Below are 121,896 nucleotides of genomic sequence, written 5' to 3'. Positions count from 1 at the left end.
AGATGCCGCAAGTTTATGGTGATATGTCTATCTTATATTAACTTATTAGTGATTCATTTGAGAGAGAGAGTCAGAGCAGCAAATGCTTCACAATCCTGAATGGATAATTTGTTTGTATGTGTGTAGCTATACTAATTAGACCCTTTGAGAGAGTTATATAACTACGCTGCATAATTCCTTGAGAGAGTATTTTTCGATTTTTTTTGTCTCATACTTTTTAGCTGGATTATAGCGATGGGGCTTCTTGTCAACTGACGGAATACCTTGTACCAAGAGAATAGATTGACCAAATTGTAAGCGAAGTTAGCGTAGCTCAACTGTTTAAGTTTCTTATGGTGGAGGCAGCCCACCTAATTTTATATTTGACACGGGTGCTTATTTATGACTAATAATTCTTTCAGTGCTAGGTAACGTACCATTGACAACAAGACACTCGTGGTGACTTGTTTGTATGTGTATTTGTATTTTTATAGAGGTGAGTACCGCATAGGATAGAAAACAACCGTTTAGGTTGTTCCACGGAAGGTGATAAAATAATCTGTGAATTTCCGGGGGGGGGGGGGGGGGGTGTCCGGCTCCCTCGCTGTATTTTTCCTCCTCCCTTCATCGGTCTTCATATTACTGAGTGTAGTGTAACACAGAAAGAGAAAGTGGTGAAAAACACACAAGAGAGAAAAGAGGAAAATAAGCAGAAAGAGATGCCCCGGCGGAGGGCCCTGCCTCCTCACCGTCGCGCCACCGCCACCGCCACCGCCATGCCTCCCGCCAACCTCTCCATCTCCGCCCCCTCCGCCGCCGCCGCACCACCGCCCCCGCTTTACCTCCGCCGCCTCCCGCTCATCGCCGCTGCCGCGCTCCTCTTCCTCCTTGTCATCGTCGTCCTCGCTGCTGCCCATCCCTACGGCTACGCTCCATGGCTAGCCAACGCCGCACCAGCAGCCCTCCTCCGCCGCCCGGTATCCACAACCTTCTACTCTTTTGACCTGCTCCGAGAATATCCCCACGATCCATACGCCTTTACCCAGGTCTTGCTCTTCTTCTTCTTCTTCTTCTTCTTCTTGATCTGATTCAACGACCCACCCCCTAATAGCTCTTCATTCCTGATGAATCTCTATTGTATTTCCTATTTATGCAGGGTCTCTTGTATGGAGGAAATGACACTTTTTTCGAGTCAACTGGCCTTTATCACAGGGTATTCCAATGGACTCCTCTGCCTTCCCTTTTGTTTACTCCAATGCAATGCAATGCTGCCTCTTTAATATTCAGCCTATATCCTCTAACAAAACCACCTGTCCGACTTTATGATTATTCCCCCAATTACACAAGACTGACCGCCACTAATTCGGATTGCTCAAGTCTACCGTATTGAGTCTACTATGTCCCTGACTCGCTTACCCCATATCTATTTGCCACCACCCGTATTTGTTTCATTATGTCACTCTTAGTTTGATTTGCTTGCTTGATTCCTTTAATTACTTCTCCAAACCACTAAATGCCTCTAATTTTGCTTCTCAACAGTCATCGGTCCGGAGGGTTGATCTTAAAACTGGAAAAGTATGTCCCTTGTCTTGCTTTTCTTACTTAACTACCATTGCACTTAATCAGATGAATTCTCGCTTATCACTTACGATTTCTCAGGTTTTAGTTCAGCATGAAATGGATGGACGATTGTTTGGAGAAGGTCTCACGCTTCTCAATGACAAGTAGATATACCTCAGTTACAGTTGTTTTCTTCAAAATAGTGTTCTTTGTTGCTTCTATTATGTCCTGCTAACCTTCACTTCGTTTTGTGGAAACTTTTCCTTTGCAGATTGTTTCAAGTTGTTTGGATGAAGAATCAGGGGTTTATCTATGATCGACATAACTTTAGCAAAGTATGTTGCTGCTCTTGTTTCCTTGCTTATTGCAGCTATGCATGATTTAGATTTGTTTTAATTCCTGGATAATGATCCTAAACTCCCACTTATTTTGGATATCACTTTTCTACTCTACTTTCCTGGTGAATTGTGGATTTGCAATTATTGTCACCTTGTGTTTCCTATCAGTCATTTTAGTTTCCATTAAGATACTCAATGCATTTGTCTTTGCCACATACTCCAAACTCGATTATCTTGTCATGATTTAGCTGTCTTATACGACTCTAGGCTCTCTGTTATGCACATGGTAATTGAATACAGACCACCAAATTGTTGCCATGCTTTCTAGTTATACGCATGATGTATTTGGTGGCATGTTAATGTACTTCATGCTTCGTTTGCAGCGTGAGAGTTTTACCCATAAAATGAGTGATGGGTGGGGGTTGGCTACTGATGGAAAAGTTCTTTTTGGCAGTGATGGTACTTCAAGGTTATACCAGCTTGATCCAAAGTCAATTCAAGGTAATTATTCCAGTGATTTTGTGATTCCCATTGGCTCATGTTGTTCGACTTGATTTCACTTCTAGACTCAGGCAACTTGCCTGGGACTAAAAACTGTTGTTTGAAACTTCCATTTTGATTATTTGACATTCTTTTGGTGCAGTCATGAAGACAGTGACTGTGAAATATCAAGATAATGAAGTCCCCTATCTTAATGAACTGGAATATATAAACGGTGAAGTATGGGCAAATGTCTGGCAGGTTAGACAGCTGTGCCCCCTTTGCTGACAATTGCTTGTTAGTTGTTATAGCTTACACGTAAAATTTGTTTGTAGTAATACATGATCAACCAATACAATGTGAATTCTCAGTATTCATTTCAAATCCATGGTATATAGACAGATTGCATAGCTAGAGTCTCCCATGAAGATGGCCTAGTGGTGGGCTGGATCTTTCTTCATGAGCTGAGGTAAGTCGTCAGCTGAAATAGTGATCACTCTGTATGGATAGTTGCCTGCATTTGACAATAACAAATAATTCTTATGTTCTTGCAATTTTGAAGGCAACACTTGTGGAATTCTGGCAATACGGTGAGCAATCTATGCCTTTCTCTTACCTTTTTTTTTATCCCTTCACTTTTTTATACTCTTCTTGATCATTGTTTGGTCCAGTGAGCTTCATGATGTTCAAAATCATATTGTAGCTTAGCAGGAAGACATAGCATTATGACATTAATGAATCTATTCCATGTTCCAGGAAATCGATGTTCTAAATGGTATAGCTTGGGATGAAGAAAATCAAAGATTATTTGGTGAGCTTTTAGCATTCTAATGCGCTGGTTTCATCCTAGTGAAGCCATCTAAGGTTCTTCTGATCATGGGGCAGTGGCTAATCCTATTCAATGGCTTGCAGTGACCGGAAAATTGTGGCCAAAGATCTATGAAATTAAGCTACGGCCTGTAGATGGGCCACAAGATGGATCTGTAGAGAAGCTATGCCCCAAGGCAAGCTTTTATCGTTGAGGTGTAGTGGATCTCTCTAGGGTGAGAAGAGAAGAGAAGAGAAGAGAAGATATAGGATATCTTGTTTTTATATCAGTATGTTACAATGCACAGATGTATTGCATACACCTCTTAAGTGGAGGTAATTGATTGGCAGTTTTCGGAGACTTGTGTTGTATCTCGACAAAATTGAGTGTATTTACTGATCTGATGGTAGCTACTTGCTTCGTCTTCTTTTCTTTTCTTTTTTTTCTAGAGCGGCATATAGCTGTTAATCAATTCTTCTCCTGATGTACATTGTAGTAGAAGTAATTTATAAGGATGATTGTGCTTCGAACAACTCTAATCGCCAGTTCATCAGAACCAAATTATCTCATTGTTTAATTCTCTTTGGTCGTGGGTACTTCAGAAATTGGAAGAACTGAAAAGCCTGGAAACGATCTGGATGAAACAACAAAGGGAAAGGGAATAGAATGGAATTTATGCAAGATACCGCTTGAGTTGGTATATAGTCTGATACAAGTTATGGCATTTGATTTCCAAAATGGTTTGAAAACAAAAACATATGTTTAACATAGCAATGGACAACAAAGTTGAGGACAATTTATGCTAGCTACCTATACATTATATATATAGGGATCACGCTCTTTTCTTGGCTGCAAAACTGTAGTCGGTATGAATGTACAAGCATGGTACAGATAAAACTAGAAGAGCAACAAAAAATGGCTAAAACCCTGGTAAAACTGACAGGTCGGCAATTCCCTTTGGCAGACTCGCAACCTTCGTTAGCAGTGCAAGCCGATTGTTACGAACTCTCTCGTCTTCCTGTATCACCAACCACATAGCAAAGCATACACCATTACCAAAGTCTAAATCATTTAGTAATAAATGGCTAAGTAGATGCTTAGTACTCGAAAATTAAGCTCACCGCCATGACAAAAACATTTGTAAAGAAATCTTCTAGGGGTTGCAGCAGTTCCAGAGAAGCGTCCGCAAAGGCTTTTATGTCAACACCTACAGGGTGGAATGTGGATACAAGTAAACAGAATATACAGCACGCCCGAAAGAATAGACGATGCAAAGCACATATATTTCACACGAGAGAAAAAAGGATCAACAGAAGAAACAGTGGATCTCGGATTATTTTTCACTTTGGATAAGATTGTGTACCAGGATGAATCTTATCCGCAACCTCCAAGTAGGCACTCCACAAAGCTCTTTCTTCGTCTTTCTCAAATACACTTGCATCAACCTGCATATAAATTCACAGCGAGGAAAGATTAACATTGCGGCAAGGAACAATCAAACTCTGCTTGCAATAGGCTTGGTTACTGGTTAGCGGTACATACTACTGTCCAAAAGCTTAGTTCATAATTCAAAGCTGTAATCAGAATCTGAAAGATATATCATCATGGTACTTGTTTATTCTTTGTACAAAGCAGCCGTTACCTCTAAAGCAGACCCAATTTCTTTTCCACGTATTATTCTCGCGGGCCTTGAGTACGCTTCGACAATTTTTGGGAAATCTTCAGTTCTTGAAAATGCTTCCATCTGCAAGGTCCACACATCAAGACCATTAAAAAAAAACAAATCATACTTCCATTCATTCAGCAAAGTACCAAGCAGATATAATTTAACACTGTACAACCATAGTATATCGTTCCTGATTATAAATACGTAATATTTGAAAACCATATCCAACATACAGAGGATTCAGAAGAATTGAAGAATCTTACTTCAATTGCTGTTTGTGATGCTAGATAAGGGCAGTTTGCACGCTCTATAAGCACTGAACGGACTATCTCGCAATTAATTCCTTCATCCACCTGATAAATTGACGAAAAACCATCAGTTACAGGAAATGGATTTCACTGACAATTGTTGACTTGTATTTGATAAAAAAAAAGGATCAGAAGTGAAAACAGAAGCAGAGATGGCAACAAAATCCATGCTCGGTACTATGCTGAATAAGCTACATGGATAAACATGAAGCAATGATAGTATGCATATTTATCTTCGGAATTTCTTGTGTACGAGGGAGAAAACGTCACTAAAACCAGTCTGTACGGGAAAAGATACTTGCTCTTCCAGTGTAGGTAAGCTTCTACTCTAATCCTTGGTAGATTCCAAAAGGATGGAGTCTTGGGGAATAAAAGCATTATATGTAACTCAGACTATTATTACTGTTCAAGGAAATACGTACCAAAAGTTGCTCCAATCTCCGCGTGACAAATTGTACTACCTGAGAAATTAATTAGAGTTGACACAAACCATATAATCAACAAAGATTAACATCAGGATTATTTGATATTTGTGCTCACCTCATCTATAACACCACTATCTATTGTTATTGGCTGCTCCTCTGCCACTAAGGTCAAGGCCTTCGTGAGGTCAAAGTTCTTCTTGTTCTCAACCAATATTTGAACCTAGATGAAAAATATTATAAGAATATTTCATAATATGATGGTGTTTGTAGATTCTCAACTTCACTTACCAATCCATAGGAAATTCTCCTTAGCCCAAATGGATCATTTGTAGAACTTGGTTGGCATCCAGCTCCAAACAGACCCACTAGACTATCCAATCTGAATTACAAATAAGAAAAATATTAAAGCATCTACAATTTGTGTGGTTCACATGGAAAAAACAAAAGCAATCATAAATCTGGGAAGCTCTCAGTTTCCACAATGTGTTTGCATTGCAATACCATTTTGTTTGTTTTATCCTGGCATTGCTGGTAAATAAAGCTGGTAAGAAGTTGTACTTTCAACTATGTGAACTAACTAAATAGCTGCATAGTCCCTACTGTTCTGCCCACCCACTGTAATCCCCAGTCCAAGAGAACAGAAATCGGAGCAGCTCTCCTCTATACCAACTGTACAGAAATAATACAGTGGCACAGAATCCTAAAAATATGGCTCTTTGAATTCCCAGCCTGTATTTTAAGGTGCAGACTATTATAAATTGAACATGAAAGCTACGTATGCAAGAAATACCTGTCAGTGACTGCAAGGACTATGCCAGGATCTGTTTTTGGGAACACATCACCAGAGAACCTTGGAAGTGTTATCTCAAATAGGGCTTCTGCAATCTGACATGAAAACTACTCAACCAAATGTGCACAAATGGCCACAACTTTCACACTGAAGTTTAACAACAAAATTTTCACCACAAAACAAAGTCAGAAACCTGTTCTGAAAGGCCATCTCTCAAAGCATAATGCCGTGCCATAATTCCAGCAAGTGAAGTAAATTCAGTAACAATATTAGTGGCAAGATCTGACATAGCCAATGCAGCTGCATCTTTGATTGCTGGGATCATTTTCTCATTAATTCCGAGAAGGAGGGCCACTTCTGCAACAGTGTTCTCAACACGTTTCATTTTGTCAAGCATGGTACCAAGTCTTTCCTGTTCAACATGATGCAGATGTTATGTACGTAAACATATACAAGAAACTAAGAGAATTTTGGTACACCGTACTTACATGAAAGAGAATGCTGCTGAGCTGATCTCGGAATTCAGAAAGTTTCTTCTGCGTATCCATCTTATAAAAGAATTTAGCATCCTCATACCGTGCCCTGTATTTATATACCAATTCAGAATCTACGGTTCCTCGCAAAAAAAAAATCTACAGTTGACTACAGCTCTCTTGCGGAATAAAAAAAAAGGCAGAGGGAAGAAAAGACGATGCAAACATAATGCTGGTAATCAAACTATGGCTACTTCTATCCATTATCTAGAATTATGTCTTCCAGTCAAAGCTCCAGCTATAAATTTTACACAGTAGCATTGCTAAAACATTCATAACCTGAGTACAGCTTCATTCCCTTTGCGGACTACTTCTTCCTTAATGGCACCATTGGCAACCTAACAGCAAACACTAAATTAAAAAGGAACAAGAAGACGAAGAAGACAAATACACAACGGGAAAAATCATCTCACAGTTATGAAACATGGTAGCAGATTGCCCATGGTCTTGGAGGTTACAGGGAAATATTTCTGGTGTTTCTGCATAACCTGCATAAACATACATAATATGAGATGTTCTCTCAGTTAATAAATTTAACTTCCAACAAATGAACTATGTTAATGGACTTGTCATTTTGGTGTCTGAATCAAAAAAATTAACAGAATTTAGTATGGCTTCTACACATCACCAATCAAAAGCTGTGCATATACCGTTATTAATACATCCTTTGGAAGTGCTAAGAAGGAAACATCGTATCGACCAATAATGGGCATCGGCGCCTCCACAAGATTGATAACCTGCATCGTATGGTTTAAAATATATCTTGAAATAAGTTGAATTTCATCAAGAAAAACGTATGTACAAGAAAAGTTAACTGAGGAGCAGAAGAGCATCAACCTCCTGCACCAAGCTATCAGGTGCAATGATATCACCGCCAACACCCTCAGCCAATATACTAGAGTCATGCAAGATTCGTTGTTTGCGCTCCTGCAGTGGGGTATCATATACATCATAAGGTACAGTAGGACCTGGAATACTGAGCAACTAAAAACCATTAATGGACTCATGCAGCATTTTCCCTGTTTCATGCAGGCTATAAGAGTTGGCACCAATATTCTTGTGTGGAATAAATAGTACATGAAATTGGAGCTTACAGCTACGAAGCCTATGAAAAGTCAAAACATGACATAGCACATGAAAAGATTATGTGTGCCCATCTCACCTGCATATCAATCAGGATCCCAGCTTTCTCCAGGGTGTGTAAATATAATTCTGCAGCTTCCACCTGAATTTGGAGAATGTTCAGACTATTCCCTAGATAGACAAGGATATAAGAATAGATAGAAACAAATATGTCCTAGCATCTTCCTACTGGATGTTTGAGTTAATCTGGATCAAAGGCCTTTCCGAACTGCTTGATGCAAAATACTTTCAATTTTTCAATTTATGCAGCAATACTCTTAGATAAGAAAATCAGAATGAAGAAATTGAAGATTTTTTTATATAGTGGATATCAATCTGGCCCGAAGAACATGAAGATAATGAAAACAATAATGCAAGAAAGTCCATTTTGTTGTGGTTGCGCAGAACCAGCTAGCTACCACAACACATTTGGTACCTTAAAGTTAGCCAAGGAGGAGTTACGAAGGCCACACGACTGATTCCCACTGTGCCATTGCAACTCATGTTAATAATTATAACTGTGAGAAACAATATTTCTCAAGGAAATGACTATAAATAAGTGGACATGTTAAGCTAAAAAAAATTGTTATAGCAAGTAATGTTTTCATTTCTACAGAATATTGTACACATTATGGCAATGGATAGTATCACTGTAGTTGTGATAAGTCAATTATTCTAGTTTCCCAAGATCTTAAAAGAGAAGCCCAGAAATTGGCTCGAGTGCAATCTAGAATTTTTCTTCCTCCGGGAAGTTTTGCGTATCATTATGTAAACAGAAACTGAAGTGCATTACCTATTATGTAGTAAAATATTACCTTGATATGCCAGCAAAGCAAAATGGCACAATGAGATCCCCATGAAGGGCAAAGATCCAGCGTATTGGCCTGCTAAACACAATCTGCAAGTGATTCACCCTCAGTTGGAATAAAACAGACATCTCCAGTGATAAAATGATGCTAAAAACAGCAAACAGATGATCGGATTTTGCTTCTATTTGCAGAAATAGAGACACTAACACATAATCAAGTAATCAACCGGTTTAACTGTCTGCTATGGCATTAGAGCATTTATAGATGGCTATGATCCCTCAAAGCACAATAATGATAACATGGAGTTCAAGCAGCTGCAAAGTAAACATTTGAATTACCATCTGTAAAGAAGATGAGTTAAATAACACTTACATTGGAGTTCCAGCGCATAGACTTGGGAAATGAAATACCAGATATAATAGTCGGTAGATCTTCAGTTAGTACCTGCAATTCACATGCTACAACTATTGAACAAGTCTAGAAAAAATGAAAGTGAGGCCTAAATAACATAAGAAACTTGCACAATTTTAGCAGTAAAGAAACTACGAATATATAACTATGCAGTTATGCAGAATGCATTTAGTTGATACTTGCTAGGTACTGGATGTCTTGGGGTGTTGAGTGCAAGATCTATCTAAATGGTGCCTAATCATCACCTATCAGTATCCAATTAGAAGATATCGTCCTTTCAAGCATTAGAAGCATGCCTATTATGAGTTGTGGAGCTTGAATTGAATAGTATGTTATGGAGTAAGTATGCTTAATCTTGATGACTGTCCATCTGGCTCAAAGAGCTAGTACTAAACATAATGCGACTGGGTTGATTTGTCGAGCAAAAAGTCTATTCCCTGAACCCCAGTAACTTAAAAGGGACACCTTTTGTATTTTGAAAATGCAGTTCATGAAGTCATCAAGCAATAGCAAAGGTCCTGCTTCCAGCAATTGTCTGATGCAATGGCTTTCAAGAGTACATAAAGGAAAGGAAAAAAAACCTCATCAGCAAAACGTGCAGACTCTTTGACCCGAGCGTAGATATATTCTGTTTTACCTGAAAATGTGTATTCACAATTTAGACCTCTTTATGAAACAATAAGAACATATGTTAGACATCTAGTAAATGATAAATTGGCTGTAACAGGCTAACAACTAACATGATTTCATTTGGCCTATGTTCTGTAGCGGTGGTTCGGATTAATATAACCAAAATAAAACCCAGTATTTAGCTGTCAGTTGGTTTATGCAGCATAAGCAATTGAGAATTGAATCTTATTGACAGCATAAATAATTAAAAAAAAGAAAGAACTCGACTGACGGGGGAAAGACCACCCCCACGGCATTGCGCTAAGAAGAAACCTCAGCAAAAGCCGGTCAAGAAATGCCACAAACCCTGGCCCCTTGACACGCAGACCTGCCCCCCATCGTTCGGGCCTTAACCCGTGCTTTGAGGCCCCTAACCCGTACACGAGGGCCCGCCCACCATAGGTCGTTTCTTAACACATGTTTTTAATCATGCCAGTATCGATTGAACATACCGCCTACATATATAGGCCATCACCCATGCATATGAGTATATCTTCCATATCTAGCTAATTAAATCAAATACCAGAATAAGATATGCAAGAGAGGCCAGTGCAGCATATGCACATGTGACAGGAACAAGCTGCACACGACTGGTGCAGCAAGCAAAGGAGATTGACCCAAGGAAGGCCAATCTACATGGGACTGTAGAACAATGGGAGACCTTCATATCATTAATTATAAGGGTGGATTCGTTTCTACATGGGACTCCACATAATGATTCGAACAACAAATTGTAACAAGAAATGGAGATGGTATCAGATCACCATTGAGTAACCAACACGCACTGTAGCAGTGATGACAAAACACATTGAGATGGAAGTGGGCAATACAAATTCTAGGGAACCATGTCGCGTACCATCAGTTCTTCTATATAGACTATCTATCAGGACATTATTCTTTCGACAAAATCCTTCAGCAGCCTGAATAAGAGTAGAAAATTATTCCACAAAAAAATATCAAGAGCCTGTCATGAGAATAGAAGGAAGAAAATCAAAGAAACAAAAGCCCTTCAACAGCATTAATAAGAACGGAGAAAAATAATAAACAGTGTGCAGTTTTTGTAATTTAATGGAATAGATGTTACTTTCAGCATGACTTTCTGCATACTTGAAGTACCTTACCATTTTCTTCATAAGTGATATGGAAAGCCCTAAAAATAAGCAATAGCAGAAGAGCAGAGGAAAGTCCAGCTCCTTTTTGGATAGCTAACCTTAGTGGGTCTTCCTTCTTGGTCAAATGCCTTTGCAACAGGTGGACCACGTAGTTCAATCTCTTCCTCCATTTGCTTCATATTAAGATTTTCAACAACAACCTACAAATCAAAGAAGGTCTTCTTATAGATTCAGACCAGAGTAAAGCATGTTAAAAGAATTGTCAGTTACCAAGCATAAAAGACGCATTACCAAGATATATCTTCAATTAAATATGGTGCATCATTATGTGATTTCTTTTTTGTATTTTCAGACAGTTTTATCTACCATTCCTACTAACAAACCTATAGGGAACCTACTGATTAATATTAGATATCTCTCCATCATGTGTTTTGCACTTGGTAGACTATTATTACAGTTTGTTGTTCTGCACCAGGCCTCCGGAATGTTAGGACTGGCCAGCTTTTCCAAACACACACCTAGACACAAGAGATGCATAACTGGCAAGAATATATGAGGAAGCTTGCGATAGTATAGAAACAAATGTGAGACTTCGCTAGGAAAAAAAAAACTCATGTGAGACAACAAAGGTTAAACTGATACCGCTAATCTCCTTGGTGTCCCATAAGAGCGTACTTTCCCATGGCTCAGTCTTCGTTTCTCCAATATTTGAATTAAAGATTTCTCCAGCTGGAGGATGTCAAAGATTCAAAGGTGAAAAAAGCAAAAGTCATTCCACCTAGAATTGAAGTATAAATTCCATAAAAAAACAAATATGACCAAAAGGTGACATCATTTTGCCAATGTTAGGTTCAAAATTCTTCTCATCTTATAAGGGTGAAGGAGGAAGTTTGGTTTACCTGTTTGGTTGCTTCTATCACATCATGAGGTGGCAACTCTTCTGTTCCTATTTCAAGAACAAATGCTCGTGGCTGTCCGACAACTCCCTAAACAAAAAGCACCAAAGATAAGTAAAAATGGGTGTGCTTTTGCAGAAGTTATGACATAAGCCATCCACACCCATTGGGTTCAAATATTAAAATAACACAAGTAATAGTACATGGTCATGTAAATGAAATACCTTTCTACTAGGCTTTTCAGAGACATGAGGATAGATAAGATTAGACTCTTGATAAGTGCCCAAAGGATAACCGAGGTTCTCTCTTGTTTTCACCCAAAGCTGAGCACACTGGCGAGCAAGACTGCTCAAGAGCATCGACAGTATGAGAATTACATCTTAACTTTACGTAGAAGCTAGAAACAAGAACAACTGAAAAAAGTAAAGCTAATAACTGGTAAATAAATAAATCAAGTCAACAAAACCAGGATTCCATGATGAGAAAAGGCATAGGGAAAAAAATCAAGGTATGTAGGTCCACACCTCCGCATGCGACCAAAATATCTTGCACGCTCGGTTACACCAACAAAGCCTCTAGAATCTAAAATATTAAAAGCATGAGAGGCCTTCAGAACATGATCGTACCTAATCCATTGCCAATCGAAGGTCAGCTTGTCAATTCTTAACAAATAAAACATGAAAGCCAAGAAATGAGTGCATCAATCAAACATACGCAGGAATAGGAAGCCAAAGTGATAATAAAGAGCGAGCCTCTTCTTCAAAATCATCAAAATGCTTTTGAATGTTATCAACATTTGCATGCTCCAAATAATATGCACTCATCTCTTTCCTGAATCAACAAACCAGATATATAGTATTGAGCCTAAGCATATAATTATTTATAATCAATAAAAGACAACAGAAATATATCACGAAATTGTTCTACTTAATGTAGTAAAAAGAGGATGGGAAAGAAATGGCACATTGCAGGCAAGATGCTAAAGAAGAAGAAAAGGTACACAAAGCTCCTAGAACTTTCAAGAAGATACATACTCATTCTCAAGGAATAGTTCTCCATATGTAATTCCTTTAGTGTATTGTATATTCTTGAAATGATCTACACCCTGTCAAAACATCTAAATCAAAGTAAGGTCAGCTCTTTCAAAGGGTATATGATCCAGTAGGGTAGAAAATATTCGCAAAAGAAAGTCCACTAAGATTTATACGAGACTCTGAACATAAAGGGTGCAATATACACAATCAACAAAATCAATAGGTAGTTTGTTAATCGTTTGCTCATCTTCTAACTCATAAAAAACTACTAAGGTAGATAACAACACTACTAGGCTCACCTGAAGAGACATGAGGATGCGTTCAAGTCCATATGTTATCTCAACAGAAACAGGCAGCAATGGAAGGCTTCCTGACTACAGTAATTAGCATTAAGAAAAACTGTCTTAAAATTTTCCAAGGATTAGAAGGGGATAATACACACATCAAGTGTCAAAAAAATACTGTGATGCCAAAGCAGTCAACATAATGCACTAAAAATATGTGAATTGTTTTAGCTAACGCCTGTACCTGCTGAAAATATGTGAACTGTGTTATTTCCATGCCATCCATCCAAACCTCCCAGCCTAATCCCCACGCACCAAGAACCTGTCCATCAATGGGAAGAAACATGAACAAGGTAATGAATTAGAGATATTCAGTTGCAATTATGATGACTTAACCAGATAGACTTTTTTAAAGGAAAGATCATTATATTGAAATAACGATCCGGCTTTTTGTAACCAGATACACTTTGGTTCAATGATTGCATTGGTTGATATTTTAAGAAGGAAAGAGTAAAAGAGGAGGAACTTCACTGGACTCTCCCAGTTGTCTTCAACAAAACGGATGTCATGTTCACGGACATTGATACCTGTGATGCAAACATTTATATACAACATTTTGTATTCACAACAATGTATTAGGAAAGGAAATAAATAAATGAGAAGGTAGAAACAGAAGAATATCGGCGTGCATTTTATGATGAAAAAAAAGAGAAAGCAGTAGTGAAATACCTAGTGCTGAAAGGCTGTGCAGAAAGAGGTCTTGTGAATTTCCAGGGTCAGGCTTCAAAATTACCTATCGGAAAAGAAAGATTAAATAACGGAGGAAGGCAGCAGCAATGAGCTAAATATATAGGATGGATATGGTATGGTAGAAACATTTACCTGAAATTGAGTATGACGCTGAAGCCTATTAGGATTGTCCCCATAGCGGCTGTCGTCGGGTCTTATACTTGGCTCCACATAACTAGAAGAATAATACAGTGAGAAATGGAGGAGTAGTCCAGAATACAAGGAAGGGAAGTCTTCTACTTACGCAACGTTCCATGGCTCGGGGCCTAAAACCCTGAGGAATGTCAAGGGATTCATGGTCCCTGCTCCAACCTCTGTATTGCTGCACTGCATGACGGCACACCCCACTGAGGCCCAGTAGTCCTGGAGGCGCTGGATGGCCTGCTGGAAGGTGAGCACGGAGGAGGAGGAAGGCCCCTTGGTGGCGGCGGAGGCGGAGACAGAGACTGGGGAGGGAGCATCACCGTCGGCAGACGCCACGGCGGATAGCAGGCGGCGTCGTCGGCGTGTGCGAGAAGGGGGGGAGGTTGGGTGGTGGGAGGCGGCGGCAGGAGAGAGTGAGGAGGAGAGGGGGAGGAGGAGGAGGGGAGGGGGAGCCAAACCCGCCATGGCTACGACTACACTGGACCTGGACCTGGACGGACTCCAATCCACGACAGGATAAGCGGGAAGATGATGATGATGATTATATTCATTCATTTATTTATTTTAAAGCTTTTCTTATTGGACTATCTTAGTATTTTGCTCCAAGGTTTTAATAACAAAATTCTATTTTGCCCCAAGGTTTCAATAGAGAATGAAAAACGCTAGTATCTTTTATGTATTTTAAGTTTTTATATTGCCCTAATAATTTGAGTTTTCCCCTTTCTAAAAAAACATGGAATACATGCCTTGAAAATGGTGCCGAAAACATTTTTTTTGTCTTCCCATTTGAAAACACGGATTTATCTACTCGATTGTATAGGGATAAATTAAGTACTACTACTTTAAAAAATAAACTTAACAAAATACTCTATCCGTTTCACGTTGCTAGACATCTCCATTGTTCATTTAGATTCACTAACATCCATATGAATTTATAGGCACATAGTCCACGAAACATATATATGTAGATCAATGTGAAATGGGTTAGTCTAAACATCGTGGTAGAAAAAAAAAGGTGTTTTGAGAGAACGAACGTATTTTCAAAGGCGTAGAGCAAGTGGAAAGTATTCCACGTAATAATCTGACCAAGTCGCCGAAAAGAACAGTTGCCCTACAGTCTAATTCACCGCGTTGCAGTGATTAAAATTTCAGAACAATCATAAGTGTATTAATTGTGTGAATTTGCACAAACATATACAGAAGTTGAAATACCAAAATAATCAAAGACGTCAATAAACAAATAATCGGTTGGAATTGTTCATCATGTACTAGTAATATTTTTTTGACTGAATGTACTAGTAATATAACTTGCCTATATGAATGTAGGATGAACCTGACATTGGATTCTATATAAGTTCTGTACAACCTTAGGAGTATGTGCTTTTGTGTTTTTTTCTGAATCATCGCAGCACGAACGTTGGGTTCAAGTTGTGTCAGCATTCAGGGACACTGAGGTATCTCAGTACATGCAATGTTAATATGCTCGACAAGGGAGGATATTTCACACTAGAAGCGCCGCACGGACAATCTCACAATATACATATAAGCTGTGTTTAGATCCAAACTTCCAACTTTTTCCATCGCATCAACCTATCATACACACATAACTTTTCAGTCACATCGTACCAATTTCAACCCAAATTTTCAACTTTGGAAGGAACTAAACACAGCCATAGGAGTAGAATGCATATGCCCTTGAGAAGGGGGAGATGTGGTGAAGTTCACAGTTACAGCTATACCAAATCACCAGACATACAATACCAGCTCTTCCCAAATAAATAAGACAATACCAGCTCTCCCCAAATAAATAAATTATAAAGAAAAAGAAAATACTAGCAGCCAGCCAGCACCTTGCATATGCTGGTGTTATTTTACTACTACTCAAATCGTATGCAGTATGATATGATTGATAGAGCAAGAAAGGGAGGATGATGGATGGATGATCATAGCCTGGAGAGCTTGAGCTGCTGCTTGAGCAGAGGGCGGAGGTGCTCCTGGTAACCGTCCGGCACATCCGTGTCGTTGAGGGGGTCCTTCCACGCCTCCTCGTACAGCGCCGGGTAAACATTGCCGTCGTAGCGCCCCAGCACCGACCCCAGGTAGTGGTCGGTGTAGTTGAACGCGTCCACCAGCGCCACCGCGTTCGGCCGCACCTGCATTTGCATTTGTCTCATTTCTCAGTTTCTCATCCACTTTTGACATTGACATCGACGGAGGACACCATACCTGCGCATACAGCTTTCCCAGCTGCTCGTTTGCCAGCGCTCCCTGCCTTGCTGTGATGCTCCCCGTCGACAGGAAGTCACCCAGATGCTTGTGAACAAGATACAGCGCGTACACATTGCAAAGGATGCACAGTTGCTCCTTCACTCCCTCACCAGGGATGTCCTGCTCTAATTTCTCTATGAACCTAACCATTATACGTACCATAACACACCGAAATAAATAAATGCCAATAAAATATAAATGAAGCCATACTTCAGATTTCTTTCATCCTAGGCAATACTCACTTGGTTACAATTATCAACTGGATATGGGCCACCGCCACCTCAAGCAGATCAGGGGATAGCTCATAAAACCCTGCATATTCAGCAACGCACACCATCATCATCTATGCAATTTCTTATAATAGACCACGGAAATTAATACGAAACTACATGCAAATGCACTATGGTTTCTGTTCTATATTTTATTCTCGATTAATAATCATATGGCGCAATACCAACCTTCTTCTTGGCTTGGCGCCTTGTTTATGTTCTGGGCACAATTCACCGCCATCCTGAGAGCCCGAGCTTCAAATACCTCTCGTATGGCAGCAGGATTTAGCCAATCTTCAGCTGTCGATAATCATGGAAAAATGAATCACTATGGCATTCATCTCAACATCAATGGCTTCCCAGCAATGGGCATATATATACATAACGTACAGTGATGACTGGCATACAGCTGTCTAAAACAGGAGCCTGCCAGAAGATACAACTATATACCTGTATTTACACCACATTTGCATTGCATCAAGTACTGTATGTTGCCCATGTAAGCCGTTGTACCAACAGGCTGTTTTCCAGAAGCTAACTGGGATACAGTCTTCATTAGAAACCTTGCAACCTGCAGAGAGCACCAAAGGTTATGACTGTAAATTGACCAAAACTGAGGAAACTTGAAGGACTGGACCTATGATTCGGCCCAACAAGCTAGGCCATCCACACAACCACAAGCAGGTAGGAGAGTTATTAGTATCCACAGAACAAAACAACAATAGCATACTAACCTGCAATAGCAAAACAACATTGTCTCCTTCATAAGTGCAAGCAGGAACATAGATAGCAAACAATTCAGGAAGCCCGCTGCTGTTCAGGTAACCATGTCCACCACAGAGTTTTCGGCATTCTTCAATTCCATCCTGCATTAAAAAAAAACAGGTTTGAGAACAATGAAAATTGTGTAATTCACTCGTTATATAAACTGGCTAGACTGTTGGACCAGCTATGCGTGTAAACTCATTGATGCGATCTGACCATTATTCATTTTAAGGATGTGTACTGATAAAGCAAAAGTATGAATTTGCAGGCTTAGTATGACCAGTCAGCAAGTATAACCATTAAAAGTGGTACTGAATTAAATAATTGTACACACAGCTGTCGCAGATGTTGTCACAGCCTTCAACCCAGCAGTACAGGCATGGGCCTCTTGAAGTGTTGAGAAATCCTTGGCTTCCAGTTTATGTGTGACATCCGTGTACAGCCACTTCAGCCACTCACCCACAAACCTAAATGCATAAGCTGAAGCCAGCAAAGGAAAGAGTCTGCTTTGCTGAGTCTTGTAATTGAGGACCTGTAACCATTATAGACCATTAGCCACTTGTCATTGGTAGCAAAAAGTTAAACTCGTTTATCAATTTAATTCTTTTAGATGAACAAAGTACAAATATTAACTCAGACAATGGTTTTTCCAGTAAAAGCAAAAGGAATACATGTCACAGGAAATGTTTCAAGAGCATAAAAACAAATTAATAAGTGGTAATACAAAAAAAAATTCAAATCTGACATAGTACCTGAGTCTCAGGGCCACCAGTTTGAGGGCCAAACTGCTTTCGAATAGCGCTGTATCTTACAGCAATGCAAGTAGCACGTGATAAAGCCTTAGAAGCATCTGCAACAATTGTTTGACGAACAAAAACCATTGTCCCATAAAGCAGCTGTTTTGGGACATCTGAGTGCACATATTTTCCCTCTTTCGTAACTTGTGAAAGCCTACACGAGTAGCATGGGTGTGCTTGAGAATGGTTACATCAAGGTATCAGAATGTATTTGACAAGTGCCCGAACAAAACATGATAACCCAATGGACAAACCTCATCAACATTTGATCCCTTGGGATGCGCACATGGTCAAATCGCAGAACTCCATTATCCATACTGTTGTATGCACCACTACCAAATTTTCCGCCGATATCACCAAGAGTAACACCGGGAAGGGGAGAGTGGTCCTCTAGGCTTCGTAGTTGCACAATGAAACCTGATATATAGATAGTCATGAGTCGCAAAAAGAAAGATACTGCTTAAAAGTCACCTTCAAAATACAAGAGACTCTACCATGTATGCCGTAGTCCTTTCCTTCAGTTATCAGACGAGCATACACAACTGCATGAGTGGAAGCTTTTCCCAAGCCACCAGGCCACCACTGCACATGGGGATAAAATCATGAACCATGCAACAAGATATTGAAGAAATTCCAAATTAAAGAAGAAATGTAGCATCTTAATAGATAAGAGAGGAAGAGTAGATAGGAGTATTACCTTGCTAGAGGTCAGTGTCGGGCTGTGTATAACAAACTCATCAGTCTTTGGGTCAAATGTGGCGGTTGTTTCAAGGCCCTGAACATTGGAACCATGACCAAGTTCAGTCTGAGCATAGCATCCAATTATTTGGAACCTGTAGGCCAGAGGTAGCCACTTCTTCTGCTGCTCTTCAGTCCCTTGGCCTTTTATAGCAGGAACAAACATGCCCTGCAAAATAAAATTTTGCACAAAGTATTGTTCCCTATTAATTAATCGAGCTTGTGGATAAAATTGAGCAGCTTCAGTGCTGTATATTGGAGTAGATAGTGAAGATAATATGGTCGATATTAGTACCCAGTGCAGATCAACATAACCAGGCTGGTCCACGTATAGCCTTAGCAAATTTGCCTCCTCTTCTGTTAATGGACAACAACACCATTACATGAGTTAAGAGTAGGAAGATCAGTTGTTAATAAAAGAAGAAGAAGCATCACGGGATTGGGACCTGACCTGTAAGACGGAGCTCGACGATACGCTTCCACGCATGGGCTGCCTTTCTGAGTGTGTCCTTGAACAGCTCCTTCCTGGGGAGCATAGTCCTGTTATCCTTGCGGAACACCTAGATTGGAAAGGAGTCAAAAATGTAAGGAAACCATTGTGAGCGTAATGGATTGTTTTGTTTATAGCATTTTAGCATTTGTTAGCAAAGAGGAGGCTACAGAAAAACACGTAGCAATTGGTACATTGTTACTGTTATTACTGATACATCATATATGGAGATGATTCATAATGTATGGTGCTGAGAAATTTCTATCGATCTTGTAGCGCAGCTAGCTATATTATAATGTTTAGTATCAGAAAAAAAAGAGAGTAGAAGATATTTGTGTGGGTACAAGGTTTTGGTAGATCTGATCTGAGGAGAAAATCACTATAGCAGAATATAAATAATATTACTAGTGACAATACTAATAATAGTAAAAGAGGAGATATGTGTGGAAGAAAGAGCAGGAGCAGTGGAATAAGCATCGCATCGCATCGCATCTAGCTAAAAAAAATACTCCTTAATAATAATAATTAGGGTAGCAAACAAGTCAGCGAAACAGTATCAACTAAATACTCCTGCTGGCTGCTGCTAGTAAACTAAAAATAATATATGAAATTATTATCGTGGGGTAAAATCGGGCCGGCGTGGTGTGGTTGTTGAAGAACAAGGAAAGAAGGATTGGGGGAAGAGAAGAAGAGCATCATACAGGTAATTTAATCAGAGATCCGGGGAGCCGAAGTTGATAATCTATCTATCTATCTGTGCAAAGAAAGAAAGAAAGAGGGAGAAAGTTATTGTTACGGGGTCGGAAGCGACGAGGCGCGCCATGCGGTCGGCGACATCGACGGCGTGGCGGGAGCCAGCCCAGGCAACCTTCATGTGTTCAACGTCGAACTGCGCGGTGGCCCTCTCGCCGGCGAGGTGGTCCACCTCCCCCCCTACGCCGCCCTCCATCTTTCCTTCCTTTCTTGTCCACACCACACCACGAGAGAGAGAGAGAGAGCGAGCCAGCAAAACAATCCAATCCAATCGAATCGAAAAGGGAACAGGGAGGAAGAAGAAGAGAAGGAGGGGATTGGGATTTTTATTTATTCTCGATTGCAACTTGGGAGTTGGGAGTTTGGCCCGCACTCTCTCTCCCTCTATTTATTGGGTACTATATGCAAAGATCTAGTACTCCTATAGACTTACGTTTGTTGCTCTTCTTCTTAGAACAAAACTTAGGAATTGTTTTTGTCAACAATACTAGTAATAATAACTATAGTATACAGTCCCACCCTAATGAATACAGTACATACGTACGTACATACATGATACATACTAGTCGAGTTGAGATCGTATGCATCAAGTACTTTGCTTCCCTAGTCTCTTGCGTTGCGTTTGTGTAGACAAACGTGCTCAATTATTTCTAGGAGTATACGGTTCATCCACGCCACCTACCAACCTACTACCTGCATACTACTGCTCTACTCAATTATTTCTCTTCTTTTTATTACTGTACACAAAATAACTGCATGCTGTATTATTTTGCTCTTGCAAATACAGTACCTACCCAGCTAGCAGTAGTGATTAATTAGTCCAGTCCTATCTTATCTTAATTATCAGGGCTACTGATTATCAATACTGTTAGGGTTACGGATAAGGTATACCCTCTACCCTTGGATGTACGCTGTACGACATATGGTACATATGGTACATCTGCGCGTGTACGGACGTTCTCTGTATACGCTAAGGAAATTCATCACGAAGTTCACCAGTGGAAGAGTTCCTACCCGTATAGGACTAGGTTGTCATTGTATCGTGCAGGGTCCGATATCTCCGAGTCCTACTTGAAGACCACCTGACCTGTGATATAAAAGGGACCCCCGTGAGGACCTAAGGCATAGAATCTCATAGCCAAGACAATAACTACAGCCTACGAAGCCAGAGTCTACAAGAGCCAAGTCGCCGGGTGATCTAGTCGAACCAACTCGACTACGATCTCGTCGGTATCATCGAGTTCTATTATTTCCTTTGTAATTTGTGGTTCTCACCATATAATCCCATACCAACTGGATTAGAACTATTACCTATTAAGGGGCCTGAACCAGTATAATCTTTGTCTCATGTTTCCTTGAAGTCGTACTACGTAGATCCTCGTACCAACGTACCCCAATACCTTTATATCCGGTTTACGGCTGTCCACCGTCGACAAATACCATGATATATTACTACAGTATTCACAAGTGCGTACATACTGCGTGCGTATATAGTATGTTTAAAACTGATAAACTGTCCGTTTTCTTTTAAAAAAAATTATATACGAAAGTTGTTTAAAAAATCATAATGATCTTTTTAAAAAAATAATTAATAATTAATTAATTATGTACTACTAAACCGTTCCGTTTTTCGTGTATAAGAGATGGGTTTCCAACCCCACCATCAAACACACAGTCTTATAGAAGAATAAACCACCCGCACGGCGCAGATATATAATACTCTATTTAGTTCTACCTCCGTCTCATATTACTTGTTTTTTTGAGTTTTTGTTTGTCGATGTTTGATCATTCGTCTTATTCAAAAAAATTTGGAATTATTATTTATTTTATTTGTCATTTGCTTTATTATCAAAAGTACTTTACATATGACTTTTTTTTATATTTATATTAATTTTTCAAATAAAACGAATGGTCAAACGTTGTAAATAAAAAGTCAAAAACATCACCTATTATGGGACGCTATATCGTTAAAACCAAGGCAGGCAGGCAATTAACAATACACAGCTACCACTCGACTCCATTGACTGTATATATTGATTGATTACTTTCGATCTAGATATATCGGAGTATATTTTCTATCTTTTCCATCTTTGGCTCCATCGAGAATATCCTTAATTTATTCCTGCTGATTGCTTCATCACCTGGCTGCATATATTTAGATTATATACTTGAACACAAGGGCTTTATTCGTTATTATGATATATTCCCTTCGTTTCGAAATGTTTAACACCATTGACTTTTTAGCACATATTTGACCGTTCGTCTTATTAAAAACTTTTATGAAATATGTAAAATTATATGCCTACATAAAAATATATTTAACAATGAATCAAATGATAGAAAAAGAATTAATAATTACTTAAATTTTTTAAATAAGACAAACGGTTAAATATGTGCTAAAAAGTTAATAAAGTCAAACATTTCGAAACAAAGAAGAGAGAGTATGAGTAAACAGCGCGCCGATCGATCGAGCCGAACAAACAAACTACTCCTACATTACCAGCGACCAAACTCGTAGCTATCGATGGTTCGGCCTACCATCAAAGGCAACATTCACAATTAAGTCCAATGATTAAGGTATACATCCCTCCCAACCCCAGCTTAATTGACAATTAAGTGCAACTAACTGGACGGCGCCCGTATACATCATTCAACATACTACAAAATCTACTACTCGTTTTGTAAAATTTGAGATATGTCATCCTGACCTACATGCCATTGACTCATGTGGGCCATATATGTTATTGAGATATCGATGTCATATCTCAAACTTTGCAAAATTATAATGGCATGGTTCCAATTTACCCTTTGAATAATGGCATTGACTTCAAAATATATTTTTACTATATTTTTTAATTATAATATATCTAATAAATACATATATTTTTCCTTTTGTTATGATACTTTGTAAGACAAGTCTATATAAGTTGTTCTAGTGTCTTTAAATTAAATATTTTTTAAACTATTGATAGTTAAAATTATAAAAGTTTGATATCAATCTCATCTAAAACATCAAGAATTATGGAATTGGAGGGAGTAATACTTTTTTTTCCTTTTGTCTCCAATAGATCTACAATAGTTGTTGTTGATGGTCATTAAGTGCAAACTTTAACTATCAACTCCTGCAAAAAGAATATAAAAAGTTATATCAAAACTTAGTGATAGGGGCTAACAACTAACCATTTCCACTAAATTTGGTAAATATATGTATGCAGGTTATTTATGGATGAAAATACACCTGTCATGCGACAAAAGAAACCTCCGGCCAATCATACGCAAGTACACGGATTGGATGATGCACCTGACAGTCAAAAAGACCTAAAGTGGGACCAAACAATCCTCAACTGCCATAAGGGCCCACCTGTAAGCCGCTGAAGAAAGTTGGTGGAGAGGGGTGAGGCCCAGGGATCAACCGAACTCTTGGTTCGGGTGAACCGCCAACAACGAACATTCCAACCATCATACGGAAGCTATAAAATGATGAGCTCAACACACAAAGTAGAGTACAACTCACTTTTAGGTTTTGCTTAGTATGTTGGATTATTGAGTGAATGAGGGGAGTTCCAGAAGGAGTGCCCTAAAGTATGAGAGTTCTCTCCGAGAACTTCCGGAGGAGTGTCAGGTTTGTCAGCATTCTTCCATTGGAGTTCCGAAGAAGCGCCAGAGCTGTCAGCCTTCTTTTTGCTTGTACCTCAGCGGATGCTTGCTTTATAAATAAGTGTTCGAGATTTCTTATATTGTTTAATTAGTTTACTTGAGTGAGATATATTCTCATCGGTGCGGGTTTGTCGCTTAGCTTATAATAAAGTGATATAGTAGTGCTAAGACTCTCGATAAAAAAGGAAGTTCCTACGCGAGACTAGGGTAGTAGTCAATAAGTGGTGTGTAGGTTAGCAGTTACCTTATTTGTTGTGCGCTTAACTGAAAGTGAGATAGGCGGTAGGTGGTGACAACCTTGTTCATCCTTTGCATCCCTCCATGTTCAGGTGCATTATAGAGCTCAAGGCAAGATTCACCTTGACAAACTAAGAGAGGGCCAATGCTCGAAGCATTCGATAGAATTTTACCTTTAACTTAAGATAACTAGTTGAATCTATAGAAATTATCTCTAGCCAATCTTATCATCAAATTGTTGTAGTTTGTAGAATCCTGTTTGTAGATATACACACTCATTTCTTGCATTTAATACCCTTGGAATGCTCTAAGGGAAAGTGCTATACAACGGTATCCATGCGCTTACGGATTTATCTGTGCGTAGCAAATACGAGCAGTCGCTTTCTCCGTCATAAAATATACCTCTATTATCTATGTGATATCAAATCTTCATTTAGATTGGTTTTTTCTATGTAGTGTCAAATCTCAATCTATGGTTTTTTTCATCATAATTATGTCTCATTTAACTTCTCCCCTTAGCTTTTCATCTTAACAAATAATAATTATTTCTAACTTAACTCGCATCTCTCCTTAGGTTGCGCTCGTTTGTGCCAGTTGGGAGTCTATCCCATCGACATAGAAAACGGAACAGCTTATTATCGCATAATTAATTAAGTATTAGCTAAAATTAACTTGAAAAATGGATTAATACGATTTTTTATGTAACTTTCCTATATATATATATATATATATATATATATATATATATATATATATATATAGATATATATATATATATACCAAACCACACCGTTTAGTAGTTTAAAAAGCGTGCGTGTGGAAAACCAGGGAGAGAGGTTGGGAATAAGGGGTGCCGAACATAGCCTTAGTCTTCCTGGAGAACTCTAGAGACGAGGGAGTAGTACTTATATTACCCGTTCCCTTGTCGTATCAGTCATATTATTTCGTATACATATGATTGAAAGTTATAATGCTTATTAGTAACTAGAAGATAATTTATGGATAAAAATTTTATATAATTTTTTAGTGATTTAAATCCAATATTAAAAGATAAATTAGCATGAATAAAATATCAAAGCCAACTCTAAAACTACGAGGTGAGCATAGCTCAACTAGTTGGAATTCTTGTGGTGGAATCTAGCACGGTTGCTAGCATTTACGGCTAATATTATTTCAATGGTAGACGACATACCCATCGACCCATGGTAACTTCGTCAATTCTAAGATATGATGACCCAATCTTTCAAAGATGTTGATATAGGTAAAGTGTGCGTGTATATTTATAAGAGCGTATAAGTTTATACTATGTTTTTTTAAAAAAGATATAAAATTAAGTTTTGAAATTTAAATTTTAGCTTAAGCTGAAGAGAAAATGGTGGAGTCGATATGCTTAGGGGGCCGTTTGGCATAGTTTTAGCTGCAGCTTGACCTTTCTTGAAGTTGGAGTAAGTTTCAACTCTACATATGAACGGTATAAAATTGGTTAGAGTGTTATCACATAATGAATTAAAGGGTGGAGCCAACTCCACAACTCCACTTCATATCAACTTGTGAAGCACTCCCTCTGTCAAAAAAAAACCTGGATTTCCGTGTCTAACGTTTGACAGTTTGTCTTATTTGAAAAAATTATGAAAAAAGTTAAAAAGACAAGACACGCGTAAAATATTAATCATGTTTTATCATCTAACAATAATAAAAATACTAATTATAAGAAAATTTTATATAAGATGAGCAGTCAACCGTTAAACACGGAATCCCAGTTTTTTTTTTTATGGAGAGGAGTAGACTGCAGTCGGAAAGATCGTGGATTCGTGGGTGGGAACAGCTCCTAGCGCCGCTGGTTTTGATATTACAGGGCCTGATATGCTCCCTCCACTTGTCCAAACCAGTGACCTTTTTATATAAGAAAGGCATGCATCCATGACGATTGTTGAATGAATCCGAATATATGGAATCGAATCAAATAGTTGACCACTAACGAAGAAGGCACGTTTAGCTCGTTGCTCCGTCCAATCAATCTCAATGATTTGTGTGATTTGTGAACAACGCAACACGACCACATCAATCTCAATCAAATAGGTTGCACTGTCCATACCCCTGTCCAGTCCAGTGAAGTCGGATAAACTCAGGTACTACCTCCGTCCCAAAATATAACAGTACAATACCTTGTTTTAAAATGAGGTTATTTCTCTACCTACATCCTTCTCTTAACCAATCACAAGCATTCTCTTTCACCTAGTTTCTCTTCTCAACCAATTACACGCTTTATTTAATCATCCTCACATACTTTCTTAGTATACTCGTGTCAACCTTAGAAATGCTTTATATTTTAGGACGGAGAAAGGAGTAGTAGTAGTCCACTTTGAAAGAAGAGAAAGGATGTGGTCGGAGTACATATTTTCACCGATTTGTGATGGTTCTATATTAAAAATAGTAGAAATATAATATAATAATAAATAAATAAATAACCGATGGTTCGATCGGTGAACCGCAGCCAGAGCAGGTCAACCCCCGATCCGGTTTTTTTACTATGTTGTGGAGTAGTAGCTAGCGGATAACACTGACATGCACCCACCTACACGCCGCTCAGGTTCTGCATTATTGGCGCAGTACGTACGTGTTCATGGGGTACTTCATCCGTCCCAAAATATTATAATTTATAATAGGATTTGACTTATTCTAAGACAACGAATCTAGACTATCATTCGTTGTACTAGGATGGATGTTGTAATATTTTAGCACAAAGAAAGTAGAAAAGAGAAAGAGGCGCTAACATATGATCTTCAAATTGGACTAGATAAAGAGTAGAAGACACGTCAGCGAAAACCGTTCAGTGAGTCTTTTACATCGGTTTTAGGAGTTGGGGGTTAATATATCCCATGTTATGGTTGGAGGCTATGCCAGCCAATAGTTGAGGGAGTTAAATTGGAGTTTATTCCTTATCTTTTCTGTTTTCTTTTTAAATTTTTTAGACAAAGAAAGGCTCTCAAATTCGAACGGTCTCTCTAGTACCGTACATGTGGATTATATTTAGGCCCATCAAAACTCTGTCCGGTCCAGTAGTAGGAGTAAGGCCCATCCCATGCCATGAGGAACGAAAGGCCCAGGCCCACCATCGTAGGCCTCTTCGGTTGCGTTGCGTTGCGTCGCCGATCCGATCCGATCCTCTTCTTCATAAATCATACTCTGGGAATACTAGCTGCTCTGCTCTGCTGTGCTGTGCTGCTAGGGTTTAGGCGGCGGCGGCGGCGGCGGCGGCTGCGGCTTTCCGATTCCAATCCAACAAGAAGAAGATTCGGAGAGATTGCCGGCCATGTCTTCCACCGGTCGCCCCTACGGCCGTCGCGGCGGCGCCGCTCCCTCCTACGTGCCGCGCCCCCGCGCACCCAACCCCTCGCCATCCGCTCCCGCTCCCGCACGGCCGCCGCAGCAACTGCGTAAACCGGTGTTCACCACCGTGGAGCGGCTGCGGCCCCAGAGCCACGGCCACACCCTCACCGCCCGCGTCCTCTCCGCCCGCATCATCCTCGACAACCCTCCTCCCCGCGCTCGTCTCGCTGAGTGCCTCGTCGGCGACAACACCGGCACCGTCCTCTTCACCGCCCGCAACCAACAAGGTCCTCTCCTCTCCCCTCCTACTTCCTTATTCATTACAGTATTCAACTGCAACCTCTCATGTATCCTTTGCTCAAGCAAATTGGCGGCACAACACCCATTATATACCCTTATATACTGAAACAAGAAGCTTATGCCAGAAAAAAAAAACCATTTAACTTTTGTATGCCAATTGAATCATTCCATTCATTGACTTGTTTCAATGTGCCTTTGGCTTTATTGGTTTGCCATATACTAAGTCTGAACCACCATTGTGGAGACCCATGCTCCGCCACTGCTCAAGGATCACAGTTTTTTTCTAATGTAACTTAAATTGCGCTTGATGCAACACATATACCGCGTGTGTCCCTAGGCAATGAAGGAGACAAATATTTCTGGTGTCTCATCTTATTATTTCTATACCACATTGATGCAAAGTGATATGTGTTTCTTATTGCTTTCTGATCTGAAACACTGCCTCACGTTCCTATTCACTTCATTACATAATAATGGTGTATGTTTACTTTTCTATATTATGCCCGTTAATTGATCTTGGTCGATGATGGATATGTGCTAGTCACTTACTATCATTATAATCACTTCGCTTTTTTGTTCAAAAGCTGTGGTGTGTGTCTCATCCATCTAAGTAAGCCCTATCCTTTTTTCGTGTCAACAGTTGACTTGGTGAAGCCAGGCACCACGGTCATCTTCCGCAATGCCAAGATTGACATGTTCAAGGGGACCATGAGGCTGGCAGTTGACAAATGGGGCCGGATCGAGGTGACGGACCCTGCCAGCTTTCAAGTTAAGGAAGACAACAACGTGTCGCTGGTCGAGTATGAGCTGGTGGATGTCGTCGACGAGGATTGACTACTTAGACTTTGATTGGCTCTCGGGCTGTGGACATAGATTTTTGATGCAGCGGTAGCAGTAGGTTCATCTTATCCTGGAAAGCTATTGAAAAGATTTGGAGCTGGTTATTACTTATGTACAGGGGAAGGTTCAACTGATGCTTTTGTGCAAGACCTGTTCTATCATTAGGTTTGGTTTATGAAATGTGTTGATGTTGCCGGTGGTACCTAAATCTAAATGTTGGCAAGCCTAGTGGACTTGTTTCTGTCAATTTAATGGTATGGAGTTGGATCTTGTGTCGCTGATGGTTCTACATATACGATGAAGAATATTTCTGGGATGTCTTACTACACCTTGTTGTGAGCTGCAATGTTTGCGTGCATGTTTAACAAAGCTGTGTTATATGTGTTTGTTCACCAGGCATATGTTTGTTGTGTTGGTGAGATGCTGCTTGATTGATTGATCTCTTGATTTGTACAGAAGCTGTTGAGGAACATCAAATGGGTTGTTTTGTGTTGCCCAGGGGGATTGACCGGTATTTATCTATTCTGTTTGGATGGCTAGGAGGGGGGACCCTGAAGCAGACATTCATGATGTTGATGAGTTGTTGTTGCTCAGCTCAAGCCACCTTTACAAGAGGAGAAGGAGACCACTTAAGAGGCAATACTCAACTCACTAAAATACGCAAATTGCATAGATACTGCTGCAAACAAACAATCTGCTTGAGCAGCCTGACTGTAACATGCATGCATCAGGATTGAACATATATAATGGATCATCATTAATTGAACAAGCGATGATCCTGTTGAGCCATAGCTAGAATTGCGCAATCGAAGTGGTCATGGGCATCGGTGATACTAAAGTTGGATGGACAACGTCCCAGCAGAAGAGGTGGTCCGTCCTCTGCGTGTCTACCTGCCAACTTGTATCACTCCTTGCCCTGATCCGCAGCAGCCTCCGTGTCCGTGAGGCCTGCTTGCCTGCAGGCGATCGATAGTTGAAGAGCAAGTCGTTTGTTTGACTCTTACCAGTTACCACAAAGGTGGTACTCCCAAGTTTTATTTGCTGAACTGCATGTCTGTTTGAACCGCGAGATACTACAACTAAAGCTTCAGCAAATGCATCTCCTCCACCAAGAAACAAGATAGGGGTGCATCTGTGCATCATAGCTTGGGTTAAGTTGACTTGTTTTTTTTCCTTTTCTTTTAAGTAGGCAGAGGCAGCAAACTACTCCAGTTTCCTGAGAAGATTAGGATGACTGGTCAGTAGTAGTCCAAAATTATAGGGTATACTTTTTTAAAAAATTCAACTCGGTAATAATAATAATAATAATGATAACAATAGTAAATGCTAAGTATTATGCATTTATTAATAATATAAATATGAAATAAATTAATAATCAAAATATGTTATTATAAACAAAATATAGATCTTATAGTTTAGAACGGTCAGTGTTAGATGAAGAAGATAAGAGATACTTAGTACGTGGAGATGGCATCCAATCCATCGCTGTCTGAGTAAGTGAAGGCAAGACAAACTGCTCCTCCTCTTCTTCTTCTTCTTGTTGTACACTACGCACATTCGGAGTTGCGAAAATTGTTGTGTTGTAATAAGCAAACGTCTTGCAACAATACTCCTCCCCCTAATAGGAGAGGCTAATACAGAACAAATTTTCTTTAGAAGAGGGTAAAAGTATATTGATAAAGAAGAGATGCTAATACATAGAATATGTGTTAGTAATCAGTATTAGATTACTACTAGTATGTAGTAGTAATATGAGAGAGTAATTATTATTATTTTTATTTAGGAGGAGTAGTTGATTGGAGGATATATACAGACGGTGAGAAGAAGAGTGAGATACAGGAGAGGAGAAGCCTCCTGAAACTGAAAGGAGACAAGCAGTTGTGTTGTCCTTCTCCCTCTCCTCCGGCCAGCGGCCATGGCCATGGCAACGGCAACCCCCGCGGCGCAGAATGAGCAGCAGGAGAAGGGGGGGTTGGAGTACGTATATCTGTCGGGGCTGGGCAACAGCTTGTCGTCGGAGGCGGTGGCGGGGACGCTCCCGCGCGGGCAGAACAGCCCGCTGGTCTGCCCGCTGGGACTCTACGCCGAGCAGCTCTCCGGCACGCCCTTCACCGCCCCGCGCGCCCGCAACCTCCGAACGTAAGCAATTCTATCAGATTCTTCAATCTTTCCTCAATTCTATCAGATCAAATGAAAGAAAGATGCAGATGGCTGTACCGGATCAAGCCTTCGGTGACCCACGAGCCCTTCCACCCCCGTCGCCCCGCCCACCCCCGCCTCATTGGGGATTTCGACCGCACCACCACCGACACCGTCGCCACGCCCACCCAGCTGCGCTGGCGCCCCGCCGACGTGCCCCCCCACCATCCTCCCCTCGATTTCATCGATGGCCTCTACACCGTCTGCGGCGCTGGCAGCTCCTTCCTGCGCCACGGATACGCCATCCACATGTATGTATGTATGTATGTATGTATGTATGTATGTATGTATGTATGTATATCCATGCTGATTCTACTTTCTTTCAATCCATTATATCCTGCTTGCTCCAGGTACGCTGCTAACAAGTCCATGGACGGATGCGCCTTTTGCAACGCTGACGGCGATTTCCTCATTGTCCCCCAGCAAGGAAGTATGTTGTAGTATCTTCCATTCCCTTCTTCACTTCTATCCTGCCCTGCCCTTCCTTCTTCATCTCTGCAAATTAACCCACTACTGTACTATTAATTAACCTCATGACACTTTTCCCCTCCAGTTATCAATTGTTCCACACCACAACATGATTGCCACTTGCCTTGCTTACCACCATATGAACAATGACATTATTTCTCTTCTCCCCTGAATTATTCAATCTTCATCATTTCCAGTGCTCCACTTGTGCCACTCTGTGTCTGTGGTTGTTAACGTACCTTCTTCTTTTTTTTTAAAAAAAAAAAGGAAAACAAGCACCATGCTTCAAAAGTAGTATAATGCTTAATGCAATTTCCATTCAGTTATGCCTACCTTCTACAGGAATATGTATGCTAACCGTAGTTCCTCCTTTTTCTATCAAGCCCAGAGCTGTTGATCACAACTGAATGTGGGAAGCTGCTAGTCCCACCTGGTGAAATTGTTGTCATTCCCCAGGGTTTTCGCTTTGCTGTTGATTTGCCCGATGGTCCTTCACGTGGCTATGTTTCTGAGATTTTCGGTACCCACTTTCAGCTCCCTGATCTTGGCCCGATTGGTAATACCAGTGCCTTCAACCTTTCTGCATTTGTTTCTTTTTTTTTTAAAAAAAAAGAAAAATATTTACAGTGTAAGCATACAAGGTTTATGTTGCTAGAAGATGTCCGGTTGGTGTGCAGGTGCAAATGGCTTGGCTTCGGCAAGGGATTTCCTTTCCCCAACAGCATGGTTTGAGCAAGTCCACCGCCCAGGATACACAATTGTGCAGAAATATGGTGGTGAGCTATTCACTGCCACTCAGGACTTTTCTCCATTTAATGTGGTAGCGTGGCATGGAAATTATGTCCCTTACAAGGTAAACCTTTTTATCTAGCCATGTTAATTCCTTTCTTTCTATGCAGAAATTTGCAGGTAGAGGCATATGATCTGATTTTCTTTTCTTTCTTTCTTTCAGTACGACCTGAGTAAATTCTGTCCATTTAACACTGTTCTATTCGATCATGCTGATCCATCAGTAAATACAGGTGATTGCTTTTCACGACCAACACAATGATAATAGTTGTATTACATTATCTTAAAACACAATGTGTATAGTTCATTCAATTCAGTGAGGGGGATTTTACATGATATATTTCTTCAACTTTCAGTGCTGACTGCACCAACTGATAAGCCTGGTGTCGCATTGCTTGATTTTGTGATATTCCCGCCTAGATGGTTGGTCGCTGAGAACACATTTCGCCCTCCATACTATCATCGCAATTGCATGAGTGAATTTATGGGATTGATCTATGGAATATACGAGGTCAGACCTGATCATTCGCTAGCATCTGCTCTTTCTCTCTGGTGTGTATTGACTAAGCTAGTCATGATCAGAACTCATCTTTCTGAACTTATGCAGGCCAAAGCTGATGGTTTTCTTCCTGGAGGTGCTAGCCTTCACAGTTGCATGACACCTCATGGCCCAGACACCAAGACATACGAGGTTAGTCATGCCGATGGTAGGGAGGAATTCCTTCCTTGTAGGTGGTATGGCTGCTGATGTGTTTGTAACATGGTGTGTTGCATCAATTTGCAGGCAACAATCAGCCGTCCTGATGCCAATGAGCCATCAAGGCTAAGCGGCACGCTTGCATTCATGTTCGAGTCTGCACTCATCCCCAGGGTTTGCCAATGGGCCCTCGATTCCCCATCCCGGGATCTCGATTACTACCAGTGCTGGATTGGATTGAAATCCCACTTCTCACATGACAATGGAGGGGCAACCAGCGAAGAACCATGCAGAAAGTAGCTTTGATCAGTTTTAGTAGCTTATGATGCTGTGCTTGTGTATATTTTGTGAGGCTGTAACTGAACCATTCACCAGATCCGTGTAAGTAAAGACAATAATGCTCAGCAGCCTGTACTGTACAATCGTGGGTATAGCATTATCAGAAGCAAGAATGTCAATTTCAATAAGAGGTTGCCTACACTGTAGGCAGATTAGTACAGGCGTGTTTGTAACACCATGAATGAATGAATGGATGGATGGACACCGTGTGAGGTACCATTAACATGCCGCCGGAAAGAAGATGTTACATTCGCAACTTGGGACTGTTAACATGTTCCCCTCTGTTGAGATACAGATTGATGTGGGGAGTTGAGATAGATAAAATTGATCTATTTTGGTTTTGGTTTTGGACCTATGATATAATAATTGGTTTGGTGTTTAGAGCGGAACCTGTCAAATTCTTGGTCTCAAACTGAACGCATGGAGGGTTTCCTCCAGTCCAGAACATCAATTTTCTCATATGTGCATACTTGTGGTGTTGGTGTATAAGGAAACCAAACCAATCTTTCTTGTGTAGCAACTGAAGATAATGCTGGATGGCTCAAGTGATTTGGTACTTGTAAGATAATACAGTATCTATGTAGTTTGCTTGCAACCTCAGTTTTTGTAGATAATGAATTAGACACGAACCCATAAGTTTGCAACCTCTGTTACGTCAAAAGAAAAAAAGAAGAAGAAGGTGTTGTGCATTGCATCCTCACTGGAATGATGTCATGACATGAATAGATATATCTTTACTTTGTTTGTTGATGCTGGATTATCAATCAAGCAAGCAAACAAACACTAAGGAAACCAAAACCTGAGACAGAGACGGGAAACAATATCATCGGAAGGAAAAGCTTAAAGCTTCTTATTTTATTATTTAATTTTGGAAGAAAAGGCAGGCACTAATTAAGGCAGGAAGGAGGAGGAAGAAAAGCTTCAAGGTTTGTTGTTGTTGAGCAGTAGCGGCGTGACGGCGGCCCACAGCTCGTGGTCGTCGTCCAGCGCCGCCATGTGGTGTGGAGTGAGCACCACCTCCGCATCTATGCTTCCTCCGCCCTCCCGCCCCGGGTACAGCGACGCCTTGCCGTCCATCTTGTTGGCCTTGCCGCTCCGCGCCGCCAGCGCCTTCCCCCACCCAAAGTCGCAGCCGTACATGTCGAACCGCGGCGAGCTCCCCATCATCACCCCCGACGGGTCGAAGTACCTCGCCGTGTATATTATCGGCTTCACCTCCCACGCCGCCACCCGCGCCCTGATGTCCGCGTCCGTGTGCGCCGCCACCGCCCGCCCCACCGCCGCCGCCGCCCACCCGTGCCCGCGCTCCACCAGCTCCGACGCCTGCACCTTCTCCGTGCTGATGGCGTAGATGCTGTTGCCGAAGTACTCCCTGGGCAGCGCCGGCTGGAGGCGCCCGCGGTTGTTGATGGCCGCGCGGCACATGGTCTGTTGCTCCGCCGGCAGCCGCCTGGCGCGGGTGATGCACCTCCACAGCAGCGAGCTCAGCGCCTGGAACCTCGTCAGCGCGGCCGCGCCCGCCGTGTCCCCGGCCGCCAGGAGCTCTTGGCGAGCCCGCTCCTTGAGCGCCACCAGCGACTCCGATGAGAAGTGTAGCATCCGCTCGCACAGCAGCGGCGGCTGCAGCCTCTCGATCAGCTCCGACAGGTCGGCGTACGGCAGCACGACCGGGGCTCCGTCTCCGGGAGAGGGAGACCAACGGTTGAACAAGGGTGGGGGCGAGGTGGGCGCGGCGAGGCAGCTGGCGCGCGCAATCTCGACCCACGCATTGAGGAAGTCCCAGAATGCGGTTCCATCGGAGAGCGCGTGGTTGTAGACGAAGGAGAGGAAGACGCCGTCAACGAGGTGGGTGACCTGGACGACGAAGAGGGGGAGATGGTGGCCGTCGTAGTTGACGGCGTCCCCGAGCGGGAAGAAGGAGTGGAGGAGGGGCGGGACGTGGGCGTCGGGAGGGAGGAGGTCGGCGACAGTGACGGCATCGGCGACGGCGTGGACGATCTGGACGCCCTGGCCGTCGCAGTCGATGGAGACGGAGCAGCCGCCTTCAGGTTCCGGGTGGTTGTGGGTGACGAAGCGGCCGGCGACGGGGTAGTAGGTGTTGAGCGTGGTGGAGAGGGCGGCGGCGAGGTGGTCGACGACTAGGAGGCAAGGCGGCGGCGGGGGGAAGACGAGGCCTTTCTGGATGTAATCGGCGGAGAGCATGGAGAGGTCCCAGGAGGTGAGGGGGATGCTCTCCCGCGGCCGAGGCGCTGCCGGCTTCACGGTGCGCCTCGACACCACGCGCACCACCGCCGCCGCCGACGACATCCTCCTGCACCTGCTGCTTAATTTGCGATATTACTGGATTGGATTGGATTATTACTACGTGTATATCCCATTCATTTATACTAGTACTAGTCTACAAGGCAATGTAAGCTGTGGGTTGGTGGCCCAACAATATTTTACTCACAAACAAGAAAGAAAAAGGAATTAATGTCAAATACTGCAAGGATTTATTGTTACCAATTTTATAGTCGTTGAAGAAATGGTTTCCCAAGTCAATTTCAGTATTATAAAAGGGTGAATGGTCAAATTGGTCCTCCAAGTTTCATCTGAGACTCAGTTTAGTCCTTGATGTTTCAATCTATCCATATTAGTCCTTCGAGTTTTCTTTTTAGTTCAAACTTATCCTTAAACCAACAACTCTATTCATAAATGACACTTATACCCCTCATCATTCACATATATAAGAGAAAAATTGCATGCTTGAATTTTTTATAGATAATACATAGTATATGATGTAAAATGAAAATAAATTATGTACTAGCAAGTGTATACGATAGTAATTGCTTAAGTTTCATGTGCACATGTTGAAATAATGGGAAGTACATCTGTAATGTTGTTTATTCATGTTGACTTTCTTTTTTCTAGTATATAGTTCTATGCAAATTAAGGGCAAAAAAGACATTTTTTTAATAGAAATATTGACTAGAAATAGCCATATAACATATTAAGTGGGTCCAAGGATGATTTCAAGTCAAAACAAATATTTGGAGGAGCTATGTGGACAAAATAAAACATGAAGGACCAAATTAAGCCTTCGGTGAAACTTAAGGGACTAAATTAGCTATTCACCCATTATAAAACTGTAGAGCATATTACTACACTACACATATAAGTACATTTCCCTCTACTTACTACTGTTACTGCACGGTGCGTGCATATGCATTTTCCATGTTGATTCTTAACTTGTCTATTTTCTCCGTTTCAAAAAAAATTTAACCTCATACTAAATATTAATATATCTTAGTACTATAAATCTGTACAGCGGTTCAAATTCATAATATTAGTACGTAGGAGTAGTAACTACTAGGGGCAATTGTGTTCCTGCCCTTACTTTCTAGTTCAATTGTGATTTTACTCCTACTTCTTAGGGTTTGTGATTTGCCCCTAACTACTATGTATCAGCATCTAGGGTGTGTTTGAGGAGAAGGGGATTGAGGAGATTGGTAAGATACGCAAAACAAGTTGAGCTATTAGCTCATGATTAATTGAGTATTAACTATTTTAAATTTCAAAAATAGATTAATATGATTTTTTAAAACAACTTTTCTATATAATTTTTTTTTATAAAAAATACACCGTTTAGTAGTTTAAGAAACGTGCGCGTGAAAAACTAAACAAACAAACTCACTCTCTCCAACGCAGCCCTAGTACACAAGGTTAAGCTTTTTTTACATGGAGGGAATACTAGTGGACTTGAGGCTGAAGCTCAGGTTTTGACACGTTGATTGACTGAATTTTCAAATGGAAGCTCAGGTTCTACAGTTTACTAGTACAAGTCGTCAGTCGTCACGTCTGACATGAGCCTGCCTATGCCTCCGGCTGCTAAATAGTACTCCATGTGATCCAACTAATTCTAGAATAACCGTCGACTTAGTACCATTAGCATCAGCATCACTGGGTATTCTATTTTGAAAGCAAGAAGACCATTCATAATAATCGTGTTAGCACTTATATACTACCCCTGCGTTTCATAATATAAGTCATTTTAGCATTTTCTACATTTTTATTGATGTTAATGAATCTAGACATATATTAATGTTAATGAATTAAATATGTGAAATGCTAGAATGACTTACATTTTACATTGTAAAACAGAGAAAGTATATTTATTGATATACACGTACAAAAGCGGATGAGTCGAGGAAAGAGTATTTCTTCCATTCTCGAATAACCTGACTGTTAATTATTATCATCATCTACTCATCTTACTTCGATCACAAATTATTTCTGAATAATTATATTATAACGAATAAAAGTTATTTATGACATTACATACTTAAATAATATAATATCTTATGTTTTCAAGCTTCTTAAATATTCTAAAAAAGACAAACAGCCAAAGTTTGAATCTGATGAATGGTGCCAGTTTCACTGTTTAGGAACGAACTAGGGAATGTGCCTGGAGACTACCTGCATTCTGCAATAGCAGCACACCCCTTCTTTCTACTTGTTCCGGTCCGGCCTAAAAAAAAAGGCTACTAGTTGTTGCGTAGACGAATTCCTAATGTAAAAATGTACTAACAGAAAAGGAGGAAGAGGAAAATCAAAGGAAGCTGCATGTGCTCAACCCGATCAAGTAACTAATAGATTTCAGATACTAACTTTGACTTGACAGGATGGCATATATTTAACTCAAGTACGTCTGATGCACAAGATTAGAGACAAGATAGTCCGTTAACCAAAACTGCGCTGCTGCTTACAAAACAAGTTAACTGTCCAGAATCAAGTAGTAGTGATCAGCATCGTCAGGCTGCAGTTTCTTGATGATGCCGAAATGAGGAAGCTCATCACGTATCGATCTGAGGGCAGATGATTTTGCAGATTTTGAATTTCAGAACCTGCTGGGACTTAACATAGGATAGGAGTATCAATGAGCTAATTAAACTGAATACAAGGATTATTACATCATTTGAATGGAGCAAGAATATAATTGGTCCATTGTTTTTTTCTAAAGAAGAGAAAGAAAAAGGACAGGCAGAAGTATATAGGGGACATAAAACAATCAAGGAAATTCTCAAAAAAAAAAAAATCAGGGATGGGATGACTCAGGTGTGGGAAGATTTTATTTACAGTGTGCGCACTGAGAAGTTGCTAGGTCATTATTGCTGGTCATGACGGAACACAAGGTCCAGAAGATGAAAGAATGATCGCTAGATAGGGGATGTGGAATTGAATAGGAAATGTGGTTGAGAGTTGAGAGCGTGGGTTATCATAATCGATGATCGATGGAAGAAGAAGAGGAGGAGGAGGAGGAGGAGGAGGAAGAGGCCTTTGCGAATCGGCCTTTGACCCGCTTTCGTGCGTCGGCTCCGGCCTTGCGGCAGGCATACTTGATCTGCTTGCTGAACCTGCATCAATTTAATTTAATTAGCTTATGTTAAGATGAGATCATTTGGGGGTTGTTGCACTTGCAAGTAGTAATAAGTAGAGTATATATATACGTACTTCCTCGTCTTCTTCTTATCATTGTACCTGAGCTTGGCTCTGTTCCTCTCCTCCCGCTTGTGAATGTTCCTTATCATCATGATGAGGGAGGTGGTGGTGTGGTGTTGTAGTGGTGGGGGTGGCATTGCCATTGGCGCAGCAGTAGCAGTATTAGGAGTCGCAGTCGCAGATAAGAGAGTTGGAAGTAGCTCTTCTCCTTCTCCTCGTTGTTGTAAACTGCAGGTAGCTGGCTGCATATGATGCATTATTGTACCAGCATCGGGTTTCCTGGACCTGCCGACTGCAGGAAACTATAGAGCCAAATTCAGATGAGAGAAGAGATGAGGGTGACTGAATACCGGCGGCGGCGGGGCGGCATGGAGGAGGCGCATCATCTCCAGCGGGGTGGGGCAGCCGGTGTAGACGTAGGTGTATGTGTAGGGGTAGGCGTAGGCGTAGGGGTAGGCGCACGGCCCGCACAGCGTGGCCCCGTCGTTGAGGCGCAGCTCGGCGGCGGCGGCGTTGCACGAGTCGCAGAGCGGCGCGCGGGGGTGATCGCCGGCCCCGCCGTGGGCTTGGTGCAGGGCTCGGTCGCATTGGAGGCAGAGGCGCCCGCCGTGGGCGCCGCAGAACACCACGCCACGCCGCCCACCGCACAGCTGGCACTCGCAACCCACCTCATTTTCCATTTCCACCTTTTTTTTTTCACTCTCAACCCTTCTCGACTATTACCCTCTCCGTCTAAAAAAATATATATTAAATTGCGCAAAATCTATTTCGAGAGACATCTCCTGCTAGGCGACAGCGCAATACGTGCGAGAAGTACTATTGCACCTCACATATATGCAACTATTTTTTTGCTATTAGGTTATACATGTCTTTTTTATCTTCTTATGAAGTTTTCTCTCAAGTTACTTATCCGATCTATAATCCGATTATATCATTGTACTCGTTGCAATTAAATCTTCAGAACAAAATCTTACATGATTATATTACGATGAAAAAATATTTATATTTGTATATTACTTTTATTACATATGTAAGTTACTTTTATCATATACATAAAATATTTATCAAAGGCAGGACAAGCATGCTGGGTACTAGCTAGCTGTCAGGAACAAGACTATACACTGATACACACAGCAAACGTGCATGATGATAATCCTAGCAGCAGGCGACATACTCGGAAGAAGCCGGCACGCGGGGCCGTGGCATGGGGGATAAGCAGTATACCGTTCAACGGTATACCGTTGTGTAGTCTTTCTCTAAAGTACACCCTTTCAAAAATAAAACAAAAAAAAGATTCAAGGACACAAGTATATTAGTAAACCAAAAGGTCGTCGACTACAACCAATCAAGCAACCAAGGAGGCCATTACCACCATGCTTAATTCACTTCCTGGTTGGCTGGTTAGCAAGTTATTACTTGTACAGTACTAATTACTTAGTACTATTTACAACAACCTAAGTTACCCTAGCAGACCTTACTAGGCATGCTGCACAAGGCCTGGAGGGAAGGGAACCCCAACCCACCCAGCTTACAAGCTAAGCTAGAATGGAATGGTACTACTAATAACAAACTAGTAGTAACAACATATACATGCAAGCCACCAGTCCGGCCAAATTCAGCTCCTTGTGCCAGGCAGGCAAAAAATGGCATTCCAAGAAAATACTGCTGTACTACAAAAGTCAGGTCAGTCTAGCTCTAGCTCTAGTGCTCTTCTGGTTCGTCATCGGACAAGCACACCACATCTACTGTACGATGACTATCCATGCGAGTGCGAGGTGTGCTGGTTTCACCGTCCTTCAGACCAAGATTGGATGTAAGCCATGCATCCAGCGACACCGAATCTGACATGGACCTACTTGGCGGCAAACCCGAGCCTACAACAGGCACTGTATTCAAGCCTGACGGTGCCCCCTTTTGCTGTCCCCTTGGTGCTGCTATCGACTCGGGTGGGTGTGGACTTGGCGGCAATGCCACTGTGCCTGCACTCAAAACTGGATTTGAACTTGAATTTGCTGCCAAGGCTGGATTTGAGAGTGCTGGACCTGGATGTGAGCTTGACGATGATGATGAATTGCTCACCGGGGAAACTGATTGTGAACTCAACTGCCTTGCGTTTACTGGGGTGCTCACAGGAGTCAACTGTGTCCTTGAACATGTGCTCTCTAGCCTAACTGGGAGCTGCCGCTGCTGCTGATTTACAGGGGCCGTGGGATGTGCTCGTGGCAGCCTGAACTGGAGATGGGGAGCTGGTGCCCGTGCTACTTCACTCCCAACTCCATAGTTTCCACGGGCTGCAGGTGTGTGACTAAAAGGAGTTGATGTTGCCCTGACAACGCTGCCTAGTATTGCTGGGGGAGGTCGTACAACTTGTGAAGATGGCGATGATGAATGACTCCCCCCCGATGATGATGACCGATCCACATGCGATGGTTGAGCACAATGCCTCTGCAGCGATGGTCGACTAGCTGATGATGAACCGACTGGCAATGCAATCGATCCAGCCACCGAAGGCCTAGTTGGTACCTGCTGAGATACCCCAGCTGTCTGGCGAGTTGTCTGGCAAAGTGGAGGAGAAACGGCTCTGGCTGCAGTCCAAATAGAGTGAACATTAGTAACAAACAATACTTCTACAGAAAACAACTCGGTCCAGGACAATAATTTTCTTTACAAATCTTTTTTAAGCACAATCTTATTCATTGTGCAAAACACTAGGTCTGTCAAGCACTGCAAATGAACTTGGCATTTCCTGGCGCTCAATTCCTATGCGGCATTATCTCATTGTGAAAAATTATTCTTCCACTATAGGACCAGAAATCCAGAACAACCATGCCCCTTTCTCCCAGGGAAAGGCCTACATTAACAGGAGGGGTAGAACGGAATGCATTCGCTCAGTTTTAACGTAGTTTTGATGTTTCCTTCCAATCATAATAAGGAAGAGGTTATCTTTTAGCTCTTGGGTCCGACTTAACAAATAGGTTACTTACTACTACTTGACCTTAGGATCGAATTAGGCCCTCCTTTGGATAAGCAAGAGAATGGATCATCAAGGCACAGTAAGCGATATGATCTCCTAAATTCAAAAACAAACAATGGCTTGTAGGAGATCTATTTCGTTTTTTGTGAAAAATTCAAATTATCAAAATATAATGTTGTAGCAGAAATTTGGCCCAGATTGTTTCATATCCACACTAACAATATCAGAAAACATTTTTTTTGCAAGATATCAAGTATACCTTGAGCTGCAGATGTTGATACAAATTTGACCCGAAAATCATCAGCTAGTGATTGGTTTAGGAGAACTTTCCCATACAAGTCATCCAGTGTCTTCCTGTGCTGATGATGAGCGGAGTCTTGTTCTTTAATTAACAAATCATACTTCTGTTTTATCTTCTCGATTTCTTGGCTGCACTCCGTTTGAAGTTGTGATTTCTGTCCAGAGGTAAAAGCAGAATTGATGAAACTATGATGAATCTGGGAATAGTGTGAGCAGTTGGTATATTAGCAAGAGGGAGAAATATGCAAACCTTCAGTTCGTAGATTTTATTAAGAGAATCCATGTGTACTTGTAATCTGTGCAGCTCATTTTTCAATGGTTCATTGCCAAGTGGTGGGTGATTAAACATCAGTGATGCCACGGGAAAGAGTTGTGTTGGATCCACCGAACTAGGTGCAGCCTCTGGCTGACGACTTTCCCTCCTCTGATCAGGATTTGTTCTTTCACGCAAAATACCGGATACTGGACTTGATGGTCGCATTTCAGGTTGCAAAGGCTGAGCTGATGTTACAGTGGTCGAACCTTCTCGCTCTTCTTCTTGTGGAACTCGTCCTGTCACTATGTTCTGCTGGGCAGACTGAACTACATGATCTGTCTGAATGTCAACTTCCATAGCCATTGGCAAGGCACTCTGGCTGGGCAGGGCAGCCACAGTTGGTGCCTCTAAGTGAGGTGAATCTGCAAGAGTAGTGCCACAATTGTCGGCATTAACTTCCACTGCAATATCCCCAAGATGTTCGCTTCTATGGCTGGCAACTGAAGATTCCTGATATAATATGGACAACATTTTACAACGTGCTGTTTCTGGCATTATATATTTTATGAAATAAATAACAACAAACAAAATAAATATAGTGTACAATGATATTTACAGCACAAAATTTCACAAAAGTAGTGAGGTGCCATTAATTTTTTAAAAAAGAATGAAATATTCTAACCACTATTCCCATGCAAAGACAAAGTGTACCAGCTGCATCAACTGAAGATGTCCACAACTAAAGAATGCATTCAAGTAAAATGGATAGAGCAAATGAATAATGCCCAAGAGAATGCTATGCATCAAAGGCCACATACTATATACGGTTAGCATGATGTTCAATCCATGCTGGACAGATTAACAGAGCAACTAACTAGATCTTCCTACTAATATATAGTGTCCAGGCAATTTAATCTTTTTATATAAAATAGGGCAACTACTTAAATGAATAAATGTCGACTAGCTGTGCATGTAATAAGTTGTCAAGTCAGAATACGATACGTTATCACGCAGAAAAAGAAGGCATATGAACAAAATACAACATACCAAATTATTGGAATTGTCAATTGCAGGATTAGAACTTAATGAATGTTGAACAGCCAGAGGTGGCCCTCCTTGTGAGTCAATGCCATCAGAATCATTGTCCATCCTGTTCTGCGACAACCCAACTTCTGATGTTGGTCTTTTTTCGGTGTGGACAGGAACTTCAACAGCCCCATTTATCGCTGCTTCTGAATTCCCAACTTCAGATGGACTGACACTCCGGACCAATGCAATTTCCATGGTTGATGCCAAAGAATGCTGGCAATTTGCTGAAGTAGCTGCACCGACAGGGAAATTACCAACTATTTCCTTGAAGTGGCTGAATTCTTCCAAAGTAAAGCATGAATCTGGTAAAGGAATTTGTTGATCAAAGCTACGATCTAAGTGGCCAGATTTTGCTTGCTGAAGGAAAATTTCCTTCAATTGTAACTCCTTGTTCCATGAAGTTGATTGCTGCATCTTCAACTTGTTATGCTGGCATCTCATGTGATTCAAAAATGCATACAGAAGCAAAGTAAACCATTCAATTATTAGCTTCACCGTGGCATCCCTGTCCTCTGAATCAATGTGACCTTTACGAAGATGTTCCACGACCAAATTGCATGTTTCTTGCAGCTTTGCCACTTCCTTTTGCTTGTGCATGTCTAACAGTGTGGTCTCGTTTCCTTGTTTATCCTGAATATTCTTTTCTCTTAAGGAGAAAACCATGTTAATTAAATTAATTCTTTTCTCTGTGATTCTTTCAAGAAGTTCATCCCTTAAAACATGTTCTTCTCTATGAGTTTCTAGAACAGATATCAATTCCTTCTGTTCTAATATCATCTCCTCGGTCAAGATATCATGTGGAGCCTCTTCATGTGAAACATTTTCCAAATCACCATCAATTGTCGTTACCTGATGACAAATTGATCCGTCACTTCTCAATTTCGGTGAGGTCTGTTGTTTGTAAGATGATGTGTTATTTACTGGAGTAGATTGGCTCTGCTTGCTTGTTTCACTTGCTCTACGCGAAAACTTTTTCTTGAGGATCCTTAGCTTCTCATAAACATATTCAGCGAGCACTTCATCGCACTCATAGTTCAAGTTTCTCACAGAAAGGGCAAGTGACTCTCTTCGATTGATCTTATGCTTTAAGAGAGAAGCAGCACGCCAACACTGAAAAGCACATGGAAAAAATAATAGCATTTAGCCATGCAAATTTAGCTAAAAAACCTATAAAATATTTTTATAATCTAACCAGGGCAATGTTGAATGCATGCAATATGCCCTTTGGCTCCTGACTGACTTGATGATTCTTCAAAATGTAATCAAGTAATTCCTCACATAAACATTTGACAGTCTCCTGCAAAAGGTTTTATCAAGCATCCAAGCATCCAATCAGCTTATATTATTTAACTAGAGAATCAAGTGACTTCAGGAAAAGTTCGCTTAAACTGAAACTTAGGGTAACAGCATGCTGCATAAATTCTACAGAAGAGGAGGCAACTTTTTAACAGCAGGACTGCAGGACACAGCTGTCCTGCATAAATTCATATTGGAAGCATGTAGAAACATGCACTCCCTCCGTCCCATAGAAAACCAACCTAGTACCGGATGTGACACATCCTAGTACTACGAATCTAGACAGGCATCCAGTACTAGGTTGGTTTTCTATGGGGCGGAGGGAGTAGGTGATATCAAAGCTCATAACCTGAGCTAAAAGCAGGATATAGTAGCAACTAATACTCCCTCCATTTCACAATGTAAGACTTTCTAGTATTGCCCACATACATATATATGTTAATGAATCTAAACACATACATATGTCTGGATTCATTAACATCTAAATGAATGTGGGCAATGCTAGAAAGTCTTACATTGTGAAACGGAGGAAGTAACATATATGGATCAAAATGACACACTAAGAGTCAAAGAAAATGTTTCCGTTATGAAGAGCAAAAGTTATCAAGATCCAACTTGATAAATAACTCTTCACAAGGTGTGGAACTCTGCTGTTGAAAACTAAAAAATATTAGCTATTAAATTGAATGCTAAAAGAGCAGATTATGTCCTGTACTTGCAGTGAACTAAAATATTTTTCTCAAATTAATAACATAAAGCAAGCATTTATTTTAATATACTTGGCAGTACCGGCAATTCCAACAATTCATACAACTTTGACAGCTCTGGCTTGAGTTGGGTGTGAAGACCTTTCTGTGTGCCCTGAAGGCTTTCTGCCCCTACAAAATGGAGTGTATTATAAAAAAATGTAGCATATGCACATAAAGCATAAGAGCTGTTAATTACTGTTACAGTTGGAATACCTAGCTCTTGCCAAGTGTCATCAACTGATGTTTCATGAGAACTGGATGCTGTACTATTTTCAGGCAGCACAGCATCATTGTCTTTGACAGGTAGGATCTTCGGAGATGAATCCATGATTTCTCCGATTTTTCTACGTTTCATTATTGCTTCATCAGTTTCTTCTGCAGGTATTCTCATTTGGTCTTCCATATTTTGTATCTTCCTACGGTTCCTTTGCACTGGCTCAGATATATATTGCCAATGAGGAGACCTCCCACCTAGTAAATTTGACCAGAAGGTCCAGAACTTTGGCAAATCACCATCAACTGCAGATATTCCCTCCCTCTCGCTTATAACAGCAATATCTCTAGAATAAAACGATCCACTCTGCTGAGCTCGAGATATGACTGCATTTTCCATTTTAGTGCTGGCTTCAACGTTGGTGGATAGTTTCGCTGCAAACTCCAAAAATACATTATTCATGAAGAGACCATCATCCTCAGAATCTTTACTGGAGTAGTCATGCTTTTGGAACTCCTCAAGTCTATTGAAGAGAAACGATGCACCCCAACTAAGCAGGGAATGGCTCACGATAGGCATTACATTCTGGACGTTGCTGTCAAGAATATGATCATGCTTCGCTAGTATAAGAGTCTTTTCCTCCACCGTACAAGACGAATACAAGCGAAAAATAGGCACACATTCAGATTGAGACTCTATACTGATCCTCTGGAGAACTCTCAAGTCATTGGTTGGATTCCAATCACTACAATATATGATGATGGCATCGACAGATGATAATTTAATGCTTGGAACACAAGCACGACTATCAATCAAGAAAATAAAACGCCCCTTAGTTTTGTCATTGAACATATTCAGTGCTGTTTGTTTCTTCGGCACTAGCAATCCGCGTTCTACACGCTCATATGACTCAAAACCAAATCTCTGACGGACAAAATCATCCAAAATGTCACCCATAGGGTTGCCAGCCCCGCCACCAGACTGCCATATAAGAAAAAGGAGAACCAGATTGGACTGACATACTTTGGAAGAAAAATATAAGAATGCCAAACACTTAAGTTCTATAAGTGATGAACCAAAGCATATCGAAATAATGAGTTCAATTAGAAATAAAGAAGTATATACTCCTAAAAGAGTTTGTACTTTGTACATTTCAGTAACTTATTTAATTCTTTTTGGTAGGGTTCATATGGTGCAGCTCCAACACCTGGATTCCTGCAGAATATGGAGTGTGCAAGCTAGAATAACATGGTTTGAGCCTTTGTTTCTAGTATAAAATATGAACAGGAGGGCTCAAGCAAACAACTGCATTCTACCCCAGCTACAGCCCTAAGAATTTTTATAGAGAGAGACACCAGCCCTACATGTTCTGCATGACTGTATTAAATCGTGTAAGGTTTTTATGCAGCCCTTGATGTTGCATTTGAGGCAAGTCAGATACTGCCCTAATTTGAGTGGTTAAGCCCTGACACTAAAACGTGCATATTAAAGACAGCTCACAATATTTTTCTCAGATGATAATAATTGCGCATAGCAATGACTATCTTTGGAAATGATAAGAAAACACCCAAATATGTTTGAGGAAAGTAAACTTTGGACTTATGTACTAAGCAATCACTCTTCACAACTTTGGATTTAAGTATAGCATGTAAAAACATTATGGATGAATGTTATCTAGTATCTTGCCTGGGAAACAATGAGAACTCTCCGGCCTTGGTTTCTGATCTCTTGGAGCATTTTATCAAGCAGCAGTAGCTTGCCACTTGCACACACTCCAATATCTAGAATATCAGTCAGAGAATGGCCCTTAGTAAGTGAGCTTTGCAGTGATTGATCAACCAGGTAAGGGTGGTCACAGCACTGTGCCAGAAGAAACAAGGATATATTGTGTCAGCAGCTATGTCAGAAGAAACTGTTGCATACAGATTCCATCATCTAGACTATCTAATTCCCTGCCATGAATTAAAACAATATATTGTGCTCAGAAAATTGAAGAGCAAACCTTCCGGAGGGATACAAGAATGTCACGAAGAGCACCAACACTATCAGTTCTTGAGTGTGATCGGAGTGCTGGGGAGTTTGAAAGTAAGGTATAACAGTACATTTCTAGCTGCACTCGTGAAAGACGAGCAGGAACCCAGTACTCCAAAAATTTTGAAGAATCTGCTTTCCGCTCAAATGCAACATGACGAGCAAATTTTTCTTTCAGCGTTGCTAAGATATCACCTGTATCAGTAAAATCACCATTTGAACTACTCGAAATGACACTTCCTTCAGGGTTGAGGAAAGACAGCAGGTTGATGTACTCAGGAATACTCTCCTGCAAAACAAAAGGAATTAACATTGCCTGTTTGTGGAAAAAGAGTGAAAATAATTCTACAGGTTACGGTTGCTAACAGCACCTTGAGTGGGAAACTCAAAAGAACCATCCTAAAATTGGTAGAAAGATGCTTAAGTTGTTCAAGGCATTTTGAAACTCTCAAGCTTTGACAATCGTCAACCATAACTGCCTCCCAAACAATTGATTCCATGGTCTGAATGTCCTGTATTACAGTGGAAAAAAGGAAAGAAATAGGATGTGAGTAATCTTGATAGCTGACTTTCATGATTGGATAATGCTGATGGAAATGAGAACAAGAGTAGTCATTGATGTGTTTTGATGCTGATGGAAATGAGAAACAAGTACCTCTAGGATGGCATCAGGATGGGACAAGAGAACTTGAAACGTCACCAAACCGTTCTCATAAAACTCCAAATCTTGAATCTGTTTGCGTACGTCTTTCTCCCCATTATACACAACAACATTGATCGATGGTGCCAAGCGATTGAACTTAGCTTCCCACAATGAGAGAGAAGCAGAAGTAGAGACAATGAGAAGTGGTTGGCAGACATCAGGCAATATGGACATAGAAAAAAGAATGGTTTTGATTACTCTCTCCTGTATAAAGTCAATAGATAAGTTACATAGTTAAACCTTCAGATGTGGAACATAACTGGAAAGAATCCACAATAAAATGTCAAGGGCACTACAGCATTTAGCCATGCAGTCCACTATATACTTATAACTAAGAAGTAAGAACTGACAAAAGTGGGTGGGTGAAAAAAAAGGAAGCCAACCCAAGTTGGAGTAAACGCTATATCAGTTCTTGTGCATAGCAGCTAAAACATTCAGAGAGTACTACCTGATCATCGAGACAAATAGCACCATCAGAATTGTGCCAGAACTCGCGGAGCCGGTTAAGTGAACTCAAATGATCTTTGTCTAAACCAGGGGGGAACCCATCCGGTAGCTTCTGAAGTTTCTGAAACAGACATTGCTTACCCTGTAAACACCAAAGACACTATAAACTGTTAATATTTAAGAAAAAACACCCCCATTGAGTTATTTAAAGAGAAACCTGCATAATCATAGAAAGATATACCAGTCTAAGACATGTTTCAAATATAGTCATATAGGAAAGAGTGTATCTCCCTGCGGGTTCCCACATTTCAAACAGTCCTAATGAATATATGGATTTAAACATAGGGCCTGTTTGGTAGAGCTCCAATTCCTAAATTTAGCTCTAGGAGTTGGGTCTGGAGTGGAGTTGTGGAGCTGCCTAAACCCAGCTCCACCTCTCTAGTTCATTTTGTGAGAGACTCCACCCAGCTCTACTCCCATTTTAGGTGGAGCTGAAACTGTTTGGCTGAGCTCCAACTCCATGAGAGGTGGAGTTGGAGCTGGAGCTATGCCAAACAGGCCCATAATGAACTAACTTGGAAAGCATGAAACAAACTAAGAAAATGCCAGTAACCGAATGATACCAGTGAAGTTACATGAGCAAAATGTTATTCCCTCCATCCAAAAATATAGGGCATCCTTATTTTTAGGAAAATCAACATCTGAAAATTTTGACTAATAATTGAACTAACAAAACACATGTTTAATTTCATGCATATTGAATGTGATATCATTCGAATAGCATTTGAAATTGCTTTCACATAATGTTAATTTCATAGTTGTTGATATATTATAAAAGAAATTAATGGTCAAAGTATAATGTTGGAGACAATGTAAAAAGCTACTAGGCCTTATATTTTTGGTTGGAGGGAGTAAGTACAAAAAAGTTGTCCGACCAAATTTTAGCAATTCAAAATGATTCTAGGAGACTATGGGTTTATATAAGGTAAATGACACGAAGAATCTAACAAGAACTCAGTCAGAAATACACCTGCTGTTTCATGTAGAATAAGAATTAAATCACTGAAGAATTAGAAGTGCAAAATGTAGCATGAAAGGAGAAAGACAAGGTTAACAAACAGCACAGAAGATCATTGGTATAGATTCAAAGTTGATTGAGAACCAATTATAAAGCTTCAATTTCTGATAATCAACCGGCCATAACTGGTCGAATTTGTACAATAAAATGACATGAAGATAAGACATGACTATGAAAAGAAGTCAATAGTTTATTAAAAATTTACAAACATCATTATTTTTATGAGGTGGACAACCACAAAAATGCATGCATGCAGCAGATCAGCATGTACAGGTGATATGTGTGATCCTTATCCAATTAAGCAATGGTGAATCAGTTAATGTGGATAACTGTTCTCAGAGGTATACCTTATTTATTTTTGCAGGATCAAAACCTCTTCTTGCATCTTCATGGCGGCTCTCATAGTTCCTTTTCAGATCCTTAGCCTCAGGGGTACATAAAAATGATGAAGTCTCAAGCTCCCATGTTGCATACTCATAGCCCAGATCTTTCCATTTCACTAACCATTCGACATTACAGTAAGCAAATTTATCACCAAGTGAATTAAAAAATTCTTCAGCTTCCTTTTCAGACATAAGAGGTCTTTTCTTCAATAGCCGGTGTGGCTCAGCCCATTCCTGCTTCCACCTTATTGTCTAAGAAACCACATTTGAAAAGGACAAACATCAGTAGGCTTGCAGAACCTAATAGTCTCTTCTAATATGACAAAACAAAAAATTCACAGAGACCACCTTTTCTTTTTGAATCCTCTTACAAAATTTGTTGATTAGATCTTGACCTCCTGGGGTGCGAATTATATCGCTTTCTGGAAGCCATTGATTATGTACATGAGCTAAATTTTTGTACTTCACAAAATACTGCTTGTTGTTCTGCACTCCTAGGGTGACAAAGTAATAGAACTAATAAATGAATGGTTACACTTCAAGATATCTATCTATATGTTTTGTCGCTTTATTTAGTACTTACCTTCCTTAACATCCCACAAAGATTCAATGCCCTCACTGACTGCAAATAAACCAAACTGGAGCCTCTTTTTAGTACATAAGGTGCACAACCAGATACCTAGCGACACATATTGCAGGGGAGGATCCAGACAAGAATCATGGTACCGATTTTTGCAATCTTTTCCATCACAAGACCTGTTACCAGATTGAAAAAAGAAACGATGATTTAAAATTATTGAGATCCTTACAAATTAAGTATATGCCGAAAACACAATCTAACAAAGCCAACTATTATATCCACAGCATGAATGTGAAAAAAATAAAGAGAAGAAGATATGAAGGATAAAGGGCACACTATTCACTCAAGTCCAACGGACTATCTTCGTACCCTCTCTCCTCTCATGCTCCACTGCCACCTTCTCGTACCCTACCACCTACTACTCCCATGATCCCATCACACTGCCGGTGTGCCCCATTCTGTCATACAAATTCTTCTTGAATGACCTCTCCCACAGCCTTTCATGGTGGCATCTCCTGAGCTGCCTCATTTTAAACCTACAAAAGAGGCAGAAGTAGCCCCTACCAACCAACCAACGAGGGAGGCTACATGGCCTGGATCAACCTCCACAGTCGCAGATAGTCCCAAATCCCTCCATCCTCACGAAGGGCAGGTGGTCACAGTGCCCTCCATACATTTGGCAGTTTGAGAGTGTTTTGTCACTGGTATTAACTCACTGTACAGAATGCCAGCTGTCAATGGGAGTAACAATCACCACATATTTTCTACACTGGGGCATGAACAGTTTAACATGTGGAAAGCCAATACAGGATCCACAGCAAGAATGGACAGGATCTGCAGAAGTAACAGAAAGGAACAGCACCGCAAGGAGCAGCAAGAATGAAGTAAATTGACTTACTTGAGAATTCCTGGGGTTTCCCTACTTCTGCAAACAGCACACAGGTACTCGTTGTAATCTGTTCCATCAGAATGGGTTACTAAAGCCTGATTTGAAGTAGAAGCCCCTTTGATCTCTCTGGGATCACCTGCTTCAATTGTCTTCTTGGCCTAGAGAAGCATCAAAAGAACATTAACTAAAAATGTTGGTCCTGTTCCACCAAAACGAAGACAGAAGAAATACAATGCTAGTGACAGAAAAAGATGCTGAAAGACTTGTTTTAGTATCACCTCTTCATGATGAACAATGGAGCAAGGCCTATTTGGCAAATCTGTTACAAAACATGGGCTGCAAAATGAAAGGGTGATGCTCAGCGTCATCATGGTAAGTGGTAACAACTCTATAGGAAAATCAGCATTCACACAGTGATAAGTGGATTACTTTGAACATCCCACGGTTTGCTCTTTGACTTCCATCCCATGGCTGCTTTCAGAAGCATTATCGTTTGAACACAGATCAACAGGAATAAGTGGCTGTAGAAAAATACATGTTACGCTTTTAATTCCCTTGTACACATGGAACTTGAAAGATCATTAATGACTAGGATGGGGGCAATCAAGAATTTGTCACTCCAACAAAATGGCGGATAAGGCAAATCCTAGAGTGCACCACAATGGAGTTGCAAATCTTATATCTCTCAAAACAAACGGAACTAACATAACACAATATTCAAAGAACCAGGGTGCTGCTAAGAGCCATGAAACATAGTAATTAAAGGGACTGAGGTGGTAAACAGAAAAGAGCATGTGTAGTAAGTATCCTCATCTGGCAGATACTGTGTTTGGTCATATTATTATAAACCAAAGTAGCTCCCTCCAGAGGTCGTATAAGATTTTGCAGGTATAAACAAACAGAACACGTAATACTGAAATAAGCAGATATCTAGTTATGATGTTACTCAGGGGTTTAAGGCCTAGGAAGGATGAGACCTCAGAAGTGGAAGCATGTTCATCAGCTTTGTTCTTGGAGACATCAGTCTCCTCCAGTACCACCTCAGGAACTTTGTGCAAGCCAGACTGGTAACCTTGCTCTTGTGTGTCAGCTTCTTCATGCTCCAGAAGAGTGCCACTGTCTTGCATAGGCACCGTGGAAGCATTGTCGTCATCCACTTGGACTAGGAGAGGAGGGGCTACATTGCCAAAGTTAGAATACAGCCGGGAATTTCCTCCTCGATAAATAAAGAAGAGAAAGAGATGAAATACATACCAGGGGCAGGAGGGGATTTGGCGGTTTGTTGGGGTGTGGAGAAGAGTGCTAAATAGGACTTTGCGTTTAGCTTTTTGTTCTTCTTGATTGGCCTGGTGGAGGTATCTGCGGCAGCATTATTCATCTTCCGTTTTGCGGTGTTGTTGTTGGCACTTTGCTTGGCGGGGGAGCCTTCGTGCTTGTTTGCGGAAGACGAAGAAGAAGAAGAAAATCTGGATGTGGTTTCTCGGGTGGACCTCCTGAGGGTTGGGGTTGGGGTTGGTGATGCATGACCACGAGCGGAGGAGCTTCTAGTCTCCCTGGCGGTGGAGGTCGGCGAGGGCGAGCTGGCCTTCTTCCTTGGCATCGATCACCTAGCTGCCCTGCCCCTGCCGACGCCAATGTCAATTGAGGCCAGGGTTGAAAACACAAACAAACAAACAAACAAACTAGGGCTTACCAGGTAGAGGACGGACGGAGAGGAGATCGATCAGTGGCGGCGCCCAGATGTTCCCGCGAGTCCACTCCAGTGGCCAGTGGGCAGTGCTCTCTGGTCGGGCCGGCCGGAGCGGAGGGGATGCGGCGCCGGCAGTCGCGGGGGTTTATGCGGGGCGGATTGGTCGGACGGAGCCGGAGGGGGAGACGACGACGGGAGAGTTCCTCTCTAGTTTTGTTTCTTGTTCGGTTCGGTGGGTCGCCCTCTTTTTTTCTTTTTCTTTTTTTTCCCTCAACTCTATTTTCTTTACTTTTATTGAGATCCGTAAGGGAGATATTTAACTATTTCATACACTATTATAAGTGGCAATTATAAATTTATCGCTGGACCCACTTATCATAGATACATTACATCTTGTGTATTGGGGGTTGCTAGTGGACGCGTACGCGCTACCGGCACATATTTTTTTTGGACTATAGATAGTTAGATTAGAGATGCGCTTCTAGCGCAGTTGGTACAAGCGTTCAGTGTGAACGTTGCAGCCAAGGTTCAATTCCTGAACTACTCACCTTCCACCTGGATTAAATGACACCTGAATTAAATGAAGGGTTGGAAATATGTGGCTCCTCCTATCTTAATTCCATTGGATGGCTAGCTCCTTCTAGCCATCCCAACTTTTTTAGGTAGTTAGATTAGACTAATCTATTAGTCTTATCTTAGACATAATAACAGTAGTAGCTAAGATTTTTTTTTCCACTAGATTTTTTTAACTAAGAAATTGAAATATATATATATATATATATATATATATATATATATGAAGTCAAATTTTCAAAATTTAAATTCAAATTTGAAAACTTTCAACTTTTCATCTCAAATTTCAAAAACTTTCAACACATATTTGAAAACTTTCAACTCGAGACTTGAAAATATTCAAATCCAAATTAAAAAATTTTCAAGTCATGATTTAAAAACTTTTAACACAAAATATTTGAAAACACGTGTGCCGAAAATTAAAAAAATAATCAGAAAAAGAGCAAAAATAAAAGAAAAAAATCGTGAAAAAAAAGGAAAAACGCATGAAAAAAATCACTAAAAAAATAGACACGTGGCGGGTGGAGGGCATGCGCGCGCCAATTAGCAATCTCGTTATATATCATAGACACATGAGAAGCCACATGACATAACTGCGAGTGGCAAATAGTTAAATGCCTCCTAAAAAAGGTTCGGTGGCTAGTGTAGTACTCAGTAGTATAGTTGCAATTTGATTATCCGAATCCAATATATGTGGTTAAGTTGTAACCTGATTATTCGTTTTATATTATAACATGTTTTGATTTAATATAATTAATCTTTCAAACTTTAATTAAATTTATAAAATCTAACCATGAAACAAACAAAGTATAAAAACATATCCGATATTAGATTTAGTGAACTAATTTGATGTTTACGTATTGCTATGTCAATTTTTTATAAACATATTTAAATCTAAGGATGTTTGATTTTTGAAAAAAAAATGTCAAATGGAGGGAGATCCCAAAAGAAAAGCATTAAAATTCCTTGTACTACTATGGTTGCATTGATTAAAAGTAGCAAAGGAAAGACATCTCTAAAAAAATCTGGGAATGCGACAGGAGATCGACAATGCTAAAATGAAAAGTAAATAAAAATGGTTGGGGTGTGGTACAAGATATGTTTTTTCTAGCTTGGCTGGAATGTGGTTTGATTTTTTCTATCATACTATTTATATTAGTGGAGAGATGTGTCTACTAGTGTTGAAAAAAAAACTGACTCTTTATGAGCTACTCAACGGAGAGTAAATGATGAGGACATCCCTTTCAACGAAACAATCATGTCTACTGCACAGCAAGGACGAATGGCTAGAGCTCAATCTTAAGAAATTAACTATCAAGTAAAGTTGTTCCTAACTATTCATATAAGTTCTTTAAATTGGATGCTACTAACTAGTTGTTATGGTCTACTTGTTCTTACGAATATGGGAGAGCAACCAGATTCACGAACAAGACTAGGAGCATTAGGGGCATGGTTGTATGAAGTCAAGGAATATGAGGTCATGGCTCTTCACTCCAGAGGACAATGGGGGCAAATGAGTACTTGTTAAATGATCTTGTCGTATACTTTCATATATGTATTGTCTCACCATCATATTCACCCGAAGCTGCTCAGAATAACCAAAATAGTGTTCGCACCAGAAACTTGGGTTTCTGGCTTATATTCAATAGAGCCATTAGAGGTCCATAAAGACTAGGGTTTTCTCCCACCTTCTCTCCTTATCATTCCTCCACCTATATAAACCCTTTGCAGCCACCATTGCAACTTGGGTTTTGTTTAGATGCAAGTTTAGTTTCAACTATTTCATTGTACTCGCATATCAACTAGACCGCCCAGATACTTACCCTAGCTTTGTGTATCAGTTTCATTTGGCAAGTGTTGTGAACTGTTTACCTGCCAACATGTTCTTACTTGTTCTTCGATTGCTTCAGGTTCAAGGTTGTTCCTGGCACGGCATTAGTTGCTAAGTCGCAGCACCCCCATGGTATTTGTAGTCGAACCGTCAATGTCGACTTCTCACCCCAAATCGAAGTTATACTACTCTCATTGAAAGATCATGAAGTCCCATTGCTGCATCAATAGAATTCCCTCAAGTATTTGAACTCTGGGAAATACATCATCGCACAAATCTCGATGATTTATTTCCATCTTTACTTTCTTGACGCATTGCTAGTTGCAACGCTTATAGTTAGTTGATGTATATGCGTTGTTGTTTGAGTGGTCGATATAGCTATATTAGAGTGCGATTTAGTGTGTAAAAGTCAATAGCTATATCAGAGTGTTTGACCCAATATTGGAATGTCCGACAACTTATGCTTTACGTTTTTTTTTGCTTTTAGTTTGAAAAGGAGCCTATCCAACACGGCTCTAGCGGAAGGCAACTATGTTATGGTTAATCCGCTTGGGTGGGAGGAGGGGTATCTGAGCGACATTGGTGACAATGCGCATGTAGGCGCACACGATTTGTAGCGACAACATTGGAATTTTAGGGCTTCAGGGGACTCGCGATGGTACAAGTGGAATCTAGGGTAAAAACCGGTTTCTTTAAGAGCCTAATAGGTGCCAAATAACACATAGCTGATAGTGATGACAAAGAGCGGGACAAAAATATCTGTACGATGATATTTTCGACATCTTGACTTGAATTTATAGCATCGACACTCATAGATAAGAAAGTTAGAAATTTTTCTTATCATGTTTATCACAACTAGCTAGAGTAGATCACCACCTCCTATCATTCATTTTCATCGGCCATATACCCTTGGAGTATGGGTCTTGAAGATACATAGAATTGTGGGGTTGGGATTGCATAGTACTCCCTCTGTTTTAATAATATAATCATTTCTAAAGTTTTTCATGAGTTATCATTAATTAAAATGAGAAAGCATGTGAAGAGATTAGACAAGAGGTGATTTTTGATTGATAAGGTAAGGGAGTAAATGATAAAGTAGTTATATTTTAATATATAATTTAAACTTTGGAAATGTTTTTTTTATTTTGAAACGAGGGAGTAGTACTCAACTAAGTGCGGGTTTCTAAAGATGAAATATCTATTTTTTTCACTTGGGAAATAAATTGGACTATTTCGAGCGGAGATCAGAGAAGGGCGGGCTTAAAATGAATCGTGTAGTACCCTGCCCAAACCTCCATCCACGTGGAACATAAACAGAGAGGATCAAACGATTCATGGCATGGCATGTATGCTACTCTAAATTCACTCACTCCAATAGGACAACCAACACAAACACATCCTACGTGTCAAAGAAAAAAGAAACACAAACGTATACTATACATCGCACTAGTATTTCATCGATGACTCTCCTCTTGTGCTAGTAATAAACCGGTCTGTTATTATTACTTTTAATAATCCATTCAAGTTTCCTCATGATATGGATTGATCAGCAGCAACCTAGCTGCAGCCTCTGCTCTTGGCCGTTGAGATTCATAAATAATACTACTGTCTTCGCTGCTTCCGTCTTCCCCTCCTCCATCGGTCTAAACTTGTGAATGTAGTCAGTCAGTAAATTAGTGAGAGCCATCCATGAGTATCTGCAGCTTAATTGCTTGCCTGGCCTCCACTCCATCATCCCAAGGAACGGGATTAGTTGAGGTCACAGCTCCAGCACCACAACTGCAGATGAACCAAAATCATCGTTACTTTTGCTTCGATCCTTCTTCACATATGTATATTGTGTGTATATATGGTACACTAGTAGAAGAAAGATGCTATGATAGGAGTATATACATACAGTCTGAATCGGTGGTGATCCACTGCGCCATCCGCTGCTCGCCATCATCAGGGACAGTGGACCAAGGCCGCAGCTGCTGCTGGCTCGACGGCGCCTTCGCCGGCGCGGACACGGCTGACAGCGGGGAATACATAGCCGACGATGATGCAGACGAGCAGCTACCCGCGTCCCACTTGAAACTCAGCTTGCTCGTGCTGTCGTTGCCTGCTTTGCTGTTGCTGCTATCCCTCGCCTGGAAGCTCATAACCTTCTGCCATCCATGCAACACATACTTATCATCTTCCTTCTTCTTCTTTACAAGTAGGAAGATTTAAGAAGGAATTAAAAAAGGTGAATGAATTTACCTTCCACCTGCTGGCGCCAGTGGCCTGAGGGTGAGGGTGAGGGGACCTGGGCTGAGCAGCCCGCCTGAGGAGCTCCTTCACCCGAGCGACAGCTTTCTTGCCATGCACCATCGTCTTCCTCGCGCCATCCACCATGCCGCCGCTCTCCCTCCACATCGGCAGCACCTTGCAGCCCATGACAACAGCGCCGCCGCCAGCCTCGCCAATGTGACCCATGACCTCCCTTAGCTCCCCAAGATAGCTACTGATCGAGTAGCTTCTTTGGCTGCTGCTGACAAATACCTGATGGCTCTGGCTCGCGGCTCACCCCTGCAGCAGATCGATGCAAATTAATCACATCACCTTCCTTTATACTGGAGTACCTCCATGTATACTACTCCTGCTCCATAAGCAACAAGCTACAACTCAACTAATTAAGCGCCATGCACATGCATGCGTCTTGGCCACTGATTCTCCAACCGGGCTCCCACCTTAATCTGTATTTTGTTAACAAGTTAATGCAAGTTGACACCCCCCCTAGCAACAGATTGTGGATTATTGGAGTATCCATAGTCTATCATAATATAGAGTAGTTTTGTTTTACCAAATGCACCAAGCCAACAGGGGACATCACATGTGAACATATATAGAATAATATCACAATACATGTTTTGCTAGCTAGCTGCTTGTAACAAGAATCTTGATTAGGTACACGCACTAGCTAGTAGTTGTGGTCAAAGGACAAAGTTGAACACAACTGAATCTGCAGGCTGCCCGGTGTTTAGATCTTCCTCAACCCAACTTGCTTATATGTTTTAAGTACAAGGATTAGATCGTAGCTGTGTCATCACACCACAAGTAGTATTGATTATTACTCCAACAAGAGGGCTGTGACAATCTGACAGATGAGTTAAGAAAGATTAAGCAAGCAAATGATATGCGCATGCCCTCGTTGCTTAGGTTGGCCATGTGGTTGCGGCTGCATGTTTGTGCACTACTACTGACATGACATACCGTGGTGAGGAGAGAGCTGGAGCTATTTGTTAATAGGAGGCAATGGGACCTGATGAACTTTTTCTATGCATCACGATTCAAAAGTTGAGAGGACACAGGCAGTTCATTTTTACTAGTGCCATTAACCAGACGTCATGCCATAGCAAGCCCAGCTCATTATACTGTGTAGTGTGCTGTTACATTTATCTGCTACTACTATATTGTGCCCCCTTCCATTTTAGACTGTAAATGGGTTCGGCTAGAACTGACAGGAATTACAGAGCAACCAGCACGACAACAATTGTCCCCACATGGGTGGAATGCATGAAGCCCAACACTCTACTCTGTCCCAGCCACTCAGCTCTTTGTGCCACAAGATAAACGACCAGATCCTCTCATGTTCTCAAAAGAGATTAAATAAGAATAGTAAGACTGCATTGATAGAGTCCGAGAAAAGACCAGATCATGCGAATGAATAGCATTTCTCGACACCTAGTTATGGTCTCAACGTGCTGTGTATTCTCACATACCACAAGTGCAGTGATGATATATAATTATATGTCCTCCTCATGGAGGCATATGTATCTTTCCTTTTACTGTCTCTTTATTCCTATGACTTCTTTTCCCTGCATCCTAGTAAGAGTGTAAACGGTCATACTAACATACCAATAACGTGTTTTTTTGTAATTAATCCGCAAAGCACTATCTCTTGAAATTAGCTACAACTAAATTATGCACCATGCTGATCCACGTGCTGCACCCGGGCAACAATTTTCAGCAATTTCTTGTCTTCTTTGTTTCTTTGTCAGTATTTATTTTGCACCAAAAATTTATATTTTTTAGAAGTGGTTTGGAAATTGGAATCATAGACAACTGGGCCACTTCTTGTTGCCCCAACATAGCAGTTTTAGTATGTTACAACTTACATGTGCCCAAGCATGTTATGAATCTTTTGGTTGCAAAACAGATTTAGTTACATGGCAATGACACCATTCATTTTGTTTGATTTCATTAAATAATAATCACAAGTTAAGGATGTCATTAGCAAAAGGCTTAAGAAACACAAAGTGAAGTAGATGCAATGGTAATCTTCTATGTCTTAGGTTTTCATCAAGTGAAGAAATGTTGCTTTTGGTAAATAAAAAGGAAAAAGAAATGCTGCTCATTGCTTAAATCAGACAATTTGATAATAGACACATTTTGTGGGTTCAAGAAACCAATATACTAACATGCAGTACTAATCTGTGAAAAAAAACAACTAAATGTGGTAACAATTTTCTGAAATCGAACTTACTTCAGAATGAAGCCACCAAATGCATTGCCCAAAGCACAGAGCTTCCCCAGGAAGAAGCAACTTTCAGTGTCCATTTCCCTTCAAAGAATCCTGCTCAACAAGCAGTCAAATGCCAACAAATGAAAATGCATGTGAATGCGTCAGATCTGAAACAATAATAGCCAGCAAACTGAAACACATGGATTTTTTTACCAGTTTTATCAAGTACATGGTAGCAAGTTACAATATAAATTATACAACACTTTATACGTTTACGGCATATTCCCTTTTAAAAAATCTGCCTACATATATATATCAAACTTCAACATAATTGAGAAACAATTTAGTGTTTATATGTCTATGTGTACAATGGGCTACAGCTATAAGACGACCACAAATCAGATTTAAACAAATGAATGTTGTCTGCTTCATGCCTCATTTGCTTGGTGCATGAGTTCGAGGATGCTAGAAGCTTTCCTCTTTGCACGATCTGTTCCAGTTTCTGACAGCTCCTTGAGTGCATCCTCCACTCCAGCTGCCTTTGCAGCCAATGTCTGCTCAGTATCAGCAGAACAGAGCAACCATAGAATGGCTGCAGCGTTCTCCCTATTGCGAGGAGACCCTGTTTTGATAACCTCAACAAGTGGAGGAATTGGTTCTGACCGCGCAATTACAATCTTGCCTTCTGGGTTGCCTGCAAGAATTGACAGAAGACTAAGTGCCTCGTCAATCATTCCCCCTGTAGGATCCACCAAGAAGTTCATCAGATGGATGACGATTCCAGCTTTCACTGCCCGGACCTTGTTTCCCTGATATATGCACAGGTTAAAAATTGCCGTCGCAGCATCTTTCTTGCCTCTTGGGCTCCCATCGCACAGAAGGTTGATGAGTGGAGGGATTGCACCAGCGGCGCCAATAGTTACCTTGTTCTCATCAACAACTGATAAGCTGAATAGTGTGGCTGCTGCATTCTCTCTGGTTTCCATGCTCCCAGTTTTCAGCACTTCCACTATCTTAGGGATAGCATGAGAGTCCACGATGCTTGCCTTGTTGTTCTCATGAATGGAGAGGTTCAGGAGTGCTGTCACTGCATGTTCCTGTGTTCGTGGATCTGAAGAGGAGAGCAGATTGACCAGCAAGGGGATGGCTCCTGCCTCAGCGATGCATATCCGGTTGTTGACATTTCTCTTGGCAAGCAGTCGTATCTCACCTGCAGCTGCCCGCTGCTCATCTTGGTTCCCACTCCTGAGCCTGTTCATCAGCGAGACTAGACCAGCATGGTCATAGTCGGAACTTTTTGCCGCCTTCTTATCACGGGAATTCTGTTTGTTCTTGGGAAGCTCAATACCATTAGCTTCGCACCATTGTGAGATGAGGCTTTTGAGGACAAAGTTTGGGGTGAGAGAAGTATGCGAGAGTGGCTGCTGCGTCTTAGGGCAGGTCTTGTGGCCAGAATCAAGCCACTTTTGGATGCAGGATCGCTCATATGTCTGAAAAAAAGAAGACACAATTGCTTTTTAAATTTTTTGGACTGAAAAAATGTATGTGGTGGAAAGAATATACTACAAGAAACATGTACCTGGCCGCTGGACACAATGACAGGGTCCTGCATGAGCTCGAGGGATATGGGGCACCTAAACTCGTCTGGGATGATAGGAGACCTATGCTTAATGGAGGCAGACCTAGTGGTGAGGGCATCGTTGGCATGATCTTCAGTGACGACGCAGTCTTTGAGCTTCTTGAGCAGGGAAGACATTTGGTCGACACAGCCATCAGGTTCTCCGGCAGTGGAAATGACCATGTTATGAAGGGCGATGGACTCGTTCTTCATGTCAGCCATGGTGTGCAGCTGCAGCTTGTGAGAGATCCTGGTGAGAAGGGCGGGGTCGGAAGGGTTGTCGGTAAGAGCCCAAGCAAGATCCATGGAAAGCTGTGTATCCGGGGGATCCGTCCTTGTGGAGGCTCGTTGGAACTGGGAGTGGACGAGCGCGACCTGATGAGGAGAAAACATACATTCAAACATTCCATTCCAAGTCCAAGTCCAGGAAGGAGTTGGGGGCTGCATAATATAGTGAGTACCTGCTCTTGGACCTCTTGGGGCATGTGGAAGGTGTTGTAGGGCAAGGCATCCAAGGCGAGGTGAATCTGCCTGTTGACGCCTGCAAATTCGTCCAGGAACGCATCCCCTCGCATGGCCTGCATCCATCCATCATATAGTATATAGTATATAGATTGATGGTTGAGAATTGAAATCAGCAGCAGGAAGAGCAGGAGGAGAATTGACAAGAGACCTGGTCGATCTTACTGCCGTCGCGGGTCTTGCGGAGGAGGTCTCGCGCGGCCCCGAGGGCGTCGGCGAGGGGAGTACTCGAGGAGGAGGAGGAGGAGGCGGGGAGGTGGTCGAGCAGCGGGGCGAGGAGGCGGACGCGGCGGGAGAGGTCGGCGCAGGGGCGGCGCAGGGGCCCACGCGGCTCCGGGAGCGCCGCGATCTCGTCGGCCACCCGCTTCGGCATCGCAACGCCGATTTCCCCTTTTTCCGATCTCGCCTCTCCTCACACTCAAGATCAACCTCAACCTCCTCTCCTCTCCTTGTGAACGCGGGCGGACAGCAAGCCAAGCCAACCCAAGACGACGACCGGTGGTCAGGTCAACCAAACCGAGTCTCAGCTGCTCGGTGGCCCTCTCCCACTCCCATTTCATTTTGCATCCAAGGATGGGAGCGTACCTTTCTACCTTTTCAATTCATACGTCCAAATTTATAGCTACATTTCCAAACAAATACAGTAATAAAATCTACTATTATCTCTTTACCAGAATATAAAAAGTTTTATTATTATTATTATTATGAATGTCTACATACATACACCCTCTGTCCCAAAATATAAACATTTTTAGAATAGTCTAAGTCAAACATTTTTAATTTTAACTATTAATAAAAAATAAAAAAGATCAATAATGTAAAATTAATGTTACTAGATTAATCATTAAACAAACTATCGTAGTATGTAACTATTTATATTTAAAACATATTACTATCTATTACTTTCATAGATATTGTTGCTCAAAGTAGTATCTTCGAGGCTATGTTGAAGTCAAAAAATACTTATATTTTGAGACGATGATAGTTTAAGTTAAAAGTGATCATAGTGATAATAATAAAATATAATAACACCTATACTGGACATGCCTGCAGTGCCAATAATCAGACACATCATCCATCAATTCATTACTTGCATCGTCTCCTTTGGCATTAACTTATATCCTCTTCACCTTACAAATCAAGCTCATCAAGTGATTGCAGATGACAACTGATCAAACACATAGTAGTACTAGGGATAGTCAATGGGCATAGACAGACAGCTACTCCTACAAATTAAGGTGGTGTTTAGATCCAGTGACTAAACTTTAGCCTCTATCATATCGAATGAATTTGGAGTATTCTATCATATCGGATGAATTTGGAGTATTAAACATAGACTACTTATAAAACTAATTATATAAATGAGTGCTAATTCGTGTGACAAATTTTTAAAGCCTAGTTAATCTATAATTAACGCATGTTTACTGTAGCATCACATAGCCTAATCATGTATTAATTAGGCTCAATAAATTCGTCTCGCGAATTAATTCAAGATTATGGATGAATTTTATTAATAGTCTACGTTTAATATTTATAGTCCAAATATCCGATGTGACAGTAACTTAAAACTTTTACTCACATATAAACAGGGTCTAACATCATCCATAGCAAAACTAGAGGTCGGAGGAAGGGAGGGACGATCACCTGTCAGTCTGTCCGTCCATTCTACAATCGATCTAGTACTAGTACACAGCAAAGCAACACATATGCATCACACCTGATCAGACTTCTCAAATCACTCCCTACCCAAACCCAGGCATACCTAGCTCCCCAAATTAAAAATCATAATCCGCTCTTTCCAACCTCCACAGCGTGTTCTTGCGTCGGTCTTAATACAGTAGTACATCGTTATGCTTCATCTCTCGGTTTCCGTCTTCTCAGAAATGTTCCGATTGGGCTCACTCATTGCAGCACCAGCACCATCACTCCCTCTTGATATAGCACCGTCATTACTTTCAGAAGTAGCTGCTGCTTCTGAAATATGACACAGCAGAATCAAGTTAATTAGCTTGACCAGAAATTCGTAAGCGATTACTTTCAGATACAACGTAAGTAAAAACGATACTACAAGGGAGTGTCCCCTGAAACAGGCTTACGATTTACACAAATTCAGAGCAAAAACAAGTGCAGTCACTAGGACCTTTAACAACTACCCCAGCAATCAACACATGCTCACATAAGCCACTGGCAGTGTTGCTTCCATTTTGTTCTAGGACTACTATATGCTTACAGGAGCATAGAGTCCTGAGAACTTGGCAAAGACAAACCAGAATTTTACACAGTTGGAAAATGTCATACAACATAAGACAATCTGCACAATTTATCTTATGAATACTGAACATGTGTACCTAATTGAAGAACTGGCACAAAGAAAATGTCACAACCTTTTTGCTGTGATGGAGGAGGTTCTTGAGTATTCCAAGCAGCAGCTGCAGATGCAGCTAGTTGTTCTTCAATTACTTTCATGAGTTCTTCGCTGGTGTAAGGTGCAGCCTCAGGCTTATCATCCGAGCCTTTTGTGTTTCAAGGAACAAAAAAACAAGGGAAGACAACATTACATTCACGGGTCTTAAGCTCAAATCACGGGAAAAAAATGTGTGCTTGCTCAAGACTAGGAAAATGTCAAGACCCTTGTTTGAATGCCACCTTAGTTTTTAACAGCGTTGAATGAGAAGCAGGATATGAGTCTAGGACTGAAGGAAATGTAAATAGATAAGTGGAGCTAACCAGCAACAACCCAGGGGTCCAAACACTGCAAATGTATCAAGGTGCAATTGTGATTTTTTACTGACATACATGAATTTCTAATGTGGATTTCAAGACGAGTGCTTTAAATTAATTGGGTATGACTTCCCCCTGAATAACTTCAGGAGCAGTTTATTTGGAGTACTAATGCTGAGGGTTTAGTGAAGAATTAGCTAGAATAGGAAGCCGGACAACAGCAAAAATATGATGTCTAGGCTTGCTGGGAAAGAGTTTACCTCTGCTAGTCCTTTGAGACCAAAGACTAACAGAGCAACCACTCCAATAACCAGAGCTTCGGGAGCTCCAACTCCAAATAAAGAAGCGTAAACACCAGTTCCACGACTTGTTCTTTTGCTCTCTACATTGAAGAAGTCAAAGAAACACAAACGCAGTGAGATGCCTAATTTGGCAAAGAATTATGGAACAGCACGATATGAATACAGGCATAGTAAATATAGTAAAGGGAATATCCTTCATCCAGCTATGTAAAGCAGGAAGGTAGATGGGCAGTTATATCGGCGAAGACAAATTAGATGGGTAAGAAATCCTGATCTCTTCCTTTCCTAGTCTTTAGCTTTCCTGTTTTTCATACAAAGATGGTAGTGTGTTGACGTCTAATTCCAGTCCAAGAGAAAATTTGTAGATGAGGTTAGTGAAATCGAACTGCCGAGACACGTAGGAATGGTAGTTATGGAAACGAAAGAAGAAGTGGGTAGAGTTGAATTGAGATGAAACTAAACAGTGTAGAATGGCGAGCAGCCAGGTGATGCGAGGGACATGATCCCAGGCATTTTGCCGAGCATATGGTGGGCATTTTGCCGAACAATGACAAAATGTTGAATGCCGCCCAATTTGTGCACTGTATAGAGCTTGTGACAAGAGTTGCTATTACGGGTATTTTCATCTAAGATATGATGAATACTTTTGACGGATAATAACACAAAGAAGGAGTGCAATTAAAAGGCAACTAGATACTATGAGTCGCAATGAATGAAGGGAAGAAATGAATCCAAACAATAAACTCAGGAAGGCTCGCTTAGTATCATACAATCAATCAATCAATGAATCGTTTGTTGGTTGTGGTGTAGTAGTAGGAGAGTGCCCGTACGACGGCGGCGGCGGAGATGGCGGCCGGAGACGAAGGATAGACCGACCGCGCAGTAGGGCTGGGCGAGGGTGAGCCTCCGCCTCCTCCACTGTGAGGAAAGGGAAGGGGAAGGAGGAGTGCACGTGGCGACGCACGGAGGAGGTCGGAGTAGCAGGCCGGCGATGGCCATCGCCGGCGGTGGGCTTGGAATTCGATTCGATTCGTAGGGTATATGCCGCTCACTCGCAATCGCAAGTCGCACCGCACCTCAACAACACAAGAGGGAGGTGAACGAGAAGGAGATATTGCGGGACCCACCATATAAATCAATAAAAATAAATATCCTTATGGTACTAGTTTATTTTCTACTTGGAAAAAGTACATCAAAGGGCCCACAACTTGTCATCGAATTACAAAATCGTCCCTCATCCGCAAAACCAGATATATAACATCCCTTAACTTACAAAACCGTTCGCTTTACATCCTTCAGTGATTTTGATCCGATTTTGTTCTACGTGGCGGGTGAGTCAGCGTAGAACCCACGTGGCCCCACATGTCAAGGACGCGTGGACCAGCCATGAACGAGCAGAACCTTTCAACGCGGCTGGTAAGTAATTTGCCAGCACGTTGTCATCTGCGCCAGTAGCGTAGAGAATTGTGGAGTAGACTTGCAGGAATTCCTCTAGGTCTGTACTTCCGTCATATTTCTCGATCGCTCCTGGTCGAAACTTTTCGGGCCATCGTACATCTCATAATGTGGGCGTGAACGCTCTGCACCCACCTCCTGGAGCGAAAGGTGGCCTGCGGTTGTGATGTCGTCGAGGAGGTCTGTCCGATGAAGAAGACGACGAAGATGAGGACGAGGGATCGCTCGGGTCGGGAGCTCGGCTTCTCGAACAGTGGTCGCGTCTTCAATCTCGACTAGATGCGGGAGATCGGGAATTGCGTTCCCGTCCATCGTCGTCGCCTTGCCACTGATGCTGTCGCCCTGAACTTGACCATTGGCTCCCTGATCTCGCTGATTGTTGTCACCATCGTCACGATGGTTGTTATCGTTGTTGTCTCGGCGGTCGCTACGGGCCTGCCGATCTCGATCTTTGTTAGGGCGGCCTCCTCGATCATTGTTCCCTCCTTGGCGTGAGGGGAGACGGTGGCAGTGTCAACGGTGAGCGGTGTTCTCTTCTCGTCGAGAGGGAGAACGACGCCGATGACGATCAGTGTCGTTCCGATCTCGTCTTTCCCTCCGCCAGTCGTCCAGATGTTCGCGAAGGTCGCGATTCTCACGACGCGGTGGAGTTGGATCTCGGGCTGCCCGTGGCGATTGAGCACGGGGAGGACGTTCTCCAATAGGGTTTTCCGCTTCTGCGTTCCCGTTAGCTGGTTCACCGTTTCCTCGTGGTGGATCTTGCGGTGGAGGCTCAGTCGCTGTGTCCGCGAACACGCTATTGAGATTGGTCACAGTCTCTCGTAATCACGTTGCCCGCTGATCAACGTCAGGGTTTAGGGCAAGGTCAAAGGGGCTTTATCTCAATATCGCATCGAGGTTCCACAGTTGTTGGGCAGGCGTTCTGGCTGCTGCGGACGCACTTGTCTCAGCGACATTGATCACGTTTACATCTCGTAATCTTCCAAAAGGTGTAGCACGAATGGCTCGTTAGGGTTGACACCGACAAAACCCACGAACCGATCTAAAGTCATTGCTACGTCTCGTTCCTCGGCAACGCACTGAGATTGAATTCGTGGTTGTTTGATGTGAGGACGTGGCGGCTTGAATGTCCTAAGGAAGATCTTGCAACTTGTGAGATCGTGAGATCTTGATTTATGGACCGGGCAATAGGTGAAGCCCGTTGGTGAAGTGCGTTGAATCCCACGCTCCCAGCAGGCGTAGAGTTCGGCCTTCACATGGAGTATCACCAGGCAATCTTCCAGAGTATGCTTGGATGTCTTATGGACGAGACACCAAGATCTCAGATTCTGGATAGGCATCCTTGTCGGCTCTGGGTTTCTGCGCGAAGGACATAACTCAGCCGCTTGAGGATTCCTTCCAGGTGTTGGGGCCGTTGATGTTCCGTTCTCCACTTGTGTGGGAGGAACTGTTGGCGGGACGTCGTTTCTCGAAGTCGTAGCCATGTTGTTCTCATTCCCGATAGTAACTGGGTCAGTCGAGATTGGTGTAACGGTGTAGACTGGAAGATAATAGATCCGACTTGAGTCCACACCAGCGATGTCGAGGTAGAAGCTCCTTGATTGATGCCGGTGTTGGTACTGTTGTCGAGATGGCTTGAAGTCATATTAGCGGAACCTTGAGCACCAAGTCCCACTACCCGGCGCGCCATTGTCGACGAGTGATACTCGTAGACCGGATGATTAGGGTATTGGGGTACGTTGGAACGAGGATCGACGAGATCGTAGTCGATGTATTCGACGAGATCTCCCGGTGACTTAGCTCCGTGTACTCCGGCTTCGTAAGCTATGGCGAGTGTGTTGGCGATGATATTTGATGCCTTGCACCCCTCCCCGGGGGTCCCTTTTATATCGTGCATCATCTTGATCTCCAAGACTCGGAGACATCGGATCTTGTACGATATAACAGAAACTCTATCCCCTCCGAGCAGGACTTTGGAAATCGCTAGACTCGTAGAGATATTTTCCATAATTTGTAACAGATTCCTACGGCGTACACAGGAACAATCCGCGTATGTGAAGGTATGCCATATCCGCATATTTCATAAGTCGTAGGATAGGAGGTATACCTTATCCATAATCATGACAAAACCCTAAACCCTAAATCCTGAACCCTGAACCCTAAACCCTAAACCCTAAAACCCTGATACCCTACACCCTAAGGCAACAATTAGGGTTTAGGGTTTAGGTTTTTGAATGAAAACCGTCATAAAATACACACTTGGCACTAGGAGGATGAAGATGCTCATTGGATGCTTGGAAGAACTTCATAAAATGGACACTTGCACTAGGAGGATGAAGATGCTCATTGGATGCTTGGAAGAAACTCTATCCTCCAAGGCACCTCCACCTATAAATACCCCTCTCATCATTCATTCTCACACAAGATGTAGAGCTAAATTACAAGAGGCTCTAAGTATACTTTAGGTTCTTATTTGTTCTATAATATACTTAGAATTAGGGAGAGGGGCAACAAAATAGTCATCCTACTTTAAATTAACACCACCTAAAGCATGCAGGGAAATGCCCTAATTTCAAAACTAAAGCATTTTGTATGTCTGGTTCTGCTGGTATACAAAAACAGTGTAAAACCCTACTACCCACCACCTAATATAATCTCCACTCAAAACATGCTTCTAAATGGCGTCAAATGGCTAACTGAAATGAGAAAGAATAATTCATCATAATGTTAGCAAAAACAAATTGTGAATTTGGCAAAACTTTGTGAAAATTTGACTATTTGAGTCTTATTATTTCGTGGCGGAGATGGATCCCTTGGTATGTCTTCCTGAAGGAGTGTATGTAAGAAGCTGCAGTAGTGTACGCCCCGTCACTAGCGACTAACATGCCAATAACTCTTGTTGCCTTTGAGTACTAGTGAGCCTGACATGCCCTTCATTGAGACCATTTTTAGATTAAGATTGGTGATATTAACGTCCTTGTGTAAACCAACGTAGTCTGTCTCACTTCACACAAAACAAACATATACAGAACATAAAGCCCGATAATTCAATCGAACGAAGAAAGCATAAATATTCTGAATTAATGTACCCGACCCCGATTACACTGTCTCTATTGAAGAATGATGGCTCAAAGTTCCCGACCCCGATTACACCGTCTCTATTGAAGAATGATGGTTCAAAGTTCCCGGAGTCTAGGAATCCTAAGCAGTGCAACGTACAGTTTATCGCCGGGCTGTTAGTTGTTGGACACCGTTCAGAAGCATACTCCGCACGTACAGTTTATCGCTGGGCTCCATATCCTGAACCACGTGGTCGATCGGCTGTGAGGACGATCGAGGCCCGTCATCGCTTCTGATCACAAAAATTTTGTGAAATATAGAAAATTATATGTTATGCTCAAAGTATATTTAATAATGAATCAAATGCTAGCAAAATAATTCATAATTACATTTTTTTTGAATAAGACAAAGGGCATCATGCATTGGCAAAAACTAAATAAAAGCAAATACATATAGCATGCATTGGTTGGTTTGTATCAAGTAAATACACAATTAAATGCTTCTTGGTCTTTCCATAAAAGATGAATGTGCCTTATATTTTGGAACGGAGGGAGTAGCATATATGTCTAGTCTAACACTAGACACTTTTGTTCATTTGAAACTAGCAAGTGTGCAATGCCATCGACAGTGAGGCATTGACTTAGTTCTTTTAAGATGCCGTTGCACTTATCATACTCCTAGGAAAGGAGGGGTTATGTCAGGCTCAACGACCTGCTCAATTAAATGACACAATGAGTACTTTTTAAGTAGTGTGGTGGCAGATCATACAAGATAGAGCCGTGGCCGGCAGCGCGCCGGCCAGCGGGTGTGTAGAAATTGAGAGGAGGTTAGTAGGTAAGACTGTCAATTACATAAATTACAGATGGTGACACAAATGTCTCACCTTTAAATACTAAATTAATTGCGAACATATCGCATAATGTGTTTAAATAAAAGGTCAATATGAGGCTGCCATACTAAGCTGCAAAATCTAGTCAGGCATTGTTAGAATTAATACGTGGGCTAAGGTCTATATGAAGATTATTTCTAGAGAATCACAAAAGCTTACCTCATGAGAAGCACACATGTTAACCTTCATATTACTAGTTCTAGGAGAGTACTCCCTAGCCACTTGAGTAAGAAAGAAGTAGAGGAACACACGTGTGGGCTCGCTCGCCTCACCTCGCCTGGGCACGGGCCGGGGGACGCGCGCACAAGACATGCGCGTGAATGGTCCGTCAAAATTGGTTCTCGTGCCTGCGCAGATGCGGATTTCTTTTACAATTTAGTTTTGCTGCACCCAAAAATATTTCTAGAGTTTGTTTCGGAAACATATCGTGCGTGAGATGGTGCGTAACCTATCCCGCAGCATGACAGCGCCGGCTCGTCGCCGTCGTCGTCCAGGCACAGCACTCCACGGCATATGGTCGGCTTCCGGAACTCCCTCTTCGGCATCCTCTCATCGTCACAAGTGAACGGTCACGACGGAGGAGAAGGGCCAGATACGTCTTTTTGGTTGCCAAATACATGTATAGCGATTAGAAAAGAGAAGAAATACATAGAATAGTATGCAAATCAAGTGTCACATGTTTGGAGACCTATTTTTACAAGTCGATGTTAGGAATGGCAAATCTACAAAACACAACGTTTGGAGTCCCAAATATACAATTTTTCTCCTACAACTTCATCGGCCACGACGCGGTGCTGGTGTCGGCGTAGCCCTCGTGTTATTCGGATCTCAGCTTCTGCAAATAGGGCACACTGTGTAAAACGGTTTACCTAGATATTCTCTTTTGCAGCAATCACAATGCAGATAAGATTGGATGGACACACTTGTTGTGTGACAGGATGCCCAAGGCTAAAAACCCTATGTCTGCATTTGTGCGTAGAGAGCTAAAAAGAAGGACGTGCACATACGTACGGATTCTAATTTTGGGATTGACCACTACATAAGCAAATAATGGTTCAACACTTCCTAACGAAATCGTGACCAAATGATGACAGACCACACTAGTGCAGGAAGCGACCGCCAGCACATAGAAGACGAACTCTCTGCACGAACGATGGTTGCTAAAGACGTCGTGGTCAGTGATGATGTAGGGAATCAAGATAGTGCATCAATGACTTGCTCCATGGTCATTGGATTGACACAAGCATTCATCTCCACATCGGTGATGCTGGATATATCCTAAAGAAAATGAGAAAGAATGATTCATCATAATAAATTGTGAATTTGGCAAAACGTTGTGAAAATTTGACTATTTGAGTCTTATTATTTCGTGGCGGAGATGGATCCCGTGGTATGTCTTAAGCACTGTATCGTACAAAGCTGCAGTAGTGTACGCCCCGTCACCAGCGACTAACATGCCAATAACCACCAGCGACTAACATGCCAATAACTAGGGATGAAAATGGAGCGTATATGGATGGATAATGCTCATACCATATTCGTTTTCATATTTTTTTTACCGGATACGAAAACGAATACGGATAGCTCGAATACGGAAACAAATTCGGATTATCTCGAATACGAATAATAATCGAATATGATCGGACACGAATACGGAAACAATTTTTTCTCGGAACACGAAAACCAACTCAACTTCTAATAGAAACAAATATCAACATATATAATTAGCTCATTTTATATAAAATGAGGTATAATTTATAAATATTTTTTAAAATTTAAATAATATTAATAGTATGGACTAGTGTTAAGAGATTAAACTACTATTAAAATCTATAAAGGTATATTGAAGGTTATAGAGTTAGAAAGAAATGGGGTATGTCTCATGGGTCCTGCGGATATCCGAATAGCACTGTTCGCCAGATATCCGAATTATTATCCGTATCCAACGGAAACCCTGATACCATATTCGTATTCGTATCCGTATCCGAACTATCCAACAATTATCCGATCTGAAAGGTATCCTTATCCGTTTTTGTTCGGAGCGGACGGAAACTATCCGCTCCGTTTTCATCCCTACCAATAACTCAATAACTCATGTTGCCTTAAGCACTGGCGAGCCTGACATGTCATTCATTGAAACCATTTCCAGATTAAGATTGGTGATCCTCGTGTAAACCAACATAGTCTGTCTCACTTAACACAAAACAAACATATAAAGAGCCTAGTAATTCGATCAAACTCGCATAAGACCAGATTGAAACAATAGTCAATACTTACACGACATTGCCCGGTGACAAATCAGGAATGCGCTTGCATACCATTTTGACAAGCGCATTCCTGATTTGTCACCAGGGAACAGTTCCCGACCCCGATTACACCGTCACCATTAATGCACCAGGAAACAGTTCCCCACCATTAATGCACCAGGGAACAGTTCCCCGACCCCGATTACACCGTCACCATTAATGCTGGTTCAAAGGTCTCGGAGTCCAGAAACCAATGCAACATCCGACGTGCTGGTGGACAACATATGCAGTTAGCTGTCGGACGCCGTTCAGAAGCATGCTCTGCACATACAGTTTATCGAACCCTAAACCCTAAACCCTAATATTAGGGTTAGGACCCCCGCATTTAAATTATGCATCAAACAGAAAATCCATAATATAAACAACACAACAAGGATTGCTCACCGAGCGAGGGAAGTTGCCTGCGTTGCGTGGTGGATCGAGGGGTTAGGCCGTTGCTCACCGAGCGAGGGAAGTTGCCTGCGTTGCGTGGTGGATCGAGGGGTTAGGCCGTTAGGGTTTTGGAAGAGGGGTGGAGTGGATCATTGGAGTTGGAGGGGAAGAAGGAAGACAAAAGCATATGTGTGTCCTGTCGTGTCATACTGTCGACTGTGGTGTGAAGAAGAAAAAGTAAGAAAGATGAGTCATACAGATTGGTACTAGGTAGACTGGGCTGCATTTGATGGGTGCTGCTAGGTGACCGCTTTGACGAAAACTCAAAAAAATTAGTTGTATATGTGAACTTATGTTTCTTATCACTGATCCCAAGTTTAACACTAGTCAAAATGAGCAATACACGCATTGTCTCTATTTCCTCAAATTTGTTTGTGTACAGGATAACTTCTCTATTTTCTCCTCCACATCTTTATCTAATCTAAGCCTATCTTGGGACTAGCGCTTAGAGCCTTCCTCCTTTTTATTTGTCACCGTTGACTCATACTATTGCAACTTTAACCACTAATAATTTTGAGTTGATTAGATTATGATAAATGAAAGTTTAGTACTTAATATGTAATACATTTTGATAATCTGACATCTATTTGAGCATTTAGAAAACTTTTGAAGAGAAGATGAATGATCCAGGTCTAAATATAAACCATGCTTGGTGCCAAATATAAAGGAACGGAAGAAGTATCATACTTGCTCTTAGAGTTTATCCTACTCCTTAATTGCCCTTTTCAATATTTTTATTTAATAATAAAGTGTGAAAATATATCTGCCATTGCGTTATTATGAGAAACTTTTGCAAGGACACCAGCCGCACAATTAGCGTGTGCCTCCCCGCTAGTTGTCAGTTGTCACTAACAAGAGAAACGACCACAGGTGATGAACATGAACATGTCTACACGGATCCGTCTCAGGTCAGGTGTCTCAAAAATGAGAAGTCCTCACTCGAAACAAAGGTAATACGGAGTATGTAGTTCCTCCTCTAACCCCTTTTTTTTGCATCTCCAGGGTAACCAACTGCGCGATTTGCATCATTGTTAATGGGATTGTGGCACAGGATCTCCATATTCCTCCTCTTTACAGGACCTCACATAATGGAGTTGCCGTCTTAGATGCAATATCTGTGTCAACAGACAAAATGTTATTCTAAACTAGTGCAACAAATGTTTTTGACATCTATAATTTGATGAAAAGAGAAGTGGATGAACAATTTATCTTCCTTCATGGAAATATGAATTTAACTCCGGCATGGTATGAATGCTCATCCACAAGGGAGAAAAAAAGGGAAACATGGACAAATCTGATTGGAAACAGCATTCTATTCGATACTTCCTTAACTGAAGTAAAAGAAAAAGGTTTCAATATCATCTCCAGAAAAATGTTTGTTTCAGTTTTGCATGTGAAGGTACAATTCACACATGTGCAATAAAATGCGGCGCCCAGATCATTTTGCTAGATGTTGGATTTATATGTTAACGTTATTCTATTCAAAAAGGTACTCAGAAGTAAAAACTTTAGTATCGCAGAGCCCCATGACCTCTTCAAGGAATACTCATAAACTTAACTTCATTAATGTATGTAAAGCATATGCTTCCTTTTCCTCCTTTTCTCTTTTATTATGCTCATCAGTGACTACTACTCTCGTCTCCCCTAAACATTGGGTTAACTATTCTGTCTTGTGGTGGAAGGTGGAAACGATAATTTCGTCTAGTCAAGTTCCTTTAAAGTAGGCCCTATACAACTGATCTTTTGGCACAAAACTAGACGTGATTTACATCTTATTTTATCTTGTGGTGGAAGGTGGAAACGATAATTTCGTCTGACAAGGTTCCTTTAAAGTAGATCTGTTTGGCACAAAACTAGGCATGATTTACATCCTATTTTATCTAGAAAACAAATCTTGCTAGGGAGTAGGGAGCAAGGGATGTTTGGATTAATACAACAAACCTCTCGTTTAAGATCATCATGAAGAATGTCTGTTGAAATAAGACTCTGGAATTCAGCTTTCAGCCTCTCGTCTTTAATGCCCACCCATGTGCTAGGATGTAAAGCCAGCAATAGAACAGTTAAAATATCTGTTCTAGATGGATATTTGACAACCTCGTTGCTTGAATTTGAATTGCACACGCTTGTTTCCAATGTGGATATCGGTAGAAGCATATCAACACTTTGTTCATTGACTCCTGAAACCGCTGTGCCTGTAACGACAGTCTTAGGCCCATCACCATCCACTTGTACACATTTGAAGCAAGTTTCTCTGCAGCAGAACCCATCTTTTGATGAAAGATTCCCTGTTAGCAATGCGGCCCCTTGACAGCACACAGAGGCTGCAATCCGGGTAAAGGAATCATCATCACTTGAATATGAGCAACTACAACATGGCTGCTTAGTGAATTGCAGTTCACGGACTAATCTAAAAAGCTCAGTATCACGGACTTGCTGTAGTATCATTTCCTGCAAGTGCACACAGTGTAAGGTGTGTTAAAAGAGACAAAAAGAAAATTCTGATCCAGAATCCCAGATTGAAAAGAAAAGGTTGAAGATGACCTTCAAAATAAGCCTTTCTTCCTCCTCTTTGCTTAATCCTGATCCTCCTTCCTCTTGTCTCCTAACTTCAATAACCCATTTGATCAAATTTCCAGCATTGGCAGGAAGGGATTTCACTAAGCGGGACAGAAGTGCTGGAACATTGTCTACACTCTCATCCTTAAGAAGATCGGGTACATCTTCCATGCAATACTTCGCCATGCTTTTCCAGCTTTCATCTCTGCAACTCTGCACAAAAGCTAAAGGAATGATATAAAGGAAATTATATCAATGTACCCACTTGAATTCGATATACCAAGCATTGGCATGTTTACCACTGTGTAGAGCAATGAAGGAGCTGCAGTGTGCCTTGAGATAAGCATGAACCTTCAAATATCAAGATGGCAGTATCTTAAACTGGCATGAATAAAAAGGCAAAGACAAGTACAGATAGTTTGGCAATTGAGTGTAAAACTGAAATGATACTCAATTTTGTATCTATAGGAAATAACGCAAATGTAATTTCTCCCCTATAATGTTTTGCAGCAAAGGTAAATATCATGGTATCCACATCTCTACTATTATAAAAATTGAAGATGTTTTTGCCGGTATTTTGGTACGCCATCCGTGTTTGAGTCGGTTTTAAGTTCGTTTGCTTTTGGAATACATATCCGTGTTTGAGTCGGATTTTAAGTTCGTTTGCTTTCGAAAATACGAAAAGAGTCGTATAAGAAATTTTGTAAAAAAAAACTTGCATACTAACTTGAGATAAATATCGGACTCCCACAGTGAATTTCACCCTAGCTAAACCGTATAATAATAATAAGATTGAAATAGCATCCACCCGTTGCAACGCACGGGCATCTTTTCTAGTAATCATAATTTACCAACCATTGGATCACTGTGATGTAAACAACCATTTGATGTATGGGGATGAAACAAATGAACAAAAAAATATGCTGCACAAAGGAAGAACCGCGGAGACAGTTCACAGTTGTTGTCTCCTCATAAACAGGTATGGAGTTGACAGTATGGAGGTTGGATGCGGAAGAAATGGTGTTAGATGTGAGTCATGTGACCAAGCTAAATTGCCAAGTTCGGAAGTTCCTGATCCCAATAACAATAAAGCCATAAAGTCAAGTTTTTATTGCTGTCTGGATCTCCCAAAATGCCAACATGCACTTGAGTCTGAATAACTGGATAGATACGGAGGAGGAAACTGGAGCAAGCAAAACTTCCTAACATTGTTTCTCCAACCCTCTAACTCTGTCTACCAATGAATGGCATATGCTCTTTCATCTGGTGAGTCCAGTGAATCACAACAATCCTGTTTTTCCTTGCATATTGCTTTTCTTCGCACTTTTCAATTCTCATTTTCCTATTATTTCCTTCAATTCTGTACTGTTTTTTTACAGATATGTTGTTTTAGTTGTGTTCATGAAATGTATTTGGTCAGGACATTCTGAAAGTAATAGCAAAACAAAGGAGAGATGAGCTACTGAAGTGGAAATGCAATAGATCAGGTATAAAATATTTGCTGATGAAATGAGTCAATGCTTGCTGCCCACGAGATGTTAAAGGTATTATGTTGTTTTTCTTTTAGATGGGTTTTAATATGTAGTTTGTAGTTTACTTTATTTCACAGCATATAAATCCTTTAGTTTGGCAAGAAAAACTAACTTAAAGTCCTTATATTATTACTGTGATGGATCTAAATGATATCTACAGCTATAAATAATATAAATATCTTAATCAGAATACACTTATGCTATCAGCAATAAATAAACAATATCAGATATCAATGTGATTGTCGATGTTTTTTTACACAGTATGAGTTCAGCAAAGAAACATGTATCTGCCCTTTTGATTTTCTTAGGAACATTTCACAGGAACTAAAAGTTGCTCTTTTAAGTAAACTTATAAGATAAGATCAAATAACAGCATTTGCATATTTTTGTACCATGCTTACTTTTATATGCTGACTATTTTAAAATTGTATATTATTCTTTTGACTAGCTTAATACCTGTGTGTTGCAACTTGCAACGGTTTCAAATAATTACATCATACGTTCTAAACTTATAATTTCAAATAATTACAGTGAAAATTAATTTGTGTTTACAAGGCAACTTTGCCAAGCCTACCTCTCCACATCATCATTCAAGCAGCAAGTGGGCTAGCTGTATCATTTAGCTGCTTATAGTTTTTTTTTTTAAGGGAAAACACTGTACAAAGTTTTAAACACAATATACAGTAACTGCAGAGCACCCGAAAAAAAGGGATTTCCAGGTGGCGGCAATAGGAAGGTTGATCTGTCTAAGCCGCTGAGTCCAGAGCCCTGCATCCTCTATGCAGGCACGAAGTAGACGATGAACTGAGGGAGGCAGGTAGTTGAAGATGATTTCATTCCTGTGAAGCCAAAATCTCCAGAAGCAGAGTAACAGGAAGGTGCCTTGGAGACGGTTTGGGAGTTATCCGGAGGGGGTGACCTGATGTATACGGATGCAATTGATGTGCGGTTTGGAGAGACTTGTATCAGATTCCAGAAGGCCGAAGCAAAGGGGCAGTGGATGAAAATATGGTCTGCGTCTTCGAGTGGATGGGTGCAGATTGAAGTGAGTACTTTAGTGTGCATGTCTATATCAGTGCAGTCACTGTGCAGTACAAGAATTCCATGTATCCCAATAAATAAGGAAAAGGTACATATTTGGACCCTCAATTCTTAATGTGGTTTAATTTCCACTCCTCAAATCCAGCACCAGATAAAACTCATCCCTCAACTATCAAAACCATGCAAATGATGTCCCTGGTAGGTATATTGGTGGTTTTGTCATATGTGGCATCCTACTGGACTGCGTACATGGAAAATAAGTCAGCAAAAAATAAGGAACATGATGGGGCCATTCGGATTATCCATGTATGCATATGATTTTCATCTCTTTTCTTAATATTTGTTTTTCTATTATAACGGAAGAGGCATGACTAACATGAGTGTCTAATTGATAGGCAGATATCATGGCAAAAAAAGTGATGATGTGGGAAGCCACCTCACTAAAAAAACACTTGCAAAACAAGCATAGGGACAGTATTTGCATCGTTTTGATATGATGGACAAGTAATATCAGGTATTAGAGTCGAGACGCAAAGGCAAATCACACGACAAGTTGAGAAACCAAATAGACTTTTCCGTCATATAACAACAGCAAATTTGTTATTCTTCCCACAGGCCACAGCTTCTAAAGTATATTCTACTTAACCCTCCTATAGCAATTATATTATTCCACGCAGTTTTATTAGAAAAGCACTGTCATCTCCACAGCAACACGTGGAAGATACACCTAGTGTGATGTTTAAGTTCAATGCTACAAGTTGCTATTTTCCACAATACCAAATGCAAGTGATGTAACATGTATATTCATCTAAACCTAAGCGCTAAACCACCCAAAAAAAGGACACCCCATCAGATTTAAGCAATCTCTGCCAATTAGAAAGAAAAACTGGGCAATCAAACTGAAGAGATCATAACTAATGCTCCCTGCAATTAGATGGCTGCCCAAAAAAGGAAGTAACAGGCCCTACAACTACTTGCGAACCACAACAATTACTGCAGCAAAGAAAACATAAATGTACCATCAGTAAGGAGGCTTTCTTAAAGAAATGGGAGTTTAATTGCACAAAGGATTGAATAAGATATAACAGTGCCCCAGTTGCTTCATCAAGAGTAATCGTTGCTAACAAACCAAAGGCCCTGTTTGGGGCAGCTCAAAGAATCTCCAGCTCCCAACAGTGCAGATTCTCATCAGAGAATCAGTAGCTCCATTATTCAGAAATTGAACTACTTACTCTATTTCACATTATAAGACGTACAGGGTTTTGAATAGGTTCATGCCTGAATCTATATATGTGCTTCATATATGTGTCTAAATTCAAATGAATGTTAGTGAATCTAGACGAGAGATGCCAAAACGTCTTATAATATGGAACGGAGGGAGTAGTAGGTAGAAGCTGAGAATTCTCAAGCTACTACCTCTGTTCCTAAAAGGATGACGACCTCAAAATCTTAAATTATTACTAAAAACAGTAATAGGACTTTATATGCGAAGCTGATATTGGTAGATTAATCATGAAAAAAATGATATGGTTATAATTTTTAAAAGATGTATAGTTAAAAACAGTAATGGCGTGAGACATGTGCAATTTGAGAAGGGAGGCAGTACATTCTAGTATGAAAGATAGGAGAGGAGGAAGATGGGTAGAGAAGAGACCCCCTGAGTAGACCAGTTGCGTCATCAGTTGTATTCATGGCTTCCCAAAGCAGTGGGAGTGGAACCCAGTGAGGAGGGTATTTGAAGCGGGCGACATCCAGGATAAGCGCCATGTCTTGGCCGGCATGGTAGCCGCCGATTGGAGAGAAATGGCCGGTTCCAGTCTGAAATGCAATGCAATGATAAATTGGTTGGTTATTAAGACCTTGAAATGAAGAAGAGAAGGATTAACAAAAACAACCTGTTTGAAAGGCTTCCTGTGGTAGGATGCGATGAGATGGCAGTCCTGGGAGGAGGCAGAGCGGACGAGATGGTGGCGGAAGTCGTGGATGGTGGACTGGTCGGCGCGGAAGGAGCGGACATTGGCACCGGCGCAGTGCGCGAGGCAGGCGAGTTTGGCGAAGGTGATGCCCTCCGCCTTCACCTTGTCGAGGGGCTCGCAGCAGTCAAGCATGGACTCGTCGAACCACCTCCAGGGGCCCTTCCATTGGCGGCCCGGGTCGATGGCGAGGGCGTTGAGGACGACGGAGAGGGAGGCGAGGCCGCAGAAGGCCGGCTCCGACTGCGTCTGGAACACGGAGATGAGGTTGAAGAAGCCTTGCAAGGTCCCGCTCTCCAGGGCCTCCGAGAACAGCCGCTTCCCCTCCTCCGACGCGAACTCCACAGCCGGCGGCGAAGGAAGGACACGCCGGTACAGGGATGCCATCGCTGCCATCGCCGCTCTCCTTCCTGCCGCCCGGCACAGATTCGGTCGTCGCCGGCGATCGGATGCGTGCTTCTCTCTCTTTTGGGGGGGCTCTCGGCTTTGGCTGAAGCTGATTGATAGATTTGACGCGTCTTGCTTTCCTCTTCTTGCACTCGACTGAAAGTAAAATCTTATTTCAAAATGTATTCTATCGTATCCTTACACATCACCGACGCTTTGGCCGAGTGGTTAAGGCGTGTGCCTGCTAAGTACATGGGGTTTCCCCGCGAGAGTTCGAATCTCTCAGGCGTCGATTATTTTTTTCCTTTGGTACATATATACAAATTTGACATAGAATCACTTTTTTCTTTTGCGGGGAAGAAAATTTATTGCTTATTGGAGAAGTTCTCACAGACTAGCTGTGATATCTGATTGCAATTTCCTTCCAACCAAAAACCAGTGCAAAACTCCACCCTAGCCTTGTTTGCTAAGAAATGACTAACGGCATTCTAACTACGGCTAACTTTCCTGATAACAACCTCCCTATCTCTCAGAAGAAGGTCCTTAGCCTCCTGAACAATGCAGATAGGAGTGAAAACGGAGCGGATTTGGACGGATAGCGGTCATAGCATATCCTAAACCATATTTTTTAAACGGATTCGGAGTGGGTGTGGATAGTGTACGGATGCGGAGCGGATTGTTTCGGATGTCGGAAATGGTGCGGAGTCGGTTCGGAAACGGAATAAATTTATCGGATGCTATGTGTGTATGCAATCAATACAACATCGAGTTAGCAATGCAAGGAACTATAATACAATAATCAATAAACGACCCATCGTAATAATTATAGGCTTAAGTGCTAAACAACATGAATACATAATGTCCATAATGTAAAAATACAGCTACGCAAGAGTGACATAAGACGGTGAAAGCCTCAGACTAAAAAATCTAGGTTCATTGATGAATTAGGCCATTGGATGAACCAACTTATGTTATATGCAATAGATAGAGTGGTTACATGTGTTGATAATTTCGGATTATCCGAAAAAATCCTATCGGATAATCCGCATCCGCATCCATATCCGCCGGATTTCTAAAAGCCCATACCATATCCTCATTTCGGACGGATTCGGGGCGGAGCGGATCGGATATTATCCGCTCCGTTTTCACCCCTAAATGCAGGCCAACTCTAAACGGTCCTTCTCTCTGCAGTACAGGTGTTGAACCACCGAGATACAGCCCGTTTCAACAAGAATCGGAAGAAGCGTCCTTTGAATCGCCGCAGTCAGCCCCATCACACATGCACGAAGTTCAGATTCTAGCGCCCCATTACAGCGCTCAAGTGGTTTGCATGACGCAAAAATTGTTTTCCCCGTGCTATCCCGGAGGATTGCACCGATACCACCCCCCCCCCCCCCCCAATGCTGCAATCAAAGGAACCATCGATGTTAAGTTTCATCCATCCCAGTACATGTCTTTCCCAACTTGGCTGAATAATCCTGAGAGCCGAGGTGACTACAGTACCCTTTGTAGCACTTGCAATACATTTTCCTTTTGACAGGTCTGCACCAGGATTTTGTCGGATCTGGAACAGTGCATCAACATAACTTACAATGAACCTCTTTGAGGGCCCCTTTGAATCAAAGGATTTTTATATGAATTTCATAGGATTCAAATCTTATAGGAAATCTTCCTATTTGGCCATTTGATTCAATGGATTGAAGCTTTCCAAATCCTACGAAATTCCTATGGAATGATACATTGCATGTGGATTTTGGAGGAAATTTAGTAAGAGCTTCAACCTCTTGGAAAATTTCCTTTGAGTCTATCTCTCTCATCAGATTCCTAGTTTTTCCTGCGCTCCAATCAAACGACCATTCCCTATGTTTTTCCTGTGTTTTGCAATCCTCTGTTTTACACTTCAATTCCTATCAGAATCCTGTGTTTTTCCTATCCCTCCATTTTTTCAACCCTGCGATTCAAAGGGGCCCTGAGACTTCTATTGGTGGGGCTGCTTTACCATGCATGATTTCATTTCGCACATGCCAATTCCTCCATAGAAACATTAGGACTGACATGCTCTCAATGCAGTTAAATAACCAGCTAGGACGTTTTTTTTACCTAGTATGTTGTAATTGTAATAATTTGGACCAAACCTTTTCACTTTGGTCCAAGTGTATTGTCACATCTTTTTACCTAGATGCAATTTGAACCAAACCTTTTCACTTTGGTCTAGTTTTATTTATAAATTGTTTTACATTGCACCTCCTCTCTTTAATTTTCTTCTCCAAGGATAAGGGTTGCTAAAAGCCAAGTAGATATGAGCAGGGTGGCCATGAGTAGGACCAAACAAGGTCGAGCCCCTGCCCATGATATTTTGTTCTACTCATTGACTCAAAATGAGATAGCTTACTTGTAGCTTAATTTTGAGTTGAATAAGAATTATTTGATGTGAGGTACGTAAAACAAAGCAGGTGCTAGTAACAAGTCAACAAAAACAAATGGATGGATCAGGATCGCAGGCTCGCAGGTGTACGTATCGACGATCGAGGATGCTCAGGAGTAGAAGGAAGGGAGCGGTTGGATGCGCGGCGTTGGGAGGAGGAGGAGCGGGTGCTTGCGGGCGGACACGAGCCCCGCCGCCTCCTCCATGTCAAGCGGCAGCGGCTGCGACGGCGGCGGCGCCCAGTCAAAGCACTGCACAAGCGCGGCCAGGAACGCCGGGACGGCCTGCATGGCGAGGCCCATACCGGGGCAGGCGCGGCGGCCGCTCCCGAAGGGCATGAGCTGCGGGTGCTGGCCCTTGGGGTCGACGGTGGCGCCGGCGCCGTCGGGAAGGAAGCGGTCGGGGCGGAAGTGGAGCGGTTGGTCCCAGTAGGTGGCGTCGCGGCCAATGGAGAAGATGTTGAAGAAGACCTGGGTGTCGGTGGGGATGGTGTAGCCGCGCACCTGGACGGGCTCCACAGTGACGCGCTGCGCAAACACCGCGGGGGGGCGGAGGCGCAACGTCTCCTTGAGCACCGCCTGCAGGTAGGGCAGCCTGGCCACGTCCTGCTCTCCCACCAGACGCGACCTGCCCACCACCGCGTCCAGCTCGCCCCGCAGCTTCGCCATGCACTCCGGGTGGTTAACCAGCTCCGCCAGCATCCACTCCACGGTGGTGGCCGTCGTGTCCGACCCGGCGGTGAAGATGTCCTGCATTATATATATATATATATAATTAACATTCTTTTCTACTGGAGCACTGGAGCTGGAGGAATATATACTATATATATATATATATATATATATATATATATATATATATATATATATATATATATATATATATATATATATATATATATATATATATATATATATATATATATATATATATATATATATGTATATATATTTATATATATATAGGAGGAGTATTTGAAGATATATAGTGTACTGACGAGGACGAAGGCCTTGATGTTGTCCCTGGTGAGCTTGACCTCCGCGGTGTCGTCCTCCGCCGCGTCCATGAGCATGTCCAGCAGGTCCTTGCTGCTACTCTCCCGCCGGCCCAGCCTTAGGCTCCGCCTCCGCGCCTCCTCCTTGGCCTCGATGATGGTCTCCAGCAGCGCGTCGAACCTGGCGTGCACCTCGTTGGTCCTCCGCCCGATCCCCTGCAGGTCCCAGCCCCGGCACACCGCCACGAAGTCCTCCGCGTTGAACGCCCCCACCAGCTCCGCCACCTGCTTGGCGCAGTCCCTCGCCGCCTCCGCCATCTCGCCAGGCAGAGCGCTCGCCACCATCCTCATGATGCTGTTGTTCGCCATGCGGACCAGCTCGTGGCTCATGTCGACGCCCTCGCCCCTCTCCGCCGCCGACTGCGCCGCGCGCAGCACGTCCGCCAGCTCCGCGGCACGGACGGGGCGGAGCAGCTCCACGGTGCGCGGGCCCAGCAGCTCAGACATGCACAGCCGCTTCACGAACCGCCAGTAGGCCCCGTAGGGCGCGAACGCGAACCCGGCCTTGCCGTACGCCAGCTGTCGCGTCACCGCCGTGGGCGGCCGCTCTGGGATGCTGGCCTCGAACTTGAGGAAGTCGCGCGCCACGTCGGCCGAGCCGATCACGACGCAGTGCGTGGAGGGCCCGAGGCGGAGGTAGACGAGGGGCCCGTGGCGGGCGAGGATGCGGTCGAAGGCGCGGTGGGGTGGCGGCCGGATGAGGTGGAGGTGGCCGATGATGGGCAGCGCCATGGGACTCGGGGGCAGCCGACCGCGCTTGCTGCTTCTGCTTCCAGCTGACCTCATCACCGCCAACACCACGGTCACGAGCAAGGCAACAAGAACGGCAGCGCCGCCCCCACCGACGACGCCTTCCTCCATTTTTTTGGGGTCAGGCAGGCTGTTTCTGCTTTTTCGGTCGGTACTCCCTTAGCTAGCTCTCTCTCTCTTTATGTAGGAGTACTTCTTGTTATTAGCACCAGTACGTCTCCTCTCTCAATCTACACCGTTCATGTTACCTACCACTACTATTATATATATACTCCTGCACCCCAATTCAATCGCATTGTGTCAAATAATTAAAGAAAAAAAAAGAGATAAGATGGTCCCGTGCAATGGCATTACGTACTAGTACTACTACAGTCAATTAAGATGATGCATTAACGACGACATCGTCGTTGATTCAATACAGCAAGTACTTTTTGGGTAGGTACAATGTGCGGCCAGAATTCACACCCCCGGCCCCCCGTCACTTTCGCTACGTAGTGCCATAGTATAAGTCCAAATACTCCGTTCATCCTAAAATAGAAGTATTTTTAGACTTTGATATAGTTTTTAAAATGCTATTTTGATCAATAATATTCATAAAACTAAGATGTTTTAAATAAAAGAGTTGCATATTATGATAGTTTGGTTAATGATAAATCTAGCAACATCAATTTACATGTTTAATTTTTTTATTAATAGACTAAGTAAAAATGGTTGAGTTGAAAAGAGAAGATTGAAAAGATACGTAGAACAAGTTTAGAGAAATTGAGAAGAGGAAATAGAAATACAAACAAGTTTGTATCATCTCAAAATACAAACAAGTTTAGAATTCACTTCCGAAATCTGTGGAAGCCTGGATTGCATGCCTACTTTCAAGCCTTGGAGCTTACACCAATTATATGTAATTCAAAATTTTGAAAGAAGAAAAATGAAGATAAAAGGTAAAATTATTTACATGTAGTATGTCACGTGTGGGCTCTTCTTTACCAGTACATACCGAGCACTTGATAGTGTGTGTGTTTGGCTCGAGACTTGTGAGGCCTGTACCGACCGCACGATTGTGTAATTAATTGCCTGACAGGTGTCACAGAAAATGAACGTCCTCTGAGTCAGAAATGGATGCGTGTCTGCTTCTCCTTCATTGATACTACCATCAACATTTGTCACTATCTAATAGCATCTCCAACGGACTACCTAAAATAGACTCTTCAAATACCCATATAGCTAGTTAGCCAATTGATTTGGTCAGTCAAACTCATTGTGGACTCCAACAGCCTCTCCATCTAAAATCTCTATTCCGAACCTATAACATTGGGACCTATATGTCAGCCTCTATTATCACTCCTTAATCTTTTTTCCCCTCTTCCTCTAGATTTTCTCCCCCCTCCTCTTCCTCAACACTGACAAATGGAAACGACGATGGCTACCACAGTGGATGGGGATGGTGGCGACGGCGAATGGCAAGGCGGCGACGGCAAGGCGGCGGAGGCCGCACGAATCCACGCCGCGCCGCCCGAATCCATGTCGCCACTGGTGGGGACGGAGGCAACGGAGGTCGGCCGCCGCTGGATCCAGATGACAGCAACGGCAACCTCGGGGACGACTGGCGACGGTGCACACGACGACGACAGCGGCTGGCGACCTCGACAACGATGGTGGCGCTCTGGCGTAGGTTCAAGATGCTCGTCGTCGTGCTCTCCGCCGCCGGCTCCCCAACAACCCCGCCACGGCCCCCTCCTCGCCGGCGGCAGCGGCCCAGTGCCCGCGGTCGAGGAGCTTCGCCGTACCATCCTGGAGATGCAAGCGGCGCACAGAAGTTGTGGACTCCCGTTTTTATAACAGGAATCAATCGTGTAAACAGTACCATTTCCCTGGATCAAGTAGTCTGGTACACATGAGTTCTTAGCTGAAATACCAAATGCACATACACGAGAGTCTAGTGCGAATTATTACATCATAAGCCCGCAGGCATAGTCTTAGATCATCGGACCGAGCGGTCCGGAATACATTCCAAAAGCAGAAGTAGATAAGGCAGCGGCACGCCATTGCCACTTGCAACGACCGTAACTAAGACCTACTGAGCGCCATCGTCTTCATCACCCTCCTGGTAGTAAGCGTAGGGATCCTCCGAAGCTTCATCTCCGACCTCTGATTAAGTTTGTATATTGCAAGGGTGAGTACCAACCGTACTCAGCAAGCCACCACAGCAACAATGCACATGATAGAGAGTATTCAAGGTGTGGCTATGGTTCATTTGCGTAAAGCAAGTTTTGTAATTCTTTTCACAAGCCTAAAACCTAGCATAGACTGATCAAATTTTAGTACCAGTGTTCACATTAAACAACGGCGGTTCTGTCCAGCATCCAATGTGATCCCAAGGATGGCTTCCCGCCATTGAGTCGTCATGATTTTCTGAGGACGTCCACCTTCCCTCCTCTCAGGAAGTGGCTCCACCAGCATAAAAGTCATCATGCAATATCCCATCCCACACAAGTTAAGAGTTTAGAGTCTAGCCAAGTGTAATACACGTCCCGGTGCTCAATAACCGCGAGCACGGCTATTCGAATAGATTTGCTTTACTCACACTGCAGTGGATGTACACTTTACCCGCACTCCGCGACTACCCAACACATGAGCCTCGTCCCAACACATGAGACGCGTCACGACAAAGCTTTTTGATAACCTCGCATTGGCAGTACCCGCTCCATGAACTTAAATCCTCATGCACTCTAGGTGTCCATGTTTCTAGCAGTGAGAGGAGTTCTGGCGCTCCCGGGAAAGAGAAGTCTCACACACATATTAAATTATAGTTCAAGTTAAGTTCTCTCTCTCACACACTCATGGCAGTCCTACCAATGGCGACACTGATGTAGGGCACGCCTCTCGACCCTACCTCAACGGCTGTCCCACCGTAGCGCACCTGCCTCACTCAGGGGTGAACCATCTATGCAGGGATACTGCCTCCGCTCGGCTATCTACTCCGCTAGGTCTATACCCATACGAGAAGTGCGGTTGTACGGGGGTCGTTTCATTCTTAACTTCATGGCTCGGTCCTTAATTGACCGGGGACGGTACTAGCCTTTTTCAGATACCACCCAAATCCTCCGTCCGCCCCAGTCGAAAACAGTTGTTTAGTTTTATTTCTCCTTTCACAAATCATGTCATCAATATCATGGCAATGTGGCGCTCATGTCTCCACATGCCGCATCTCAATTACCTTCCCAAAGGTAATTTCCCAAGTATAAAGCATTTTGATAAATATGAGTATGCATGATTCTAGAATAGCATTTCTAAGCAATTGTCATAGTTGACTAGGGACTCATACGTAAACATGGTTACGAAGGAATAAGGGGTAAACAATAATCAAGGCATGGCATAATCACAAGTAGGATGTTTATCATTGCATGCAATTTTATTTGTAAACAAAACAATTTCGCAATTGGGATCAACATGTTCAAGGAATAGTGATGACTTGCCTCGCTCGTAGTCCTGCGGGTCTTGACCCTCGCTCGGATCCGCAACTCCCTCGGGCTCTAAAATTACGTGCGAAGAAATGATTTGAACTCAATTAGAATTCAAATAAAATCCAAATAAACTCAAATAAAAGTCGAGCGCGAATCGATCTTTCTATATTGACTACAAAGTTTGCAAAAACCACGCTATTCCAATTTTAAGGTCATTTAATCCTAAGTCATTTTGTGATTTAGAAGTGTCTCTATTAACATTCAACGAAGAATACAATTCTTAGTAACTAAATCCGATTATCTACCGCGAGTGAGTTACTTATAGAGATTACCAAAATAATCTATAATTATATTAAATTTTACAATTCTATGACTATAATCAACCTATAATTAAATTCTAATTATTTTAAATTTTCTAAGCTTCCTTAATCTCCCTCTAATTTCTATTTATTTTTCCTTTTCTTTTTCTCTCCTCTTTTCTTTCTTTTCCTTTTCTCCCTCCTTTTCTTTCTTTTCTTTTCCTCTTCTTTCTTTTCTCTCCTCTTTCTTTCTTTCCTTTTTCCTCCCTCCTTTTCTTTCTTTTCTCTTTCTTCTCCCTCCCGGCTTCTCCCTTCCTCTCTCTCTCGGCTCATGCTACCCGGGGCGGCGACGGCGGCGGACGAGGGGAGGGGCGGCGGCTTACCGACGGCGGCGGCGGCGACGGCGGCGCAAGGCGAGGCGACGCTCGGAGCGGCACACGGCGCGGCGCGGCGGCACGAGGGTGGCGGTGCAGTGGCACGAGAGCGGCGGCGCGGTGGAGAGGGAAGAGGGGAGGAGGAGGGAAATGGAGTGGGGGGAAATAGAGAGGGGGTGGGGTATTTATAGGGAAGAGGGAGAGAAGGAGAGGGGGAGGGGCGGCGGCTTAATGGCGACGCGACGGCGGCGCACGGGCGGCGACGCAACGGCAGCGTGGGGCTCGGGGCGGCGACGCGACGGGCGGCGACGCGACGGGCGGCGGGGCGGGGCTCAAGACGGGCGACGCGACGGGTGGCGTGGGGCTCGACGTGGCGACGACGACGGCGCGGGGCATCGGCGACGGTGACGGCGCGCGGCGATGGGACGGCGACGCGGCGGCGCGGGGCTCGAGACGGGCGACGGCGACGGCGCGCGGCGACGGGACGGGTGATGCGACGGCGGGACGGGCGACGCGACGGCGACGGCGGAGCGGGGCTCGAGACGACGGCGACGCGCGCGGCGCGGCAGCGGGAGCGGTGATGCGGCACGGCAGCGGCGGCACGGGACTCGAAGCGGCGACGGTGACGCTACGGTGACGGCGACAGTGATGGCGACGGCGCGCGGCACGGGGCGCGAGGCGGCGAGCGCGCGGCGCGAGGCGACGGGACGGCGACGCGGTGGCGCGGGGCTCGAGACGCGGGGCGACGGCGCGCGGCGGTAGGCGGCGATGGCGACGGCGACGCGCGACAGGCGGCAGCGGCTCGCGACGGGCGGGCGACGCGGCGCACGCGGCAGGGAGGGGCGGGGCTAGGGAACCTCGTCGAGCACCTAGAGTGCAATGAACAGTGCTAGCTCTATTTAACCCTAATTTAACCCATATTTTATTTTTATATATAACTTTCTTGAATTTAATTAGAGTTAATTCTTATTCCATCGCACTTGAATTTATTTGATACTAATATGGTCGCGATAATATTTTTATTTATTACCAACCTCACCTAATCTTTGTTTTAAATTATATTTTAATTATTTATTTTGCCAGTTTAATTTTTAGGGTTTATACCTAATTAATTATTCTTTATTCGCGATCAACAAACTCCGAAATCAAATCCAAATAAAATAGGCGAATAAAACCGTCATGATGCAATTCATTTAAAAAGTTTTTGAGGGTCCGTAATTTTAGAGTTCTGATTTTGTTGGTCGAATTTTCAGGGTGTTACAGAAGTTGGTGCTTGCGGCGGTGCACGGCGCCTGCATTGGCGGCGGCGGCGAGGTCTTGGCCGCCTGCGCCATCCGAGCCGAAGGAGGGGGGGATCTATGTGGGGCCCACGGTTGGCCAGTGATTTCTGGCTGGCCAAATTTGGCTAGTGGAGGAGGGGTTTTGGCCAGCAGGATGGCTTAGCTATCCAGTTGGAGAGGCTGTTGGAGCACCTTTTTAGGCTAAAATGGCTAAAATTTGGCTTGAAGAGTGGAATGGAGAGGCTGTTAAAGATGCTCTGAGGCTGTTGAAGATGCTCTAACTTACAGAAGTAGTACCTCCGTATTGAAATATAAGTAGTACAGTATATTTTAAGCTATAAATCTGAACATATAATTATCTAAATTCATAATATCTTCTCGTGATTTGTATTTATCTTAATGGTTACGAAAAAGGTTAAAAAAGAACCACATATTTTTTTCTTTCAAAATTTTGAAGTATATAAAATTTATGTTGGGCTTGTTTGGTTCTTTAACCTACCAATTTATTGGTAATGCCAAAGTCTAGGTAAACTTAGGCACTACCAAATTATTGGTAGAGTAAAATTATTTAGCAAACATTTGGATTGCTACCAATATAAAACCAAATTCTCATAGTACATTGAAGAAACTTATAAAATATAATAAATAGGAAAGATGCACTACCAAATATTTGGCCACGATCCAAACTAACACAAAAACTATTACATTTGCCAATAAATTGGTAGGGCATGTTTGTTTATCAAACCAAAACGGCCCATTATCTCAGAGGCTTGAAAGTATGCATGCAACCCACACCTTCTAGGCTTCCACATATTTTCGGAAGTGGATTCTAAACTCAAAAAATATATCTACTTATTATTTGCATGGAATTTAATTGATTGTAAAAAAAAATCAACATAATAGATTAATACTTTTAGAAACATAGTACAAACGCACAAACGACGTCTTGCTATCGACAGGTACATCGTCTACTACTGAAATAATAATTAGCCTAAACAATTAGTCTAGGACTTAGACTCGGGTGGGCTGGTTCCACCACAAGAACCTAACCAATTGAATTATACTCACTTTACAAATAGATCATTCCACAAACATAGAAGTTAAAAATCCAGTTACCACAAGTTATAAAAGAAAACACGTAACTAGTTAATGTATATTCGTAGTTAAAGTTATAAATGAAGAAGATGAAAATGTGACGGCAATGATATGTTTCTAATTTTGTAAAAATTTCAGTGACACAATTACGAATAAACAAATTATAATGATATTTATCTGAAATAACATACTTGTAATGGCATGAATAAATTAACCCTGCCCTTAAAACATTGGTTGTTAGGTATGGCAAGATAAAAGTGAAACACTTTTTTTGTTTTGAAAGAATATAAAGTGGTTCTCAAAAAAAAAGTGAAAGACAGAGAGGTCGGAGAAGGGAAAAGTGGCGATGAAACAAGGGAAAGTGGAGATGACGCCGGCGGTCGCCGCCGCGGCGGTTCTGCCGGTGGGGTTCCGTTTCCGGCCGACGGACGAGGAGCTGGTGAGGCACTATCTGAAGGGAAAGATCGCTGGGCGGAGCCACCCTGACCTCCTCCTCATCCCGGACGTGGACCTCTCCACCTGCGAGCCCTGGGATCTCCCGGCCATGTCCGTTATCAAGTCCGACGACCCCGAGTGGTTCTTCTTCGCCCCCCGCGACCGCAAGTATCCCGGCGGCCACCGCTCCAACCGCTCCACCGCCGCCGGCTACTGGAAGGCCACCGGCAAGGACCGCCTCATCCGCTCCCGCCCCGCCGGCCCCCTCATCGGCATCAAGAAGACCCTCGTCTTCCACCGCGGCAGAGCTCCGCGGGGCCTCCGCACCGCCTGGATCATGCACGAGTACCGCACCACTGAGCCTCACTTCCAATCAGGCAAAAACGTAAGCACGACCAAATATATACTGTCTACTCCATACTCTAAATATAAATAGCTGAGCAAATCAAATGTGTCTATTTGCTTTAATTTGTCAGGGTAGCTTCGTTCTGTATCGCCTGTTTAACAAGCACGAACAAGATGATACCCATACCCCGGCCTCCAATTTGGACCAACAATTGTCCACGTCTTCTCAAGGCAATCCCCAAAATGGCACACCTGCTGTCCAACCGGCCCTCGCCTCAATAATGAAGGATCATCAGACCTTACCATCATCTGGTTTCAGCCAACTGACTGAAATACAAGATGCTAGTACATCTGTCCATGACAAAGAGCAAACTGTAGCCCATGTGAGTTTCTTATTAATTCTCCTGCATTACTGGTCCCCATGGCATTTATATGATAATAAATTTCTTTTCTTTTTTTTCTTTTGTGTGTGTGTAAAACTTAGGACGATGCTTTTCTGGACGTGTTATCTCAACTTCCAGACCTAGAGCCTGAGCAAAGATACAATGGATTCCCTAATATCACCTCTCCAATTCGCCCTTACAGCGATCACCCTTTTGTCGGCAATCTGGGTGAGCAAGATCTTTCAGCGCATTTTGGCAGTACCTTGTCTGAGCAGGACCTGCAAAGTTTGTTGTTTAGTCCAAATTACACCAAAATGGATAAGCACCCCACTGGAAACGTAGAGTCTAATCCTACCGCGTCGTCCAACAATCCAAACAATAACACATTACTCATGGATAGTTGGAGGAAGAATGATTCATATCAGATGCTTCTAATTCAGGTTAGAATATTCTAGAATTTACTCTTACACATTTTGACTAATCTCATGAGAACATTTTCTTCCCTTCTATTTCCTGTTCTAAACAAAGCGTGCAGACAACACAGATGCTACTTGCTGTTCTTCTTCAATCAATGCACCACAAACAGAAACAAGTGATGCTAATCTTGAAGCAAGAGCCCAGAGTAGCAGCATGGTCTACAGTGGAGTAGCCGAGGGCTCCCCCTTGTGCAACCAAGATCAACTACACTCCGCATTCAATCCTCACATGGAGTCACAAAAGAGTGGAGCCTTCTGTTGGGCTGGATTGTGGACCCCTTATCCCCAGCATTGGTTCGATACTATCGTAGAACCGGGCAGGAGTGGCATGACATTTTCAGATGCCTTGAAAGAACAAGGTCAGGAACAGGCACCTTCAATGAAGCACTTGACAGCTCAAGATCTCGTTGATCCACAACAAGGAACTGCTGCAAGAAGGATCCGCCTTGTATGCTCTGTTGAGAGGGCATCAGTCTCTCAACCTGTATCCTCACATTTGCAGAGTGAATATGAAGCTGGATCATGCTGTAACACTCGCAATTCATCTAATAACAAGAAGGAAAGTGTCAGGAGTGAAGATGAAGCTGGATCATGTTGTAACACTGGAAGTTCATCTAATAACCACAGCGAGGAAAATGACGATGCAGCCTCCCAGATTATGGTACTACTACAGTTTATTGTAAGTCTATTTACTCATAGTAGTATAGTTTTGATTAAAATGGTCTTGATCAGGATGGAGAACCAATGCATATTCAGTGCAAAGAGGATACCCCTATTCAAGTGGATCATTCAGTGGAAGTTATGGACAAGCTCCAAGGCTTCTCCTTTCATGGTAAGCAATCTTTGTTAAATTCGTAATTAGAACTTGAGACATTGAAATTTATATCTTCCACCTGGCAAAAAGAAATTTATATCTTCCTACATATACCTCATGAAGGGTCCTGGACTTTTTCTTTCTTGCTAGTGTAAAGTGGTAGTCATCGTTAATAAATATTAGTGGTGTATTTACCAAGCTAGCAAGGGTATGACATGCATTCGCCCCTAGATCTCAAGTACAATTAGCTAATTTGAAAAAGGTCAATATTGGCTTGAGATGTCATTAATGCTAAGTGTAAGAACTTGAGTTTTCTATATATTGAAAAAATATATAGTACTCCCTCCGTTCCACATTATAGGATGTTTTGGCCTCTCCATCGCTCTTCTAGATTCACTACTATTCATATGAATTTGAACATATATATGTAACACATACATCGACCTATGCATGAACCTATTCAAAACCCAAAACGTCTTATAATGTGAAAGTATGGGATTTTGTCCACGAACAGTAGGTCTTCGTCTCTTATGCGGTATAGTTTAGAGGATGGGATCGTGTGGAACATTTGTGAAACAGACTACTGGAGCCAATGTTGTTTGCAGGGCTGTTGTGGCTGAGTTATTTTTTTCTCTCTGACGATGTAGCTGATCTCCTTCAATTTCCCACGTGCAGAAGAGATGTTGGTACATGCTAATCAGCCCCGTGGAACTAATCTAAAGCAGAGGCTGTTGAGAGTGGAGTCTAGAAATAGCAATGAGAATAATGTACCTTCGTTGGAGACACGAGAACAGCAGCATGCACCTCATATTCAGAAATGGACTAGCTCTGTTGTGCGACTAGGGTGGGGGTGGCAGTGGCCGGCTCTCTTTGTGATGGCCGGCTCTCTGCTTTTGTTGGTTGGTGTGTGGAAATCTCTGAATCACACTACCTGACTAATGTAAATAAATGGTCGCTTAGCTTAAGCTTGGGAGCCTCATATATACTACTACATATGTTCTTTGGAAAGTACTGCAGGTAACTGGTTCATATAAAGAAGTTGCAAGAGTTCATTAGCTAGCCATGATGTGCTTATTGCTAGTGTGGTTGTTGTTATATCACTAGTGCATCTATCTTTTCCTCCATTGTCTTTATCATGTCGATCCATCCATTCTCAAGAGCTCGCTCGCATGAATAAGGTTGCCAACCAAAGATGCTGCGTGCAACGGGGAACTGGAGAACTCTACTCTACTAGAAATAAGTTCACCTTAGGTTCTTAATTTTGACGTCAAGTTTGAATCACGTCCTTAAACTACATTATCAGATATAACGTATCCCCAATGAAAACAAGATCACGAAGCAGTTTTGGACCTAGTTCGCACTGATGTGACAACAGAAGAAAACATTAAAAAAAATAAAAAACATGTGGGATCCACATATCAGTTGAACATCTTCTTTCCTATCCCTGACGAAGGTGTAAACCGGCGGGTCATCGGTGCGTGCATCCTCGTTGTCCTAGCATAGCTTCATGAGCATGGAGGTGGGCATGTGCGGGGAGGAACAGGAAGAGCGTCGAGAGAGTGCATACGTCGTCGTCGAGCCAAGAGAGCGCGGCGACAACGAGCAGCGGGTTGTCAGTGCATACAATGAGGCATGGGACGTTGCAGGGGCAGACGGGCGGGCCGGTGGCGAGGCAGGAGTTGTGCGAGCGAAGGCGGGCGAGGTCTGCGGTGATATCTACGGTGGCAATGTTGTAGTTGTTGCTAGAGTCAGATGAGAGGAGGCAACGATGCAACTTAGAGACAGGGAGCTCGCCGTCGAGGCACACCAGTCTGCTCGTCATTGGCGCAAGATCACGAGCAGTCGTCGCCGTCGTCGCGCTGCTCACGTAACAAGATAATTGAGTCATTGAGGAGCATCGCTGGTGACCCAAGCCTGCAAAAGAGGGGAAGAAAGAGAGGCGCCACCGTCGCTTGAGGATAAGACCTAGGCTCGCCACCACTATCGTCGGCCATTGAGAAGCGGGGAGTCATCGCCATCGCGTCCATGGCTAACCGTCGTCGAACTCTTTGTTGGCCGCCCTTTCCTGTCGACCGCCACCGCGTAGCTCCTCCCCCGTTGCTCGTTGCCCTCAATTGGGAAGGAGAGGGGAGAAAGGGAGGGATGCACGCCGACCCGGAAGAGTCGAGGAGATAGAGATGAGAGAGGCTGAGGTGGAGGAAGTGGGTCCCACTGTTTTTTATCTTCTTATTTGGCTAACATATGTAGCTCACATATTTTTATTTTTTTTAATCTTGCTTCTAGTGCCATGTGGGACGAGGACTAGTCAAACTACCCATGTAAGCACCACTCAGCCAAAACCAATCATCCAAACCATAACCTCGTTTGCATTGGTTTAAAAAATGAGAAATGCTTTATATTTGGTATTGTGTTTAAGGATACGAGCCAAACTATGTAAATTGAAGTTATTTTTACTCGGAAAAAGTACACCAAAGGTCCCTCAACTTGTCATCGGGATACAAAAACATTCTCGAACAGCAAAACCAGATATATGGGGTCCCTTAACTATACAAAACCGGTCACCCGAGGTCATTTGGTGGTTTTAACCCCGGTTTTAGTCTACGTGGCGGCTGAGTCAGCGTGGGACCCATGTGGGCCCACATGTCATGATGCCACGTCAGCCGGCCTCTCCCTTCCTCTCCTTTCCTTCTTCTCCCTCTCACTCCTCTCTCTGGACTGGGCAGGCTGGCCGGCGATGCGGCGGCGGTGACGCGGCGGCAGAGACACGGGAGAAGGGGAGGGCGGCGGCAAGGCGAGGCGGCGTCGGCGGGCGAGTGCGGTGACAGAGAGGCGGCAGCATCGACGGCAGCTGCGACGCGGGAGGGGAGGCCGGCACCGACCCAGAATCGGAAGCTAAAGGCGACGGCGTGGGCGAGCGTGGAGGCAGAGGGGCTCTTCGCTGTTGGACACCGCACTGGAAGTTGTCATCACCGACCGGCGCCCACCCTGGAGGGCCTCACCACTAGAGACCGGTGCTCGAGCCCGTCGACCGGCGCTCGAGCCCGTCGACCGGCGCGCTGGCCATCCTCCGCGACTGCGAGCCTGATGGCTCGGGCTCCGCCCCGCTTCCTCCACGCGCCGGCCACCACCGCGCCGTGGGCGGCGGCCAACGTCGACCTCGCCACACATAGGTCCCTACAAGCCGGCGCACGAGGGGCTCGACGTGGTCCTCGCAACGTCCAAGGCCGCCTCCGGTGGTTCCCCAGCCATCCCGCCTCCGGCAACGGCGCCACAATTTCCGCCGCCGAGGGCTACGACGGCGAGGACCGCGTTAGCACGTTCCCCGACGACCTCCTCGTCGCCCGCATCCCCGTCAAGGACGGGACTCGCACCGCCGCACTCGCCTTCCGCTGGCGACGCGTCTGGAGCTCCACGCCGCTCATCCTCCGTGGCGAGCCCTTTGTGCGTCGGCGTGGAGGGCCATAAGGGCGGCGAGGTCGACGATGGCTGCCGTCCACGGCGCGGTGGTGGCCGGCTTGTGGAGGAAGCGAGGCGGCGGCGGCGCTGGTCGCCGATCTCCTCTCTGCCGGCGGGCTGTCGGTGTCGTAGCCGTTGGCCGTGCCCTCGTCGGTCACCCGGACCCCTTCCACGTCGTGCACCGGTTCGAGCTCGCCGAGTCCTCAACCATCTGCTCGCCTGCAAGCCTCGCCGCTCGCGCTCAATTGGCAGAGAGAGAGAGGAGGAACCGAGGAAGAGAAGAGGGGGGGGAGAGGCCGACTGACGTGGCATCCTGACATGTGGGGCCCACGTGGGTCCCACGCTGACTCAGCCGCCACGTAGACTAAAACCATAGTCAAAATCACCGAAGGACCTCGAGTGACTGGTTTTGTATAGTTAAGGGACCCATATATCTGGTTTTGCGGTTCGAGGACGTTTTCGTATCCCGATAACAAGTTGAGGGACCTTAGGTGTACTTTTTCCTTTTTTACTCTTCTAATAGGAAAGATGGGTGGATTTGAGCGAGAAGAAAAGGCCCACGTTTTCATTCCGGCCCAGAAAGCAGCTGCTGAGCTGGGTGGGCATCACGAATCGATGGGGGAAGCTAAGCTAGGGCAGTGTGGGGGTGGGCCCACCTAATCCGGGTGAGCCAATGGGCTGCGGCCACGAGGTCGATAAGATGGCGCGCGACGACGCTGGCCACCCAACCTCTCAATCCCAACCCGAGCTCAGATCATTGGATTGGTTTATAGCAACCACTACACCGGCGCCGCTGCTGCTGAACCATAGGAGTACTACGCAGACGCAGACGCAGACGCAGACCAAGAAGAAATACAATACACTAGCTACCATGGCCGCTCTTTCCTCTGCCGCCGTCACCATCCCTTCCATGGCCCCCTCCGCTCCCGGGCGGAGGAGGATGAGATCTTCGCTGGTCGTGCGCGCCTCGCTCGGCAAGGCAGCCGGCGCGGCCGCAGTGGCCGTGGCCGCCAGCGCCATGCTCGCGGGCGGCGCCATGGCGCAGGAGGTGCTTCTCGGCGCCAATGGCGGCGTGCTGGTGTTCGAGCCGAACGACTTCACCGTCAAGTCCGGCGAGACCATCACGTTCAAGAACAACGCCGGCTTCCCTCACAACGTGGTGTTCGACGAGGACGCGGTTCCGAGCGGCGTCGACGTGTCCAAGATATCGCAGGAGGAGTACCTCAACGCCCCCGGCGAGACCTTCTCCGTCACGCTCACCGTCCCCGGCACATACGGCTTCTACTGCGAGCCGCACGCCGGAGCTGGGATGGTCGGCAAGGTCACCGTCAACTAATTATTCTTTCTTCTCAATCTAAATATGCCTCCTACGGCTCTATCCTATATATATATATATCGATTTGTCCATCGCGAATATACTACGTACCGATGATCTGTTCCTCAGTTTTCTCTTGTGTGTATGCAAGTGTGTATCAATTATCAATAGCAATGAGACGAACAATTCAACGATATATTATCTATGTTGATGATTTGTGTCATATACATATCATATCTCGTCTTCCGGTTTCGCCCGGAATTCGATTGGTCCATGCGTGGAACATTATATTAAATTTGCGAGCCAACTATTGAATGAATGCGTGTCGTCCGTGCTTCTACTAGATCAAAGTATAGCAAGTACTCCCCCCGTTTCACAATGTAAGTCATTTTAGCATTTCCCACATTCATATTTTTTTATTCATATATTGATGTTGAATAAAAAAATAAAAAAATATAAATGTGGGAAATGCTAAAATGACTTACATTGTGAAACAGAGAAAGTATTTTACAAATAAGTCCAATTAATTATATTCCTATAAAAACAATCCAAACACAAGAACAATTAATGTTTGCAGGCAAAGGGCACAACCGCGTGCACAACAGCACAAGCACAGCACAGGCAGTTCCCGTACTATACTTAATACAAAATTTAAGTTGTAGTAAAAAGTTAGCGGCAAACCGGCAACAACCGCTTCCGTAGCATAGTGGTAGTGCGTTCGCTTCGTAAGCGAAAGGTCGCGAGTTCGATCCTCGCCGGGAGCTCCTATTTCTTTTTCGGTTCTCCAAATAAAACATCCTTTTTTTGTTTTGGGGGGGGGGGGGGGGGGTGTGATTGAGTACATTACCTTAAATCATAAATTGTATAGAAGCAAAACAAAAAATTATATAGAAACCAGAAACAAATGGAGGTGCCGGGAATCGAACCCCGTGCACCTCGCATGCGAAGCGAGCGCTCTACCATATGAGCTACACCCCGTCTTGTTAAAGAATGCTACTAATTATTCAAATTGTATTATGACTCGAGTTTATAGAATTAATTTTATTAAACCTAGCATTAAATATATATATATATATATATATATATATATATATATATATATATATATATATATATATATATATATGATAATATATTTATTTTGGTTGAAATATTAAACCCTATAAACTTGATTATGAAAAAAACAACGACTTATCTCTAGTATTATAAACATTGAAGATGTTTTTGCCGGTATTTTGGTACGTCATCCGTGTATGAGTTGGTTTTTAAGTTCGTTTGCTTTTGGAAATACATATCCGTTTTTGAGTCGGTTTTTAAGATTGTTCACTTTTGGTAATACAGAAGAAATCATATAAGAAATCTCTTTAAAAAAACTCGCATGCTAACTTAAGACGATTGGACTCCTAACTGCAGCTTATGATTTTCTAAAAATATATATATATCCAAGCGAACTCTCACAGTGAATTTCATCTTAACTAAATCATATAAGAATAATAAGATTAAAATAGACTTCGTCCGTTGCAACGCATGGGCATTTTTCTAGTAACAATAATAGGATTAAAATAGCTCTCATCGTTGCCAGGCATGGGCAGTTTTTTAAGTAATATGAAATATATAGAATACTTTTCTAAAGCTGCCCGTTAGGCCAGGAGCACGTGGCATCCCTAACTTCGCAAATAAATTCCGAATATCTACGGAGAAAAAAAAACTAAAGACAAAAACCAAGGAAGAGTTGTTCGGCCCCTTCCCTTCAAATATATATGACTGGAGACGGAGAAACATCGGACGCGAGGAGAAAGCGAGACTCGATCGGGTTTGATTTTTGTATAACTAGGTGATACCCCGCGCTTTGCTGCGGGATTCACGGATAAATATATGTTAAATATTGTAGAAATGATGATAGTTGAAATGTTGAGAAAATAATGTGAGGAAGATGATTTGACATATACTTGTTGATCTCTATAATATAATATTGTAGATGATGTATCATGCTTGCATGGGATTAAAATAGGCTAGAATAGTAATTGCTAGTGGGTGATGATGTGGCATGCTTGCATGTTAAGCTTTAGCTTCTAATAATTTAGTGGGTACCAACTATATAGAAAGTATAGATATACCCTTGTCGTTCTCTCTCTCGCACCATGGCGCTATTTATTTGTGCGCCCCAATGCTTGGGCCAGCCAGCCCCACAATCACTAGCTAGTACTCTCTCCGTCCAAAAAAAAACGAATCTAAAACTAGATGTGACACATTATAGTACAATGAATCTAGACAAAGGTATGTCCAGATTTATAGTACTAGATATGTCACATCCAGTATTAGATTAGTTTTTTATGGGATGAAAGGAGTAGCAACGTTAAAATTACATGTTCATAAAAGAAATTATAGCACATCGAAAAATTAGTTCAGCTAAAAAGATAATGACAGATCTTTTATAAATAAAATACGTTCTACCTCTTTTAAAATAAATTGCCTTTTTAGTTAAATCAAAGTAACTTACAAGTGAAACATAAATTCAAATCCATTATCATTCATCATCTAAATAATCCACTGTCATTTTTAATTTCTTTATACAAGTTCATATTTTGAAATTAAATACTAAACACATTATAATCCATTTAACATTGATTCATTCTTTAAAATTAGAAACATGTAAAAAGGTTCATTCAATTGTAAAGGCCCGTTAATTTTTGTAAAGTCCACATTGCATCAAACCAAGGCACTAAAACGAATGAGCAAATGAACGCTCGCTGCACTTGGACTTGGCCAAAGATCGACTTCTTTCTTGATTGATTCCAGCGCTCCATGCCAAACTAGCGCCAAGGACGAGAGAATGGTTTTCTGAGTATAACCAAATCAGCGTCCAAGGTCTTATCCCCATTACCCAAACCCCGAATCCAAGTTGTATGAGCCCTCCGACGGGAGCTTAGACCAAATTGAGAGAACTACCAGTACAAAAGTTGATGCGTCGAAGAGAGCACGTACGCGATCCGATCGCTATTAAAAAAGAGGACGCTCATCGTGCACTGGTTGTTTAGCTCGCCAACGCCAGCAATCAGAGGAAAGCTTTCAGATCTCCCAGATATGTATATATGACAAGTAACATATAGTACTTAAAATGTATAACATCCCCACCACCATCCTTTCTTTTTTTTCACCACCAGTCTATGTCCATGTCACCAAGAAAAGGGCCCCCATAGAAAATTCTCTACACCACCAGAGGACCCCAAAACCAGCAATAGTAAATCCATGCCACAATTAAGGAAGGGGGAAAAAATCCAACATTTCTTCTCGTCATTGATAGGTGAATAGAACGGAATAGGCTAGCTTCATTGCCGCGGCGCACCTCTTCTCCAAACAATGTCCCTCGCCCCTGCAAGCAAAACCATCAACACTGCATCAGGAAAGGGATTGGGGTGCTTAAGCTTACTATAATAGTTTTGCAAAACAAAATAGAAAAAATTTACTTATGCCCAATTTACAACAGGAGGGCAACTTATAGCAAGAAAGCTAAAATCAGAGGCACATTCATCTGTGTATACTGATGCACGTGCTCCCTCTCCCTGCATTGTTAGCCAGCCCTTGTACCAAAATTAATACTCCGTTTGAAAATATAGTGTTCTCGCGGAATAGATTCTAAGTTCTGCAAAGGAGACGCACAGAACTTTCATCAGGCCCAGCCGCCCAGACTCCTAAACTAGTCCACTTAGCATGTATTTTCCCATTTCTTGTGTCACAAAAATTAGCAGTCATTCACCATACTTCAAGAGGGTGCAAAACACATCAGACTAATTAGATCCCTCAACGATTAGGTTGTTTTGTATAATACATTAAATAATCAATAGAGTGGAAAAGGCAGCAGGCTATATGGGGCGGAAGTTTCAGTTTCTGAACTTGATATGAAAAATGAGCGTGGATAGCAGTAACAAATTGTCATCAGAGCGAGTGGTTCTGAAAAACATGGTTACCCACTAAAAATAATGCTTTAATTTGAGTATCTGATGCAGGGAAAATAAGATATCTTAACCCTGGGGTGAGATTGGGATTGGGAAATGAATAAAGGGTTAGGATTAAATGGAAGAGGGAGAATGAATGGTTAGGATTTAAAGATGTCTTTTAGTGGGTGGGAAATGATTTCCCTTTCCCATTAGCCAAACGGGGCCTGAATGCTTATCACAACCAAAGATAGGAAGCAACAGAAACTAGAATGACATTATGAAACGTATCCTGATAATAACAAAATGGTAAAGCTGGCTAATCAAATAAAGCTACAAAAACAAAGATCAAACTTTTTCAGACACTTACTTCTATCCACAGTAGATGTAGAGTGCATAAACCTAGCAACTTGGTTATTTGGTCAAACAAAGGATATTTTAGCACTTAACCATAAATAACAATAGCCAAAGCGCAAAGCCCATCCACACACTGATCATGCAATACAGCAAAGGTTGATGGTATATAATCAATAAATATTGACCTAATTCTTAATGTCTTAGAAAATCAGCGCACCTTTAGGCGTGCCGGTTATTTATAGCCCGTACATAATATAGAAAAAGTTTAATTTCCACAAGACCTTATAATGTATTTTAAATATTTTTGCAATGTTGAGATGGATCAAAGTAGCATAGTAATTTATATTTGTGAATAATTTTGTTGAGTTATGGATGTGTGTTTAACTTTGGCAAATGATTATATGCCATTAGGGAGAAACAAAGATATGTTTTCTCAAAACTGCAGCGAATTCATAAGACACAAAAATTTTGCAAATAAACCTTCCAAATTTGTAGTATTAGTGGAATATAAGTTCTGAAAAAGATTTCCGAGGCTTAAGAAGTTCGATCGAAGACATTTAATTTTTCTATTTTTTGTTTTTAGGCGTATTTTATAGACATACAGGATGTCTGTGTAGTTACCGTACTTGCTTCAATCTACAGCTTAACCTGTAGTATATCATACTCATAATTTCAGAAAACTATTTGTACCTCTTTATTTTATTTTTTCTACTTCTCTTTTCTTCTTTATCTGCCTACTCCTACCAAGCGGGCATGCCCACGAACCCACTTATAGTACAAATAAGCAGGTAATCCATAATACGCCGGATAACCCGCTTATTTATACTATAAGTGGGTTCGTGGGCCTGCCCGCTTGCACCCTTACTCCTACGTGTGTGACCACCATTCACCAGCCAGCAAGGCCCAAGCAATCTAAGGCCCAGCTAGATGCCAGCCTGTGTGTGAACCCGTATTGCTTCTTCCTTTTTCCCTTTTTCAGCAGCGTGACGTACGGATCTATCCAGACGGATCAAGACGTACAGATCTATCCAGACGGATCAAGAGCACGTATGTTCCTCCCACATCGAAAAAATTACTGCACCACGTGGTCCAATAAAAAGCTGGCAGAAGTATATCAAACTACTGTAGCCTACAGAGCACAAACTCCTTTCGAAATCATCGGTCAACAGTGCATTCCTTTTCAAGCTTGTCTAGCACAATACAGAATTTTAGTTTGACCAAACCAAGAAAGATAATATGAACCATCGGTCAACAATACATTCCTTTTCAAGCTTGTCTAGCACGATACAGAATTTAAGATTGACCAAACCAAGAAAGATAATATGAACCATTAGATCGGAATACATGAAAAGAACTCAGATTTCTTGATTAACCAGTTTAAGCACATACTACGTGTCTCATTACACACTACTGCCAATCAACTATTGATAGTTTAAACATGCAACCAATCATCTTGTGGCATACCAAATACATGTAAGCATTAACCACCAATTAAGTGTATGTTTGGCCAATCGACTGAAATAAATGAGGATACATGTGGGCCTTACTGAAGCATTTTCCTACCAGCCGACTCGCATAGCCACAGATTTATTCACAAGACTGACTCCCACCGCATGGCATGACGCATTCCCTAGGCGCAAGTTCCCAACTCTCAACCCACGGATGTTTAGCACATAAACGAAGAATGTTATAGATCGCGAAAACCTCTAATCTAAATCGAGCACACCAAACTGTCATTGAACAGATATCAGAAATGGATGACTTAAGGTTAAAAGAAGGGTCCCTTCTTTTTCAATCCATGTAGTAATATTAGAACACTAAAATGAATGGTTATATCTCGAAAACTAATATGGCTGTTGGTAGAGCATGTAAAAGTATCAACATTAGCGTAATCATCTTACAAAAAAAAATATAAAAGCTATAGAGTAACTTATACCTCCTCATCCCCTCTTTGTCCGATGCTCTTCAGTCAAGATCATCGTAGCCACGATGACCTCCAGTTGCATTGTTGTTGCCAGAACCGGAAGCATCAGTAGAACCACCAACAGGATCCTGATTGGTAGGATTGCTGCTCTCCGCCTGGCCGCCAAACGCAGCACGGAGAGGCCATGGCAGCGATATCCTGAACCTTCTCTCAGCCAGCCTAGGTGGTGGAGCTGGAGAGGGAGAGGCAGAGGCAGAGGCGGGTGCGGCGGGGCGGTGAGATCCAAGGGTTGGGTGGGCGTGGTGAGGGTCATCGGTGGGAAGCTCGAAGCGGCAAACGGGGCAGGAGCTGTGAAGGTCGAGCCAGGGGAGGATGCAATCCTTGTGGAAGACGTGTTTGCAGGGGAGCTGCTTGGCGGCAGCTCCGAGGTGGAAGTCGTCCATGCAGACGGCGCACTGGGCCCCTCCATCGGCGGCCATCATGTCGGCGGAGACGGCGACGTCAGGGAGCGCGGCGACGGCGGACTTGGCGGCAGGAGGGGTGCCGTAGCGGTTGGGGTCGTTCTCGGCGAGCTGCTGGATGAGCTGCTCGAGGCCAGAGCCGACGAAGTAGTCGCCGAGGCTGATCCCCCCGGGCCCGGCGGCGGCGCCCCCGAGGGGGAGGGAGGCGGAGGAGCCCTCGAGGACGATCTGGATGGTGGCGCCGCCAGAGAGGAGGCCGGTGAAGTGATCATGGAGGAAGTTGGAGGGGTCGAAGTGCCTGGCGGCTGGGGAGGGGGAGGGGGAGGGGGAGGGGGGCCCGAAGAAGGCCGCGAGGTCGCTAGGGTTGCGGAGGTCGAAGGATGGGGAGGCGAAGGGGAAGAAGGGGTGGTGTGGCAGGAAGGGGCTAGGGTTGGGGTTGGGGTTGGGGTTGATGTCCTCCCCAAGCTCCTCGACGAAGCCTCCACCGCAGAACGGGCAGAGGACGTCGGCGTCGGGGGAGGTGGGCGGCGGGATGGGGACGGTGCGGTCGCACTGGTGGCAGTAGAAGCGCTGAGCATGCGCCGGAGACGACGACATCGCACCGCAGGCGACGCCGCAGCAGCAGCCGCCGTCGAGACTCGAGAGAGAGAGATGGGAATGGGGATATGGGGGAGACCTAAATCTAACAATTCTCGACTCGACTCGAGGAGAAGAAGAAAGAAGAAGAAGAGTAAAGGAAAGAGGCGTGTACGTGTACGGGTCCACCTACTGTGACTGACAAGTGGGGCCACTGCAGTGTCAGGCAAGCGCTCTCTCCTTCTCCCAGAAGGCTCTCGAACCTCCCACCCCCCACAAGCCCCGCCCAAGTAAGTTTTCCCCAGGCCCAATTAGGCCCAACTGTTTGTCTTCTTTTCACCGTCTTCCTCCTCCCTTCTAAAAGGAAAAAGTACACCGAAGGTCCCTGAACTTGTCATCGAGTTACAAAAACGTCCTCAAACTGCAAAACCAGATATCCGACGTCTCTTAACTAATCAAAACCGGTTACGATAGATCCCTAGGCGGTTTTTATCCAGGTTTTGTTGGCGGCTGAATCAGCGTGGGACCCACGTGAACCCCACATGTCAGCATGCCACGTCAGCCTCTTCTCTATTTCCTCTCTTCTCTCACTTCCTCCTCTCTCTCTCTCTCTCACTCCTCTGTGGGGCTCTGGACGGCCGGCGGTGGGGAGGAGGTCGCCGGGGCATGGAGGTCCGACGGCCGGCCGGCGATGAGGGGGCGGCGACCCAGAAGGGAAGGGCGGCGGGCGGCGGGAGCACGGAGGAGCAACACCAGCGTCTTGTGCCGCGTCCACAACGGCGTGCCAGCGCCGGCGGCCGGCAAGCAACACCAGCGTCTTGTGCCGCGTCCACGGCGGCAGCCGCGACCGCGGCGTGCCAGCGCCAGCGGCCGGCGAGGTCGCGTTGGCGGTGCCGGACATTGCTGCTGCTGCTGCTGCCTCCCGGAACTCGATCGAGACACATCAAGGGATCCACCAGCTGGGATTTATCTACAGCCATCGCAGCCATTAAATCGGGAATCAAAGCTTGCAAATTTAGCATCCAGCAGAAACAGGCAAGAAATTAATCTCGTGCTACAAATGCCATCTCGTCATACTCATCTCTTCTTATCTCATCCAACTAAGAGGCCATAGAAAATCAGTGTCATTCTACTGGCAAATCACAATTAGGCAAAAAAAAATGCAAGAAGTTAATCTAGTACAGCTACCGCAGCTCGCAGAAGGGCACCGGCGAGGAGCTCGCCGGAGCGCCACTGCCGCCGCTTTGCCTCAGGGCCCTTATCAAGGGCTTGATCGCCGACCACGGCGAGGCCGCGCCGGCCGTGCACGCACACGCGGCCAAGCTCGGCCTCGACCACCGCCTCGCCGTCCGCGATGGGCTCGTCGAGCTCTACCTCGCGCGCGTCGAGCTCGCCTCCACGTGGGCGCTCTTCGACGGATTCCCCGCCGGCTGGCCGGGACGTCGTTTCTTGTACGGCCATGGCGGATGATAGCGGCGTGTGCATCGACACCGTCGCCGCCGCCGCGGCGTTCTCGGCGTGCGCGCAAATCGGGGACCTTGCGCTGGGTCGGGAGCTTTAGGAGGATGCCCGTGAAGAAGAACGTCCTCGTCCCGGCCGCCGCCGCCACGTCGCGGCCGGCCGTCGGACCTCCTCGCCCCGGCAACGACCTCCCCACCGCCGGGCGGCCTGCCCAATCCAGAGAGAAGAGTGGGAGAGAGAGAAGGGAGGAAAGGAGAGGAAGGGAGAGGCTGGTCGCTGACGTGGCATCCTGACGTATGGGGCCCACGTGGGTCCTACGCTGACTCAGTCGCCACATCAGACAAACCGGGGTCAAAACCGCTGAGGGATCTAGTTTACACTGGTTTTGTAAGTTAGGGGATACGTTGTATCCGGTTTTACGGTTGGGGGATGATTTTATAACACGAGGACAAGTTGAGGGACCTTCAGTGTACTTTTTCCCTTCTAAAATAGCACGATATGAAACACTACTAGTTTGAGGCCTTGTTCCTAAAGAAAGTCTCAATTCCTTTGAAATAAACACTATTCATACATTCGGTTTATAGGATTTAAAGGAAAGTTTTCTACGCCAATCCTCAAAAATGTATTAATTCCATAAGAATGAAAACTTCCACTCCATTCTCTTATGTTCAGCTCAGTGTATGAAAAATTCCTGTGGTCCAATCTTTTATTTTGCACGTGCATTTCTATAATATTTCTGTGTTTTTCCTATTTATATGATTTGGAAATCCTGTGAACCAAAGAGGCCCAGAATGTATGCTCAACTGTTTGAATGGTTGAATAGTGGAATTATTTGAGTGTACATATGACCTAATCTTTATACTATTATGAAATTGAAACATATATTGAAAAAAGTATTATAAGATATTCACATATAGTTTGTAAAAATCATATCTTTTAGGAGCTAGTAAAGAGTGTTTATTTAATCCAATTATTAGAAAAGAAAAGGGCCGTCTAAATTGAAGGAGCATGACACGAGGATGGGAAATTTTCCTAGCCAATTTGTTTTCTCAAAAACGGTATGGTTTATCTTACATCACAAGTTGATTCACTCTAATATTTGTTAGTAGAATTTATATTTGTTTCATTCTAATGAATCGTCGGAACTATATGATATATTTTGTCTTAAAAATCCTATATATATAAAAGGAGTAGACCGATTAAATGGTGTCTCTACAATTTTCAATTTCATTTCCGAAGTGCACGTAATCAATAGGAGAAAACAAAAGCGTACAGTTTTGACCCCCTAATTCCATACATGCAAAAGGTGTAAAATTAAACTCCAGAGTCCAGAACAAAGGATGGAGTAAATGCTGGTACTCCGCTACAATTCAGCTTTCGATGAGGGACGCCCAAAATTTGGAGCTAGAGCAGCACGTCCGGTTGGGAAGGTGGTTTCTTGAGCAAGATGAACAAGGCAACACGTGTAGAGCGGAAATCTGGGTGCCATTGCTGTTGCTCGATGCAGCCGACTTGGAAGTCCGCCATTGCTGCCTCCAAGAAGCACTCCAGTACAGCATCTGGATGCGAAATTAAATTGTCAAGTGGATTCCACTTGTACTAGGTTGGATATTAAGAATCTGAATGTACCATTGCGGAGTTCTGCTGCGAGGATGATGGTGGTGTGAGGGGCTGAGAGGTGCTTGAGGGTGAGCAGCAGATCATCCACTGCCTCCTCGCTGTAGATCACGTCCGACCCAAGCACTGAAATTCCAATTCATTTCTTCTTACTACTAACTAACTGGAGTACTCCAGTAATTAATTTCTATCAATTATTAGTGAGAAGATAGTAATACAAAAGTAAGGAAGAATGACCGTAATCTAGAGGTGGGTTGAGCAAGTCCGGGTGAGGATCATCAGCCCAGACGAGTTGGGCGACCCGAGCAGAGCCCCTTGCGTCGTCCCCGACGTTGAGGTCGATATTCTTCCTGAGGAGCTTGAGGCGGTCAGGGAGGTCGGTGAGCAGCACGTGGGCTCCGAGGAGCGCGGCGACGCAGCCAGCAAGGCCGCAGCCCGCTCCCAGCTCGAGCGCCCGCGCGGCCCGGAGGGTAAGGAGGCCCGAGTCGACGGCGTGCTCGAGGAACTTGGCGAGGACGACGCCGCTGTCCCACACAACGGCGCCGGTGACGCCGGGCGTGGACATGGAGGACGGGGACTGGAGCAGGGAGAGACGGCGGCCGCAGGCGTCGAGGGTGAGGGAGTGCGCGCCGTGGCGGACGAAGGCGTTGTGGCGCTGCGCTGCCGGCTGGCCGAGGGCCCAGAGCAGCATCGTCTCGCCCGCGGCGCCGCCGTCCCCGTCCCCGACCGGGCGGACGGGGCCGGAGTACGCGCCCATGCCCAGCCGAGGGGGATCCATCTCCATCTCTCGCTCTCGGCGGCGGCGGCGGACGGACTTGTACCTGTTGTTGCTGTTGGCGTGAGATCGAGACGGGATGGGCTTTAAGATGGGCCGGCCTGCCTGCCCTATCTTCTTCCTGTTAAGTAAGACCCCAATAGCAAGCAACACGCGCCGGCACGACATTCAATTTTGCCTATGAAATAAACTAACAGGAGCAAGCTCTGTAATATTTTACACTCAAGAGATGACTTCTCCCGAATTCCATGTCAATACCACTACTTACTGCATTCCTTCAAAACTTTTACTTAAGCTAGCATGTATATCCACAAATACAATATGCTCTTTCCCATCAAAACTTGACAGCCACATCAAACAGGCCCTTCCAAATCTTGCAATAATGCCAACCCAAGAAACAGACCAAAAGTCTAACTCCAAACAGAACAGGGTCAGCACTGCATTAAACCTGCAGTTTCTGATGTTTGAGGTCTGTACATCAAAAATAGCTGCATTTCTCAGCGGCATAGCAGCCACACTGAAAATGCTGAAAGCCAATTTTTTTTTTAAAAAAAGATAAACAAAATTAAGCAAAATGCATTGCCTCCATCATCCAGCATATCTCCAAACTGAAGGATAAGAATTTTGGTCGACCAATATCATGCCGCCTCGAGTTACTTTTATCTTTCATCTTTTCTCCCCCTTTCTTCTGTGTGCTATCATCATCCTTTAGCCCATGCTTCATCATCTTATGTACAGTTGTCAGCAGAGCTTCAAAACACAAATCTGTCTGACTGCATACATGCACAGCACAAGGCTTCAAACCAATATTATGACGAAGGAATAGCCTTGTACAGATTTGACGTTCCATGGAATATAGTCAGGTGTGCCCCATTAAGATAAGCATCCGACTGCAACCAGGTGGAGAGTTAAAATTAGATTTAAATTTCTCGTCATCACTAAAAACTGTGCAGATTAACACAAACCTGTTCCTGAGGAATTTTAGTGAAGCCAAATTTGTTCATCCAGATGCCTTCAGCTTCCTGGGCGGCTGGAAGCATGAAGTGTTTGATCTTCAGAGAAATAAGCATCCTCTCTATGCACGAGAACAAAGCTTGGAAGTAGCCCTGTTTGGAGCAACAAATTATTAGAAAGAAACATGGAACAAAAAGAGCATATTTCTTCTTTACACAAGTGCATTCGTTGCCAGATAATAACACAAGAATGAAGCATAATATAAAGAACAAATTTAGACAACTCACCAGTCCTTGAAGGTCTTTACTTGTAGCAACTAGTGGCAGTTCGGCCACTTCACCTCCCATGACTCGCAACAATGCAGCTGACACAACAGAAGTGCTGCAACATTCAAGTTTGTATCAACAACAATGAACACAAAAGTTTTGGCCAAATCTTAATCATCATAAAGAATTCTTACCCTAAAGTTAACACTGCACAGTACATTCCACTATAATCTTGGCCAGGCATTCCATCCTTGGGTCTCCTCCTGGGAGATTAGAGGAAATGGGAAATTTCTTACACATAGACAGAGGGACAATGCATTGGGAGAAATATGGAAGGATAGTTCTCTTACCCATTGACCATCTCAGGAATTAGATCCCTCCCGCTCTGAACTTCAATGATTGGATCAAAAGATTGCTGCAATAGATAGATACTTGGTGAGAAGAACCACCAGTTGCAAAAACTCAATATAAAACCTTGCTAGAAATTATGCATGGACTGGACTTGAAGGCTCATCAATGTTGGCAAAAATTCTTAAGACTTACAAAGGTTTTTTTTTAAAAAACAAAAAACTCAGTGGATCATACCGAGCAAGTCATTGGTTAATAGACATGGCTGGTACGTGCTTGTAACTACTGAGGACCTAACCCCACCCCAAATCCACTTCATAAACTGGCTAGCAAATGTTCAGACTGTAGACATGGAACTTCATGTCTACACATATGAGAAAAACATGAATTACTTACATGAATAATTGGGACTGCAGCAGAGAGCAATAAGTCACCATCTTCAGAAGCCTTTCTACCAGCAAGTAATCGCCATCTCAGATCTGTATTAGTGTCCATGCTTAACCCTTTCATCTCATGTTTCTTCCTTATGATATCAATATCTGACTCAGCCAAAATCAAAGCTCCATCAGAGATTATCTTGTCCAAGGAAGAACGAATCTCTGAGCAACTATTACAACAGAACCACTCCCCTTCTGGTAATTCCTGTAGAAAAGAAAACAGGCAATGTTAGCTTTTCACACATGAAGAACAAGGGTGATCAAACAAAAAAGATTTCATGCTAACCTTCAGGTCAACTTGCCACTGGCTCCGCAAACACCCAACATGATACTCTTTCTCACACTGGATAGTGACGAAAAAAACCATGTTAGTGAAGAATTAGAATAATTCAATAAATGCAGGGGCACCAAATATTTTAAAAAAGTGTTAAAATAAAAATACCATCCAATAAAAAAAACAAAGGCAAGCTTTAATATCAGGAACTTAAACAGGAACTATCAAGATGGCATATAAGGCATACTTGGTCACAGAGTATCACAGTGCGCTCATCAAATACTGAATTGTTAAAATCTTTCTGCCTGCAGAAACAAATTCTTACCATTAATAATATCACGGGGGTACAATGTAGAAAGTGAAAAGAAGATAAACATCAGAAACAAAATAGCTAGCAATTTTGAGGTGTTGTACTGGATAACAAGAAACTTCAAGAAAGATACAAAGAGCTTTTATAATATTTGTTTTGACTTTACTCATTACATTAGTTAGTTGGGTGCCATTCGGTTGGGCCCGTGATTTTAACGTTGGAATTTTTAAAAGGAAATAAGAAATCCAATATGCACATAGTGTTGACTCTGTTGGTCCCATCATGGGATCAGATTCAACTGCAGCTGTATTCATGAACATGGATGAGTGAGTTCAAATCCATTCCTCCAACAACCCAAGGTGACTTGAGCTATCTTTCAGTCCTCCAAAAGATGGGTAGGTACATTACTTAGTATAATTTTGCTGTCTAGATCAGAGCATTTGTTCAGAGTCATTTAGACCATTGTTTGCTCTTCTTATTAGCCCAATGAGTTTTCAGCTCCAGTCATACTTATGCTTATGCCACTGGAAAATTACCAAAAGATTTTCCCAGTCCATAAGTAGTCTGTCACTGTTTTCATGCTGCTCGGGTACCATTCTCCATGGACCAAAAAAAAAGTGATGTACTACTACTTGCTAGTAGATTGTTAATTCAATACCATCGAATACTGCATTACTCCTTACAGCCTATTGATCAAAATTACGCTTGCATATTATGAATTACAACAAGTTTAAAACGTATTCTAGCTATAACTGCAGAATGGAAGTATGAATTGAGAAAAAATATTAAAAGAAAAAGAAAAGTAAGAATACTTACTTGCATAGGGCACACCCACCAAGGTCATCAGAGATTGGGACAATCCGTATAGCTCTCTTCATTATCTGTTCAATAGAATCAACTCCAGCTTGCCTTCCAGCAGCTTTAGCATTTTTATTTTCTGCTAAAGCCTTTTCCTTTTGAACAAGGTTGCTGCAATTATCACAATACCACTCTGAGGGGACTCCAGACAGCCCTACACAGGCTGCAGATTTTACAAAAAGAAGGTCAAGTGTTGGACTGATCGTTAAAGAAAAAACATCACCCAAGTAAAACATAGCCATTCTTAAACATTATTTGCAATTAATTCTGGAATATGGGAGACTCTACCTGGGTGAAATGACCTTGGGCACATTTTGCAAGGGAAAATATCTCCCCCTTGACCACATTCTCTGCACAAATCATCTGTTTCGCGTTCAGATAATTCCATGTCCTTTGATATTTTCATTGACAGCTCATGTAATGATACTCCATTTGATGTAAAAATATTGTCATACCTGGTAGAAACATAGTATAATAAGGGCAACCGAAATAGAAGTTGCTCACACAAGCTAAGTACAGGAAATAACAAAGACTTACGGCTTGCGTCTTGTTCCCTCACCCGCATGAGCCTCAAATGCTGACGGGCTAACCTGGATACTCATCATATACAAAAAGTTAATTATTTCATGGAGTATGATAGAAGTAAATTATATATCATAAATAAGAAAGGAGCGCACCACTCGGTTGCAGTGATTACAGTAGATTCTTTGATCCTTGATATACCCATCAACTTTCCTCTGCATAATGCAACTGCAAATTATTAACCAAAGTTGCAAAATGGTGTAGTTAACATAACCAGTGAGCAGCTCTGAGTATAACAACCTGACCATCAACATAGTAAGCTACTTCAGTACCATCAAGCAGAACTTTAAAGACCAATTTGTGTAGCCCGGTGTCCCTGAAGAAAGTACCAAGAAATGACCAATTAATTTCGTGTTCATGCCTCATATAGTCACATGATAAGAAAGAAGAAAAAAAAAACAACAGTACAGAAATACCAACTTTGTAGTTACTTTTCCAGCACTTCCACCTTTTGTATTTAATGGTGTCTTCTTCAACAAAAAATCCTTGGAGCTTGGTATCAGGCTAAAGCCCCCAAAACAACATGGAGCAAAAAAAAAAAGATGATTTATAAATGCAACAGCATAAGTTTGAACATTACAAAACTGTTAACATCTGAATAAGTCAAAACAATGAAATTTGCATACAATTAAAAACATCCCGGGCAGCAAAATAAAAATAGTTTGTTACTCTTGTGAGTTAAGGATGTAAGTCATATATCTTGAACAAAATTATCTAACCAAAGGAAAGATTTTGCATTTTCAAACAAATCAATATCTCATAGTTATTAGGCAAAACACATCTAACATATTATGGTGCTTGGACTGCTTACCTGGAATTGCTCTTACAAGCATAAGATGGGGAAGGGGGATCTTGATGTTGTTTTGGCTCAAGGCAACGTTGACACAAAAAGCTTCCAAAGATTTCAGTTTGTGATGAAGAAAGATGTTCTGCAGCATTAGAAGACGTAAATAAATGTACCAAGGAAAACTATCAGTCAAAAAACAAACGCATGAAACCCTCACCATTGCAGTTTAGGCAATTAACATAGCTTCTCTTCGCAATTGGATCAATGGAAGAACGTATTGTTTTCTCCAGAGATTCCAAGGGAGAACTCTCACATGCACGCAGCACATCCCGCAAACTATTACCGTTCCCCAAGTATATGTGGTCAGCAGGATGTTTTTTGTTGCTCCCAGCATGTTGTTCAAAGAAATAAGAACAAACATCCTGTGAAATTTAGGTGGATAATGTAAACAATTTGTAATGTGTAGCGATTTATCGATTAAGGAGTACTAACCTTGGAACCATTACAGGATAAACAAAAGCAACGGATATTGCAGCCTGTAATCACTCCTTTCAGCACAGCCTTCTGCAACTTGCAAACAAAATATAATTTAATTGCATTGAGCTACAAAAGTATGCTAGAACATAATCCACAGTGAATCACTCAAAGATACTCCCATCAATAACACCCCCCCCCCAAAAAAAAAGAAGAAAAGACGCAGATATAGTTTTAATATTCTTGGCTAGATGTATCATTCGTAGAGAGTAGCATTTTAGGGGCTACCTGGCTTAGTGCAACTCAAATAATAGCACACCATGTCCACAAGAAGTGTACCATGAAAAGCAAAGCAAAAGATCAAGGGTGTGTGTTGGCCTGGCAATTGTTCTTAGAATATATCACAAGATCGATTGGGAGCTGACCCTGGGAGGTCCCGATTATAACAGAATAGGTGATTAAAGCTATTTTCATGGATAAGACCTAGCTGATGAGTAAACATATTATAAGTGCATACATGTACTGTCACGTCAAAGACAAAATTCCTAAATACCACAGTAGACTAAAGATAAAGTTCCATGAGTAATCTTAACATTGCTTGGCTAAAAACTTACAAGATAGTATAATAAAAACTAGCATGGTGGCCATCACAATAATTAATAAGGAACTCGCTATAATGGACTGAAAATGAAAAGCTGTTGGTAAAAGTCATAAAACATAAGTATTATCCTCACGTACCTTGCTACTGGGGATGATGTACCTGACTGGCATTCCCTCGAGCAGGCCAGTGTTGAGCAACTCTCTAATGTTGCTTGGGTGCTTTGTGAGGCAGGCGACCTTCTTAGACATCTTCATCTCCATCTTCTTCACTGACCGAGAAGAGTCTGATGTGCTGTCAATTGCCTCCTTGGATTGAAGCAAATTGTTGGTAGAGCGCGCCTCAACCTTTACCTTGAGAAGAGACCTTGTGAACCTCCTCTGTGGCTTCCCTGGGGCAAGAGCCAAATCAACAGAGGCCTCGTTGTTGTCCTCCGATATCATGGAGACAGCAGGGTCTTGACTTTTGCTAGCTGTGGGCTCTTCCTCTGGTTTGTTCTTGAGCAGCGATCGTGTGAAGCGCCTCGCAGGCTTGAGGCCAGCAGTAGAGGCTGGTGTTGCAGTGCTCTCGGCAAGCAAAGAAGGATCGGTTAAGGCATTGTCCAGGACCTGGTGTTGCAGGTTTTGTTCAAATGATTCATGGGAAACATCCCTCCCATTGGCTGCAGTTACAGTAGGCGGTTCCTGCAATTCCATGGCCATGTCTGGCTTTGCAGTCTCAGCAGCGACAGCATTGAGCCCAATTGGTTTGACAATCTCAGCAGCAGCATTGACCTCTGTCGGTTGTGCGGGCACAGCGGTTGCAGCAGCATTGAGCTCCGTTGATTCGGCAGGCACAGCAGCAGCAGCAGCAGCATCAAGCTCCATTGGTAGAGCAGACGCGGCGGCGGCAACAGCATTGAGCTCCGTTGGTTGTGCATGGGGTGGTTGTGGAGGCCTGGCGACAGCAGCAGAAACATTGAGCTCCGTTGGTATTGGATGAGCATCAGATCCACGAGGGGGTGACTGTAGCGTGGGTGTATCCTGGTGAGATCCATCGTCCCCCTCCTTGTCCTTGTCCTTGTCGTTGAGGAGGTGTATGGGCTTGGGCGCCTCGGCGTCCATAGGAGGCGTGTGAGGGGAGACGAGAAGATCCTTGTCGGGGGCGGGGGCGGGGGCGGGGTCGTGGTCGGGGGGCTTGTCCGGTCTCCTCCGCCTCTTGGGGGCAGGGGCGGGGGCGGAGGAGGAGGAGGAGGAGGAGGAGGAGGAGGAGAGGGGGCGGCCGGAGCGGGTGCGGCCGGGGGAGGTGGACATGGCGGAGAGCGACTGGAGTGCGAAGGCAAGCTCGCGCTTCATGGCTCGCGGCGCCGGAGATGGGGAGGCGGGCATGGGATGGGATGGGATCCCTTATTGTTGGTGGAGATCGAAATCTAGAGGAGGAGGCGGGCGCACGCGCACCTGCTCTGAGATCGGGATCGGATTTGATAGGGTTTGGAGAGGAGGAGATCGGAGGAGATGGGAGGAGGAACCGAGGAGGAGGAGGCGGCGGCGGCGGAGCAACGAAGCAGGCCTCTGCGCCCCCCTGACCCCTGCCCTCCCCAATACCATTTGGGTTTCCACCCCCACATCTTACCATTACTGTATCGTACTACTTTCCGTTTTCTTTTCTTTCTTTTCTTTTTTTTCCCTCTTCCTCGCTCCAGAAGAAGACGGAGAATTTGGAGATGCAGCTTTTTTTTTTTCAAAAAAGAAAGAAAAGTAAATGTGGATGGGCCAGATCCAGATTGATGATTGATTGTTTTTAGACGGAAAAAGTTCGCTGGAGCTCCCTCGTCTTATCGTCAAATTTTAAAATCGTCCTGAATTGAAATACTACATATCTCTAATATTATAAAACGGGATTACATTGGGTCCCAATACAGTGTTGAGCGTGTTTTTGGTTGACGTGGCACTAGAAACAAGAAGAACATGCGGGACCCCCGTATCATTGAAACAAATATTCTACCTTATCTCTCTCCTCATATCTTCGATCTCTGCGGTAGCAAATGTGGTGGAGGTGCGCAAACAATCGAGGACAAGGAAATGATGTCTGCCATGCTCGATGGCGATGGCGGAGGCACGCCTCTTCACATCACACCACGAACTGGAAGGGGTGACGACCAATGGATAGTGCCGCCACGGCCTCGCACAAGGCGCGTGGGGACAACAGCCTCGTGGGTCTTGAGCGCCATGAGGGATTTGAAGGTGAAGACGTATGCAATAGCTAGGTCCTCGTCAAGTGATACGGAGCAGGCCACGAAGGAAGAAGGCATAGGGATGTACCTGCCCATGGCAGAGAGCCAGAGACGATGAACCGCATCATGGAGAGGTCGGATTGTGATGCGAAGGGGAAAAAGTGGAGGTGAAGGACAAGCATCGTGTTGACGTCGGATGTCGCGGCGGCAGGGTTGCATGAGGGCGCCATGGCATTGTTCAGCGACGCATTGTACTTGTCCACCACGCACGAGAGTGAGGGCAACATCAACTAGGGCGCCTACATGCGCATCCCCAGCCCGCGAATCAGCCTCACGCCGCAAGCTAGCGCGACGCTGCGGCCGCCATCGCACACAGGTCGCTCGACTGCCGCTCTAGGGCCGTTCGCGTTATCGCTCAATCGTTGCGTCGTGTCGGTCAAGCCCCCTCATTGTGGCCACCAATGCCGCGCTTCCTCTCGTAACTTTTCTTTCTCCCCACTAGAGCTACTGGAAGCTAGCGTGTGAGCAGGAGGAGCGGCCACCTACACCAGTATCGGTGCGGATGTCTTGGAGCGGCAGGTGCATGGAGGCGACGAGCGGCTTGACGCCCTCAGCGGTGTTGGCTGGAGCAGAAGCGGGATGTTGACCTTCTCATCCTTGGTGGCATTTCGCCATCTGTCGAGGTTGATGCGGGTAGAGCACTTAGAGTTTGATCCACGCCGGCGACATTCTCTTCCCTCAAGTCCCCCACAAACTCATCGAAGAGATGGAGAGAAGGAGAAGAGGGAGGAGAATAAAGGGAGAGAGAAGAGGGGAGGAGAAGATGATAGGTGGGTCATGTTATTTTTTTAAAACCAATTCATTGAAAGAGTTTTGCGTGGGTCCCATATAAGATGCCACCTCACCTAACAAGAGCAAGTCAAAACTACCCCATAGGTACCAAACCGTCCTCAATGCTATCTAATGTGCCCGATGGATCAGTGATCTCAAAGTGAACTTTTTCTTTTTTAGACAGGCTGGCAATATGGCCCGGTCCATGTTTGGGCCGATCACTCTAAAACTGGGGCCCATATGGCCTACTAGAGGCCCAGAAGAGTGAGTAGAAAAGGAAAAAGTACACCGAAGGTCCCTCAACTTGTCATCAAATTACCCCTAACCGTAAAATCAGATATATATCATCCCTTAACTTATAAAACCATTCGCTTTACATCCTTCAGTGGTTTTGACCCCGATTTTATCCTACGTGGCGGGCGAGTCAGCGTGGGACCCACGTGGGCCCCACATTTCAGGACACCACATCATCAGGCTCTCTCTCCCCTCCTCTCTCTCTCACACTCATCTCCCTGGGCTAGTAAAATCTGTTTATTCACAGAGTAATTCATCTCTCGCCACTAAAGAACGGCTACAGTAGGACGACGCCGGCGATGCGGATGGGGGAGGGAGGTGGAGGGGAGGAGGAGGTCCATCGATGTGCGACGTGGTGGGCGATTTTGCGCTGGCGCTTGTTGACGACCAAATTTGGTAGTACCATAAGCCGGATTCAGAGCTAGGGTCAAGGCCGATTTGGATAAATTATGTTTGAGAAGGCAGAGCACACATCGGCTACGAGCAGCATTGGCTACGAGCAGCATCGGCTGCTGCACGAATCAGCTACAAGTGGTATCAGCTGCCACATATCGGCTAGCACCAAATCTGATGGAGTGAAGCCGATACGACCAGGGGGAAAAATACGGTCCCACATTTATCATCAAGATTAGTCAAAGCACTTCATAGCCATTGCCACACAAGGATCGAGGTCCGAAGAAAGGGGCAATTGTATTTATTAATTAGGATGTTTTTTCAGTTTCCTTAAAGATATGTTTGGTAAGAGTCCACCTAATGGGCTTGTTCGTATTTTAAATTGTAATAGAGATAAGAGTCGTGTCCAGCAAGGACAAGCTATGTACTTCGGATATAAATAAGACCTGACATCTTGAAATCAAGGGACGACAGTTCAATAATACTTCTGCGCATCACCACCCTTTTCTATTTTACGAGTCTTTGCTTTCGAGTTGGGTTGCATCGGGTTTGATCTTCGACGAAGAGGTAAAGCTTGTTATGGCGGATTGCGTTCTCGGGATTCGTGCTTACATCTTTATGACACTCTAATCCTGTCTACGTGAATTGCTGAGTTATCATATATACCGCATAATCTAGATTGATTCCGTCACCTAAACTTCATCGGCTAGCCTCTATCATCGAAACGGCCGATAGGTTTAGGCGTCAATGTCAAGCTAGACTATGTGGTGTATCTACCATCTTGAATGAGTTTTCATCGATTTACTTAGATCTTATGTTTCTTTTTATGCTTAATGTTGCAACCGTTAGGTTCGATCTGTTAAGTATTGTCTTGAAACGTCTTATCTAGCTCTTCCTTTGAATGCTAATACATATAGCATCGGAGTTTCAGCCGATCTTACTTGATTTAGCCGTCCTGTTTCCCTACTTGGTTCTGGACTGTCTAAACCTACCCTTTATATTAAGATCTCATCCGTTTAAAGTATATTAAGCTTCCTATCAGTCTACTAGTTCACCCTGCTTGTTAGATTGATCTTAGTTTTGTATATTTCATCTGCGCTGATATCCTAGTATACAGTAGTATCGGAGTACTAGCCGATACACGTTATGTTTGCTCTATCGGCTATGCTGTGAACCTACATAATCTGTACTTTGGGGCACACTTAGTTGTTGAGTGATTTATACTGTCTCGGCATAACGCCCGATCTATCCCAATCACCCGATCTAAGTGTGTTTCAATGGATAGATTATGTATCGTTGACATCTACAGCTGATCGAGTAGATCTAATGATCCTACGTTTATTCTGACCTTGCCGGTCCGATGCAAGTCACATCGGCATGGCCCTGAATGATACGTCATCGGCAATCCAGCTGATCGGCTATCGTTGATGGATTTAACTTTTTCCTTTTTCTTTCTTTTCGGTTCCAGGATCAAACCCTGGCACGCTCAGAACCCGAAGACAATTTCTTTGGACCTGCACTAGAGTTAAGCAAATCTCTCAGTCCAGTGCGTGTTTTTCGCGTCAACACACCTCTTGGCACACCTAGTGGGACTGACTTTCGTAAAATCTTCTTCATGGCAAGCCTCAAGAAAGGAGAGGTTGACCCAGAGAACGTCATCCCAATAACGATGGACAAGCTGACCCCGGAGCAGAAGGCAGAATTTGAAAAGATGAAAGACGACTTGCAAAACCGATTTCTGCATTCGTTCGCACCGACTCGCTCCGGCACCATGGTTCAGAAATATAAGGTAGTTCTGTCGAACAAGGATGACGTAGAAACCAGTTCCGGCAAAGATGACAAAGCCAAAGGTGACAATCAAGAGGAAGATCTTGAGGCATTCAAATGTATGCAGGACCAGGCTGATTACTCTGTCACGGTCTCTCCCACCGCTGTGACTCACCCGCTGGGTGCTTCACCATCTGAGGGCTTCGGGGGCGGCGAGTTCGAGCTTGAGCTGTGGTGCCTACCGCGCAAGAGGTGGGGGCGGGATCCGGGACGGGTTCCTGCTCGGGGAGGGGATCCTCGCGACCAATGGAGATGTCACCGCCGTTGGCGGAGGAGGGCACGAAGGGGGCGAGGAGGAGGGACGACGCGATCCAGATGACGACGCCGGGCGCAAAGGGGGTGTGGTGCTGCTCCGCCTCGCCATCGCCCCACTCTGCCCGCCGCCGTGCTCGATCTCCCCTGTGCTCCTGCCGCCGCCTCCCTCCCCTTCTCCCATGTCGCCGCCGCCG

General features: G+C 43.2%; 18 protein-coding genes, 2 long non-coding RNA genes and 2 other non-coding genes across 35 annotated transcripts; 7 read left to right on the top strand and 15 right to left on the bottom strand.

Moving 5' to 3' along the window:
• The first annotated feature begins 646 nt into the window (after nucleotides 1-646).
• On the top strand, nucleotides 647-3,698 carry LOC4339848 (glutaminyl-peptide cyclotransferase). Its single transcript, XM_015787546.3, has 11 exons — nucleotides 647-1,025; nucleotides 1,136-1,192; nucleotides 1,519-1,554; nucleotides 1,639-1,703; nucleotides 1,811-1,874; nucleotides 2,261-2,378; nucleotides 2,521-2,618; nucleotides 2,756-2,826; nucleotides 2,920-2,947; nucleotides 3,114-3,168; nucleotides 3,270-3,698. Exons 1-11 carry the CDS (start codon nucleotides 699-701, stop codon nucleotides 3,377-3,379), a joined length of 1,029 nt encoding a protein of 342 aa, XP_015643032.1. The 5' UTR covers nucleotides 647-698; the 3' UTR covers nucleotides 3,380-3,698.
• Nucleotides 3,699-3,827: 129 nt separating this feature from the next.
• Nucleotides 3,828-14,675, bottom strand: LOC4339847 (glycine--tRNA ligase, chloroplastic/mitochondrial 2). 2 transcript variants are annotated; one of them, XM_015787542.3, is made up of 34 exons: nucleotides 14,258-14,675; nucleotides 14,107-14,188; nucleotides 13,954-14,017; nucleotides 13,756-13,811; nucleotides 13,469-13,546; nucleotides 13,240-13,314; nucleotides 12,941-13,011; nucleotides 12,621-12,737; nucleotides 12,431-12,532; nucleotides 12,131-12,251; nucleotides 11,910-11,996; nucleotides 11,653-11,739; nucleotides 11,109-11,210; nucleotides 10,755-10,818; nucleotides 9,811-9,866; nucleotides 9,191-9,262; nucleotides 8,825-8,907; nucleotides 8,446-8,494; nucleotides 8,050-8,112; nucleotides 7,725-7,814; nucleotides 7,538-7,624; nucleotides 7,301-7,375; nucleotides 7,167-7,225; nucleotides 6,843-6,936; nucleotides 6,548-6,766; nucleotides 6,355-6,449; nucleotides 5,853-5,943; nucleotides 5,680-5,784; nucleotides 5,562-5,600; nucleotides 5,095-5,184; nucleotides 4,808-4,909; nucleotides 4,529-4,610; nucleotides 4,287-4,372; nucleotides 3,828-4,183 (listed from the first exon to the last, which is right to left on the bottom strand). In XM_015787542.3, the coding sequence occupies exons 1-34, from the start codon at nucleotides 14,620-14,622 to the stop codon at nucleotides 4,085-4,087; spliced, it is 3,207 nt and encodes a 1,068-aa protein (XP_015643028.1). In that variant the 5' UTR covers nucleotides 14,623-14,675; the 3' UTR covers nucleotides 3,828-4,084. The 2 variants fall into 2 exon arrangements, with proteins under 2 accessions (XP_015643028.1, XP_015643030.1); XM_015787544.3 differs by lacking the exon at nucleotides 8,446-8,494 and having other exon boundaries at nucleotides 8,825-8,893.
• A 1,157-nt stretch (nucleotides 14,676-15,832) lies between these two features.
• LOC4339846 (peroxisomal acyl-coenzyme A oxidase 1) lies at nucleotides 15,833-20,510 on the bottom strand. The gene is made up of 14 exons (XM_015787545.3): nucleotides 20,281-20,510; nucleotides 19,446-19,554; nucleotides 19,290-19,351; nucleotides 18,954-19,163; nucleotides 18,751-18,838; nucleotides 18,511-18,673; nucleotides 18,212-18,410; nucleotides 17,794-17,991; nucleotides 17,429-17,560; nucleotides 17,145-17,265; nucleotides 16,884-16,994; nucleotides 16,668-16,737; nucleotides 16,384-16,567; nucleotides 15,833-16,310 (listed from the first exon to the last, which is right to left on the bottom strand). Exons 1-14 carry the CDS (start codon nucleotides 20,431-20,433, stop codon nucleotides 16,101-16,103), a joined length of 2,010 nt encoding a protein of 669 aa, XP_015643031.1. The 5' UTR covers nucleotides 20,434-20,510; the 3' UTR covers nucleotides 15,833-16,100.
• Nucleotides 20,511-27,337: 6,827 nt separating this feature from the next.
• LOC4339845 (uncharacterized protein At4g28440) lies at nucleotides 27,338-28,877 on the top strand. The gene is made up of 2 exons (XM_015787909.3): nucleotides 27,338-27,748; nucleotides 28,402-28,877. The coding sequence occupies exons 1-2, from the start codon at nucleotides 27,445-27,447 to the stop codon at nucleotides 28,593-28,595; spliced, it is 498 nt and encodes a 165-aa protein (XP_015643395.1). The 5' UTR covers nucleotides 27,338-27,444; the 3' UTR covers nucleotides 28,596-28,877.
• Nucleotides 28,878-29,249: 372 nt separating this feature from the next.
• Nucleotides 29,250-30,863, bottom strand: LOC112939295 (uncharacterized). The gene is made up of 3 exons (XR_003242890.2): nucleotides 30,819-30,863; nucleotides 30,056-30,732; nucleotides 29,250-29,817 (listed from the first exon to the last, which is right to left on the bottom strand). It is a non-coding gene; the product is annotated as an uncharacterized lncRNA (long non-coding RNA).
• On the top strand, nucleotides 30,161-33,488 carry LOC4339844 (homogentisate 1,2-dioxygenase-like). Of its 3 annotated transcripts, none has more exons than NR_185224.1 (9): nucleotides 30,161-30,740; nucleotides 30,809-31,051; nucleotides 31,151-31,230; nucleotides 31,652-31,824; nucleotides 31,946-32,121; nucleotides 32,221-32,290; nucleotides 32,414-32,568; nucleotides 32,665-32,748; nucleotides 32,842-33,488. NR_185224.1 is itself a non-coding variant. In NM_001420978.1 (9 exons), exons 1-9 carry the CDS (start codon nucleotides 30,517-30,519, stop codon nucleotides 33,052-33,054), a joined length of 1,413 nt encoding a protein of 470 aa, NP_001407907.1. In that variant the 5' UTR covers nucleotides 30,161-30,516; the 3' UTR covers nucleotides 33,055-33,488. The 3 variants fall into 3 exon arrangements, 2 of the variants coding, with proteins under 2 accessions (NP_001407907.1, XP_015643392.1); NM_001420978.1 differs by having other exon boundaries at nucleotides 31,657-31,824; XM_015787906.3 differs by having other exon boundaries at nucleotides 30,437-30,740; nucleotides 31,657-31,824; nucleotides 32,414-32,748; nucleotides 32,842-33,318.
• A 275-nt stretch (nucleotides 33,489-33,763) lies between these two features.
• Nucleotides 33,764-35,445, bottom strand: LOC4339843 (uncharacterized acetyltransferase At3g50280). Its single transcript, XM_015787908.3, has one exon. It carries the CDS (start codon nucleotides 35,398-35,400, stop codon nucleotides 34,015-34,017), a length of 1,386 nt encoding a protein of 461 aa, XP_015643394.1. The 5' UTR covers nucleotides 35,401-35,445; the 3' UTR covers nucleotides 33,764-34,014.
• A 2,253-nt stretch (nucleotides 35,446-37,698) lies between these two features.
• On the bottom strand, nucleotides 37,699-39,255 carry LOC107276203 (zinc finger protein CONSTANS-LIKE 13). Its single transcript, XM_015786699.3, has 3 exons — nucleotides 38,922-39,255; nucleotides 38,584-38,813; nucleotides 37,699-38,486 (listed from the first exon to the last, which is right to left on the bottom strand). Exons 1-3 carry the CDS (start codon nucleotides 39,249-39,251, stop codon nucleotides 38,348-38,350), a joined length of 699 nt encoding a protein of 232 aa, XP_015642185.1. The 5' UTR covers nucleotides 39,252-39,255; the 3' UTR covers nucleotides 37,699-38,347.
• Nucleotides 39,256-39,883: 628 nt separating this feature from the next.
• LOC4339840 (uncharacterized) lies at nucleotides 39,884-53,437 on the bottom strand. 4 transcript variants are annotated; one of them, XR_001546862.3, is made up of 21 exons: nucleotides 53,254-53,437; nucleotides 52,815-53,182; nucleotides 52,538-52,737; nucleotides 51,990-52,081; nucleotides 51,839-51,896; nucleotides 51,570-51,718; nucleotides 50,675-50,847; nucleotides 50,440-50,585; nucleotides 50,056-50,343; nucleotides 48,632-48,772; nucleotides 48,136-48,387; nucleotides 47,852-47,992; nucleotides 47,452-47,769; nucleotides 47,136-47,309; nucleotides 45,449-46,430; nucleotides 45,266-45,364; nucleotides 44,383-44,487; nucleotides 43,149-44,300; nucleotides 42,096-42,611; nucleotides 41,805-42,000; nucleotides 39,884-41,156 (listed from the first exon to the last, which is right to left on the bottom strand). XR_001546862.3 is itself a non-coding variant. In XM_015787937.3 (21 exons), the coding sequence occupies exons 2-21, from the start codon at nucleotides 53,158-53,160 to the stop codon at nucleotides 40,273-40,275; spliced, it is 6,402 nt and encodes a 2,133-aa protein (XP_015643423.1). In that variant the 5' UTR covers nucleotides 53,161-53,182; nucleotides 53,254-53,437; the 3' UTR covers nucleotides 39,884-40,272. The 4 variants fall into 4 exon arrangements, 3 of the variants coding, with proteins under 3 accessions (XP_015643423.1, XP_015643424.1, XP_015643425.1); XM_015787937.3 differs by having other exon boundaries at nucleotides 45,276-45,364; XM_015787938.3 differs by having other exon boundaries at nucleotides 45,276-45,364; nucleotides 52,815-53,176.
• Nucleotides 53,438-57,004: 3,567 nt separating this feature from the next.
• LOC124625845 (uncharacterized) lies at nucleotides 57,005-58,211 on the bottom strand. Of its 2 annotated transcripts, none has more exons than NM_001402677.1 (3): nucleotides 57,896-58,211; nucleotides 57,552-57,801; nucleotides 57,005-57,433 (listed from the first exon to the last, which is right to left on the bottom strand). In NM_001402677.1, the coding sequence occupies exons 1-3, from the start codon at nucleotides 58,109-58,111 to the stop codon at nucleotides 57,414-57,416; spliced, it is 486 nt and encodes a 161-aa protein (NP_001389606.1). In that variant the 5' UTR covers nucleotides 58,112-58,211; the 3' UTR covers nucleotides 57,005-57,413. The 2 variants fall into 2 exon arrangements, with proteins under 2 accessions (NP_001389606.1, NP_001389607.1); NM_001402678.1 differs by having other exon boundaries at nucleotides 57,552-57,798.
• LOC4339839 (U-box domain-containing protein 12-like) lies at nucleotides 58,147-62,760 on the bottom strand. Of its 3 annotated transcripts, XM_066311119.1 has the most exons (6): nucleotides 62,446-62,700; nucleotides 62,220-62,336; nucleotides 61,720-62,133; nucleotides 60,575-61,630; nucleotides 60,162-60,251; nucleotides 58,147-58,204 (listed from the first exon to the last, which is right to left on the bottom strand). In XM_066311119.1, exons 2-5 carry the CDS (start codon nucleotides 62,331-62,333, stop codon nucleotides 60,225-60,227), a joined length of 1,611 nt encoding a protein of 536 aa, XP_066167216.1. In that variant the 5' UTR covers nucleotides 62,334-62,336; nucleotides 62,446-62,700; the 3' UTR covers nucleotides 58,147-58,204; nucleotides 60,162-60,224. The 3 variants fall into 3 exon arrangements, with proteins under 3 accessions (XP_066167216.1, XP_066167215.1, NP_001389605.1); XM_066311118.1 differs by lacking the exons at nucleotides 58,147-58,204; nucleotides 60,162-60,251 and having other exon boundaries at nucleotides 60,320-60,949; nucleotides 61,064-61,630; nucleotides 62,432-62,700; NM_001402676.1 differs by lacking the exons at nucleotides 58,147-58,204; nucleotides 60,162-60,251 and having other exon boundaries at nucleotides 60,320-61,630; nucleotides 62,432-62,760.
• A 1,072-nt stretch (nucleotides 62,761-63,832) lies between these two features.
• LOC9270436 (sec-independent protein translocase protein TATB, chloroplastic-like) lies at nucleotides 63,833-66,405 on the bottom strand. Its single transcript, XM_066311417.1, has 4 exons — nucleotides 66,134-66,405; nucleotides 65,262-65,383; nucleotides 64,665-64,793; nucleotides 63,833-64,254 (listed from the first exon to the last, which is right to left on the bottom strand). Exons 1-3 carry the CDS (start codon nucleotides 66,300-66,302, stop codon nucleotides 64,743-64,745), a joined length of 342 nt encoding a protein of 113 aa, XP_066167514.1. The 5' UTR covers nucleotides 66,303-66,405; the 3' UTR covers nucleotides 63,833-64,254; nucleotides 64,665-64,742.
• A 7,746-nt stretch (nucleotides 66,406-74,151) lies between these two features.
• Nucleotides 74,152-81,052, bottom strand: LOC4339838 (glutathione gamma-glutamylcysteinyltransferase 1). Of its 2 annotated transcripts, none has more exons than XR_003242951.2 (6): nucleotides 80,470-81,052; nucleotides 80,229-80,392; nucleotides 76,301-76,352; nucleotides 75,987-76,225; nucleotides 75,387-75,893; nucleotides 74,152-74,560 (listed from the first exon to the last, which is right to left on the bottom strand). XR_003242951.2 is itself a non-coding variant. In XM_015787469.3 (6 exons), the coding sequence occupies exons 1-6, from the start codon at nucleotides 80,941-80,943 to the stop codon at nucleotides 74,477-74,479; spliced, it is 1,509 nt and encodes a 502-aa protein (XP_015642955.1). In that variant the 5' UTR covers nucleotides 80,944-81,052; the 3' UTR covers nucleotides 74,152-74,476. The 2 variants fall into 2 exon arrangements, 1 of the variants encoding a protein (XP_015642955.1); XM_015787469.3 differs by having other exon boundaries at nucleotides 75,987-76,214.
• A 92-nt stretch (nucleotides 81,053-81,144) lies between these two features.
• Nucleotides 81,145-81,226, top strand: TRNAS-GCU (transfer RNA serine (anticodon GCU)). Its single transcript has one exon. It is a non-coding gene; the product is annotated as a tRNA-Ser (tRNA).
• Nucleotides 81,227-83,119: 1,893 nt separating this feature from the next.
• On the bottom strand, nucleotides 83,120-85,404 carry LOC4339836 (cytochrome P450 93G2-like). Its single transcript, XM_015787468.3, has 2 exons — nucleotides 84,357-85,404; nucleotides 83,120-84,108 (listed from the first exon to the last, which is right to left on the bottom strand). The coding sequence occupies exons 1-2, from the start codon at nucleotides 85,272-85,274 to the stop codon at nucleotides 83,470-83,472; spliced, it is 1,557 nt and encodes a 518-aa protein (XP_015642954.1). The 5' UTR covers nucleotides 85,275-85,404; the 3' UTR covers nucleotides 83,120-83,469.
• A 6,586-nt stretch (nucleotides 85,405-91,990) lies between these two features.
• LOC4339834 (NAC domain containing protein 50) lies at nucleotides 91,991-95,184 on the top strand. 2 transcript variants are annotated; one of them, XM_015787467.3, is made up of 6 exons: nucleotides 91,991-92,492; nucleotides 92,584-92,835; nucleotides 92,937-93,275; nucleotides 93,364-93,972; nucleotides 94,044-94,143; nucleotides 94,801-95,184. In XM_015787467.3, exons 1-6 carry the CDS (start codon nucleotides 92,019-92,021, stop codon nucleotides 95,058-95,060), a joined length of 2,034 nt encoding a protein of 677 aa, XP_015642953.1. In that variant the 5' UTR covers nucleotides 91,991-92,018; the 3' UTR covers nucleotides 95,061-95,184. The 2 variants fall into 2 exon arrangements, with proteins under 2 accessions (XP_015642953.1, XP_066167513.1); XM_066311416.1 differs by having other exon boundaries at nucleotides 94,773-95,184.
• On the bottom strand, nucleotides 93,731-96,256 carry LOC136356880 (uncharacterized). Its single transcript, XR_010741907.1, has 2 exons — nucleotides 96,072-96,256; nucleotides 93,731-95,984 (listed from the first exon to the last, which is right to left on the bottom strand). It is a non-coding gene; the product is annotated as an uncharacterized lncRNA (long non-coding RNA).
• A 2,094-nt stretch (nucleotides 96,257-98,350) lies between these two features.
• LOC4339833 (plastocyanin, chloroplastic-like) lies at nucleotides 98,351-99,187 on the top strand. The gene has a single exon (NM_001402658.1). It carries the CDS (start codon nucleotides 98,453-98,455, stop codon nucleotides 98,915-98,917), a length of 465 nt encoding a protein of 154 aa, NP_001389587.1. The 5' UTR covers nucleotides 98,351-98,452; the 3' UTR covers nucleotides 98,918-99,187.
• A 401-nt stretch (nucleotides 99,188-99,588) lies between these two features.
• Nucleotides 99,589-99,660, top strand: TRNAT-CGU (transfer RNA threonine (anticodon CGU)). The gene has a single exon. It is a non-coding gene; the product is annotated as a tRNA-Thr (tRNA).
• Nucleotides 99,661-101,951: 2,291 nt separating this feature from the next.
• Nucleotides 101,952-106,267, bottom strand: LOC4339830 (E3 ubiquitin-protein ligase RING1-like). Its single transcript, XM_015788839.3, has 2 exons — nucleotides 105,125-106,267; nucleotides 101,952-102,269 (listed from the first exon to the last, which is right to left on the bottom strand). The coding sequence occupies exon 1, from the start codon at nucleotides 106,168-106,170 to the stop codon at nucleotides 105,154-105,156; it is 1,017 nt and encodes a 338-aa protein (XP_015644325.1). The 5' UTR covers nucleotides 106,171-106,267; the 3' UTR covers nucleotides 101,952-102,269; nucleotides 105,125-105,153.
• Nucleotides 106,268-108,814: 2,547 nt separating this feature from the next.
• LOC4339829 (uncharacterized) lies at nucleotides 108,815-110,016 on the bottom strand. Its single transcript, XM_015788109.3, has 3 exons — nucleotides 109,465-110,016; nucleotides 109,240-109,353; nucleotides 108,815-109,169 (listed from the first exon to the last, which is right to left on the bottom strand). Exons 1-3 carry the CDS (start codon nucleotides 110,009-110,011, stop codon nucleotides 109,015-109,017), a joined length of 816 nt encoding a protein of 271 aa, XP_015643595.2. The 5' UTR covers nucleotides 110,012-110,016; the 3' UTR covers nucleotides 108,815-109,014.
• A 397-nt stretch (nucleotides 110,017-110,413) lies between these two features.
• Nucleotides 110,414-117,478, bottom strand: LOC4339828 (uncharacterized). 3 transcript variants are annotated; one of them, XM_015788104.3, is made up of 18 exons: nucleotides 116,031-117,478; nucleotides 115,311-115,388; nucleotides 115,036-115,240; nucleotides 114,843-114,960; nucleotides 114,452-114,535; nucleotides 114,272-114,347; nucleotides 114,127-114,186; nucleotides 113,987-114,039; nucleotides 113,738-113,904; nucleotides 113,408-113,612; nucleotides 112,529-112,586; nucleotides 112,294-112,350; nucleotides 111,967-112,212; nucleotides 111,573-111,637; nucleotides 111,417-111,485; nucleotides 111,244-111,337; nucleotides 110,968-111,108; nucleotides 110,414-110,892 (listed from the first exon to the last, which is right to left on the bottom strand). In XM_015788104.3, exons 1-18 carry the CDS (start codon nucleotides 117,255-117,257, stop codon nucleotides 110,812-110,814), a joined length of 3,084 nt encoding a protein of 1,027 aa, XP_015643590.1. In that variant the 5' UTR covers nucleotides 117,258-117,478; the 3' UTR covers nucleotides 110,414-110,811. The 3 variants fall into 3 exon arrangements, with proteins under 3 accessions (XP_015643590.1, XP_015643592.1, XP_015643591.1); XM_015788106.3 differs by having other exon boundaries at nucleotides 115,036-115,210; XM_015788105.2 differs by having other exon boundaries at nucleotides 115,311-115,382.
• Nucleotides 117,479-121,896: the final 4,418 nt, after the last annotated feature.

Source organism: Oryza sativa, chromosome 6, assembly GCF_034140825.1.
Source record: "Oryza sativa Japonica Group chromosome 6, ASM3414082v1".
Classification (NCBI taxonomy): domain Eukaryota; kingdom Viridiplantae; phylum Streptophyta; class Magnoliopsida; order Poales; family Poaceae; genus Oryza; species Oryza sativa.
Note: the sequence above shows the minus strand (reverse complement) of the source record. Positions and strands in the feature narration are given on the sequence as shown.

Coding starts and splice junctions, on each gene's coding strand:
- LOC4339848 (XM_015787546.3), top strand. CDS start 699: ATGCCCCGGCGGAGGGCCCTGCCTCCTCACCGTCGCGCCACCGCCACC. Junction 1,193..1,518: donor CAACTGGCCTTTATCACAGG/GTATTCCAATGG, acceptor GCTTCTCAACAG/TCATCGGTCCGGAGGGTTGA. Junction 1,555..1,638: donor TTGATCTTAAAACTGGAAAA/GTATGTCCCTTG, acceptor ACGATTTCTCAG/GTTTTAGTTCAGCATGAAAT.
- LOC4339847 (XM_015787542.3), bottom strand. CDS start 14,622: ATGGCGGGTTTGGCTCCCCCTCCCCTCCTCCTCCTCCCCCTCTCCTCC. Junction 11,997..12,130: donor CTGAAAAGCCTAGTAGAAAG/GTATTTCATTTA, acceptor CTTTTTGTTTAG/GGAGTTGTCGGACAGCCACG. Junction 7,815..8,049: donor GGATCCTGATTGATATGCAG/GTGAGATGGGCA, acceptor ACCCCACTGCAG/GAGCGCAAACAACGAATCTT.
- LOC4339846 (XM_015787545.3), bottom strand. CDS start 20,433: ATGGAGGGCGGCGTAGGGGGGGAGGTGGACCACCTCGCCGGCGAGAGG. Junction 18,839..18,953: donor CGACACTGACCTCTAGCAAG/GTAATACTCCTA, acceptor CCCCATGTGCAG/TGGTGGCCTGGTGGCTTGGG. Junction 16,568..16,667: donor CAGTTGATAATTGTAACCAA/GTGAGTATTGCC, acceptor TATAATGGTTAG/GTTCATAGAGAAATTAGAGC.
- LOC4339845 (XM_015787909.3), top strand. CDS start 27,445: ATGTCTTCCACCGGTCGCCCCTACGGCCGTCGCGGCGGCGCCGCTCCC. Junction 27,749..28,401: donor CACCGCCCGCAACCAACAAG/GTCCTCTCCTCT, acceptor TCGTGTCAACAG/TTGACTTGGTGAAGCCAGGC.
- LOC4339844 (XM_015787906.3), top strand. CDS start 30,517: ATGGCCATGGCAACGGCAACCCCCGCGGCGCAGAATGAGCAGCAGGAG. Junction 31,052..31,150: donor CACGGATACGCCATCCACAT/GTATGTATGTAT, acceptor TGCTTGCTCCAG/GTACGCTGCTAACAAGTCCA. Junction 32,749..32,841: donor CAGACACCAAGACATACGAG/GTTAGTCATGCC, acceptor ATCAATTTGCAG/GCAACAATCAGCCGTCCTGA.
- LOC4339843 (XM_015787908.3), bottom strand. CDS start 35,400: ATGTCGTCGGCGGCGGCGGTGGTGCGCGTGGTGTCGAGGCGCACCGTG.
- LOC107276203 (XM_015786699.3), bottom strand. CDS start 39,251: ATGGAAAATGAGGTGGGTTGCGAGTGCCAGCTGTGCGGTGGGCGGCGT. Junction 38,814..38,921: donor ATGCCGCCCCGCCGCCGCCG/GTATTCAGTCAC, acceptor CATCATATGCAG/CCAGCTACCTGCAGTTTACA. Junction 38,487..38,583: donor GATAAGAAGAAGACGAGGAA/GTACGTATATAT, acceptor AAATTGATGCAG/GTTCAGCAAGCAGATCAAGT.
- LOC4339840 (XM_015787937.3), bottom strand. CDS start 53,160: ATGCCAAGGAAGAAGGCCAGCTCGCCCTCGCCGACCTCCACCGCCAGG. Junction 51,897..51,989: donor CAAACCGTGGGATGTTCAAA/GTAATCCACTTA, acceptor TTCATTTTGCAG/CCCATGTTTTGTAACAGATT. Junction 46,431..47,135: donor GAGTTCTCATTGTTTCCCAG/GCAAGATACTAG, acceptor CTTATATGGCAG/TCTGGTGGCGGGGCTGGCAA.
- LOC124625845 (NM_001402677.1), bottom strand. CDS start 58,111: ATGGGTCACATTGGCGAGGCTGGCGGCGGCGCTGTTGTCATGGGCTGC. Junction 57,802..57,895: donor CTGGCGCCAGCAGGTGGAAG/GTAAATTCATTC, acceptor CATGGATGGCAG/AAGGTTATGAGCTTCCAGGC. Junction 57,434..57,551: donor GATCACCACCGATTCAGACT/GTATGTATATAC, acceptor GTTCATCTGCAG/TTGTGGTGCTGGAGCTGTGA.
- LOC4339839 (NM_001402676.1), bottom strand. CDS start 62,653: ATGCCGAAGCGGGTGGCCGACGAGATCGCGGCGCTCCCGGAGCCGCGT. Junction 62,337..62,431: donor ACGGCAGTAAGATCGACCAG/GTCTCTTGTCAA, acceptor GGATGGATGCAG/GCCATGCGAGGGGATGCGTT. Junction 61,631..61,719: donor TCATTGTGTCCAGCGGCCAG/GTACATGTTTCT, acceptor TCTTTTTTTCAG/ACATATGAGCGATCCTGCAT.
- LOC9270436 (XM_066311417.1), bottom strand. CDS start 66,302: ATGGCCATCGCCGGCCTGCTACTCCGACCTCCTCCGTGCGTCGCCACG. Junction 65,384..66,133: donor CCATCTCCGCCGCCGCCGTC/GTACGGGCACTC, acceptor TCTTCAATGTAG/AGAGCAAAAGAACAAGTCGT. Junction 64,794..65,261: donor GTCTCAAAGGACTAGCAGAG/GTAAACTCTTTC, acceptor GAAACACAAAAG/GCTCGGATGATAAGCCTGAG.
- LOC4339838 (XM_015787469.3), bottom strand. CDS start 80,943: ATGGCAGCGATGGCATCCCTGTACCGGCGTGTCCTTCCTTCGCCGCCG. Junction 80,393..80,469: donor ACAGGAAGCCTTTCAAACAG/GTTGTTTTTGTT, acceptor ATTGCATTTCAG/ACTGGAACCGGCCATTTCTC. Junction 74,561..75,386: donor ATGATGATCTTAAACGAGAG/GTTTGTTGTATT, acceptor CTGTTGACACAG/ATATTGCATCTAAGACGGCA.
- LOC4339836 (XM_015787468.3), bottom strand. CDS start 85,274: ATGGAGGAAGGCGTCGTCGGTGGGGGCGGCGCTGCCGTTCTTGTTGCC. Junction 84,109..84,356: donor ACATCAAGGCCTTCGTCCTC/GTCAGTACACTA, acceptor TATATAATGCAG/GACATCTTCACCGCCGGGTC.
- LOC4339834 (XM_015787467.3), top strand. CDS start 92,019: ATGAAACAAGGGAAAGTGGAGATGACGCCGGCGGTCGCCGCCGCGGCG. Junction 92,493..92,583: donor ACTTCCAATCAGGCAAAAAC/GTAAGCACGACC, acceptor TTAATTTGTCAG/GGTAGCTTCGTTCTGTATCG. Junction 92,836..92,936: donor AAGAGCAAACTGTAGCCCAT/GTGAGTTTCTTA, acceptor TGTAAAACTTAG/GACGATGCTTTTCTGGACGT.
- LOC4339833 (NM_001402658.1), top strand. CDS start 98,453: ATGGCCGCTCTTTCCTCTGCCGCCGTCACCATCCCTTCCATGGCCCCC.
- LOC4339830 (XM_015788839.3), bottom strand. CDS start 106,170: ATGTCGTCGTCTCCGGCGCATGCTCAGCGCTTCTACTGCCACCAGTGC.
- LOC4339829 (XM_015788109.3), bottom strand. CDS start 110,011: ATGGAGATGGATCCCCCTCGGCTGGGCATGGGCGCGTACTCCGGCCCC. Junction 109,354..109,464: donor CAACCCACCTCTAGATTACG/GTCATTCTTCCT, acceptor TTGGAATTTCAG/TGCTTGGGTCGGACGTGATC. Junction 109,170..109,239: donor CGCAGCAGAACTCCGCAATG/GTACATTCAGAT, acceptor TTTCGCATCCAG/ATGCTGTACTGGAGTGCTTC.
- LOC4339828 (XM_015788104.3), bottom strand. CDS start 117,257: ATGCCCGCCTCCCCATCTCCGGCGCCGCGAGCCATGAAGCGCGAGCTT. Junction 114,348..114,451: donor GCTGGAAAAGTAACTACAAA/GTTGGTATTTCT, acceptor TACTTTCTTCAG/GGACACCGGGCTACACAAAT. Junction 112,213..112,293: donor AGTGGCAAGTTGACCTGAAG/GTTAGCATGAAA, acceptor TCTTTTCTACAG/GAATTACCAGAAGGGGAGTG.